Here is a 122000-nt window from a genome sequence, read left to right as displayed (position 1 = left end):
AAAACATACTTTATATTGGTAAACCAGCTGCTTAACCAGTTCTTGACCAACATAGAATATGCTGTATTATATTCTGGTCATGCTGGTTGACCTGCATGGTGATTATGGTCATGCTGGTTGTTTATATAGCTTTGCTCCGGTTCATCATGCTTGGGAACCAGTAAATGCTGTCCACAGGTTCTGTATTGGGCCCAGATGTGGATGTCCGTGATGATGGGACCAGTAGGTTGTAGGTTTGATACCGGGGTTTTGTGGTGAACTGTTGGGCCCTTAAGCAAGGAAGGCCCTTAACACTCACTGCTCCCCATCTACCCATTCATCCATCCGTCTATGAATGCCAACTTGGTCCCAGTTACATCACATGTAATATAAACCCACTCAGAGCCCTGCGCCCACCTGGAACCCACCTAGCTCACTAAGTGTTCCACCAAAATGACCCCACCTGAGCATGTTGGCTGTTTCTTGTTTTTTTCCCACATAAAACTTAAAACCAATTGCTCTCCATTGAAAATACGAGGGATTGACACAGTCAGACTCTGGTCATCCCTTGGGCAAAGAAGGCCCTTAACCCTCACTGTTCCTCACCCATCCATATATCTATGAAGGCCAACTGGGCCCAAGTGAGTAACAAAACATGAACTATAAACCCACTCAGAGCGCCACGACCACCTGGAATCCACCTAGCCCACCTAATGTTCCACCTATGGGACTCCACCTGTTTTTTCTTTATATAAAATCTTAAACCTTTTGCTCTCCATTGAGAATAAAAGGGCTCGATGGCGGGGCATGCGTAGTCAGACTCTGGTCATCCCTTGAGCAAGAAAGGCCCTTAATCCTCACTGGTCCCCATCCATCCATCATCCATCTATCCATCCACCCATAAGGGCTAACTGGTTCCCAGTTACAACACGTACTGAAAACCCACTCAGAGCCCTATGCCCACCTGAGCAAGCTATCTGTTTTTTATTTACTAAAAAAATAACCAATTGGTCTCCATTTAAAAATCTATCTATCCATCCATGAAGCCCAAATGGTTCCCAGTTACAATAAACCCACTGGTCTCCATTGAAAATACTACCTATATATCCATCCATCCATCCATCCCAACTGGTTCCCATGTTCTATAAACCCACTCAGAGGCCCACACCCACCTGAGCACATGTAGCATTCCAACGACGTGACCCCACCAGAGCAAGCTGATTTTTTTTCTTTTACTCAAACAATAAACCCATTGGTCTTCATTGAAAGTACTATCCATCTGTTTATCCATCCATCCATCCATCCATCCATGAGGGCCAACTGGTTCCCAGTTACAACACGTACTACAAACCCTCTCAGAGCCCTACGCCCACCTGAGAAAGCTGTCTGTTTTTTATTTACTAAAACAATAACCAATTGGTCTCCATTTGAATATCTATCTATCCATCCATCCATCCATCCGTAAGGCCCAACTGGTTCCCAGTTACAACACGTGTACTAAAAACCCACTTGAGCAAGCTGTCTGATGGATCCATCCATCCAGATATAGTACATCACATGTACTATAACCCACTCAGAGCCCACGCCCACCTGGAACCTACTTAGCCCACCTAGTTAAAACCAACCTGGATGTTTTTAAATGAAACATTATACCCCTTGTACTCCATTGAGAATTCGAGGGCTTGGCGGTGGCGCATGCGCAGTCAGACTTTGGTCATCCCGGTAGGCTCGTGTCGTTCGTGTTGAACAGCCGGGAAAACAAACGGGCAGCGCGCGCCTCTGCTCACCGGGAGACAATAAAGGAATTCCGAGCGTTTTACCGGAAATATCTGCTCCTGAAGCGCGAGATACAGGAACACGGGAATACGGTAAAGCTGCACGCACTCTGTTTACATCCGTCCAGAACAGAACCACCGGAACCGGCTGCGCGCGCGAGAGACGGAGCGAGCACTATTTACTACTGCAGTGTGGAGAAGCGCGTGCTGTGGCCCAATTAGCTACCGGTACTTACGGTACTTACTCACCGAGCTTTACCACATAGTACCAGATAAAAGCAGAGCTTAAATACCCAGGTTTTAGGTTCAGAACCAACATTAAGACCAGCTCAATCTAAACAACAACAACCACAAAGACCGGTGTTCTGTCAAGTTCTGCTACCCTGTCGAACTGTGCCACCCTAGTATATGTTTAACTGTAAAAATACAAATTATTAGAACTTACTACATGCAGGAGAAGTGTCGGTATAATCAAATTTGAATAGCTTAAATCGTTGCATCAGGATAAAGTTAAGGCAATATAGGTGACTAAAAACATTTATATATGTAAATATATTTTATTGATATTTTTATTACTTATTTTACACGGTCGTAACACTCAAGCAAACGATGATTTTGAGTCCAGATTGTACATGTACCCAGGAGAAAAAAAAACTAAATTATCGGAAAAAAACTAGCTGTGGATAACCCAGGTGCAGAAAGTAAAAATCCATCCCAGGGTTTTGTACCTAGCAGAGCCGTCCAGGCAGTTGGTACAAAAGCCTGGGATGGATTTTTACTTTCTGCACCTGGATTATCCACCTCTAGGGGGAAAAAAACGAATGAAAACTGTAAAAATGAGAGTTTTGCGCATGCAAGCAGTTCTGAGGTTCGGATACTGGTAAAGTACCAAAGTACCGTGTCTCCCGCCACGGTACTAGCTATCTACGTCACTAAAGTTCACTCCCACCGAGCATCAGAACCGAGCTGCTCCGTTTCAGCTGGGTACAGCCGGTTATCTTGCTACACACTGAAAAATAATCCGGGCTCAGGATGTGAAAATCCGTCCCAGGATTTTGTTTCCACCGCCTGGATGGGGTAAGCTGCAGCTGAGCTGATCCTGCGGTCGAAACCAAATCCTGGAGCGGATTTGTACATCCTGGGCCCGGAGTCTCCAGCACTGGACTGAGTGCGAGAGTGTGACGCCATTGTTTCCATTGTCGGAGAGATGCACAGAGATACGCTTGCGTGTAGTTAGTTAGCTAGTTAGATTAATAGGGAACACGTGGTCGGTCGCTTTATTGGACTTGGTTGAGTGAGACTGCTGCTGCTGCTGTAGATAAATGAACTGCATTGGAATGGTCTGGTCCACAGGATGGTGGTTCATGGCCCCGTGTTTCTGTAGTGTGTGAAAGTGCATGAACACCCTGATCTAGGCATCTTACCGGACTCAGCCTGGCTGTACTAAATACTAGATATTTACAATGAATAAATCGTGTGATATTAGTAGATATTGTAGAGATTGGGTGCGTGGAACTGTGTGTAGGACTGTGTGTGTGGGGGTGTGGTTCACATGGTTGGAAACTGGGAGTGGTCCTTTACATTGTCTAAGAATAATGTCATGATGAATAAACCAATAGAAATGCTCATACAGCTTTGGAAAAAATAAGAGACCACTTAAAATGATGAATGAGTTTCTTTGATTTTACCAAATTGAAAACCTCTGGAATATAATCAAGAGGAAGACGGATGATCACAAGCCGTCCAACCAAGCTGAACTGCTTGAATTTTTGCACCAGGAGTGGCATAAAGTTATCCAAAAGCAGTGTGTAAGACTGGTGGAGGAGAACATGCCAAGATGCATGAAAACTGTAAAAACAGAGTTATTCCACCAAATATTTATTTCTGAACCTTTATGAATATGAACTTGTCTTCTTTGCATTATTTGAGGTCTGAAAGCTCTGCATCTTTTTTGTCATTTCAGTCATTTCTCATTTTCTGTAAATAAATGCTCTAAATTACAATATTTTTATTTGGAATTTGGGATAATAGTTTATAGTAGTTTATAGAATAAAACAACAATGTTCATTTTTACTCAAACAATAGACTGTGTATTGCTGGACAGAGCATCATCTCTTAAAAGTAAAGCCACCACAGGTCAGACGCTCCCTGCTGTTCGGTTGCATCCCCATCGGTTTTAATAGCAAAACAGACAACTTTTTTTCAATATACTGTAATTCTACCTCCATTATTTAAATGCAACAGCTAGTGTAACCTCTGCTTATATTGTCTAATTTTTATATCCCCACAGAATTAATTTTTTAAAACGTTATTCAGCTCTTTTCAAAAAGGTGTGGTTATTGTAAAAGGGCTGGGTAACACCTAGCCAGGGTGTGACCAATGACTGTATGGGTGGGACTAGGGGTGTGACAAGATCTCGTGGACTTTTTAAGAGGGATCTGGCAACCCAGTAGCGATAGCGATAGAACGTGTTGGCTGAGCACACAGACTGTATATAGCTGGACAGAGCATCGTCTCTTAAAAGTGAAGCCACCACAGGTCGGGCGCCCCCTGCTGTTCGGCTGCAGAAAGCTGTGTAACTCCACCCATCCCCATAGGTTTCAATGGCAAAACAGACAACTTTCAATCACGTGTTTTTCTAATATACTGTAATTCTACCTCCATTATTTAAATGCAACAGCTAGTGTAACCTCTGCTTATATTGTCAAATTTTTATATCCCCACAGAATTCGGTTTTTAAAACTTTATTCGGCTCTATTCAAAAAAGGTGTGGTTATGGTAAAAGGGCTGCTTATGGGCGGGACCAATAACAGACCGTCAGCTCCGCTCCGCCCCGCTCTGCAGTCTGTGACCTCGAGGCAGCCCTCAGGGGCGGGGTTATTTAAATGAGTAGGCATCTCTCCCTCCTCTGGTCTCTACTGCGCAGACTCTGGTCTCTGAATCGCCAAAATGGCAGAAGATTTTGGCTTCATTTTCATTGAATGAATGGGAACGGCGACACGGCGTCCATCTTTATATACAGTCTATGGCTGAGCAGTGAGAGCAGCTCTCAGCAGAAGAGGAAAATTCAGGCATTTGCATAGAAGATGCTTCTGCTACTTTGTTAAGTTGTATGTCTGGCTGCATTTTGTCATAAGTTGTATGTCTGGCTGCATTTTGGCTCCAGTGGAAACAATAAACAGTAACAGAGTGACCAACAAGACACAAACCATATATAAATACTGTAAGTAAATCCTACACGTGACTGTTTCATAGGCAGTTGTACTAATCCCTTAGCTCTGTACTGTATTTAAAAAAAAATGTCTCTGTTTGCACTTCAAGCATAGTCTTAATATGACTGGTTGTGGTTATGCATAGTTAAATTGCAAGAGATTTAGGAGAAAAAAACACAAACCATAGTCTTAACATGACTGGTTGTGGTTTGCACTTATTGTTTGCACTATATAAGACCTAGAAAAAGTTTAATTAGGGCCCGAGCACCGAAGGCGCAGGCGAAGCCTGCACCGGAGGTGCAAAGCCCTATTGTTTTTGGTCCGTTTATTATTATTATTAGGGCCCGAGCACCGAAGGCGCAGGCGAAGCCTGCACCGGAGGTGCAAAGCCCTATTGTTTTTGGTCCGTTTATTATTATTAGGGCCCGAGCACCGAAGGCGCAGGCGAAGCCTGCACCGGAGGTGCAAAGCCCTATTGTTTTTGGTCCGTTTATTATTATTATTATTATTATTATTATTATTATTCTGCCTCTTTGCGTCCATTTTTGAGGCATTTCCGATACTCGAAAACTCACGCATTTTGGCACAGACCTCAAGCTCGGCAAAAATTGTAAAGTTCCATAGAGGCTGGACTTTGGCGTTGTTCAGGAGCTCTATAGCGCCCCCAAACGTCGGCAGTGGCCGGGATGAAGTTTGTCCAACGTGCACCAACTTTGATACGCTCATTGACCTCCTCATAAACAACAAGAATCACTAGGTTTTATTTGACTCCGCCCAACAGGAAGTCGGCCATTTTGACAGGAAGTTGCAAAATAAAAAGTTTCCCGCTGGGTTTCGGAGGGGTTAGGATGTTTGAAAACTCCTAAAATTTTACAGAGCTATTTGGCCTTTGCCCTACTTTGACCGTAAGTTGGAATTTCGTAAATTCGTCTTTCAACAGCTCTCTAGCGCCACCTATTTTATATCATATTTATGAAAAGCTCTCAGCCTCTTGATAATTGGCAGATTCAATAAGTCATTGAAATGATTTAGGAATATTTTGTCGTTTTTCTCATGTGTAGCTAGAGGACTCTACAGCGCCCCCTATTTTGTTTAGGCCATTAAATTAGCTGTAGCTGTCTCAAAATTTCTCCAATATTCTCGATTTTTGGCAACAACATAGAAACTATCATCCCGCACATATTACCCATTGGCTTGTACTAGCTCCACCCAACAGGAAGTCGGCCATTTTGAAATTTGTGGAAATTTTACACATTTTTCACGAACTCATTCAAACTCCTCCTAGAGTCTTTGTCATATTACCTCTAAATTTGGTGTGGATAGGCTCCAGACATACATGGTGATAAATTGCGAAGGAATAGTCGATAGCTGAATTGATGACGTAATGGTGGACAATTAATTTAATGGAGACGCAACACTAAACAAAAGTGAAACCATGACACGGTCATAACACAGATGATTGAAAATTCATGAAACTTGGCAAAAACACAAGAGACATCATAAGACACGTTTTTAGTATTGGTAAGACTGACTCCGCCCAACAGGAAGTCGGCCATTTTGAAAAAAGTGTGTTTTACACACATTTTTTGCATACTTTGTCGAACTCCTCCTAGGGAATTTGTTGAATACTCTTGATATTTGTCTGTAATAAACTGCTAACATACTTAATTGTAAATTGCGAAGGAATAGTCGATATCTTAAACGAGGACGAAATGGCGGACAGTTGAATTGCTTGAGATGCCCCGTTAAAACAGGAAGTGAATACATTCTGGTGTTAGTAGGTGTTTGAGGAGGTTAAAAAGGTTGAAAACTCTCGAAAATCTACAGGCCTGCTTGATTTAGGCAGTAGTTTGATCTGAAATTAAAATTTCTTGTATACGTATTTCATTGGCTCTATAGCGCCACCTAGGTTTCAATGCATATTTGACATTACGGGAATGCTCAAAACCTCTTGAAAATTGACAGATTGTATAAGACCTAAAAACACTTTACAAATATTTTGACAATTTTTTCATGTATAGCTAGCGGACTCTACAGCGCCCCCTAATTTGTTCATTTAATAAATTAGCTGTGGATGTGTCAAAATTTGTCTAATCTTCTCAAATTTTGGTAGGATCGTAGATAGTATGACCCTGCACATATTTGCAATTGGCTTGTATTAGCTCCGCCCAACAGGAAGTCGGCCATATTGGAATTTGTAATATTTTTACACATTTTTCACAAACTCATTTAAACTGCTCCTAAAGTCTTTGTCAGATTACCTCTTGTTTCGCTGTAAATGAACAACAGACATATTTGATGATAACTGCCAAAGGATTAGTTGATCGGTAAAACGGTGACCCAATGGCGAGCAATTGAGTCACTAGAGACGCAACACTAAACCAAAGTGAAACCATGACATGGTCAGAAAACAGATTATTGAAAATTCATGAAACTTGGCAAAAACACAAAAGACATCATTACACACATTTTCAGCATTGGTAGGACTGACTCCGCCCAACAGGAAGTCGGCCATTTTGAAATATCTGCATTTTACACACATTTTTTGTGTACATTGTCAAACTACTCCTAGCAAATTTGATGAATTCTCTTGGTATTTGGTAAAAATAAACATTGAACATATCTGATGATAAATTGTGAAGGAATAGTCGATATCTCAAACGAGGACGAAATGGCAGATGGTTGAATTTTTGAGATCCCACATCAAAACAGGAGGTGAAAACCTAGGTAATGCCAGGTGTTTTGAGGAGGTTATAACGGAGAAAAACTCACAAAATTTGACCGGCCTGCTTATCTAAGGCTGTTGTTTGATGTAGAATTAGAATTTCAAATACATGTATTTTAACAGCGCCATAGCGCCACCTGTATTTTAAATGGATATTTCACATGTTTAACAGGATAGAAAACTCTTGAAAATTGGCACACTCAATAAGACCTCAAAATTACTTTTACCGGATTCTCGGTTTGGCCCGGTACGATTTGCGCTGTTGTGCGAGGGCCCTACGTCCCCCTGTGACAGGGGGACAACTCGTTATTATTATTATTATTATTATTATTCTGCCTCTTTGCGTCCATTTTTGAGGCATTTCCGATACTCGAAAACTCACACATTTTGGCACAGGCCTCAAGCTCGGCGAAAATTTTAAAGTTCCATAGAGGCTGGACTAAGGCGTGGTTCAGGAGCTCTATAGCGCCCCCAAACGTAGGCAGTGGCTGGGATGAAGTTTGTCCAATGTACACCAACTTTGGTACGCTCATTGACCTCCTCATAAAGAACAAGGATCAATTTGATTTATTTGACTCCACCCAACAGGAAGTCGGCCATTTTGACAGGAAGTTGCAAAATAAAAAGTTTCCCGCTGGGTTTCGGAGGGGTTAAGATGTTTGAAAACTCCTAAAATTTTACAGAGCTATTTAGCTTAGGCCAAACTTTGACCTTCAGTTGGAATTTCGTAAATTCGTGTTTCATCAGCTCTCTAGCGCCACCTATTTTATATCACATTTATAAAAAGCTCTAAGCCTCTTGATAATTGGCAGATTCAATAAGTCTTTGAAATGATTTAGAAATATTTTGTCGTTTTTCTCATGTGTAGCTAGATGACTCTACAGCGCCCCCTATTTTATTTAGGCCATTAAATTAGCTGTAGCTGTCTCAAAATTTCTCCAATATTCTCGATTTTTGGCAACAACATAGAGAGTATCATCCCGCACATATTACCCATTGGCTGGTATTAGCTCCGCCCAACAGGAAGTCGGCCATTTTGAAATTTGTGGAATTTTTACACATTTTTCACGAACTCATTCAAACTCCTCCTAGAGTCTTTGTCAGATTATCTCTAAATTGGGCGTGGGTAGGCTCCAGACATACGTGGTGATAAATTGCGAAGGAATAGTCGATAGCTGAAACGATGACGTAATGGCAGGCAATTAATTTAATGGAGAAGCAACACTAAACAAAAGTGAAACCATGACACGGTCATAACACAGATGATTGAAAATTCATGAAACTTGGCAAAAACACAAGAGACATCATTACACACGTTTTTAGTATTGGTAAGACTGACTCCGCCCAACAGGAAGTCGGCCATTTTGAAAAAAGTGTGTTTTACACACATTTTTTGCATACTTTGTCGAACTCCTCCTAGGGAATTTGTTGAATACTCTTGATATTTGTCTGTAATAAACTGCTAACATACCTGATTGTAAATTGCGAAGGAATAGTCGATATCTTAAACGAGGACGAAATGGCGGACAGTTGAATTGCTTGAGATGCCCCGTTAAAACAGGAAGTGAATACATTCTGGTGTTAGTAGGTGTTTGAGAAGGTTAAAAAGGTTGAAAACTCTCGAAAATTTACAGGCCTGCTTGATTTAAGCAGTAGTTTGATCTGAAATTAAAATTTCATATATACGTATTTCATTGGCTCTATAGCGCCACCTAGGTTTCAATGCATATTTGACATTACGGGAATGCTCAAAACCCCTTGAAAATTGACAGATTGCATAAGACCTAAAAACACTTTACAAATATTTTGACAATTTTTTCATGTATAGCTAGCGGACTCTACAGCGCCCCCTAATTTGTTCATTTAATAAATTAGCTGTGGATGTGTCAAAATTTGTCTAATCTTCTCAAATTTTGGTAGGAGTGTAGATAGTATGACCCTGCACATATTTGCAATTGGCTTGTATTAGCTCCGCCCAACAGGAAGTCGGCCATATTGGAATTTGTAATATTTTTACACATTTTTCACAAACTCATTTAAACTGCTCCTAAAGTCTTTGTCAGATTACCTCTTATTTCGCTGTAAATGAACAACAGACATATTTGATGATAACTGCCAAAGGATTAGTTGATCGGTAAAACGGTGACCCAATGGCGAGCAATTGATTCACTAGAGACGCAACACTAAACCAAAGTGAAACCATGACACGGTCAGAAAACAGATTTTTGAAAATTCATGAAACTTGGCAAAAACACAAAAGACATCATTACACACATTTTCAGCATTGGTAGGACTGACTCCGCCCAACAGGAAGTCGGCCATTTTGAAATATCTGCATTTTACACACATTTTTTGTGTACATTGTCAAACTACTCCTAGCAAATTTGTTGAATTCTCTTGGTATTTGGTAAAAATAAACATTGAACATATCTGATGATAAATTGTGAAGGAATAGTCGATATCTCAAACGAGGACGAAATGGCAGATGGTTGAATTTGTGAGATGCCACATCAAAACAGGAGGTCAAAACCTAGGTAATGCCAGGTGTTTTGAGGAGGTTATAACGGAGAAAAACTCACAAAATTTGACCGGCGTGCTTATCTAAGGCTGTTGTTTGATGTAGAATTAGAATTTCAAATACATGTATTTTAACAGCGCCATAGCGCCACCTGTATTTTAAATGGATATTTCACGTGTTTAACAGGATAGAAAACTCTTGAAAATTGGCACACTCAATAAGACCTTAAAATTACTTTTACCGGTTTCTCGGTTTGGCCCGGTACGATTTGCGCTGTTGTGCGAGGGCCCTACGTCCCCCTGTGACAGGGGGACAACTCGTTATTAGGGCCCGAGCACCGAAGGCGCAGGCGAAGCCTGCACCGGAGGTGCAAAGCCCTATTGTTTTTGGTCCGTTTATTATTATTATTATTTTTATTTACAAACTTCGCGCCCATTTTTGAGGCCTTTCCAATACTCGAAAACTCTTGCATTTTGGCACAGACGTCAAAGCCGGTGAAAAATTTTAAATTACATTGTTCACAGGTTTGGGCGTGGATCAGGAGCTCTATAGCGCCCCCAAACGTTGCCAGTGGCCGGGATAAAGTTTGTCCAATGTGCACCAACTTTGGTACGCTCATTGACCTCATTATACCGATCAAGAATCACTTGGATTTATTTGACTCCGCCTAACAGGAAGTCGGCCATTTTGGCAGGAAGTCGCAAAATAAAAAGTTTCCCGTGGTGTTCTGGGTGGGTTACGATGTTCGAAAACTCATACAATTTCACAGGCCTATTGGGCATAGGATGTACTTTGATGTAAAATTGGAATTTTTCATATTCATAATTTATCAGCTCTCTAGCGCCACCTATTTTATATGACATTTATAGAAAGCTCTTAGCCTCTTCTAAATTAGCAGACCCAATAATGCCTTTAAATGATTTCGAGAAATGTAATCATTTTTCTAATGTGGTGCTAAATGACTCTACAGCGCCCCCTATTTGGTTTAGGCTAATAAATTAGCGGTAGCTGTCTCAAATTTTCCCCAATGTTCAAGATTTTTGGTAGAAACATAGATATTACGATGCCACACATAATACCCATTGGCATGTATTAGCTCCGCCCAACAGGAAGTCGGCCATTTTGAAAAATGTTAAATTTTTAAACATTTTTCACATACTCATTCGAACTCCTCCTAGAGTCTTTGTCAGATTACAACTAAATGGTCTGTGGATAGTCTCCAGACATACATGGTGCTAAATTGCGAAGGAATAGTCGATAGCTGAAACGATGACGTAATGGCGGGCAATTGATTTAATGGAGACACAACACTAAACCAAATAGAAACATTAGCATGGTCAGAATACAGCTGCTTGGAAATTCATGAAACTTGGCAAAAACATAAAAGACATCATTACACACATTTTCAGTGTTGATATGATTGACTCCGCCCAACAGGAAGTCGGCCATTTTGAAAAACTTGCATTTTACACACATTTTTTGCATACTTTGTCGAACTCCTCCTAGGGAATTTGTTGATTACTCTTGATATTTGTCAGCAATAAACTACTACCATCCCTGATGATAAATTGCGAAGGAATAGTCGATATCTTAAACGAGGACGAAATGGCGGACAGTTGAATTGCTGGAGATACCCCATTAAAATAGGAAGTAAATACATTCTGGTGTTGGTAGGTGTTTGAGGAGGTTAAACAGGTTGAAAACTCTCGAAACTTTACAGGCCTGCTTGATTTAAGCGGTCCTTTGATTAAAAATTGAAATTTCATATATACATATTTCATTGGCTCTATAGCGCCACCTAGGTTTCAATGCATATTTGACATTACGGAAATGCTCAAAAACTCTTGAAAATTGTCAGATTCCATAAGATCTAAAAACACTTTACAAATATTGTGATAATTTTTTCATGTGTAGCTAGCGGACTCTATAGCGCCCCCTAATTCATTCGTTTAATAAATTAGCTGTGGATGTGTCACAATTTGTCTAATCTTCTCAAATTTTGGTAGGAGCGTAGATACTATGACTCTGCACATATTTGCAATTGGTTTGTATTAGCTCCGCCCAACAGGAAGTCGGCCATATTGGATTTTGTAATTTTTTTACACTTTTTTTCACAAACTCATTTAAACTGCTCCTAAAGTCTTTGTCAGATTACCTCTAAATTAGCTGAGAATGAACAACAGACACAGTTGATGAAAATTGCCAAAGGAATAGTTGATCGCTAAAACGGTGACGTAATGGCGAGCAATTGATTGAATAGAGACGCAACACTAAACCAAAGTGAAACCATGACACAGTCAGAACACAGATGATTAAAAATTCATGAAACTTGGCAAAAACACAAGAGACATCATTAGACACGTTTTCAGTATTGGTAGGACTGACTCCGCCCAACAGGAAGTCGGCCATTTTGAAATATCTGTATTTTGCATAAATTTTTTGCGTATGTTGTCAAACTTCTCCTAGAAATTTTGTTGAATTCTCTTGGTATTTGGTAAAAATAAACATTGAACATATCTGATGATAAATTGTGAAGAAATAGTCGATATCTTAAACGAGGAGGGAATGGCGGACGGTTGAATGTTTGAGATGCCACATCAAAACTGGAGGTTGACACATAGGTAATGCTAGGAGTTTTGAGGACGTTATAAGAGAGAAAAGCTCACAAACTTTGACCGGCCTGCTTATCTGAGGCTGTTGTTTGATCTAGAATTAGAATTTCAAATATATGTGTTTTAACAGCTCTATAGTGCCACCTGTATTTTAAATGGATATTTCACATTTTTGGCAGGATAGAAAACTCTTGAAAATTACCACACTAATAATAACGAGACCTCAAAATTACTTTCACCGGTTTCTCGGTTTGGCCCGGTACGATTTGCGCTGTTGTGCGAGGGCCCTACGTCCCCCTGTGACAGGGGGACAACTCGTTATTATTAGGGCCCGAGCACCGAAGGCGCAGGCGAAGCCTGCACCGGAGGTGCAAAGCCCTATTGTTTTTGGAAGGATTATTATTATTATTATTATTATTCCGGACACTTTCGCCCATTTTTGAAGCATTTCCGATACTCGAAAACTCACGCATTTTGGCACAGGCCTCAAACACGGCGAAAAAAAGTTCCATAGAGGCTGGACTTTGGCGTGGTTCAGGAGCTCTATAGCGCCCCCAAACGTCGGCAGTGGCTGGGATGAAGTTTGTCGAATGTACAACAACTTTGGTAGGCTCATTGACCTCCTCATAAAGAACAAGGAACACTTGGTTTTATTGGACTCCGCCCAACAGGAAGTCGGCCATTTTGACAGGAAGTTGCAAAATAAAAAGTTTCCCGCTGGGTTTCGGAGGGGTTAAGATGTTTGAAAACTCCTAAAATTTTACAGAGCTATTTGGCTTAGGCCAAACTTTGACCTTAAGTTGGAATTTCGTAAATTCGTGTTTCATCAGCTCTCTAGCGCCACCTATTTTATATCACATTTATAAATAGCTCTCAGACTCTTGATGATTGGCACATTCAATAAGTCTTTGAAATGATTTAGAAATATTTTGTCATTTTTCTCATGTGTAACTAGATGACTCTACAGCGCCCCCTATTTTATTTAGGCCATTAAATTAGCTGTAACTTTCTCAAAATTTCTCCAATATTCTCGATTTTTGGCAACAACATAGAAAGTATCATCCCGCACATATTACCCATTGGCTGGTATTAGCTCCGCCCAACAGGAAGTCGGCCATTTTGAAATTTGTGGAATTTCTACACATTTTTCACGAACTCATTCAAACTCCTCCTAGAGTCTTTGTCAGATTATCTCTAAATTGGGCGTGGGTAGGCTCCAGACATACATGGTGATAAATTGCGAAGGAATAGTCGATAGCTGAAACGATGACGTAATGGCAGGCAATTTATTTAATGGAGACACAACACTAAACCAAACAGAAACATTAGCATGGTCAGAACACAGCTGCTTGGAAATTCATGAAACTTGGCAAAAACATAAAAGACATCATTTCACACGTTTTCAGTGTTGATATGATTGACTCCGCCCAACAGGAAGTCGGCCATTTTGAAATATGTGCATTTTACACACATTTTTTGCATACTTTTCCGAACTCCACCTAGGGCATTTGTTGAATACTCTTGATACTTGTCAGCAAAAAACTACTACCATCCGTGATGATAAATTGCGAAGGAATAGTCGATATCTTAAATGAGGACGAAATGGCGGACAGTTGAATTGCTTGAGATGCCCCGTTAAAACAGGAAGTGAATACATTCTGGTGTTAGTAGGTGTTTGAGGAGGTTAAAAAGGTTGAAAACTCTCGAAAATTTACAGGCCTGCTTGATTTAAGCAGGACTTTGATCTGAAATTAAAATTTCATATATACGTATTTCATTGGCTCTATAGCGCCACCTAGGTTTCAATGCATATTTGACATTACGGGAATGCTCAAAACCTCTTGAAAATTGACAGATTGCATAAGACCTAAAAACACTTTACAAATATTTTCACAATTTTTTCATGTATAGCTAGCGGACTCTATAGCGCCCCCTAATTCGTTCGTTTAATAAATTAGCTCTGGATGTGTCAAAATTGGTCTAATGTTCTCCAATTTTGGTAGGATCGTAGATAGTATGACCCTGCACATATTTGCAATTGGCTTGTATTAGCTCCGCCCAACAGGAAGTCGGCCATATTGGAATTTGTAATATTTTTACAAATTTTTCACAAACTAATTTAAACTGCTCCTAAAGTCTTTGTCAGATTACCTCTTATTTCGCTGTAAATGAACAACAGACATATTTGATGATAATTGCCAAAGGATTAGTTGATCGGTAAAACGGTGACCCAATGGCGAGCAATTGAGTCACTAGAGACGCAACACTAAACCAAAGTGAAACCATGACATGGTCAGAAAACAGATTATTGAAAATTCATGAAACTTGGCAAAAACACAAAAGACATCATAAGACACATTTTCAGCATTGGTAGGACTGACTCAGCCCAACAGGACGTCGGCCATTTTGAAATATCTGCATTTTACACACATTTTTTGTGTATAATGTCAAACTACTCCTAGCAAATTTGTTGAATTCTCTTGGTATTTGGTAAAAATAAACATTGAACATATCTGATGATAAATTTTGAAGGAATAGTCGATATCTCAAACGAGGACGAAATGGCAGATGGTTGAATTTGTGAGATGCCACATCAAAACAGGAGGTCAAAACCTAGGTAATGCCAGGTGTTTTGAGGAGGTTATAACAGAGAAAAACTCACAAAATTTGACCGTCCTGCTTATCTGAGGCTGTTGTTTGATGTAGAATTAGAATTTCAAATACATGTATTTTAACAGCGCTATAGCGCAACCTGTATTTTAAATGGATATTTCACATGTTTAACAGGATAGAAAACTCTTGAAAATTGGCACACTCAATAAGACCTTAAAATTACTTTTACCGGTTTCTCAGTTTGGCCCGGTACGATTTGCGCTGTTATGCGAGGGCCCTACGTCCCCCTGTGACAGGGGGACAACTCGTTATTAGGGCCCGAGCACCGAAGGCGCAGGCGAAGCCTGCACCGGAGGTGCAAAGCCCTATTGTTTTTGGTCCGTTTATTATTATTAGGGCCCGAGCACCGAAGGCGCAGGCGAAGCCTGCACCGGAGGTGCAAAGCCCTATTGTTTTTGGTCCGTTTATTATTAGGGCCCGAGCACCGAAGGCGCAGGCGAAGCCTGCACCGGAGGTGCAAAGCCCTATTGTTTTTGGTCCGTTTATTATTATTATTATTATTCTGCCTCTTTGCGTCCATTTTTGAGGCATTTCCGATACTCGAAAACTCATGCATTTTGGCACAGGCCTCAAGCTCGGCGAAAATTTTAAAGTTCCATAGAGGCTGGACTTTGGCGTTGTTCAGGAGCTCTATAGCGCCACCAAACATCGGCAGTGGCCGGGATGAAGTTTGTCCAACGTGCACCAACTTTGGTACGCTCATTGACCTCCTCATAAACAACAAGAATCACTAGGTTTTATTTGACTCCGCCCAACAGGAAGTCGGCCATTTTGACAGGAAGTTGCAAAATAAAAAGTTTCCTGCTGAGTTTCGGAGTGGTTAGGATGTTTGAAAACTCCTAAAATTTTACAGAGCTATTTGGCCTTGGCCATACTTTGACCGTAAGTTGGAATTTCGTAAATTCGTCTTTCATCAGCTCTCTAGCGCCACCTATTTTATATCATATTTATGAAAAGCTCTCAGCCTCTTGATGATTGGCTGATTCAATAAGTCTTTGAAATGATTTAGGAAATTTTTGTCGTTTTTCTCATGTGTAGCTAGAGGACTCTACAGCGCCCCCTATTTTGTTTAGGCCATTAAATTAGCTGTAGCTGTCTCAAAATTTCTCCAATATTCTCGATTTTTGGCAACAACATAGAAACTATCATCCCGCACATATTACCCTTTGGCTTGTACTAGCTCTGCCCAACAGGAAGTCGGCCATTTTGAAATTTGTGGAATTTTTACACATTTTTCACGAACTCATTCAAACTCCTCCTAGAGTCTTTGTCATATTACCTCTAAATTTGGTGTGGATAGGCTCCAGACATACATGGTGATAAATTGCGAAGGAATAGTCGATAGCTGAAACGATGACGTAATGGCGGACAATTAATTTAATGGAGACGCAACACTAGACCAAAGTGAAACCATGACACAGTCATAAAACAGATTATTGAAAAATCATGAAACTTGGTAAAAACACAAGAGACATCAAAAGACACGTTTTTAGTATTGGAATGATTGACTCCGCCCAACAGGAAGTCGGCCATTTTGAAATATGTGCATTTTACACACATTTTTTGCATACTTTGTCGAACTCCTCCTAGGGAATTTGTTGAATACTCTTGATATTTGTCAGCAAAAAACTACTACCATCCGTGATGATAAATTGCGAAGGAATAGTCGATATCTTAAACAAGGACGAAATGGTGGACAGTTGAACTGCTTGAGATGCCCCATTAAAACAGGAAGTGAATACATTCTGGTGTTAGTAGGTGTTTGAGGAGGTTAAAAAGGTTGAAAACTCTCGAAAATTTACAGGCCTGCTTGAATTAAGCAGTACTTTCATCTGAAATTAAAATTTCTTGTATACGTATTTCATTGGCTCTATAGCGCCACCTAGGTTTCAATGCATATTTGACATTACGGGAATGCTCAAAACCTCTTGAAAATTGATAGATTGCATAAGACCTAAAAACACTTTACAAATACTTTGACAATTTTTTCATGTATAGCTAGCAGACTCTACAGCGCCCCCTAATTCGTTTGTTTAATAAATTAGCTGTGGATGTGTCAAAATTTGTCTAATCTTCTCAAATTTTGGTAGGATCGTAGATAGTATGACCCTGCACATATTTGCAATTGGCTTGTATTAGCTCCGCCCAACAGGAAGTCGGCCATATTGGAATTTGTAATATTTTTACAAATTTTTCACAAACTAATTTAAACTTCTCCTAAAGTCTTTGTCAGATTACCTCTTATTTCGCTGTAAATGAACAACAGACATATTTGATGAAAACTGCCAAAGGATTAGTTGATCGGTAAAACGGTGACCCAATGGCGAGCAATTGAGTCACTAGAGACGCAACACTAAACCAAAGTGAAACCATGACACGGTCAGAAAACAGATTATTGAAAATTCATGAAACTTGGCCAAAACACAAAAGACATCATTACACACATTTTCAGCATTGGTAGGACTGACTCCGCCCAACAGGAAGTCGGCCATTTTGAAATATCTGCATTTTACACACATTTTTTGTGTACATTGTCAAACTACTCCTAGCAAATTTGATGAATTCTCTTGGTATTTGGTAAAAATAAACATTGAACATATCTGATGATAAATTGTGAAGGAATAGTCGATATCTCAAACGAGGACGAAATGGCAGATGGTTGAATTTTTGAGATCCCACATCAAAACAGGAGGTGAAAACCTAGGTAATGCCAGGTGTTTTGAGGAGGTTATAACGGAGAAAAACTCACAAAATTTGACCAGCCTGCTTATCCAAGGCTGTTGTTTGATGTAGAATTAGAATTTCAAATACATGTATTTTAACAGCGCCAGAGCGCCACCTGTATTTTAAATGGATATTTCACATGTTTAACAGGATAGAAAACTCTTGAAAACTGGCACACTCAATCAGACCTCAAAATTACTTTTACCGGTTTCTCGGTTTGGCCCGGTACGATTTGCGGTGTTGTGCGAGGGCCCTACGTCCCCCTGTGACAGGGGGACAACTCGTTATTATTATTCTGCCTCTTTGCGTCCATTTTTGAGGCATTTCCGATACTCGAAAACTCACGCATTTTGGCACAGGCCTCAAGCTCGGCGAAAATTTTAAAGTTCCATAGAGGCTGGACTTTGGCGTTGTTCAGGAGCTCTATAGCGCCCCCAAACGTCGGCAGTGGCCGGGATGAAGTTTGTCCAACATGCACCAACTTTGGTACGCTCATTGACCTCCTCATAAACAACAAGAATCACTAGATTTTATTTGACTCCGCCCAACAGGAAGTCGGCCATTTTGACAGGAAGTTGCAAAATAAAAAGTTTCCCGCTGGGTTTCGGAGTGGTTAGGATGTTTGAAAACTCCTACAATTTTACAGAGCTATTTGGCCTTGGCCATACTTTGACCGTAAGTTGGAATTTCGTAAATTCGTCTTTCATCAGCTCTCTAGCGCCACCTATTTTATATCATATTTATGAAAAGCTCTCAGCCTCTTGATGATTGGCAGATTCAATAAGTCTTTGAAATTATTTAGGAATATTTTGTCGTTTTTCTCATGTGTAGCTAGAGGACTCTACAGCGCCCCCTATTTTGTTTAGGCCATTAAATTAGCTGTAGCTGTCTCAAAATTTCTCCAATATTCTCGATTTTTGGCAACAACATAGAAACTATCATCCCGCACATATTACCCTTTGGCTTGTACTAGCTCCACCCAACAGGAAGTCGGCCATTTTGAAATTTGTGGAATTTTTACACATTTTTCACGAACTCATTCAAACTCCTCCTAGAGTCTTTGTCATATTACCTCTAAATTTGGTATGGATAGGCTCCAGACATACATGGTGATAAATTGCGAAGGAATAGTCGATAGCTGAAACGATGACGTAATGGCGGACAATTAATTTAATGGAGACGCAACACTAGACCAAAGTGAAACCATGACACAGTCATAAAACAGATTATTGAAAAACCATGAAACTTGGTAAAAACACAAGAGACATCATAAGACACGTTTTTAGTATTGGAATGATTGACTCCGCCCAACAGGAAGTCGGCCATTTTGAAATATGTGCATTTTACACACATTTTTTGCATACTTTGTCGAACTCCTCCTAGGGAATTTGTTGAATACTCTTGATATTTGTCAGTAATAAACTACTAGCACACCTGATGATAAATTGCGAAGGAATAGTCGATATCTTAAACGAGGACGAAATGGCGGACAGTTGAATTGCTTGAGATGCCCCGTTAAAACAGGAAGTGAATACATTCTGGTGTTAGTAGGTGTTTGAGGAGGTTAAAAAGGTTAAAAACTCTCAAAAATTTACAGGCCTGCTTGATTTAAGCAGTACTTTCATCTGAAATTAAAATTTCATATATACGTATTTCATTGGCTCTATAGCGCCACCTAGGTTTCAATGCATATTTGACATTACGGGAATGCTCAAAACCTCTTGAAAATTGACAGATTGCATAAGACCTAAAAACACTTTACAAATATTTTAACAATTTTTTCATGTATAGCTAGCGGACTCTACAGCGCCCCCTAATTGGTTCGTTTAATAAATTAGCTGTGGATGTGTCAAAATTTGTCTAATCTTCTCAAATTTTGGTAGGATCGTAGATAGTATGACCCCGCACATATTTGCAATTGGCTTGTATTAGCTCCGCCCAACAGGAAGTCGGCCATATTGGAATTTGTAATATTTTTACAAATTTTTCACAAACTAATTTAAACTGCTCCTAAAGTCTTTGTCAGATTAGCTCTTATTTCGCTGTAAATGAACAACAGACATATTTGATGATAATTGCCAAAGGATTAGTTGATCGGTAAAACGGTGACCCAATGGCGAGCAATTGAGTCACTAGAGACGCAACACTAAACCAAAGTGAAACCATGACATGGTCAGAAAACAGATTATTGAAAATTCATGAAACTTGGCAAAAACACAAAAGACATCATTACACACATTTTCAGCATTGGTAGGACTGACTCCGCCCAACAGGAAGTCGGCCATTTTGAAATATCTGCATTTTACACACATTTTTTGTGTACATTGTCAAACTACTCCTAGGAAATTTGATGAATTCTCTTGGTATTTGGTAAAAATAAACATTGAACATATCTGATGATAAATTGTGAAGGAATAGTCGATATCTCAAACGAGCACGAAATGGCAGATGGTTGAATTTTTGAGATCCCACATCAAAACAGGAGGTGAAAACCTAGGTAATGCCAGGTGTTTTGAGGAGGTTATAACGGAGAAAAACTCACAAAATTTCACCAGCCTGCTTATCTAAGGCTGTTGTTTGATGTAGAATTAGAATTTCAAATACATGTATTTTAACAGCGCCATAGCGCCACCTGTATTTTAAATGGATATTTCACATGTTTAACAGGATAGAAAACTCTTGAAAATTGGCACACTCAATAAGACCTCAAAATTACTTTTACCGGTTTCTCGGTTTGGCCCGGTACGATTTGCGCTGTTGTGCGAGGGCCCTACGTCCCCCTGTGACAGGGGGACAACTCGTTATTATTATTATTATTATTATTCTGCCTCTTTGCGTCCATTTTTGAGGCATTTCCGATACTCGAAAACTCACGCATTTTGGCACAGACCTCAAGCTCGGCGAAAATTTTAAAGTTCCATAGAGGCTGGACTTTGGCGTTGTTCAGGAGCTCTATAGCGCCCCCAAACGTCGGCAGTGGCCGGGATGAAGTTTGTCCAACGTGCACCAACTTTGGTACGCTCATTGACCTCCTCATAAACAACAAGAATCACTAGGTTTTATTTGACTCCGCCCAACAGGAAGTCGGCCATTTTGACAGGAAGTTGCAAAATAAAAAGTTTCCCGCTGGGTTTCGGAGGGGTTAGGATGTTTGAAAACTCCTAAAATTTTACAGAGCTATTTGGCTTAGGCCATACTTTGACCGTAAGTTGGAATTTCGTAAATTCGTCTTTCATCAGCTCTCTAGCGCCACCTATTTTATATCATATTTATGAAAAGCTCTCAGCCTCTTGATAATTGGCAGATTCAATAAGTCTTTGAAATGATTTAGGAATATTTTGTCGTTTTTCTCATGTGTAGCTAGAGGACTCTACAGCGCCCCCTATTTTGTTTAGGCCATTAAATTAGCTGTAGCTGTCTCAAAATTTCTCCAATATTCTCGATTTTTGGCAACAACATAGAAACTATCATCCCGCACATATTACCCATTGGCTTGTACTAGCTCTGCCCAACAGGAAGTCGGCCATTTTGAAATTTGTGGAATTTTTACACATTTTTCACGAACTCATTCAAACTCCTCCTAGAGTCTTTGTCATATTACCTCTAAATTTGGTGTGGATAGGCTCCAGACATACATGGTGATAAATTGCGAAGGAATAGTCGATAGCTGAAACAATGACGTAATGGCGGACAATTAATTTAATGGAGACGCAACACTAGACCAAAGTGAAACCATGACACGGTCATAAAACAGATGATTGAAAAATCATGAAACTTGGTAAAAACACAAGAGACATCATAAGACACGTTTTTAGTATTGGAATGATTGACTCCGCCCAACAGGAAGTCGGCCATTTTGAAATATGTGCATTTTACACACATTTTTTGAATACTTTGTCGAACTCCTCCTAGGGAATTTGTTGAATACTCTTGATATTTGTCAGCAATAAACTACTACCATCCGTGATGATAAATTGCGAAGGAATAGTCGATATCTTAAACGAGGACGAAATGGCGGACAGTTGAACTGCTTGAGATGCCCCATTAAAACAGGAAGTGAATACATTCTGGTGTTAGTAGGTGTTTGAGGAGGTTAAAAAGGTTGAAAACTCTCGAAAATTTACAGGCCTGCTTGAATTAAGCAGTACTTTCATCTGAAATTAAAATTTCTTGTATACGTATTTCATTGGCTCTATAGCGCCACCTAGGTTTCAATGCATATTTGACATTACGGGAATGCTCAAAACCTCTTGAAAATTGACAGATTGCATAAGACCTAAAAACACTTTACAAATATTTTGACAATTTTTTCATGTATAGCTAGCAGACTCTACAGCGCCCCCTAATTCGTTTGTTTAATAAATTAGCTGTGGATGTGTCAAAATTTGTCTAATCTTCTCAAATTTTGGTATGATCGTAGATAGTATGACCCTGCACATATTTGCAATTGGCTTGTATTAGCTCCGCCCAACAGGAAGTCGGCCATATTGGAATTTGTAATATTTTTACAAATTTTTCACAAACTAATTTAAACTGCTCCTAAAGTCTTTGTCAGATTACCTCTTATTTCGCTGTAAATGAACAACAGACATATTTGATGATAATTGCCAAAGGATTAGTTGATCGGTAAAACGGTGACCCAATGGCGAGCAATTGAGTCACTAGAGACGCAACACTAAACCAAAGTGAAACCATGACATGGTCAGAAAACAGAATATTGAAAATTCATGAAACTTGGCAAAAACACAAAAGACATCATTACACACATTTTCAGCATTGGTAGGACTGACTCCGCCCAACAGGAAGTCGGCCATTTTGAAATATCTGCATTTTACACACATTTTTTGTGTACATTGTCAAACTACTCCTAGCAAATTTGATGAATTCTCTTAGTATTTGGTAAAAAAAAAACATTGAACATATCTGATGATAAATTGTGAAGGAATAGTCGATATCTCAAACGAGGACGAAATGGCAGATGGTTGAATTTTTGAGATCCCACATCAAAACAGGAGGTGAAAACCTAGGTAATGCCAGGTGTTTTGAGGAGGTTATAACGGAGAAAAACTCACAAAATTTGACCAGCCTGCTTATCTAAGGCTGTTGTTTGATGTAGAATTAGAATTTCAAATACATGTATTTTAACAGCGCCATAGCGCCACCTGTATTTTAAATGGATATTTCACATGTTTAACAGGATAGAAAACTCTTGAAAATTGGCACACTCAATAAGACCTCAAAATTACTTTTACCGGTTTCTCGGTTTGGCCCGGTACGATTTGCGCTGTTGTGCGAGGGCCCTAACTCGTTAGGGCCCGAGCACCGAAGGCGCAGGCGAAGCCTGCACCGGAGGTGCAAAGCCCTATTGTTTTTGGAATGTTTATTATTATTATTATTATTTTTATTTTTAAACTTCGCGCCCATTTTTGAGGCCTTTCTGATACTCGAAAACTCTTGCATTTTGGCACAGACGTCAAAGCTGGTGAAAAATTTAAAATTACATTGTTCACAGGTTTGGGCGTGGATCAGGAGCTCTATAGCGCCCCCAAACGTTGCCAGTGGCCGGGATAAAGTTTGTCCAATGTGCACCAACTTTGGTACGCTCATTGACCTCATTATACCGATCAAGAATCACTTGGATTTATTTGACTCCGCCTAACAGGAAGTCGGCCATTTTGGCAGGAAGTGGCAAAATAAAAAGTTTCCTGTGGTGTTTTGGGTAGGTTACGATGTTCGAAAACTCATAAAATTTCACAGGCATATTGGGCATAGCCTGTACTTTGATGTAAAATTGGAATTTTTCATATTCATAATTTATCAGCTCTCTAGCGCCACCTATTTTATATGACATTTATAGAAAGCTCTTAGCCTCTTCTAAATTAGCAGACCCAATAATGCCTTTAAATGATTTCGAGAAATGTAATCGTTTTTCTAATGTGGAGCTAAATGACTCTACAGCGCCCCCTATTTGGTTTAGGCTAATAAATTAGCGGTAGCTGTCTCAAATTTTCCCCAATGTTCAAGATTTTTGGTAGAAAAATAGATATTACGATGCCACACATAATACCCATTGGCATGTATTAGCTCCGCCCAACAGGAAGTCGGCCATTTTGAAAATTGTTAAATTTTTACACATTTTTCACGAACTCATTCGAACTCCTCCTAGAGTCTTTGTCAGATTACAACTAAATTGTCTGTGGATAGTCTCCAGACATACGTGGTGCTAAATTGCGAAGGAATAGTCGATAGCTGAAACGATGATGTAATGGCGGGCAATTGATTTAATGGAGACACAACACTAAACCAAATAGAAACATTAGCATGGTCAGAATACAGCTGCTTGGAAATTCATGAAACTTGGCAAAAATATAAAAGACATCATTACACACGTTTTCAGTGTTGATATGATTGACTCCGCCCAACAGGAAGTCGGCCATTTTGAAAAACGTGCATTTTACACACATTTTTTGCATACTTTGTCGAACTCCTCCTAGGGAATTTGTTGAATACTCTTGATATTTGTCAACAATAAACTACTACCATCCTTAATGATAAATTGCGAAGGAATAGTCGATATCTTAAACGAGGACGAAATGGCGGACAGTTGAATTGCTTGAGATACCCCATTAAAATAGGAAGTAAATACATTCTGGTGTTAGTAGGTGTTTGAGGAGGTTAAACAGGTTGAACACTCACAAAACTTTTCAGGCCTGCTTGATTTAAGCAGTACTTTGATTAAAAATTGAAATTTCATATATACATATTTCATTGGCTCTATAGCGCCACCTAGGTTTCAATGCATATTTGACATTACGGAAATGCTCAAAAACTCTTGAAAATTGTCAGATTCCATAAGATCTAAAAAACACTTTACAAATATTGTGATAATTTTTTCATGTGTAGCTAGCGGACTCTACAGCGCCCCCTAATTCGTACGGTTAATAAATTAGCTTTGGATGTGTCAAAATTTGTCTAATCTTCTCAAATTTTGGTAGGAGCGTAGATACTATGACTCTGCACATATTTGCAATTGGTTTGTATTAGCTCCGCCCAACAGGAAGTCGGCCATTTTGAAATTTGTGTAATTTTTACAAATTTTTAACAAACTCATTTAAACTGCTTCTAAAGTCTTTGTCAGATTACCTCTAAATTAGCTGAGAATGAACATCAGACACAGTTGATGAAAATTGCCAAAGGAATAATTGATCGCTAAAACGGTGACGTAATGGCGGGCAATTGATTGACTAGAGACGCAACACTAAACCAAAGTGAAACCATGACACAGTCAGAACACAGATGATTAAAAATTCATGAAACTTGGCAAAAACACAAGAGACATCATTAGACACGTTTTCAGTATTGGTAGGACTGACTCCGCCCAACAGGAAGTCGGCCATTTTGAAATATCTGAATTTTACATACATTTGTTGTGTATATTGTCAAACTACTCCTAGAAATTTTCTTGAATTCTCTTGGTATTTGGTAAAAATAAACATTAAACATATCTGATGATAAATTGTGAAGGAATAGTCGATATCTCAAACGAGGACGAAATGGCAGATGGTTGAATTTGTGAGATGCCACATCAAAACAGGAGGTCAAAACCTAGGTAATGCCAGGTGTTTTGAGGAGGTTATAATGGAGAAAAACTCACAAAATTTGACCGGCCTGCTTATCTGAGGCTGTTGTTTGATGTAGAATTAGAATTTCAAATACATGTATTTTAACAGCGCTATAGCGCTACCTGTATTTTAAATGGATATTTCACATGTTTAACAGGATAGAAAACTCTTGAAAATTGGCACACTCAATAAGACCTTAAAATTACTTTTACCGGTTTCTCGGTTTGGCCCGGTACGATTTGCGCTGTTGTGCGAGGGCCCTACGTCCCCCTGTGACAGGGGGACAACTCGTTATTATTATTATTATTATTTTTATTTTTAAACTTCGCGCCCATTTTTGAGGCCTTTCTGATACTCGAAAACTCTTGAATTTTGGCACAGACATCAAAGCCGGTGAAAAATTTGAAATTTCACAGTTCCTGGGCTTGGGCGTTGATCAGGAGCTCTATAGCGCCCCCAAACGTTGCTAGTGGCCGGGATAAAGTTTGTCCAATGTGCACCAACTTTGGTACGCTCATTGACCTCATTATACCGATCAAGAATCACTTGGATTTGTTTGACTCCGCCTAACAGGAAGTCGGCCATTTTGGCAGGAAGTCGCAAAATAAAAAGTTTCCCGTGGTGTTTTGGGTGGGTTACGATGTTCGAAAACTCATAAAATTTCACAGGCATATTGGGCATAGGCTGTACTTTGATGTAAAATTGGAATTTTTCATATTCATAATTTATCAGCTCTCTAGCGCCACCTATTTTATATGACATTTATAGAAAGCTCTTAGCCTCTTCTAAATGAGCAGACCCAATAATGCCTTAAAATGATTTCGAGAAATGTAATCGTTTTTCTAATGTGGAGCTAAATGACTCTACAGCGCCCCCTATTTGGTTTAGGCTAATAAATTAGCGGTAGCTGTCTCAAATTTTCCCCAATGTTCAAGATTTTTGGTAGAAAAATAGATATTACGATGCCACACATAATACCCATTGGCATGTATTAGCTCCGCCCAACAGGAAGTCGGCCATTTTGAAAAATGTTAAATTTTTACACATTTTTCACGAACTCATTCGAACTCCTCCTAGAGTCTTTGTCAGATTACAACTAAATTGTCTGTGGATAGTCTCCAGACATACGTGGTGCTAAATTGCGAAGGAATAGTCGATAGCTGAAACGATGACGTAATGGCGGGCAGTTGATTTAATGGAGACACAACACTAAACCAAATAGAAACATTAGCATGGTCAGAACACAGCTGCTTGGAAATTCATGAAACTTGGCAAAAACATAAAAGACATCATTACACACGTTTTCAGTGTTGATATGATTGACTCCGCCCAACAGGAAGTCGGCCATTTTGAAAAACGTGCATTTTACACACATTTTTTGCATACTTTGTTGAACTCCTCCTAGGGAATTTGTTGAATACTCTTGATATTTGTCAACAATAAACTACTACCATCCTTGATGATAAATTGCGAAGGAATAGTCGATATCTTAAACGAGGACGAAATGGCGGACAGTTGAATTGCTTGAGATACCCCATTAAAATAGGAAGTAAATACATTCTGGTGTTAGTAGGTGTTTGAGGAGGTTAAACAGGTTGAACACTCACGAAACTTTACAGGCCTGCTTGATTTAAGCGGTCCTTTGATTAAAAATTTAAATTTCATATATACATATTTCATTGGCTCTATAGCGCCACCTAGGTTTCAATGCATATTTGACATTACGGAAATGCTCAAAAACTCTTGAAAACTGTCAGATTCCATAAGATCTAAAAACACTTTACAAATATTGTGATAATTTTTTCATGTATAGCTAGCGGACTCTATAGCGCCCCCTAATTCATTCGTTTAATAAATTAGCTGTGGATGTGTCACAATTTGTCTAATCTTCTCAAATTTTGGTAGGAGCGTAGATACTATGACTCTGCACATATTTGCAATTGGTTTGTATTAGCTCCGCCCAACAGGAAGTCGGCCATATTGGATTTTGTAATTTTTTTACACTTTTTTTCACAAACTCATTTAAACTGCTCCTAAAGTCTTTGTCAGATTACCTCTAATTTAGCTGAGAATGAACATCAGACACAGTTGATGAAAATTGCCAAAGGAATAGTTGATCGCTAAAACGGTGACGTAATGGCGAGCAATTGATTGACTAGAGACGCAACACTAAACCAAAGTGAAACCATGACACAGTCAGAACACAGTTGATTAAAAATTCATGAAACTTGGCAAAAACACAAGAGACATCATTAGACACGTTTTCAGTATTGGTAGGACTGACTCCGCCCAACAGGAAGTCGGCCATTTTGAAATATCTGAATTTTACATACATTTTTTGCGTATGTTGTCAAACTACTCCTAGAAATTTTGTTGAATTCTCTTGGTATTTGGTAAAAATAAACATTGAACATATCTGATGATAAATTGTGAAGAAATAGTCGATATCTTAAACGAGGAGGGAATGGCGGACGGTTGAATGTTTGAGATGCCACATCAAAACTGGAGGTTGACACATAGGTAATGCTAGGAGTTTTGAGGACGTTATAAGAGAGAAAAGCTCACAAACTTTGACCGGCCTGCTTATCTGAGGCTGTTGTTTGATCTAGAATTAGAATTTCAAATATATGTGTTTTAACAGCTCTATAGCGCCACCTGTATTTTAAATGGGTATTTCACATTTTTGGCAGGATAGAAAACTCTTGAAAATTACCACACTTAATAAGACCTCAAAATTACTTTCACCGGTTTCTTGGTTTGGCCCGGTACGATTTGCGCTCTTGTGCGAGGGCCCTACGTCCCCCTGTGACAGGGGGACAACTCGTTATTATTATTATTATTCTGCCTCTTTGCGTCCATTTTTGAGGCATTTCCGATACTCGAAAACTCACGCATTTTGGCACAGACCTCAAGCTCGGCGAAAATTTTAAAGTTCCATAGAGGCTGGACTTTGGCGTTGTTCAGGAGCTCTATAGCGCCCCCAAACGTCGGCAGTGGCCGGGATAAAGTTTGTCCAACGTGCACCAACTTTGGTACGCTCATTGACCTCCTCATAAACAACAAGAATCACTAGGTTTTATTTGACTCCGCCCAACAGGAAGTCGGCCATTTTGACAGGAAGTTGCAAAATAAAAAGTTTCCCGCTGGGTTTCGGAGGGGTTAGGATGTTTGAAAACTCCTAAAATTTTACAGAGCTATTCAGGTTAGGCCATACTTTGACCGTAAGTTGGAATTTCGTAAATTCGTCTTTCATCAGCTCTCTAGCGCCACCTATTTTATATCATATTTATGAAAAGCTCTCAGCCTCTTGATAATTGGCAAATTCAATAAGTATTTGAAATGATTTAGGAATATTTTGTCGTTTTTCTCATGTGTAGCTAGAGGACTCTACAGCGCCCCCTATTTTGTTTAGGCCATTAAATTAGCTGTAGCTGTCTCAAAATTTCTCCAATATTCTCGATTTTTGGCAACAACATAGAAACTATCATCCCGCACATATTACCCATCGGCTTGTACTAGCTCTGCCCAACAGGAAGTCGGCCATTTTGAAATTTGTGGAATTTTTACACATTTTTCACGAACTCATTCAAACTCCTCCTAGAGTCTTTGTCATATTACCTCTAAATTTGGTGTGGATAGGCTCCAGACATACATGGTGATAAATTGCGAAGGAATAGTCGATAGCTGAAACGATGACGTAATGGCGGACAATTAATTTAATGGAGACGCAACACTAGACCAAAGTGAAACCATGACACGGTCATAAAACAGATTATTGAAAAATCATGAAACTTGGTAAAAACACAAGAGACATCATAAGACACGTTTTTAGTATTGGAATGATTGACTCCGCCCAACAGGAAGTCGGCCATTTTGAAATATGTGCATTTTACACACATTTTTTGCATACTTTGTCGAACTCCTCCTAGGGAATTTGTTGAATACTCTTGATATTTGTCAGCAAAAAACTACTACCATCCGTGATGATAAATTGCGAAGGAATAGTCGATATCTTAAACGAGGATGAAATGGCGGACAGTTGAACTGCTTGAGATGCCCCATTAAAACAGGAAGTGAATACATTCTGGTGTTAGTAGGTGTTTGAGGAGGTTAAAAAGGTTGAAAACTCTCGAAAATTTACAGGCCTGCTTGAATTAAGCAGTACTGTCATCTGAAATTAAAATTTCTTGTATACGTATTTCATTGGCTCTATAGCGCCACCTAGGTTTCAATGCATATTTGACATTACGGGAATGCTCAAAACCTCTTGAAAATTGACAGATTGCATAAGACCTAAAAACACTTTACAAATATTTTGACAATTTTTTCATGTATAGCTAGCAGACTCTACAGCGCCCCCTAATTCGTTTGTTTAATAAATTAGCTGTGGATGTGTCAAAATTTGTCTAATCTTCTCAAATTTTGGTAGGATCGTAGATAGTATGACCCTGCACATATTTGCTATTGGCTTGTATTAGCTCCGCCCAACAGGAAGTCGGCCATATTGGAATTTGTAATATTTTTACAAATTTTTCACAAACTAATTTAAACTGCTCCTAAAGTCTTTGTCAGATTACCTCTTATTTCGCTGTAAATGAACAACAGACATATTTGATGATAATTGCCAAAGGATTAGTTGATCGGTAAAACGGTGACCCAATGGCGAGCAATTGAGTCACTAGAGACGCAACACTAAACCAAAGTGAAACCATGACATTGTCAGAAAACAGATTATTGAAAATTCATGAAACTTGGCAAAAACACAAAAGACATCATTACACACATTTTCAGCATTGGTAGGACTGACTCCGCCCAACAGGAAGTCGGCCATTTTGAAATATCTGCATTTTACACACATTTTTTGTGTACATTGTTAAACTACTCCTAGCAAATTTGATGAATTCTCTTGGTATTTGGTAAAAATAAACATTGAACATATCTGATGATAAATTGTGAAGGAATAGTGGATATCTCAAACGAGGACGAAATGGCAGATGGTTGAATTTTTGAGATCCCACATCAAAACAGGAGGTGAAAACTTAGGTAATGCCAGGTGTTTTGAGGAGGTTATAACGGAGAAAAACTCACAAAATTTGACCAGCCTGCTTATCTAAGGCTGTTGTTTGATGTAGAATTAGAATTTCAAATACATGTATTTTAACAGCGCCATAGCGCCACCTGTATTTTAAATGGATATTTCACATGTTTAACAGGATAGAAAACTCTTGAAAATTGGCACACTCAATAAGACCTCAAAATTACTTTTACCGGTTTCTCGGTTTGGCCCGGTACGATTTGCGCTGTTGTGCGAGGGCCCTACGTCCCCCTGTGACAGGGGGACAACTTGTTTTTTTTATTTTTCTTATAGAATCAATGTGTGAGAGAAAAAAGTCTGTTAAGTGTGCGATTTTGTCAAATAAAACTAGTTAAGAAATATAAAAATAGTTTTCAAGCCATTTTTAATTTTTGACGTTTTCTTTAAACTTTTATTTTTAAATCTCGTCTTGTCTCGTTCTCGTGAACCCAATATCATGTCTCGTCTCGCTATATTAATGTCTCATCACACCCTTAGGTGGGACCCATACTGTGACACAGCGTCCATCTTTTTTTACAGTCTCTGACTCAGAGAGAAACTGATTCAGAAACTGAAGTGGTCTCTTATTTTTTCCAGAGCTGTATATGTATACCACTTTAAAATGATCAGTTACTCTAGGTGTATGTTTGAGTAAAAACAATATTTGTTGTTTTATTCTATAAACTGCTGACACAAATTCCAAATAAGACTATTGTAATTTAGAGCATGTATTTGCCGAAAATGAGAAATGTTCAAAATAATGAAAACAGTGCAATGCTTTCAGACAGATTTTCGGATTTAGGGTGACCTAATGACACTCCTGGCACAGCTTTGTTTGATGGCTTGTGACCATCTATCTTTCTCATGATTACATTCCAGATGTTTTCAAAGCGGTTCAGACCTGGAGATTGACAGTCAATTAATTTGCATTTCATCAGCAACCACAGGATGACTTCAAGTGACCTACAAATAGTATGGCAAATGGCAGCTGGGGTGAAATGTACAGAGAGAACAGTTTAAAACAGTCTCCCAGAGTCAGGGATCAAGGCATATACATTTAGAAAAAAGCCCTTCATCAATGAGAAGCAAAGAAAAGCAAGGCTAAAGTTAACAAAAAATCATAAGGATTGGACCATAGAGGACTGAAGTAAGACCATCTTCTCTGATGAGTCCAACACCTGGTTTCAGTGATGAACTGGGGACCTTTTATTATGTCTTTGCAAAGTACACATAAATTAAGACACATACAAAGTTAAACCTGTTAAACTTAAAGTTAGTAATATTAATGAATCTCATATTCTTAAAGATATTCTACTGATTTTTAAATTCATTGTCTGAATTCATCTATCACTGAAAGACAAAACATGGTAATGTTTATTGATAATCTATAATAGGAAGAATTATAATTATAAATGTTTATAAGAATGATTGATTTTGTCCTCCAGCCGTCAGCCGGATGAGTAGGACGCCACCCGCCAAGCGCGGGATTCGGTTTGAGGTCGGGGCGTCTGTGGAGGCGAGGGACAGTCTCAAAAACTGGTGAGTTCTGTTTTCTGATAACTTCACCCCTAACGATCCCCACTTCCTCTCTCGTATTGATCCTGTGATGTAACGCTTCCCTCCTCAGGTACGCTGCCAACATTGAAAAAATCGACTATGAGGACGAGAAGGTTCTGATACACTACCGTCAGTGGAGTCACCGCTATGACGAGTGGTTCGACTGGACCAGTCCGTACCTCAGACCTGTGGAGAGGGTCCAGCTGAGAAGGCAGGGGCTGCAGGAGGGCGGCCCGGTACCGGTCAGTCTTTCAAGATCTGGACTTTTACTGATTTGTGGTTCTGGTTCACTCTAGGTCTAGGTCTCATTTTATTAAATTGATATTTCTGTCTCAACAGAAATACCAAAATCGGTGCATATACATATTGATATTGATTATATTTAGTCAGTTATTGCCTTCCTATAGAATAACATTTTTGCTGTGTTGGTTTTTATTTTGTTTCAGGGTTTCCGTGTAAATGAAAAGGTTCTCGCGAGCTGGTCAGACTGTCGGTTCTACCCTGCTAAAGTTTTGTCCGTCAATAAAGATGGTGAGGGTTTTTTTCCAGCTAAACTAATAATGATAGAGGGAATAAAGTTCCTGATTAATGAAAGTGAATCAAATGATGTGCTAAACTCTTCTGCAGCTTCTTACACCGTGAAGTTCTACGATGGCGTCGTCCAGACCGTTAAGGAGATGCACGTAAAGCCCTTTATTAGTGAGGTAAAAACTTTCTAGTAAACAGAACTGATTTAAATTAAATATTACACTATAATTAACCCTCCTGTTATGTTCATTTGTCTGGAACAGCATTGGTGTTCTGCGGTTAATTTGACCTGTTGCATGTTTAATTATCCAAAAGTGTCTGAAACCCAAAGATGTTCAAACTTTTTTAATGTTTCACTACTTTATTACTTTTAAAAGACCAACATATAAAACAACAGTTCTAAATAACATTGAAACATAACATTTCAATTTTGTTTTAGTTTTTGTAGTTTTTGCAGGGGCTGTTTGCAAAAATGTGAGATGAACCATTTTCATATTATATGTTGATTACATTAATTAGGGCAAGTAGAAGAAGTTTCAAGTAGAAAAAGTACTTTTAACTATTTTTACTAGATCTTTAAACTTTGAAACCGGTCAAATTGACCCGGAACACAACAGGAGGGTTAATAAATAAATAATAATAATAAATAATAAATAAAATTACCAATCAGTATTGGAAAATGAGTTTGCAGTTACAAAATAATAAAACATGACATTATCTGTAAACATTTCTCTCAATTACAGAAAATCAGGCAGAAATCCAGTCCATCTGACAGAAATGGAGAGAAGCCGCCGTCTCCACGTGCAGAGAAGCATTCCAGACCGCTGGGTAACCCATCCTGCAGGACCAGGAGAACCCCCCCTAGAACTCCCCAGCGGGACAGTGAGGATGACTCTGAGGAAGAGGAGGGGGACTCTGATGAAGGAGCTAAGGAGGAATGGAGCCAAAGGAAATCAAACACGAGATCAATACAGCAGATCAGAGATGTGGGCGGAGCCGAGAGCTTTCTCCTGAGCGAAGAAGATGAGAAAATGGAGCACGAGAGAGTGGCGGAATACATTGGACAGCATAACTACAGCAAAGCATTCCTAAAAAAGACCTCCCTGAACGGAGAACCGGACACAGACACAGAACACAACTCGGATTCAGATTCAGCTGAAAGAATAGAAAACCAAGATGAGAAAAAAGAGGCGGAGCTTTCGGAACCAAGCGAAGAGGGGGAGGAGCATCCACCACAGAGCAGAACATCTGAGGGAGTTCCAGTGGGAGGTAACGTCATATGATGTGTTCATTTGAGAAGTAACAACACATCCATAATAACATGATCTCTCCAGTTCTTTTGTCCAAATGTAACACACAGCTGCCCAAGTCAACTCTTGCCAAAATGGTATTTTTGCATAGATTAAAATGTAATCACATACTTGTAATTGTGTAGTATATGTATTTGTATTTAAATACCTAAATGAGATATAATATAATAAATAGATATATTTATTTTTTACTGTTGTTGTCGTTTATCTTCTGTTCTTAGGAATTAAGAGAAGATCAGTCAGAGAGGACAGAGCATCATTAAAGAAGATTAAAACTAGTTTGGGTAAAGATGGACCAGAGTGTCCTGTACCGTCAGCACAGATCTGCAGTGGTGATGTGACATTAAAGAACGGGCAATCGGAAATCTCACAAACTCAAAACACGCCTGCTAAATGTAAGAATACAGCAGTCATTTAAATACCATGGTATTAATTATAAAATGCTATAGATAATTTAGTAAATAATTATAATGTGTGTGTGTGTGTGTGTGTTACAGCTGGGAAAAAGCAAGGCTTAAATCCAAACCGATTCAGCCGAGAGCCGCGTGAGTAAACACACCATTTATACTGAAATCCAAGCTCACCTTCCATCACCTTTAAAACAACCACAAACATATCGTCACGGTCACACAAAAACCCTGTATCTCCCAATGTGGAATATAAAATAACTGATTTTGTGACCCCTCCTCCTTTTTTTTTGTATATACCCTCATCTCTTATCTCAACGCCATGTTTAACTACATTGTTTCACCTCCACTCTGTCTTCTTCAACTATATTCACTTAAACCACATGGGGCTGCCTACCTGCCTAAATATCTCAATACCGATACTAAAACGATACCTTGCAAAAAATAGGACTTTAGGAAAAGTAATGGAATAACAGATAACTGAACTTAATTTTTTTAGCTTTTTTCATTAATAAACAAAAACACCAGCAATGTGATATTTATTCAGTGTTTGTGTTGAGCACAGCCTTACAGCAGGAAAACAATTTTAACTTAATAAATCAAAATAAATAAACTGCATTAAAGTATGTCAAAGCTGCTGAGTTATTGAACATATCTGCACAAAAATATATAATTCTCTGTTGCAGCAGCTAAGCTTTATGGCCATGTTATTAAAAAACAATAAACATAACCTCATTTTTCTGACTTATTTTCTGGACAGGTCTTTGGCCACTTTTAAAAATATCTGAACAAAAATAAAATAATTACCTGTTACAGCAGCTGAGCTTTATGGCCAAGTTATGAGGGAAAAAAAACATATTGTCCTCTTTTTCTTGCTGACTTATTTTCTGGACAGTTCTTTGGTCACCTCAAGGTTCTAGGCCATTATCTTCAGTCAGTCTACTGCATCTAGGACTGCAAATAATGCTTATTATTATTTAAGTAAATCTGCAGGTCTGTCAGAAAGATGTTTTGCTAAATAGGAGGTGTTGGCTCCTTTGGCCTTTACAGGTTTAAATCATGGTTTGTAGACCGGTTTTGATGTGCCCCCGGGGTTGTCCTGACTGTCAGATTTGTATTCAAAATAATTCCATACTTCGTTTCGCGCGTGTAGTTTATCTACAAGCTGAGGACGGTCCGCAAAATTGCTCGTATTAGCAGCCATGCTACGCGTTCTCTTCTGACTGAGAGAGGAGGCACGTGCTGGAGTGCTGCGCGCGCACACACTGCCCCCTTGAGGCACTCTTTGGAAAACCCGCTCTTATTGTAAAACACGCTCATTTGTTTAGCACCGGTACTAAATAAATGGGGTATTGTAGCGTTTTTAATGACGAAGTATCGACGAGTATCGTGCAACACTAAATTGAAAACGCCCTGAACTCCTTTCAACACTTCTTCTGAGTTTGCCCCTTGTGCAGCAATGTGGTTTGGTCCTAACTAACAAACAGCAGCTTTACAGGAGAAGTAGAATTTTTTTTTTTCTTTCAGCCAGTGGGTGAATATAAAAAGATTTTATTCCAATCATTTTGGAGCATTTCTATTGGTGAAAAACAAGTTTTTAGTGCAATGCTGATGATACAGAGTACTGTACAGAGATTTTATTTTATTTTAAATCCCAGTATAATATCTGGTTTAATTCACTAATGCCAGTGTAAATATTCTTTTCTGTCATAAGTGAGTTCATATCTAGCGTAAAACTCCAGAACAGATGCAGGAAACAATTAATACAATAAAAGTATTTATTTATTTCCCCTACTTCTCTCTCTCTCTCTCTCAGTGTACAGAGTGATTAAGAACCAGCCGGCGCCGGTTCTCTCCTTGGATCTGGATCATAACCCGTATAAGTGCAGTTCTCCAGGCTGCAGCAAATCCTTCCGGAAGGCTAAACTCCTGCACTACCACAGAAAGTACTACCACGGAGAGGACCGGCCCGCAGACGAGGAGATGAGTCCAAATACCAGCGTTCTGACTGGAGTAAAGGACCAGTTGGGGCCTTCGGATAACTGGGAGAATCCCAAACCGAGGGGTGGAGTATCAGTTCCACTGTGTGAGTAACGACTCCTCTTCATCAGAAGTTTAATAATGGATCTTTGTATTGTTATGATTTAAAACTTATTGTCTCTGATATTTAGAGATATAATAACAGGATCAGCAAACTGATATTCATCATATTCATAAATGTATAAACCTGTTGTACTTTTCAGATACATATACAGCTCTGGAAAAAAATAAGAGGCCATGTCAGTTTCTAAATCAGTTTCTAAATCAGTTTCTCTGATTTTGCTATTTATAGGTATATGTTTGAGTAAAATGAACATTTTTGTTTTGTTGTTTTATTCTATAAAATATGGACAACCTTTCTCCCAAATCCCAAATAAAAATATTGTAATTTAGAGCATTTATTTGCAGAAAATGAGAAATGGCTAAATAACATAAAAAGATGCAGAACTTTCAGACCTCAAATAATGCAAAAAAACAAGTCTTCATATTCATAAAGTTCAGAAATCAATATTAGGTGGAATAACCCTGGTTTTTAATCGCAGTTTCATGCATCTTGGCATGTTCTCCTCTACCAGTCTTACACACTGCTTTTGGATTATTTTATGCCACTCCTGGTGAAAAAACTTCAAGCAGTTCAGATTGGTTTGATGGCTTGTGTTTATCCATCTTCCTCTTGATTATATTCCAGAGGTTTTCAATTTGGTAAAATAAAAAAAAACTCTTTAGTCCCTTACTTTTTTCCATAGCTGTATTTGCATGGTTACTCTGTTACAGCATTTTCATTAGTTAAAAGTGTCCTGTGTGGTTGTGTCCTATTTCTGTTTTTAGTGAATCACAGTGCCAGTCGGTCTCCCACATCTTCTAAAGCAGAAGGCAGAAGCTCTATTCATATAACAGAGAGGAGGCGAGTCTCTGTGCCCCCTTCAGGTGGCGTGCAGGAACATCAGATACGACCCTCGCTGAAGGAGAAGAGCAGAGAGAACCCACCAGACAGAACCAGTCGCAGAACCGTGGAGAAAAGCCCTGTGAACACAGGTAAGCTAGATCAATATTAAACCTTGTAAACCTAGTGTTGAACGAGGGGATATTGATCAAATTTATCCAGTCATTCCAAATCTCACAGAGTGTTGCTGCATCAGCTAACAGTTAAGTCAGTGAGCCTTACCTCCGTCTGTTAAACATGGTGGTGGGAGCATCGCAGTCCAATGGGGGCTTTTCTAAAGAAATCCTTCATAACAATTTTTTTGTGATCTTCAGGTCTGTGATGTGTTTGTGTGAACAACTAACCACAGCTGTATGTACAAATCACAGTGAATCACACTGTACTGCCCAGCTTGAGGGTCTTCGTTTATTATATTAATGATGAACAGTGCACTGATGTTTATTTGGTGAGGCAGAGAGATCGAAATAAGTTTTGAATAAATAATCTAAATGAGTTTCTTGCTCAGCTCGGTTGAACAGATCTAAAGAGAGGAAGTCCAGGAGTTTCCTGCGGATCAAATTGAAGAAAAAGAAGAAGAAAAAGAAGTCCAAGTCAGGTACAGAATACAGATCATCTTCCCAGTTATCTCTTAATTTCTTCATCATTGCGGAATCAAAAGCCTTATTCGGACGGGATTAGTTTCTCAGGTGGTCCTGGGATTATTTTCTCTTTTATGGGGGGTCCTCTGTGATTTTATTCCCATCTGGAACAAACATTTACGTGTTTTTCTCAGATGTACTCTGGGAAAATTACAGGCTGAATTACCTGCTGTTGTACGCTGAAACTTTGCGGTCGCCCAGTGCATCTCTGAGTTTCGTGTCCATGCGTTTAATAAAATAGCTATTTGTCCACTGGCATGCACCGTAATTACACTTTGGGCGCGCGTTTCCATGGAGATCCATGTAAACACAACAGCGAGTGGAAATGGAGGAGCTACTGAATGCGATGTCATGTGACCAAGAAAAAGCAAAAAAAAACCTCACTGGCTCTGTTTTTTCAATTGCAGTCTAAATGCAACAGTTTTATCACTGAGTAGAAGTGCGAAATATTTTTCACAGACTTCCATCTGGATAGAACTAAAATCCATTTGTCTGAAAGTTCTAATAATTTTATTTCTGTTCTGCTGCTTCTCTTGTTGGTGGAATACAGGCAGTGAGGAGAACGTGGACATCTTGGGGTTTGGGCTGAAGTCCAAACTGAACCTCTTCAGATCCCCCGTCTTCCGCAAGAACGCGGCTGAAGCTTTACTCAGCAGGCGGGGGTGTGACCAGGCGGGAAGGACGGAGCTGGATGGTGAGTGTGGGTGGCTGTGTGAAGATTCAGGGTTTATGTGTGACTAAGCTTCAGATCTTTTAGAGTCCAGTACTGGCTCTGGCCAGAGTTTCTGCTGATAATCTGATATATAACAATAATCCCTTTATCTTTTCGTTCCAGGTGAAGACAGTGTATCTGATTGGTCCTCTGACAGTTATGGGTGGAGTGATGAAACTGGGCCGGACCTTCACATCATATCCTCCCGCCTCGGCCGTGGCTCTGTGGTTTCAGCAGCTGTTGGTCGGAAGGTGATTCGCTGTCTTTGTAAGGCAGAGGATGAAAATGACTTCATGATTCAGGTGCTCCACCCCTCAGCTTATATTTCACTAAATAATAAATAATAAAAATGAGAGCTTGATACAGGTCAGGAGGACAATTTTTAAAACTTTAGGCCAGCAGTGTAGTGATTTATTACCTTAGAAGTGTCTGTTTTTCTACATTCATTCTATCTGAATTAAACAGAGGGTACACAAAGGGTTTAGTTCACACTGTAAATTGGAAAAATAGCAAAATCCTCGCAAGGCAGAAAACTAACAGGGTTTCTTTATGTTTAGATTAATTAGCCAAGCTTTTAGTATATAAATGTTGCCATGTTGGATGTTTCCCCTCACATACTCTACAGCTGCTGACACGTCGTCCTTGTCCAATCTACTGTCTAATCTCTGGAACGTGTGGTTACTTCTGTTTTTTTGACAGTGTGCAGAGTGTAGGTGTTGGCAGCATGGCTCCTGCATGGGTCTTCTGCAGGAGAGCGCTCCAGACAGATACGTCTGCTTCATCTGCCAAGATCCACCGGGTCAGAACTGCGGTATGATCCAATATCTGAATGAATGACTGGTTACAGTATTTTTCCAATTGCTAAAATACATTACTGTAAACTAGGCTGGATTTATTTATGTTTAATGACATGACTAGCTAAGGTTGCTCTGATTTTATTTGAAAGTTGCTGTCTTCTTTGGCAGTGAACTCTTCTACTTTCTCTCACTCATCCTCCACTCTCACTCCCCCCCCCCCACCAACTCATCCTCCACCACTTGCTCTTCCCCCTCTCACTCTTTCTCCCCTCTCACTTGTCCCCCCTCTCACTCTTCCTCCTCCTCACTATTTCTCCCCTCTCATTTGTCCCCCTTTCACTCTCCCCCCTCACTTTTTCTCTCACTTTTCCTCCACCTCTCACTGCTCCTCTCACTCTTCCCCCCTCTCACTCATCCTCCACCTCTCACTCTTTCTCCCCTTTCACTCTTCCACCCCCTTTCACTCTTATTCTCCTCTTACTTTTCCTTCCCCTATCAGTCTTCCTCTCACTCCTCCCCTTTACACTCTTTCATCCCCTTTCACTCTCCCCCTTTTACTCTTCCTCTCACTCTTCCTTCCCCTCTCAGTCTTCCTCTCACTCTTCCTCCCCTCATATTCACCCCCTCTCACACTTACTTTTACTCCTCCTCCTCTCACATTTTCTCCCCCTCTTACAATTCCTTTCACTCTTTCACCCCTCTCACTCTCCCTCTCCCTCTTAGTCTTCCTCTCTCTCCTTTCCTTCTCACTCATTCTCTAACTCTTCTCCCCTCACTCTTCCTCCCCCTCTCACTCTTTCTCCCACTCATTCTTTCTCCCCCAGAGTGAGAGTAGAGTGTACGAAACTCGAGTGCATTATTGCAATTATACCACAGTTCCATTATCGCTGTTTATTGAAAGATTTTAAGTTAAAGAGGATGAGAAAATCCGATCTGTTTGATTATAAAAACTCAGCGAGTTAAAATAGTTCCATTACTGCTCTGTTTGTAGCTGCGCTTTTTGGCTTGTAAGCGCTGCATCATTGCTAGTTAACCTGTATGTGGCGGAGTAATACATGAAGAGCTTCGGTTACAGTGCATTACCAACTGATAATGTCACTCATAAAACGCCCCTCAGACAATCATATTGCAGGGTTGAAACTAACTGTGGTATAATTAATTGTAATGTGGATCGTGTAAAGCAGAAAATGTGAGATGTTATATTCTCTTTGTCAGTTTTTTTAACTTCCAAATCATTGTCGTTTTAGTTTGTTAGCAATTGGCAAAAACTGTAATTGGATTTTAGGAATTACAGGAATGAACTTTAAATTGTTTTCTTCTCACTCATCCCATAATTAATAAATAATCTGCCTTTATAAGCATTTTCACTTTCAACGTTCAGTAAATATTATGTGTGTGTTTATCCAGGTCAGAGGCAGAGCCTGCGGTACTGGTATGATCGTGATTGGCTGAGCAGTGGTCACATGTATGGCTTGTCGTTCCTAGAGGAGAATTATTCCCATCAGAATGCCGGGAAGATCACAGCCACTCACCAGCTGCTGGGGGACGTCCAGCACGTGGTGGAGGTGCTCAGCGGCCTACAGCTCAAAATCAGCGTCCTGCAGTAAGTCATTTCATATCAGATCAGATCATATGTCAGGAGCTCGTTAAGAAAAACCTTTTTTTAGGTATTTAATATTATCCACATTAGTGCTGGGTGGTATACCGGTTCATCCAGGTATACTGGAAGGAAATTTAAAACCATTATGCATTGATCACATAGCGTCATACCGCTACAGGTGCTGCGGAACATTGTGTTGAACAGCATCGTAAAAGAAGCATACTGGCACAGCTTGCTAGCTAGTTAGCATAACAAGCTAACCCTCTGGTCAGACAACTTATAAATGAATGTTAAAAGGTCATTATACAGGTCACAGAGGTCTAATATATTTAGGTGAATAGCCACACCAGTAGTGGAAACTGTGGAAACATCCATATCACAATCAGGGCTCCACATTTAAGACCACATGCTGTGTGTTCCTCCTGCAGGAATGAAACTCACCCAGACCTGAGACTCTGGTGCCAGCCATGGAAGCAGACAGAGCGATGTCGCAAGAACACTGCCCACAGTGTAGCCTCTGCACGCGCCAAAGGTTCTGTTCCCCAGGATCTCCAGAGAACAGAATCAGAGGAGCATCTCTCAGATATACCTTCCTCACCTGCATCGTTCTGTAACTCGTACATCAGCAGTGAACACTGCTACCCAAAGCCCTGGGTGTTCTACCCGGCACTGGAGGAGCGGCTGGTGGTAGAGAGGTGGACGGAGTCAGAACTGGAGGACGGGCTGCGAGCCTGCAAGAGGGTCCTGCAGTACGAGGAGTGTTATAGAGAGGAGCTCCAGTCTAGTCAGACCAGAACCAATCAGGTGAGAGTTAGTAGAGGACTGTTCTCTAAATTTACAGCGGGCTACTTTAATGGAATGGAAACAATTTTAAAAAGTTCTGGTTCTATTAACTCTAACTGTACTGCATTTAGAGTCTGGTAAAATTTTCAATTGAGAGATTTGAGGTTGAATTTCATGTCCAATGTGCTGGTATAGACTGGTGCTGTGATATGAACTGTATCCGTGTTTAAATTTTGTGTGTGTGTGTGTGTGTGTGTGTGTAGGAGAAGGTTTTGGACGATTGTACGAGTGTAGTACTGGCTGGCAACAGGGATGAGCTGACTGGCGGGACCCAGCAGCAGCAATGGCAGATTAACCTGCTGGAGCACATCGAGTCTGTGCAGGAGGAGATCACCCACAGGATGGACTTCATCGAGAAGGAGCTAGATGGTGAGTGGAACTAATTTATTCATGTAAATATTTTCAGATGTTGTTCTTAGCTGGGTCAGATAGTGGAAAACATCAAACAGACGTCAGGTAGATGTTGGACAGACAGTGCACACACAATGGACTGAAAGAGTACAGTAGAAAGACAGTGGATAGACGTCACACAGACGGTAGATAAACAACAGACACACAGTGAACAGGAAGAGTACAGTAGATAGACAGTGTATACATGGTGGACAGACAGTGGAAAGACAGTAAACAGTAGACAGACAGCAGTTAGACGTTGGATAGACGGCAGACAGACAGCGGATAGACGTTTTACTGGCAGTGGATAGACAGTGAACAGTGGACAGACAGCCAGACACACAGTGGACAGGAAGAATACAGTAGACAGACAGCGGATAGACATTGGACTAATAGTGGATAGACGGCAGACAGGCAGTGGATAGACGTTGGACTGACAGCGGATGGACAGCAGACAGACAGATGGCAGATAGTGAACAGTGGACAGACAGAGTACAGTAGACAGACAATGGATAGCCATCGAACAGAAAGCAGATAGAGGTTGGACATACAACAGACACAGAGGACAGATATAGTACAGTAGACAGCAGATAGATGATAGGCAGTCAGTGGATAGACAGAGATAGAATGATAGAAACACAGTGAACAGACAGTGAACATACGCTTGACAGACTGCAGAAACACAGTGGAGACACAGCAGACGAACACACAGTGGACAGACAGAGTACAGTACATAGTAGGGGTGTCACGATTCTCTAAATCCTCGATTCGATTTTATTTCCAATTTTAGGGTCACGATTCGATTCTATTTTCGATTTTCTTTTTTTTTTTTTTTTTACAGCAGAGAGGTCTATGCCAGTTTTAGATTAGTCTATGGTCATTCATTGGTTTGATTTGATTTGATTGGTTCATCAAATTTACAATATCTTATTTCAAAAGGTGGGCTTGATATAAGTGATGCAAAGTGATACAAGTGATCTCTAACACAACACTAGAGGCACTAATGGTCAAATTTAAATAATTTAATTAAGATATATTTGTAATACCATCTAGTGGCTTTTTTGGTAGCAGCAGTGTGCACATAACAAAATAAATAATAAAAAAAATACAGGAACAGTCATGTAAAAAATAATAGAACAATTAGAGCCTTAACAAACTGAACTCTATCCTACTATAACAGTTACACATGAAAAATAAGATTTTAAGACTTTTTCAGTCCCTGAGAATGACAAGTTTTTTTCTTTAACAAAGATATATTATTATATTATATTACTTTATCTGAGAGAAAGATGCTCCTTAAGGTACCAAAACGATTAACATGTTTGAGGCTAGACAAAACAACTGTTATTTTTATATTTTATAAGTTTTTCTTTAAGAAGATGAGAATGTCCACATTTTCTGGAGAAAGAGCTGCTCTTTGAGCTACAGTGTGTTGCGCCATTTGCGGGAGGGATCGTCGATCCTCTTTTTGACTTCGATGCTCGAGACTATGAGATAATTTCGACCAATTTCGATATTTCATCACCCCTTGTACATAGACAGAGAAGAGATGACAGACAGACAGTGGACAGTTGAAAAATGTAAATGGTTGCTAAGCTGTTTCTGTCAGAAGTGTGGTTGCTGTACTTGTTGCTATGCTTTACCAAGTGGTTTTATTTTAGAATATAATCTGGAATATCTGGATTATTATGAGTAGATCACCCAGAACGCATGATAAATGCCAGGTGTGAACGGGGTCTAAGATAAAGTATAAGATTATCATCCTTAATAATTTCTTACATTTAACGTTTAGGTAACTTTAACTCTGCTTATTTATGTTTTTTTAATGGATGTATGTTTGTATTTTCTTCTCTCAGTGTTGGAGAGCTGGCTGGACTGTACGGGTGAACTGGAGCCTCCAGAACCGCTGGACCGCCTGCCTGAGCTCAAGCACAGTATAAAACAGCTGATGGGTGAACTGGTGAAGATCCAGCAGATCGCCCTGGCGTGCACTACCTGATGTTTGCAGAACTCCAAAAGGACATGAGCACTGGTCAGGATAGAGACAAGAGGGGGCATAGCAGGGCAAGCAAATGACTGGACTTATTATGGGATGCAGAAACAGGGGAATTCAAAACTTGAATTTTTTTTTTTTTGTTGCACTTTTTCACTTAAAAAGAGAATCTTCCTCCTAAGAATTTCATGTGAACAACAGGTCACAAATTATATATCTGTAATAATCATTAAAAAACTTGATTGAATAAAAAAAATGATGTCATTACAATACTCCTAAATGTATATACCAATGTTCTGTTTTATACACTCCTGTTAGACCATTAAAATGTGTTGGATATATATATATATATATACATACAGTGTAAATGTGCAATTAAATCTCAGCAGGTTTTTACTGACTCTTGTCTTTACACTTTAGATTGATAGTATCCAATTTAAGATGGTTGCCGGAAAAAATACAGTTGTTTCTTACAAGATGGTACTGTCTGCTGGACCTATGAAGTCCAGACCTACCTAGTAGGTACTGGCTTATTTTTCTTCTGATCTCAAAATAAAAGTTCAACAGAAGAGCTGATCCCAAGAGCTCAAGAACAATCAGTAATTGAGATACCAGTCTTGCTTCCTTACTGTAACATCTATAGCACGTAAAAGATAAATCTATTACATCAGCTAACTGTGGATTTTGCTGTTTAATATATTATTTATAGTCATAATAAATAAATTAATAATAAATATATTAAACAGCAAAATCCACAGTTAATCCTGCAAAAACACACACAATGCTATTGGCTTTCATCAGTTTTCTCACCATTAAATTTTATTCATATTCTACAGGATCTCTCCCACCGGAATCATTTGATATTTAATTCTAAATCAATAGAAAATAACAATGTAACTGAAAATCCCTGTAAATAAGGCTTTTGTCCCTCATCTCATCCACATATTTTGACACTGGGACTACAATTTTAAATGTTAGCATTTATATAGCTTCTCTTTTAAAATGCTTGGCTATTGTTCATTTTCAAAGTAGCCTAATAAAAATATAGAAAATAAGACAATAGAAAATAAAAATTTACTGTAAAACTACTCATCTGAGTGACTAATTCCTCACTAGGTCTACTTACTGCAGCGTATTAAGCTTTTAGTTTTTAAAAGCATTCCCCCTCCGCCTTAAAACACATATCCATTCCATTTAACAGTTTCCCTGTGTTAAAACAAATTTTCTCTACGTTAAAACACAGTTCTCTTTTTAGAATGTAGTAGATGATAAAGTGTTTTTACACATTTCTGCTTAGGGTGTGCAGAACTCACAGTCCAAAGTAATTAATGCCTCGTTTTAAATGTCAGGATGTGGAGCTACTTTGAACCTGGATAACAGTGAAAAATTATGCCCCGTGTCCCCCAGTCTGAAGGGTGTTTGGACAAAATGTAAAAATGTCTGGATCTTGGAACGCAGTGGGAGAACATGTTTTATCATGTTTTACTACACCAAAAGTCCATTTTATACAGGAGTTTATTCTTTAACTTGAAGCCACCTGACCAATAATGAGCCAGGCAGGTAAGGGAATGCTTATTAACATGGAATCGTATCACAATATTCTTCCAGGCATAGATACTGCATTGTTTTTGTAGTAGTAAACATCATATGTAAGAAGTATATTTAAATGTTTTGACCCCCACCTCCTCCAAACTTTTGTTTTTACCCCTTTAGGAGGGGTAAAAGTCTCGGTGGTCTGACTTGGTGCCCAATTAAAAAGCAACTACAGAAAATGGAAGCAAAACAACTTTTTCATCCTTGCATCCAAAAGTTTTGTGAAATTGTATGGTGATGAAATATAAATTCTAATTCAAAAGAGAGAAGGTTGAAGATATCATGTTGATTCAACATTAAAGTTTTCAAGTTTATACAACCATTTTAACATTAAATGTTGTTACAACGTGGAAACAACAAACAGACATTACTTCAACAATATTTCAACCATATTTCCACAAGGTCGGTTGTGTGCCAGCTGGGTTAGTTCACGCTATTTTAAAGAGGCGTGCGCAATGCATGAAAATAGACTGTTGACGAGGTGTAAGATAGCAACGAGCATCACAAGTGTCTTTCACAGGGTAGGGTCCTTGAAGTTCCAGGTGTGCTGAGATTTGCTTTTTGCTGCTGCTTTCCCTTCACCCTGTGCTCCAACTCCTCCAGAACCAACACAGTTGGGTTTAGGACCAGTGATTGTGGAGGTGAGTGATGCAGTGCTATATAACTATTCTATCAAATAACCCCTACACAGTCTGGAAGTGAGTTAGAGGTCATTGTGCTTTGTCCTCTATTACTGGGCCCACTAAGTAAAAGCAGGTGGGATGGCTTGCTGCTACATGGTTAAGTGTGTCTTAAATCACCAGCAGTGTCAGCAAGTATACAGTGCCAGTCAAAAGTTTGGATACACATTCTTTCTTATTCAGTGTTTTACTTTATTTACTTTATTTTCTACATTGCAGGGTAACATTTAAGGCATGGAGACAATTAAGTGATGCATATGGAATCACCTAGTAAACAAAAAAGGTGTTTGTCCTCTACAATCCCCTGTCCTGGGATGTTTTATGTTATAAACTACTCCCAAAACTATTGTAATTTAAAGGATTTCGTCAAAGTGGTCAAATTTACGAAAAGAGCTTTCTGGTCTCAAATAATGCGAAGAAAACAAGTTCATATTCATTTAGAAACATTACAAAAGTTCAGGTAGAGTTCAGAATCAAAAATCTGAATCCACCAGTCTTTCACACTACTTTTGGATAACTTTATGCCACTCCTGGCGCAAAAAGAAATTCACGCAGATCAGCATTGTTTGATGGCTTGTGACCACCTATCTTACTCTTGATTGCATTACAAAGGTTTTCAATGGGGTTCAGGTTTGGAGATTGGGCTGGCCATTACAGGGTCTTGATCTGGTGACCCTTCATCCACACCTTAATTGATCTAGCTGTGTGGAATTGAGCATTGTCCTGTTGGAAAGACCAGTTCTCTTTTCTTTCAGGATAACCTTGCTGAAGCATCCCCAGATCATCATCAACCTTCCCCCAAATTTTACAGTGGGTGCAAGTACACCTCTGCAGGTGATGGCCAGGTGTTGAGCAGAGCAAATGATCTTACTCCAGTCCTCCATAGTCCGAAAACGTATGATCTTTTGTAAACTTAAGCCTGGCTCTTTTTTTGCTTGAGCCCTGTCTCTAAGATCGCATTTCACCCCAGCTGCCATTTGTCATTCTTTTTATAGGTCACATGATGTCATTCTGCTTTTGCTGACTGATATTTAAAGTTGACAGTCAATCTCCAGACCTGATTCCCTTGTGAAAAACCTCTTAATGTCATCATGTAAGATGTAAGTTAGATGGTCACAAAGCTGAACTGCTTGACTTTTTGCGCCAGGAGTGAAATAAGGTCACCCAAAAGCATTGTGAAAGACTTGTGGAGAGCATGCAAAGATGCATGAAAGCTGTGATTAATTTCACCAAATGTTGATTTCTGAACATTTGAAAGCACTGTACATATTTTATTACTTGACCATTTTTCATATTTGTATTTGTAACTTGAGAAATGTTGTCAGTGGTTTATAGAATAAAACCACAATGTTCATTTTACTCAAATATATACCTATGAATATTTCAGAGAAACTGATCATTTTGAAGTGGTCTCCTCCTTTTTTCCAAAGCTGTATTAGCAAAGTATATTTATGTCAGATTTAAATGTATTATACATATTTAATTTAAATACCTGTTTTTAGAGTATTTAAGAGCTACTTCTGGTCAGTGGGGTCACGTGACTGGTGTTACAGGTGTGTTTGTGTGTAAACTCCTGTTTTGCAGCTGCTGCAGGAAGAGGAGGAGGCTAATAGTATTAGTAGTAGTGACTCGGTGTGGCCGCTGGGGGGCGCTGCCCTGTGTGTAACCCGTTGCGTCTATATGAGCTCCAGCAGCGTAGTGTCACACAGCGTAACGTAGCGGAGAGAGAGAGAGAGAGCTCCGCCCAGAAAGAGTGACATCACGACCCAGAGAGAGAGAGAGAGACACACAGGAGAACCCTCCTAACAGAACCCAGAACCAGCACCGCACGAGCAGCGCGAGCCCCACAACACCGCCCGGCCCACCGCACGAGCTCCTGCAGTACAGGTGAGTCTAATAGCTTCTGTGTATCTGTGTTTAAATGTGTGTGTGCGCGCGCGCTGTACTGATGAAGACGGTGTGATATTGATGGAGTGATGGGGGGGGACGTCTGGGGAGGAAGGGGGGGATGAGGGGGGTCTTTCTGTGCTGTTCTCAGATCAGATCTGATCAGATCATCCCCATATTTAATAATATCCATAATCATGAGATTTAATACAGATCTCGAGATCAAATCTGGCAGACAGAACTAGGTTAGCTTAAATCAGTGATATCTGATGTGTGAGTGTGATTTAATAAGGTGTGAATTAAGCAGTGATCTCTGGCTGCGCGCGCACACAGGTGTGCAAGTTCTGATTGATTATATCAGTATCAGTAAAATGATTTGATGAGTTTTACTGATTTATCATTATTATCATTATTGTTATTAATAGTGATCTATCAGATCTATCTGACTGTCTGATCTGAGTTTATAATATTCTGAATGCATCAAGTACCCCCATCCTCCTCACCCCCATCACTCCAGTTCAATATCCCTGATGTGTGATCGACGCTCGTGCACCTTCCGGTTCTGTTTTTTGCTGTGTTTCGGTCTCGTGAGTATTTGGTTCTGATCCAGGTTCGCCTTTTTTACTACTACTATATTAACACGCGTTGATGAAAGTTGGGGATGAAAGTCACGTGATCGCATCTCGCCCCTCGTACACTTTCACGCGCGTTGACATTGGCCAGGTGACCCACGTGCGCGCGAAGGTCGTCGAGGTAAAGGGGCGGGAAGGTGTTTACAGGTCAAACAGCGCCGCTGTTCCCATCTGTTTACCGCAAAGCGCGCGAGACAACCGCCCTGTTTACTCTACACACACTTTACACGGGCTACCGTTGGAGAGTAGAGTTAATCTGATCAGTTAAGGGTTAAATACAAACACAGGCTCCCCTTATCTAAATGATGAGAAGAACTGTTTGATTAAAACAGGGAGTCCAGTAAAATGTGCACTGGAGGACAGACCTGATACTAATCTAAGCTACAGGTGCATCTCAAAAGATTACAGCAGTGGTTCTCCAACCTTTTAGACCAGTGGTTCTTAAACTGAGGTACAGGTACCACTGGTGGTAAATTAGACGACCTCAGAAAAGCATCTGCTTGCATTGAAATATTAAGAACATAAATCTATGAAGTTTCCACCTGCAATTTTCCTAACATTACTGTTGCTTGTGTTTAGTGTTTTACCCATTAGAACCTGTATGTAAGCTACACTTCAGTTTTATCATTATTTCCATCAGTTTTATTGGTCCTACAATAAAACCCTGTGGAACACCACAAGATATAATGACCTATACCAATCAGTCACCAACAGTTTCATACAGTTTCTGCATTACAGTTAATTGCTTAATACCTAGCAATATAAAAACACTGTAGTTCACTGCTTGGCTCTCATGTTGTTTATTTTCCTCCGTCTAAATCCTTCTCAGAGTCCCAGTAGGAAAACTGTATTAACCAGGAACATAGGGTTGCAGCGGTAACCGGTTTCACGGTATACCGTGGTATTAAAATGCACGGTTATCATACCGTTTGTGTTTGCTTATTACCGGTAAAACGCAAGCCAGCGGAGAAACTCACCCGCGCATGCGCAACTCTGCTCCGCTTCAGCTACTCAGCACACAGCGGTGAGAACGGCAGAAAGTGCATCAGACTAGAGCTTAGATTCTCTGCCCGAACCAGACCTGACCCGAGGCCCGACCCGAGATCGGGTCCGTTCGCACCACCACATCGCCCCACCACATTCCTCGGGCCGGGTCGGGTTGGGCTCTAGAAAATAGTCTGAGATGTAGGCATCTGTTTTTTAATTATATATTTTATTTTTAAATAAAGCTCTGGTGTGATAATCACTATGTTAATGCTAAGTAACCAATTATTATTGTTAATGAAAACGAACCAAATAACGAAAACTGAAACTTAACTAACTTAATTATAAGCGCTGTTTTCACTCCCGCAGTTCTACAGCGGGGGGTGTTGTGCCGATTCTGTCCGCGAAGCGGGAGTCGGATTGAGCAGGGAGTCGGATTCGGCATAACAGCGGCAGCACGGCTGCACCTCGCGGCCCGCGGTGTTAGTTGTAAGCGCTCGCGCTAGCCGCAAAATACGACAGAAAACACTGAGAAACTGCAGAATTATGTATTGGACTAAAATGAGCACGAGGAGATAAAAGAGAACCTTTACCTGTGAGTAGCTCATATCAGAACACGCAAATCTCTCTCTCTCTCTCTCTCTCTCTCTCTCTCTCTCTCTCTCTCGCACGTGAACTTCTCCGCACTGTGTTTAGCTGCTCTTAAAAATAATTTTAATTAAATAATAGTTCTATGCTTCTATGTTAGTGTTAATTTACATAATTCTGATCATATTTCGCTCATTCAAACAGCCTGAAAACAGACTTGTAATCTTGTAATCAACAAGCTTGTAATCAATGTGGCCGTAAAGTCACAGCTAAAGGAGGAAATACATCAAACCTGTTCTCCATCTCCGAGAACACCACCCCGCTGTGCAGCGCAAAGTATGTGTTCAGTTTAAAATTTTAATCTGAACATAAATAAAACCTCTTTGTAGTCGTGCATAACCCATGCGGTAAGCGCCCGCAAAAGCGCTGAGTTATCCGAAATTCGGGCACGCAGGTACAGGAGTGAAGTGCGTGCTACGATGGATTCACGTGTCCGTGTAAAGGTACTGGCCGGACTGGACGTGAAAGACGCCATTCATTTACATGCGTTCATTTTCAAATTCTGACGTGCCTGTTTTTCATATGTTGAAGGTTTTAAGTAGTGAAAGCCTTAAAATAGAAATCTCTATTGTGAGGATCATGTCAGAAATAAATCCCCTCTTTCTGCAGTATCTGGTTATATACCAACTTTTTTATATATATACACTCTTAATGCCCTTAAGAGTAGTGGAAAAACATGGTTTCCTTCACCTGATGGTGTAGTTTCTACAATAAATAGTTAATTGAACAAAAAAAAAAATAATATATGTAACAAACTGTGATACCGTGATAACCGTGATACCGCGGTATTTTCCGAGACGGTTATCATACCGTGAAAATCTCATACCGTTGCAACCCTACAGGAACAATAATCAATCAAATAGCTTACCAAATTATACTAACTTACAGACTTCAAACTCTGAGCAAGCTCCACACAACAGGGGAAGAACAATTGGCTAAATATTACGATGACATGTATATGTGTGGATTACACATCTCGCTTACTGTTTATAAATAACTGTGTGTGGTAACTACATGTGTTTCTGTGACATGGCTTGTAGGTGGTCCTACTGTTGGTAGAACTACTGTTTTAGACCATAAAACACCCACAATCAAATGAAAAAAACAAAGTTCCTCCTAAAAGTCATCCACAGGAATGTATACAAGTGCTCATTTTGAAGTTCATGGCATTTGGAGTAAATTATGTTTTTATCCAACAGTGACATTATGTCATTGTCTTCAATGAAACCAGGCAAATTCTAAAGACCCATGGATTGGGACCTCCACAGGTACCCACATGTATAATCATACACACTTGTATAATCTTTTGTTTTCGAAACATTAAAAACATTTATTTGTTGGTGTACCACCTTGGAGTGCTTCATATACTACTCATATACTACTGTTACATGTACCACAGTTTGAGAACAACAGGATTAGATTATCATTGAAAAGTTTATTAATTTGTTACATTGATCATTGGTACTTTTGGCAACAGTGTGGGCGGAAGTCGAGTCCTGCTGGAAAATAAAATCCACATCTCATTGAAGCTTGTCAGCAGAGGAATGCATGAAAAGGTGCTTTAAAGACCTCCTGGTATATTACAGCGTACCAATACCAGCAGATGACATGGCTTCCCAAATCATTATTGTTTTTTACATTTTTACATTTTACAATTCATTTGGAAATCAAGGGACCAGAGTCTGGAGGAAGAGAGGAAAGACAGACAGTCCAAGCTGCTTGAGGTCTAGTGTGAAGTTTCCTCCAATCAGTAAAGGTGTTGGTCCACTGTGTTCTATCTAGTCCCAAGTCAGTGCAGCATCTACCAGGAGGACATTTTACAGCACTTTACAATGCTTCAATGCTTCCTCTGCTGACAAGCTTTATAGACATGCGGATTTCATTTTTCAGCAGGACTTGGCACCTATCCACCAGGGCTGTGCATAATTCAGAATTTCAGAATTTCAATTAATCCATTTCAATTAATGAATTTGAATGAAATTACAGAAAGTGGATTTGAATTCATTGCAATTCACTGAAACTAATTCTTATCATATCAGTGAGAATGTGATCATTTTAACATGCATTTTCCAAGTGGAAGTACAGACACTAATATTGAGCATACGTTCCTTTAATGTTGAATAATTAGCAATGTATTTATTTCAAAATAATCACGTGAAACAATATTTTGGTAGATGCAGTTATCATTTATTACAGTACTTTACAGGGTAACGTTATTGCATTTAATGGTCAACGGTTCTTTAAGTGGTTTGTCATTAAGGCGGCATTATTCTGGTCAGAATAAAGCAAGAAATTCTAGGAAATCATTTTACACAATTTGAAGGTTTTAGTTATCTTTTATAGAGTGTGTTGTTAATGTTAATATGTGGACATACATTAATAATATTAGTATGAAATGTATGTTGTAGTCATATGTAATATATATTGCACAACCTAATTTTTAAATACACCTTAATTATTTATTTTAAATTTCTTTGTAATTCTATTTCTATTTAAAAATGTAATTGGAGTTTAGGGGTCATTCTCAATTCAATTCTGAATTTTGTGCAACCTTGCTGCATGCACTGCCAAAGGTACTAGTTTTTCTGAGATACAGACTGTTGGGTTTTAATTGGCCGTAATTGTCAATATTAAAATAAATAAACCCTGGAAAAAATACACTGTTTGTAATGAATCTATATAAGATATGAGTTTTACTTTTGGAATTGAATTAATGTAATAAACTAATGTTTTGGTGATATTCAGATTTTTTTTAGATGCACCTGTATAGGAGCCCCCTCAAACCTGCACCATTTTCTCACCCCGTACAAACACATGGTAGACTGGTTTCCCGGGGTGTGAGTGAATGAATGCTTGTGTGTGTGGAACTCAGTGATGGACTGGCACCAGCGGGTATTCCTGTCCCGTGCAGAGTGATTATGTTCCAGACCCATCATAACCACTCACCATTCTCACCAGGGAAACACAGCTCAGAAGCCTGGATATAACTTGTTGCACTACAGGTAGTTTGTGGAGCCCCCCCCCAATCCCCATCCACTTTATTTATTGTGATGATCAGTTAAGTAGTCAGTGGGATGTTCAGTTTGATGCTCATCTTACCCCTTAAAATGTTGGGATGGCGGTTTACTGTGGTTAATATGGTGTATTTACAACTCGCTGCAGCAGACAGAGTGATGTATTCTATGGCATGGGTTAAGACTGATGACTGGCAGGGAATCCTGGGATACACGGGAGGTGGGGCTGCTGTAATTAAGCTGTGCTGCTGATCAGCTCAGAACCGACAGTCGAGTGGGAATAACTGTCAGTGCTATATTGAGCTAAGACTGTCATCTGTGTGTATCTATCTATCTGTGTACAGTGGCATGCAAAATTTAATGAACGTCAGAGTAGCGCTTAACCTGATTTTCATATAAGTGGAAATAAATATAAAATATTACTTTTTTTATTAAGAAATATTGTTTTATTGTCATATTTAATACATGCAAAATGACAAAGGACAAAAAATGAAAGAATCCAAAGCAGATATTTGGCCTCTCTGAATGATCAGTAGTTTGAAACACCTCCTTTAGCAGGTATCACACCTCTTAGGCTGCCTTCACATTACAAGCCACATTGCTCAAATCCGATTTTTTGCTCAGATCTTGACGGTTCACATTCACAAATGTAGAGGAGCTGTATCTGTGTGTAATGTGAACAAATATGTCCCTGAAACGCCTCACATGGACACATTGATACGCGTTTAAACGTCGCCTTCTGAACCAACAACAAAAATGTCATGTTTGAGAGACGACTCGTTGCTTTATAAAGGTGAAATAGATGCATTAGCAGCTCATATGTGGAGCATCTTTTGCTCGAGTGGAAAGTCTTGTCAGTATATGCTCAGGTTGAGGAGGAGAAAAAAGGACAGGTGGTTTGCTTTTGCTGTTTCTGCAGCTATAGCTGCACATCTGCAGCAAGAGATTTGTGTGGATATGAGAGAAAAGCACGTATCGCATGCATAAAAGCAAAAATACGCATGAATTCCGATTTGACCGTTCACATTCGTGTCGCATTTTTGTGGATCAGATACGTATCTGATTTAGGACCACATATGACTCAAGTGACTCTAATCTGATTTGAAAAAATCGTATTTGACACATTCACACAGCCAGGAAAAAATCTGAACTGAGCCACATTGAGCAAAAAATCAGATTTGAGTCACTTCAGCCTGGGAATGTCAACGTAGCCTTAATACAGTGCATTGTGGTGTGTATAAGGTGGATGTGGAGGCATGTCTCAGACTTTTGTGTCCTCCTCAGTAGCACTATTGCGGTTCTAAACTAAACTGAAATGAAAAGATATCCGTTCGAGTTGTGGAGTGACGTAAACTGCGTTTTTATTTAATTATTTGTTTTATGTTTTATGTAACGCTGATGCTGAATCATAGCAGTTGAATCACAGGGTCCCTGAGGACCACCGACTTCAGAAGGTAAATGATGAGTCAGACCTGTGCTTCAGATTGACAAGTTCTGAATTAAACAGGACTGACTCCACTTCCCAGAATCCCCTCAGACAAAACCCACAGCTTAGCTCAGAAAAAGCCCAAAATAAAACCGGACGCTTTATTTTTAGAAACGGCTAGTGTTTAGTCTGGCTGTGGATCTGAAGACAGGACTTGTTGCCTCCTGACAGAGCTGACGGCCCTTTATCTCTTATCTTTATCTCTCTGTATCCGCTCACCTGCCTGGACAGCGCTGATAACTGGGTCGAATTGTCACTAATACTGATGGGGCTCTGGACCCGGTTCTGTGTGAACCACCAGGGAGATGTCCTAAGGACATTTCCATCAAACACTGGTTTAATGCTGAACTTTGGAACAGTGCTGGGTTGAAGTGACATTCTGAGATGCAGTGGTTACTATTTAAAGGGGACATATAATGCAAAACTTAACTTATGCTTGATTTTGTATTTTGTATTTCTCAATTAACCCCATAAATACTTCAAGTGGGAAAAAAAATCTGCAATTCAGTGAATGCATCTTATGAGCCATTTGGATGGCTCCCTTATTGTGATATCACAATATGGTAACCTGCATAGAACCACCCTGGTAAAATCCCTCACCCTCAATTTACCTACCAGAGCCCCACCCACTGGATTAGCTGAAGAAACGCTATTTAACTCTGCTGGTTGAGAACCTCAGGCAGTACACAGCAGGGTTAGCCAGCAGACTTCGTCTGAGGGGTGGATCTCTGGCAAGTCAGCAGATGAGCGAGATCCTTCAAAATAATTAGTTAATACCGCAGAATAATTAGAATCATATTGCAGTTAAGCATGAATTAGCTTGTTCGTGTTTTGCCATTTAGCACAAGCTAACACTAACGTGTGGCAAAATACATACAATTGCATGGCCAGCAACAGCTTATTTGCATAAAAGTGACAGAGTCCTTAAACGGCCCATTCTGAAAGAGACTAAAACTGTCAAGAATAGAGCTAGTAAAATCTCTTTATGTGAGAGTTATGTGAAATAGAACTTCATGAACTTGTTTTGTATAGCACATAAACCTATTCTAACTTGTGTAAAAAGAGGTATAATATGTCCCCTTTGACATATTAGGATACATTTTGAAACTGTAAGGCAATACTTTACAGCTTTTAAAATTGCAAATTTTATGAAATGAATATAAACACACCACCATGAAACTAAAGTCTGAGTAAATTAAAATTTTATAGAATTGCGGCACAGTGACCAGGAAGGAAAAAATACACTAGCTGTTACTTTCCAACTGATGTGAGTTTAGCTCCAGTTTAGTTTTGAAAAAAGTGGATGAAAAAAGGAAAAGGAGATTAGTGTCAGCTAGTGATAAAGGCCAGTTTATACTCCTGTGTAGAATCTACGCTGTAGCCACTGGTTCAGGTACCCTGGCAGAGGAAATGCCATGGTCACATGACCTGGTGCTTGTGGAGTCCAAAGGAGATGAGCTGCTTTCCATTATCAACGACTGACTAGAGCTTTCTGTATTGGGCGGGATTTATGTAAATGTTGCGGGTTGTAAATACAATGAGTCAAGACTAGGGATGGGACAAAATATTGATATTGCGATTATATTGAATTGTTTTCATCCATATTTTTTATATTAAAACATAGGCGCTCTTAACTCCCCAAGATTGACACCCCAATTTTACTTACTATAATTACTCCACAAGGTGGTGCTTAGCAAATGAATATTGGGTAAACCCATAGTGTAGAATTGTCGGTTGTCAAATTCTGTGAAACTGACACCAATAAATCCATATTTCCTGGTATTTGCTTATTTAGGAGTATTGTAGAGAATTGTCTTGTGATATATCGAGTATAACTGAATTACAGTATTGTGATATCATCATTATCGTTGGCAAAATAAAATCGTAATATTGTGCTTATATCGTATCATTACATGCCCTGTTTCTGCCCCTAGTCAAGACTGTGATGTAACAGTTTTGGGATTTCGGAACTGGCATGTTTTCTAGCTGTGTTTTAGTTCTGTTGTATGTGCTGTAGTTTAATCTGCTCTGCTGCAGTTTAAACAGATCTGAGTGTTTGATCTTTGGGTCAGTTCCGGCTGTGTCCAAATTCCAAATCACATCTCTCTAAGAGCCATGTACAAGATCTGCTGCGTTGTGCTAACACCATCCCATGACTTATGCATGAGCACAGAAATAGCTCGGTCCGGTCCGGGACAGTAACAGAGAGAGGGTTCAGAGAGAGACCCTGAGGTTAGAACTGTTTGTTACACAGAGGGAATGCTGTGTTGCACTGAGGGAATTTTGGGTACATGTGTGCCCACATATCAATCAAGCTAAGGGTGGTGTTTGAGTGTGAGAGTGTTTATGAGGGGGAGGAGTCTCCTGGCAGATGCTCCATGCAGTACAGGAGCTATGCTAATCTGCTCCACTGCACACAGCCTTGCTACAAATGGGGGTTTCCCTTACTCTTTCACACACACACACACACACACACACAGGAAGAACAGAAGGAATGAAAGGAAGGAGAAAAAATGAAAAAAGAGGAAGAGGTAAAGCAGAGGAGGAGGACAAGGTCACAGAAAGGTCACATGGTGGTGGCTTTAGAGAGGAAGACAAGCGCCCTTTTCAATTTCAATTTCTCAATTTCTTTTAAAACAAAACCTATACACACATCGTAAATTATAACATCTTTACAACAGTTATAACCTCTTAATAACCATTTCTTAAGAGTCATCTTAACCCACCCAAGATGTGTCTCCATATATACTTATTGATAGGGCAGTTGTGGCTCAGTGGTTGTTGGTTCAGTACCTGGGTTTGGTGGGCCGCCATTGTGGATCCCTTAAGCAAGCTTAGCCCATAACACTCAATGCTCCGAGGGCGCCACAGCAATGGCTGCCCACCGTCAAGGGCATGTGTTCCTACTGTATCACTGTAAGTGTGTGTGTTCTGAGTGTGCTCACTGGTGTGTATGTGTGTTGAATGCATGGATGGGTTAAGAAAGGAAAAGACAAATTTGCCCCCTACAGATTTCCTTTTGTTCTTGCTTTTTTGTCATACTCATATTTTTCCGAACTTTAATATATAAAAAGCACTTTTTAAATAATATTTTTTTTATTAAAGGTAAAAAAAACTATCCAAACCAATCTAGCCCTGTGTGAAAAAGTATTTACCCCCTGAACCTAATATCCTGGTTGTGTCACCCTTGGCAGCAACAGCTGCAATCAGGCTTTACCGATAACTGGCAATGGGTTTTTCTCATCTCTGTGGAGGAATTTTGTCCCACTCTTCTTTACAGAATTGTTTTAATTCAGCCACACTGGAGGGTTTGCCACAGTATCTCAATCAGACTTAGACTAGGCCACTCCAAAACCTTTATTTTGTTTTTTTAAGCCATTCAGAGGTGGACTAGTTTGTGTGCTTTGGATCATTGTCTTGCTGCAGAACCCAAGTACGCTTGATCTTAAGGTCACAAACAAATGGCCGGACATTCTCAGGACTTTCAGGATTGTCTGGTAAACAGCAGAATACCTGGTTCCACCTATTACTGCAAGTTGTCCAGACCATGAAGCAGCAAAGCAGCCCCAGACCATCACACTACCACTACCATGTTTTACACTTAGTATGATGTTCTTTTTCTGAAATTATGTGTTAGTTTTATGCTAGATTTAATGGGACACACACCTTCCAAAAGTTTCCGCATTTGTCACGTCAGTCCAAAGAATATTTAGTCCTGCAGATCATCAAGATATGTGAGATGGGCAGTTTTTCACCTTGAAACTCTCACATGAATACAATTGTTGAATCAATTAACACTGAAATTAACTGATGCAAGTGAGACCTGCAGTTCTTTAAATGTTGTTCTAGGGTCTTTTGTGACCTTCCGGATGAGTTGTTTTTGCCCTTTTGGAGTAATGTTGGTAGGCGGGTCACTTCTGGAAAGGTTTACCAGTGGCCCATGTTTTCTCTATTTGTAAATAATAGCTCTTACTGTAGTACGCTGCATAAAGCCTTACGAATGACTTCGTAATCTTCTCCAGACTGATATATGTCAGTGAATTTTTTACTTTTCGAGATTTCTTTAGATTGCGGCATAATGTATTGCTTTTTGAGATTTGGTCCATATTGTCAGACTGTTGATTTTACCCATTGTTCGGAACAGTGGGTGAATTTATTAGGTCTATATGAAACCCCTCTCCCACTGAATAAAGAGAGGTACAGAAATGTCTCAGCTGAGGGTTTATACCACTGCATTTGGGCTCCGACAGCGGGCTGGTGCAGCTGATCTGAGATCAGGTCGGGATTAACCCCAGTGTCCACTGCTCCTCCCCCGGGAAACGCGGAGTGAAGAGTGAAGATATTTACAGTAATTCCTCCTCCAATCCGCCATGTTACACTGACCACAATCATCACCCTCAACCTGACCACCCCCAACCCAAATTACTCTCAGCAGAAGATTAGGAACTGCCTGGGTTATGAGTGCTGAATAAGGCAGAGTAATGATCGGTAATGCTGAAGAGGGTCTGAATATGAAACACAATAACAGTTATAATTTAATAATAATGTTTAGACAGTTTTGTTATTAGTTATGTGACAACATCGTTAACAGGGTTTAAAGAGTAAATGTTCTGATCAGGCCAGGCCAGAGTGGATATAGAATAAAATATTTTATTTATAGAGCAGAAAATATATATCAATATAAATGGTGCCCAGAGCCATACTGACAAAAAACACTGAACATTAGTGTTAGGACATAATTCAACCTTAATGTTTCTGTAATGTCTCAATAGTCAGAAAGATGCTGATGCTGATGAAACTCAGTTATCAGTATTTTCAGGGAAAAAACAAATACCCTACAGGTTCTGGGTTTTCTAAAAGGATCTCTAGGAAAAGGAAAAACTCTAAAGGGATCACTTTGCATCAGATTTTTACATAAAAAAAATATTTGATGTAATAGCATTATTATTAATAGTGCTACATCAGCTCAGAGACGTCTTGTGATGATCGAGATCAACATTTAGGAGTGATGTGGGGAGAGAGCGCCATCTACCCACCCAGAGAGAGCAAGGTCAATTGTGCGCTCTCAGGGCTCTGGTAGCCAATGGCAAGCTGCATGACCAGGATTCGAACCGTCGATCTCCTAATAGTGGCAGTGCTTAGCCCGCTGGACTACTCAGAGCCCCAGTGTATATACTTTCTCAGATCTGACCGCTGCTGACCTGTTCGTCTCTGTTTCTACTGTTCTGTCTTCATAACTACAAGCATTACATTTAAACCCTTCCCTACAGAAAATGCAGCTGTTATGGAAATGAAGGTAAAAGAAGGGGATAGAGATAAACCCAGATATGGCATTCTTTGTATTTGAACGCATTATCCTATAAAACTTACAGTACATTGATTTTTATCAATTATTGATCGATTATCAGTTTATTGGAGAGATAATTGTATTGATTTTTAAAAATGGAAATAAAGATTTTCATGTAATGCTGCATAGTTTATTATTTCAGCATCAATACTGCAATATGTGTGGGTGAGCAATAATCACATTGCAGTGTTCAATGTCATGTGGGCGTATCAGTCACTCAGTCATTCGCTTGGGACTTGAGCTGTGTGTGGTGTAAATTTCCTGCTGTCACTCTGGGCTGTGGTTCTGTAATGGCAGGGGAAGATAACAGCTGAGTATCTCTGTGCTTAAGCTTTCTGGAGTAACAGAACCAACTTAACTTTGATTATATGAGTTTATTGTATGGAGAGTGGAGGTTCTGTTGCTGTGTTGAGAACGTGGTTGAGGTTATGGGTTTGTTTAAAGAGAAACATGGTGTGAAATGGACTTGGGGTGTAGTAAAACATAATAACAAGTATAAACTTTTGTCGAATAGCTCACCTCCATTCACACCCAGCGTTCCGAAATACAGCGTATTTAGCCGATGCTCCCAACAGGCTTACAATGTTGGCAATAGGGGCATAGTGTTTCCCATGCAAAGAAATCACTATTTTTACACAATTTTTAGCAATCTCAAAGTAGCTCCACACTCCATTAGTAGAATTCTGAGGGTTCTAACATTTAAAATGTGGCACTGAGGACTTTTGGAAATGCACAGGTAGTTTATTAAAAACACTGTTTATACACACAGTACCTTGAGGTAGTGCTCCAGGTGTTGCCATCTTGAAATTAAATCACGATAAATTGACTGATAAGCACAAATTAATAGATAGGACAATTCAATATAAAGCTACTTTTAGCTTGCTAATGGTGTAAAAATTGTGATTTCTTTGCATGGGCAGAGGATTTTAAGCTTGTTAGGAGCATCGGCTAAAAGCACTGTATTTTGGGAATATTTTGGGTATTTGGATGTTTTTTTAAGGCTCTGTGTTTTGGGGTGTGGTTATGGGTGTAAACTGTATTAATTGTATTTTTAGTTTGAAGGGCACCTCCAGAATTAGTGGACACAAGGTGTAAATGCCTGCTAGACATTGATATCATTGCTCTGATATGATATTCAGCGTACATGTGATTGTATGTAATCTTCTGTACATAAGTGCTGTACGTCAGTTTGTTGTAAGTCGGCCCCGGTCCAGTAAGCCTTGTGTTCCGTTTGTCCTCAAAAAAGGATCTGATTACAGTTTGACCTTTGCTCCTGTCTCATTTCCTGTGGTAGTAAGGAAGTGTCCAGTCTGGCAGCACCAAGCTGAGGCTTTGCTTCTGCCTCTTCTCTCTTGTCCCGAGGTTTTGGTTTTGAACGGATTTACTGCTGAACAGATCTGAGCAGATTTTCACTCTGACTGCTTATGTATAAACATTATTTCTGATTTTATTTTTATTTTTTACGTAATCATGCTCTGGAATTTCACTCACTCGGAGGGCGATGACCATCTGTCACAGTTCGAGCCCCACGCTGTCAAGTGACCTGATCTCACATCTGGCCAAACAGATTAAATCACATCACGGCTCTGTGATTGGCTTGTATGTAGTGTTTGTGTGAGCAGGGCCTTCTCTGGTTGGTTAGAGTCTGTTGGTTGTACTGGTGGCTGATAGTAGCAGTAGTTTTGCAAGTGAAGCAGAGGCAGTCATACTGAAAACTGAGACCCCAATAAATATGATTAGACCATTGATATTGATGTAAATTTGTACACATGACTATTTAACGTGGGTATTTATTTAACTTACAGGTAAACCTGTATTAGACACGTAAAAAAAACATCTGAAATTTAAATAGTTGCTGAATGAGAATTATACAGAAAATGGTTCTGAATGTTTAAAATGTAAGTAACTGTTCTGTGATTTGGGTCAGCTGCAACTCTCAGCTGTCTGATTAGAATCTTATTTGAGTCTGTTTTAATTGGATTCCTTAGGTCATGTTAATTAAGTCTGATAATTAACAATTATTATAATGATGATGATACAGATTTTTTAATGACCAAAACAGTGATTAAGGCGAAAACCAAAAACCAGTGTAATATGCTGGAACTGGGAGGTATCTACAGGGCAGTCAAGAAGCTTCAGCAGTAAAAATATCCAAATTGAAGGTACACTATATGGACAAAAGTATTAGGATGCAGTGCTATTCATTGTATCTTCTAAAATCTAAAATCAGTGGGAATGAATAAGAGTTTATCCTGCTTTTGTTGTTTCATTTCTGTCTGTAATGTCCAGCTAATACTTAAACTAGATTTTGGAGCATTGCTGTGAGGATTTGATTGCATTCAGTGACATAAGCATTAGTGAAATCCCTCATCCCAATTCCCTTACTCTTGAAATCCAAAAGTATTGGACAGAGCACCATCATTCCAAAGAGCTCCACAGCTCAATACTGAGGGGTTTTATACCCTACTAACACACCTTGGAAGTGAGCATGGTGCTAATTTTGTTAATCTACTCCAGACAGCCCCATTCTATTGGCAGGAGAACTAGACAAGCAATGGGTGCTTTTTCTGGAGCTGAATGTAGTCATTTAAATTTTACATTTGTACATATATAATTGTTTTCATTGGCCTAGATTTACAAGCATGTTTATTCATGCTGAAGCAATTGTGGTAATTACTTTGCTACCAAAAAGAGCTGAGACATTTCAGTACTTCAGCTAGCTGTAATGTGGACCTGGACTGTAGTAAATCTATTTTGTGACAATATTTTACTCTTTCAATTCTTGTCAACCAATTATCATCAGCTAAAAATGGCAAAAAAGTGGGTACCACTTTAAAATAAGACAACCTTTATATAGGGTTTATAAATGGATTACAATTCGTTTATTAATGGTTATTAATTAGGTTGTAAATGCCTTGAAAATCATTAATAATCAGTTATAACACATGCGTAGAAAGGGCAACAATGACCTGTTGTTTGCCAAATAGTGAACCCAAAGCCATCTATATTGTTTCCCTTTATACGTATGTGTTATAACTGATTATTAATGATTTTTAGGGCATTTACAACCTTATTAGTAACCATTAATAAACTAATTGTAAATTAGACCCAAAATCATCTCAAAACTATGATGGTAAAACTTTCTTGGCATCGGGCAGTTTATTCATAAGCATTTGGTGTATTCGCTTTAAGATCTTTTAAGGTTCAGATGTCTAAAAACAGGGGAAAAAAGGGAAAGCAAGGTAAAATGTAAGGTAAATCAAGGCGGCCTGCAGTACAGTCAACTGCAGAATATTATTCTATATACTATTGACATATCCTAAAGCTGTAGAATCAAATGATCTGATCATCTGAGGCTGTAGATAATTTTAGCACACATGGCTTTGCAACATGAGGAAATTATTTAGCCAAAAATGTAAATTTTGCCATATAATTAATTGCGGTTATTTAAATAGCACTATTGAGCTAACATTTTTACGAGCTAAGATTTCACTGCTCTGTTTATACAATATATAATTTATTCAGCGATGAAAAAGTGCAAGAAACAATGAAAAGCTTCTATATTTGGATAAATGTTCTGTTACTGTTTGGTTTGGGTAAACATTTTTAATTTTAGTTTACAACTAAATTACACTAAAGTGATGTATTATGTATGGCTCGTATGTCTGTAAAGCTTGGTGCAGAAATATGACCTCAGTGTCTGCGCCGGTAACCTTGAGGTGACTTTGTGGGGGGTTGTTCTGAGACATTACGGAAAAGCCATCCTCTGTAATTATTGACCAGGAAAGCCCCAGCCACTGGGGAATAGTTGTAAAAGCAGGAATTTCCATGCTCATTTATTCTCTGCTCTGGTTCTGGCGTGCACAGATACTGATGTTCTTTATCCTGGTGTTCGTTCTATTGACAGTTAGTGTGAGCAGTCTATCATCCACCTGTTTCCATGGTTACGCCAAGCAGCGGAGTAATGGCTGCGTTTCTATTTACAGCAGAATTTCTTCATCAGATGTGTTACATAGCTACTTTTAAGCTGTACCTTTTGCTAATACAGGTGTGCAAATGCACACAAAGCTTGTTAAGCCTCTGTAGAAGTACTGCCAATAGAATAGGACTACCTGGAGCAGATAAACAAACTTAAAACCTATTGGCACCATGCAATTTTTTTGGTACAGGACATCCTAAATCTCTGAAACCCTGAAATCTCTTTGTGGATTTTAGTGTGAACGTTTAGTGGGATGTGATGTCCCTTTCTTAAGTTTATTTTACTGATTAAATGTGACAAACTATATGTTTTACAGTAGAACATTACCCATGTAGCTGTAAATCCAAATAAACGCTGCAGCACTTTTCTATCCACCTGTGCAGCGACAAGGAGGCGGCCATGTTTGTAAACTTTGTGTTAGATCTGCAGCCTTGGACCATTCATATTGTTTTTAGACCCATGGTTATAATAAACATACAGATTGAGTAATATAACACAGTGGTATGAAAATGTTTTTCTTCATAAATCATTGGTTGTTCAGATCAGCAATTTCAGTTAAATATATCATATAGCAGATGAACACAGTAATATTTGAGAAGTGAAATGAAGTTTATGTGATTTACAGAAAGTGTGCAATAATTCTTTTTAAAAAAATAGGCAGGTGCACGATCCTTGTCGTTTTATTGATTTAAATATTTTTGCATTAATTAGTGGAATTTAAAATTAGTTTAGTAAGCTTAATGACCCTTGACCTACATACACAGGTGAATAGTGGAGATGCCAATTGCAAGTTTTTCTCATCTTTGCATCTTTTCAATAAAGTATCTATCTATCTATCTTTTCTGAAGAGTGGCAACAATGGGAGCCTCAAAACAACTCTCAAATGACCTGAAAACAAAGAAAAAGCTATCTCAGAGTTTTTCGCTGTCAGTTTGTGGAATCAGTGTTGGAAAATGAAATTACCTTAAGACGAACTAGACATAGAGTCAGAGGCCGAACCCACATAGATTTCTGTGATGTACTGCACAGTTCTAGTGAGAAAATACAGGCTTTAGCTCTGCTGGCAAGAGATGACAGTGCTTTAACATTGCATGTAATATAATGTAATATAATATCTGATTACACATCCTGGTCATTTTTTAAAATAACTACTAATAAATATAGTCTGTAATGGTCCTTTAAGAAAAATCTAATACAAAGCTACAAATTTGTTTACTAAACATTTTTAACATCCCAGCAGACAAACCTACGAAGCACAATATTGTTTAGTATAAATTATTCAAGGCTTTTTTGTCATTTTTGTCTGAATAATTTAGGTTGCTCAATATTTGGAGCATCCTTGTAAGAACTGATGGTGTGTGAAAGTGTCTGTGTGTGGGACAGTATTATTTTTTGGTGATGTTTGGGAGCAGAGTGTTTATTTTCTCTCTCTTTCTCTCTCTCCCTCTACACAGAGCGAGACGGACGCTGACATGGAGGAGCTACAGGACGTTCAGCTGACAGAAATCAGGCCCCTGCTGACCAACAAGGTGAGATAAACGCAGTCAGCGCCAGCTTTCACACCAGCTCACACTCAACAAACCATCCAATCAGAGCTGCTGCTGGGTCTAAACCTGTCCTGACTGTAGCTGGAGTTCACTGAGAAAACCAGCACCCAGACATCTGCTCCTAAAATCAGCATATCAGTTTACACTGTATGTACTAATATTTGTGGACATCCCTTCTAATGAATGCTGCATTCAGCTTTAAAGTTACACCCATTGCTGCTAAAAAAATAGTGGAAGAATTGTTTACCTAGTGATACTAGCACCAAATTTGGCTTGAAAAATGTCTTGAATCTACATTATCAGAAAAGCGCCTTTTCAATACCTCGTTTCTCTCATTGATTTTTCGCCCATTAATTTTCACCCATACCAAATCCCAAATTCTTTTTGCTCAAAAGCCACCAAAGGGCATACACTCTTTCAAGGGCAGGTCCCTAAGCTATAGCCCACAGCCATACTGACCTGCACTCATCTATTTTTTGTTTTAAATGGTTTTAAATTCAGTGCCAAAACACACTATTTATACAATTAATTGTCTAATATCTTCTATCTATCTAACGTTCCACAATTTTTAAATGCAGAATTAAATTTCCTATAATTATATTTAGACCCTAAGATCATAAAAAATTAAGCATACAGTCACACTCAGAGAAAACAAACAAGTGGAAAGGTGGCCATCTTGGAAAATGGTGGCCATACTCTTTTTTGCATGGCTAATGTGCTTTTTGGAAAAAGTAAGGCTGCGTTCACATTATAAGCCACATTGTTCAAATTAGATTTTTTTTTTTAGCTCAGATCGGATTTTGCTATCCTGACGGTTCACATTCACAAATGTAAGTGAGCTGTATCTGTGTGTAATGTGAACAAATCTGTCCTATACTGAAACGCCTCACATTGATAAGTGTATAAACATCGCCTTCTTCACCAACAACAAAACAAACGTCATATTTGAGGGGCGACTCGTAGCTTTATAAAGGGAAATGGATGCGTTAGCAGCTCATGTTGAGCAGCTGGTCTAAAGTCCATGCTCAGGTCACGGAGAAGAAAAAATTTCACGGCTTGCTTTTGCTGTTTTTACCAAAAAAGGTGTGAGTACATAGCGCATGCATAAAAAATTTAAACAATGCATGAATTCCGATTTGACGTTCCCATTTATGTCTCATGTTTATGGACCGTATACGTATCCAATTTAAGACCACTTATGAAAGTGGCTCAAATCTGATTTAAAAAATCATATTTGGCACGTTTACACAAAAAAAATGAAAATATTAAAAAATCTGATCTGGGCCACATTAAGCAAAAAATCTGATTTGAGTCACTTCAGTCTGGTAATGTGAACTTAGCCTTAGTCTAGAAGATTATTTTAATGGGTGGATCACAAAGTAATCGATTATTTAAATGTAAATGTAAACGTCACACCTACAGCTTGCTTAGTGCCTATAGAACACTATTGCCAATAAAATACCGGTAGTGCTTTCTGGAACAGATATCCATGTCTAATGCTTAATGCCGGGCTACAGGGATGTAAAGCCCCGGGTTTGAGCTGGTAATATAGCAGTGTACATGTGTAAGATCAGGGTGGTAAGAAGTCAAAATCTCATGTACAGATCAAAAAGATCTCCACGTTATTTCAGACATCAAGAATGAATAAATCAGGTCCCTGCCTGCAGTCTGTCTGAAAATCTGAAAGTCCTGTTTTAACTGCCTCCTACACACCAGAAGCACAGAACATTTTGATGATTTGAAGTAACAACATGCAGGTTATGAAACTGGGCTTGGGCTGAACTGAACTGGTTCTGGCAGCTTTCCTGATGCTAGTTTTAGAGTCTGGACCAGTTTTACTGACCTCTCACTCCCTCTAGTGGCTCATACATAAACAACAGCAGGAAACTAAGGGAGGGCAGAGTGGGAAAAGTGGACAGTGGTGAAGAATAGTTTGTGTTTCTACATGATAAAAATGTTACATATGCAACAATTATATTGTTAGACTTTCTGACTTTTGTATTTGTTTTTTTTTCTTGCAGAATTCTCGGAACTTCCAGGACTTTGATTGTCAGGTAAGAAGACTCGTATTCCTGTCTTATAGAGGAATAATCCACAAACACTCTCTTACTAAGTACAGTTTGGCTATGTGAGTGTGTGCAACAGAATATCCCTGTGCCAATACACTTCTGTACCAGTACACAACACGCCTGCTCTTCATTGCAGTCTGTGTATACATTATTATTATTATTAATATTATTACTATTACTATTATTGCTGTAATGAGTCTGTATGAGATTCGAAGGTTGTGTAGTTTAATCTCTGTGGTTCTGGTGCGGTTTTGCGTGCTGTATGTATGAAGGTGAATGGATCATTGGCGCTGTATGTATGTTAGACTCACTGGTCCGTAAGCAGTCGTGCAGGCCAACCCATCCCCCCAACATCTCCCCTCACCCCCCTCCCCAACACTGCTGCAGCATCTTCACAGGCTAAATATAGAATATAGCTCCTGCAGCCCAACAAGAGTCTGCACCACCCCACTCACTCACATCGCACTGTCAGATTTCTACACACACTCACACACTTACCCTAACATACTACACAATATATACACACACAGACTACATATAAACTACACATTCACCCTATACAGCTATAGATTCCTAGTGTCTACCCTGGTCTGTGTGATTCTGATCTACTGATGCTGAGACAGAAGGGGAAATGCTGGTGCAGTGCAGGTGGAGTGTGTGTGTGTGTGTGTGTGTGTGTGTGTGTGTATGAGTGTGTGGTTAGTGTGTGAGTGTGTCTGCTGCACTGTAAGTCAAATGTAGGGTGTGGAAACCATCTAGTGGTGGGGAGCAGTACTGTAGATATGGCGTTTCTGGAGGTACTGCGTCTGAAGCAGGAAGTAATTTACAGTATTTCTCCTAAATGCCTGAATTTTTGGGTCAAATGACAAATTTAGTTTGTTTAAGGAAAGCTCCAAAATATAGTGCTTTAACATGGTTCCTGCGGGCCCTTAAAAAGTTTTAAAATGTCTTAGATTAAAATCTGGGTAATAAAAGTCTCAAATTGTCTTAAATTTACTGTAAATTTGCTGTAGGTATTAAATTTTCAGATGGTGCGTTTAATGCAGGTGGAAAAACACAGTGGCCTATCATAAAAATCTAATCCAGGGAGAGAACTAAGAGAGCTACCTAACATTAGTGGTGAGTTAGCTAACATATTAATGCTAGCGGCAAGCTAACTAACATATTAACTTTAGTGCAGAGCTAGCTAGCATAACTTACTAACTTTAGCTAGCTAAAGCGAGCTAGCTAACATTACCAGGAATAGAACTAAGGTTAGCAGAAAGCTAGCTAACATTAGCTGCAGTTAGCTAACATGCTAACGTTAGTTAGCTTGCTGCTAACGTTAGCATGTTAGCTAACTGCTGCTAATGTAAGCTAGCTTTCTGCTAACCTTAGCAAACTAACTAACATACTCATTTTAGCTAGCTTTAACGAGCTAGCTAACATTACTAGGGATAGGACTAAGGTTAGCAGAGAGCTAGCTAACATTAATAGGGAGAGAACTAAAGAAATTTTGACTACATTTTTGGGTCTTAAATTATATTTATTGAGGTCTTAAAAAGGTCATTAAATTCGACTTTTAAAATGGTGTTTTAGCCTGTTTTAGCTAATGCACCCAACAGGCTAACAATGCTAGCAACAGGGGCATAGTGCAAAGAAATCACTATTTTTACACCATTAACAAGCTCTATGTAGCTCCACACTTCATTGGTAGCATTTCGAGGGCCCTGAAATTTAAAATGAGGCACTGAGAACTTGTGCTGTGACCATAGTTACCGTATTTTTTCACACTATAAGGCGCACTTAAAATCTTTTAATTTTCCCAAAAATCATCAGTGTCTTATAATCTGTTGCGCCTCGTGTATGTATTTTATCAGTCAGGTTGTCAGGAGCAGTAAAGCCACTCTACTGAAGTGCAGCGTTATACAGGAGTTTCAGTTTAGTTCTTCATCAGTGTTAGCATTAGCTGCTAACCGCACTAATCGCTAGCTCTTTCATTCTCTTTTTGAATTAGAAGGAAAATATGGCGACACCCCTGTTCCTTTCTAGTTTTGCCTAATGGGTCTTATAATCCAGTGTGCCTTATTTATTTGTGAAAATATACCAAAAAAATAGATGTTCATTGAGTAGTGAGCCTTATAATCCGAAGCGCCTTACATTGCGAAAAATTATGATTAAAACAGACTTTCATACTCATTATCATCTTTCACCACACCCCCCCAAGTCCATTTCACACCGGATTTCTCTTTTAATGAAGTGGTTAATCTCTGTTCTGCAGTAATAGTATGCCTTTTCAATATTTTTTTTCCTGTTGGAGTAAATAAATGCATTAATAAAGTCAGTAAATCCCCACTACCGATCTTTTCCTGCTGATTATTCTGTATAAAGAGCAGTATAAAGGAAGTCTTATGCATTATGAGAAAGTGCAAGTCATGACATCAGCTTGATTATTATTCCAGAAGCAGTGCCGCTTCCCCAGCAGAGGGCATCACACCCATGGAATAAGCCGTCTTTTCCTGCAGAGCCATGAGAAAGCATAAAATACCAGTGAGGGTCCAAATCTGACCCTCACTGGTATTGAGTCTCCTTGCACTCTGATAATAATGATGATTATGGTGATGATGATGCTACAGACAGTGGTTACAGACTGTATACTGTGAAATGTGCATTATAGCCACACCCATTCGGATGGACATCCTCCAGCATCTTTCTGAGGTCCAGACCTTCCTCTGTGGTCCTTTTGCGCTGTGGCCTGATGAATTTACATAATTTACACAGTAAAGATCCATATAAAATAAAACAAAATATAACAAATAGGACCCTTTACAATGATAAATGTTGTTTTAGTCTTTATTCATAAAACATAATAGTCCATATGTTTACAACAATTCACAATAAGAGCATTATAATGTAATAAATGTCCATAATTCCATTATTTTCAGTATGACAATAAATATGCATCCTGTCATGGACCATACATCATCCACTAGTCTTTTGTGCATCTGCTGTAATTTAAGAATAGAATTCTCTGGTTCGGTTCAGTTCGTTTTGTCCGTTTGTCTGGGTTCAGAGCTGATGGTGTGAACTGTAAACCCTGTCCAGCAAACACATCAGAACTGTGCCTCATCTTAAAGCCCCCCCCCCATCTCTCTCCACCCCTCTCCTGTGTCCCTGACATCCCCTCCACCCACCTGACCAGCTCTCCTCCAATCAGAGCCTCTCACTGCTGTTGTATGCATGAACACGCTCTGCAGTCCCTCACCCTCTCTCTCTCCCTCTAGCTCCCTCTAGCTCTCTCTCTTGCTTTCTCTCTCTCTCTCTTTCAATCTCTTGCTCACTCACTCATTCTCTCTTCTGCTTCCTTTCTCATACCCATTCTCTCTCCCTCCAAACACACTCTCTCCATTTCTCTCTCTTTCTTTCTCTCTCCATCCTGTCTGTTTTCCTCTGCTGTGCCTCGCCCCTCTCGCGCTCTGTCTCTGCGCCTCTCTCTCTGCTGGTTCTTCATCAGTGTCCCTGACTCTTCATCTCCTGTGGAAAGATGTCAACTGTTCTGGATGTGGAGCAGAATGCATGCACTGGGGATGCAGTGGTGAGTGTGTGTGTGTGTGTGTGTGTGTGTTTATGAGTGCATGTGTGACTCAGCTGTATCTCTCTTTCTGTGCTTCAGCAGGTCTGAGATCAGGGCTTTTCTCCTCTAGTTTCTAATCATCATTGTATTTTGTTTTGTTTTTTGCTTGAATGCAGAAAAAAAACCCTGCAGCTAATGGGTTAGTAGAGTAATGGGTAATGGGTTACTGGGGTTAATGGGTTAACAGGTTAATAGGGTTAGCAGGTAATGGGTTAACAGGTCAGTCACACATACTGATCTGATCCGTTGGTACCTGAAGGTCTGTTAGAGCTGTGATTTTCTGCTCACTCATTCCTTAGAGTCTGAGGTGAACGCTGGTTCCACCCCATTTCACTGACCGACCAATAGGTCGTGACCTCTGAGGCCGTTAGCTGGACCAAGGATGTCACTGATGCCCTTCAGAGCTTTTTTCATTCTGATCTGAGTCGGGGCGTGGTGCGGGTACCCAGAGTGTGTGTGTATACGAGTATTGATTATTTAAGTGTGTTTATATGTATGTGTGTGTGTGTGGGTTTATGCAGCTCAGGGTGTGAGCAACTGTGACTGCAGTGTGTGTGTGTGTGTGTGTGTTGTGCTTTGTAACGGTTGCTCTGCTTGGTGATTGATACTGTAATAGGGTGCAGTCAGGCTTGGGATGGGAGGGTCGCGAGTGTATTGATGACCAAACTTGGAGTGCAGAGGCCGTATACGTGTGTGTGTGTGTGTGTGTGTGTCTGGATAATGCGGAAGAAAAGATAAGATGACACTTTATCTTAGGGACATACTGACATTTCAACACTAAGACACATCAGGGGTCTGAAGATATTGTGTGAAGAGTTTAGTGAATTACAAATGACAGAAATTTAATGATAAATAATGAAATAAGAAAGAAATGAAAATGCATCAATAAAAAGAATAAACATAATTAGAATAGGGGCTCTAAGTGGTCCAGCGGTCTGAAGCGCTGCCACTATGATGAGAAGATCACAGGTTTGAATCCTGTTCATGTAGCTTGCCAACACGGGAGTCCCGAGAGAGTACAGTTGGCCTTGCTCTCTCTGGGTGGGTGAATGGCACTCTCTGCCCACATCACTCCAAAAAGTGATAAAAAAAAGGCATCTGTGAGCTAATGTATCGGAACCGAGATGCTGCGCTTTCCTCCGAGCAAGCTGTGATGCTACTCGGCAATGCTGCATGCAGTGGCTGACTTCACATGCCTCGTGGGAGTCATGTGCTAGTCTTCACCCTTCTGGTGTTGGGGCATCATAAGTGCTAGGGGGAGTTCTAATGAGTGGGTTGGGTAATTGGCCGTGCAAATTAGGGAGAAAATGGGGGAAAAATTTAAATAAAATTCTATATAAATTTAAAAAAACATAATTACAGTAGTTATTCAGCAGATGGAGGAGACATACAGGGCTGCTGTATGACTGTGAGCTCTGTCAGCGTTCTGATCCGGTGAGCCACCCTCTGTATTATTGATGGACTGAGAGCTGTGGGGTTCTGCTCTAACCATCTTAAAGAGATGAACCTTTTATATTTACGGCTTCATCATCAGCAGCAGCAGCATGGCCGTGCTTCTTCTGTCCCAGTGAGGGTTCAGTACAGTATATCATGTGATTTGTTCATCTTGCCACATGACTTTATAGCTATATATTATTGCATTCATGAATAAAAACCTTCTCATATGAGAGATGGGTCAGTAAGTGTTCTGTATGGGTTGGTCAGTGTCCTGCGCAGTGACGTGCCATGACTCCAGAATGTGCTGTTCTTCACTGGTCAACAAACATGATCAGCAAGACCAAACTGGTTGAACAGCGTGACCAGCATGACTAAGCAACAAGCTTACCACTATAGGGTATATTTTTGCCAGCTTAGACCACCTGAAACCAGTTAGCAGCAGAGGAGTGGGAGATAGAGACAGAAGGAGGGAGAGAGAGAGAGTTTGAGTTGGAATGATCTGAATAGTCCCTGAAGATCCGCCCTGCATTTAGAGTTATTCCGAGATCTGCCTTAATTGATTTCACTTTAGATTTAGATTTCCTGTTCTGACTCATTCCAGTGGCACCAGTCAGTCTGGATGGATCCATATAATGCCATTACGTTTCTAATTTCTAATACGGACAAATACAGTTGTGTTCAAAATTATTTAACTCCCACTGCAGTAAAGTTTACCATCTTGTTCGCAATCAGATCAAATAAGGACTTGTATAAGAGACGAATGCAATTTAAATTACAACATTTTTTTTTTTTATAAACCAACGAATGTCATTTTTGTGATTTCTTCATTGACTAAAATTATTCAACCCTTTAAAGCAGGGATCGGCAATAGCCGTGAAACATCTGGATTGTGAGGTTATTAATAACTATAATGAACGATAATGAAAAAAATAAATAAGTAAAATGCTACTGTTCCTCTCTGTCGCTCTCGACTTTAGTTTCTGCCCGTTCTCGTTTTCTGCCCGTTCTTGGGCTCCCTATCTCCTTATTAGGACGTTTTTGTCCAGCCATGTCCCAATTCACTACCTGGAGCAGCGGTAGTGTATTGGTCCACGACCCTGACGACACGGGTTCAATCCCGCATAAGGAGCGGTGTGTTTTTATTTATTTATCTTTTCATTTCTTCTTGAGTTTACCTGCTTTGAGATCAACTGTTTTGTAATTGGGTTCAACAACCATCTGGGCTGGAGAGCTACTAGTCTGTAGCACTCCATCCCATTATACTTCATTTTCAGAAACAGAATTTTTTTTGGTTTGGAAAATATCTGGACCGTGGCAAAACTTAATTGCCAACACCTGCCTTAAAGAGTACCACTCTTAAGACCAGTTTCAAGCAAAAGTTTAAATCAAGCATTTTCAATCAGGCATCAGGCACCTGTAGATGTAAACAGAACCATAACAAACAGCTATTGAGCAGATTTAAAAGGATGCTGAGCTCCTTTTAGACAGATAATGGTGTCTTTGCAACATGGTGAAGTCCAGAAAATGAACAAAGAAGTCTAAAGAGAAAGTAATTGCTCTTCATAATTAAGGATATGGATATAAAACGATAGTAAGGCATAAACAAATTTTAAGGGATACAATTGTTTAAAGCAAATTTAAAGCTAAAGGCACTGTGGAAATGCTACCTGGGTGTGGCATAAAGTTGCTGTTGGCAACTGCTGTCCGGTACCTGAAGCGAAAGTTGAAGGAGAAAAATTCCTAGCTGACAGCTGAGGAACTTCGACAGGACTCGTCAGAGGGAGGTATTCAGGATTCAGATCAGACCATAAGGCTCACACTGCAAGATAAAGGCCTCAGAGAATTCCCAGGCACACCCACTGCTGACTCCAAAGCATAAAACAGAGTCCACTCCAGTATCCCAAAAACAATGTGGGCAAACTCTTGGGGTACTGACAAAATTGAAACTCTTTGGGCCTATGGTTTAGCGACATGTCTGGAGAAGGAAAAACTAGGCTTATACAAAAAAAGAACACCTTGCCTACTGTGAAGCATGGCGGTGGGTCAGTCATGCTCTGGGACTGTTTTGCTTGTTTAGGTACAGGAAATCTTCACCATGTGGACGATACCATGAATTCATTCAACTACCAGGAGGTTTTAGGTGGTAATCTCATGCAGTCAGTGACAAAGCTGCAGCTTGGGATGGGTTGGACCTTCCAACAGGACAATGACCCCAAGCATACCTCTAATTCTACCATGGCTTCGTTGCAGAAGAAGGGCTGGGAGACTCTGGAGTGGCCATCACAATCGACCGATTTAAAGAAGGCAGTTACAACATGCAAGCCCAAGAATGTCAAAGAACTGGAGGCCTTTGTCCATAAGGAATGGACTAAGATTCCTGTTGATCGCTGCAAGAAACTTGTGTCTGGCTCTGTTTCAGGTCTGAAGGACTTGAATGTCTTCCCATTACTCCCAGTGTTCCCGCGTTATCGCGCAGAAGAATGTAAATAGAGCTGCACTCTGAGCTTATCTGAATGTTGTCAGTCAGCAACTTTTAAGTTTTTTAGCAAGTTTCTTTTTCTATATAGCGAATAATGACTGCACAGTCCTGACATTGGTCTTTATCTACTATATTCTGAACTCTGAATAATTTTTTACCAACTGAGCACCACATTTACTAATTGAGCACCAGATACTAAGTGGTGAGCACCACATATTAGGTGGTAAGCACCACATACTAAGTGGTGAGCACCATATACTAAGTGGTGAGCACTGGATAGTATATTCACTGATCTGTACATACGTTTTGCTGTGCACATGCTTTGCAATCCTCCATCCTTTTACCATGGAAAGTCGGGAGTATGAATTTTTGGAGTCATAATGGCAAAACATGAGATTAACCCCAGTCATAAATTAGATTTTTCTTTTTATGGAAAATCTTTATATAAAATGCAGTTTATTCTAAGACTAGGCATAATATCTGTCTAGGAAAATGCATCAAAGACATGATTCTTTACTAATGTTTGTTTATATTGTCAAAAGCCACACCTGGGCAAGTTGTAACTTATCTATAGTTTAAGAAACCCAGCAGGTAGTTAGCCAGATTGCTAGATTTCTTGTCTCATGGTAGCTAGCTATAGCTATAAGCTATAGTTAGAACTGACAGACAACTTGCCTAGCTAAGTAGATATTCTACAGTGAAATAAAGTTGTTGGCTAGCTTGCTAGGTTAGCTAACATTAACTAATTTATTTTAGTGTGGAATGTTTTAGATGGGTAGCTAAAGGAAGCTATAGGCCCAGAGCTAATGATAGGCATCTAACCAGTTAGCTTGCTAACTGTTATTAGAAGTGAACGTAGCAGTCTGTAAAGTCATGTACAGACCAGTGAATATACTTTCTGATGCTTACGACTTAGTATGTGGTGCTCACATCTTAGTACGTGGTGCTCACCACTTAATATCTGGTGCTCACCACTTTGTTTATGTAATAAAATACACTATGTCCCTTAGGGGCTCCGTAAGTATATGAGTGTAATATATATTTAAAGAGATACGACATTAGCATCTTTAATAATCTGTAAAACTCTGTGGAACTGCCACAGTGAAGAACGGTCCGGTTCTCTCCGACACTCTCTCGTTCCATTTCTGTTGGTTGCACCACAGCCATATAATCTCAGTGGTTTTCAGATAGAGCGGCTGTAGAGTTTATGGATAAAATAAATGTGTATAAATGTGCCTCTGTGTCTGATTTCAGGAATATGACCTTGAGACTCCGCAAGGTGTCCTACACGTGACCATGAGGGGCATTCCCAAAGGAAACCGCCCTGTGATCCTGACCTACCATGACATCGGCCTGAACCGTACGTAAACCAGCTATCAACAATAACGGCACTTTCAAACTTTTTACTGAAATCTGGAAAACGAACCATATACTGTTTATTTTGTCTCCAGATAAATCGTGCTTCAACACACTGTTTAACTTTGAGGACATGAAGGAGATCACACAGCACTTTGCCGTGGTGCACATCGATGCCCCCGGCCAGCAGGAGGGAGCACCCCCCTTCCCCACTGGGTGAGTCGCATTCTCATTGACCAACCAAACAAATTCAGGCCAAAAAATGTTCTGCATATCTATGCATTCTGAGTACATTAGTAAGAAACTCTCACTGTTTTCTTCCAATATAAAATACAAGTAAAATATCTGATGATTTTTAATGTACGATATTTTTCACACTTAACATCCTTACATTTTTCCCAAAATCGTTATGTGTTTTACCACTCAGGTTGTAAGGAGCAGTAAAGCCAGTTTAGTTTTCCAGCAGTACTAGCATTAACCACTAACCTTGCTAAGCACGTGCTCTTTCGCCATTTAGAGGCAAGTATTATCGGCCTGTAGCCTGCTGTTATCCCCAGCTAGCACTCCTGGAGCAGCATTAGCAGCCTATTGCCTGCGCGTTTACTGTGTTAAAACAAGCTACATTTTCTGAAGACAAATCTATATAGATGAACATCCAGCGCTCGTTTGAATTTAAAAGAAAATGTTTTTTTAAGAATTAAAGTTTTGCTTACTTAGCTCAGCTCTACAGGTCTCACCACCTAGCAGCGAGACCTGCTGAATTAGAAGGAAAACATGGTGATACCGTTGTTCCTTACTAGTGTCAGATAATGCGTCATATAAAATAAACGTTCATTGATAGTGAGCCTTATAATCCGGTGCGCCTTACAATGCGAAAAATAATCTGTCACAGCCTTTTGGATCCTGACCCACCAGTTGACAATCGTTGGTATAGAGGACACAGTCATAGTAGTGATGATAAAAATAATGAAAGTATTAATGACGATTAATAATAAAAAATAAAAAGATTTGTGTCAGTGTCAATGTAATCCGTATAGGAGGGCATGTAACCAGCCCAGGGCACGTGTCAGTAGCTAAAAGGTGGGCAGTTGGTCTGTGGTAGGAATTAGGAGAGCCTGACGGTCAAACGTCCATCAGTGCCAGGTCTGACAAGTGGGAGGACATTAACTGGGTGAAAAGTAAAAAGATAGTTTATAGTTAAGACTTTTATCTAGGCCTATATTGTAGAAAATCAAATGTTCCAGTAATTTGAAATCCATCCAGTCCAAAAACAGCCAGTTTTCTGTTCTTTGTTCACATGATGTCATACAGCCTTTTAAAAATATATCAGAAAGCTGCACACAAATGGAGAATTAATAGCAGTAAAGTCGTGCTCTGTAATCATACATAAAACTTTAATCTGATATTTTTTGTTGAGATTTTTTAAAGCTAAATGTGTGTCTTCTATATTTTTTTCTTTCTTCATCAGGTACCAGTATCCCAGTATGGATGAGCTGGCAGAGATGCTGCCCTCAGTCATGACTCAGCTGAAGTGAGTAATGGCGTCCCTTATCCACCAGATCATTAGAGCATTAGATCAGGCTCAGTCCCACTGACAATTATTCTATTCCGTTCAATTCAAATTTATTTATATACAGCTCTGGAAAAACATAAGAGACTACTGTAAAATAATAAGTATATTTGGTTTTACCAAATTAGAAACCTCTGGAATATAATCAAGAGGAAGATGGATGATTACAAGCCATCAAACCAAACTGAACTGCTTCAATTTTTGCACCAGAAGTGGCATAAAGTTATACAAAAGCAGTGTGTAAGACTGGTGGAAAAACTGTGAACACTGGGATTAAAAAACAGGGTTATTCCACTGAATATTGATTTCTGAACTTGTTTTTTTTGTTTTTTTGCATTATTTGAGGTCTAAAATCTCTGCATCTTTTTGTTTTTTTTCATCCATTTCTCATTTTCTGCAAATAAATGCTGTAAATGACAATATTTTTTGAGGGAATCTGGGAGAAATGTTGTCCGTAGTTTATAGAATAAAAAAAACAATGTTCATTTTACATAAACATATACCTATAAATATCAAAATCAGAGAAACGGATTCAGAAACTGAAGGGGTCTCTTCATTCTTTCCAGAGCTGTAGAGCTTTTTACAACAAATGTTGTTACAAAACAGGTTTTACAGAAATACAGGTCCAAGCCTCTTATAATTAAGACAAAAAGCAACAGTGGCAGGAAATACTTCCTTAAAACTAAGGGAGAGGGAGAAAGCTCGAAAGGAATCACGACTCACAAAGGAGAGCAAAACTAATAACATAACAAGATCAACTGGAACAAGATCTACTTGAGATAATGATTACAGAATGAGAGAATCGTTTCCATTTATTATTAATAATCGGTGTCTGACTGCCATCTTCCCATAGAGTAATGCTAACAGTCTAATGGTCTTCCAGCTCGGGGCAATTGAAAAAAGGCTAATTAATAAATAATCAGATGTTATAATTAGATTCCTGAGAGAAGAGGCTGCTTTTATTTTATATTTTAGTGTTTTTTTGTAAATATTGATTAATAGTGTTGTAAAAGTGTTGTTACTTGTGTTTGTTTGAGCTAAAACCTTATGTGTGTGTGTTGTTTTGCAGGGTGAACAGTGTGATCGGAATTGGCGTAGGTGCAGGAGCATACATCCTCTCCCGATTTGCAGTGAGTCTCAAATATATATCCCATTAGCTGCCCGTCACGCTCCTCATCTCTCCTCATCCACATTTTCACATTATTTAACCCCTTAAATTTTCTGCCTGATATTACACAATTCTTTCTTGTAGATTTCTATTCAAGCACGTTACAACAAATTCTAATTGATGTATGTAAAAAAAAAATGTAAGTAAATCTGCAACTTATAATATAAAATATAATGAATAGCAATCATAAAATTGGCTTTTTCCTGAACTTAATTTTAAGATCAATATTTTCCTGAATACAAATCAGACATTTAATTTCCTCTAAACCTTTTGATTTGTTATATTTGTCTAGTTTTTATGTCTATTTTCAAACCTGCAGAATTTCGGTTGATTACTGATCCGAAATGATTAAAAAAGGACTTTTGGTGTAGTAAAAAATGATAAAAAAGCACTTACCTTTGATGAATAGCACATCTTTGTTCTCCCACAGCTTTCCGAGATTCAGAAATTTAGTTTGTCCAAACACCCTTCAGACTGAGTGACACGGGGCATAATTTGCCCCGATAAATGACCTTTTCCACCATTAATCCACTGTTATGAATAGCTCCAGACTTCCTAGCTAGAATCTGGAGAGCCCTGACATTAATGCCCTGGCATTAATAACTTTAAAAAAGTGCGCAAGAAGCTCATTAAAAACCACTGTAATGCTAGCTTTAGCTCTGTGCGCCGCCATCACTGTACTGATAATGACAGACATATATACATAGATCCCACACAATTTTTAAGTTATTAATGCCTTGTTTTAAATGTCAGGGCTCTCCGGATTCTAGCAAGGAGGCATGGAGCTACTTTGAGTGTAAAAAGTGAATTATCAGGGCAAATTATTCTCTGTGTCAACCAGTCTGAAGGGTGTTTAGGCAAACTGTTAAACTGTCTGGATCTCGAAACGCTGTAGGAGAACTGAGGTGTGCTATTCATCAAAGCTAAGTTAATCATGTTTTACTACACCAAAAGTCCATTTTACACCTTTGAGTGAGTTCTCCTTTAAGTGAAGCAGAGAATGAACAGGCTGTTTTTTTATTTACTTAAATTATTCCTTAAAGTAGCCTTTATACGGGACAAGGCATGTAAAGGGGGTAAACCTCCTTATGCTGATGCATTCGATGTATAATGAAGCTGAAATAATGCTTAATATCAGATTCATTTATTTATTTATCACAGTTTTAATGATCAAAGCATTTTAACATTTCTCAGCAGGACTGTAGAGCTGAGTCAGACTGCAAACCTACACCCCCCCCCCCCAACCCCCATCTCACACAAGCAAACCATAGACCCTCCCCATGTCCCTAAACCATCCTGCACCCCCCCTCTCAAACCAACACCCCACCAAATCCAGTCCTGCCCCCTGCACCCCACCCCAGCTGCTGTGAAGAGTGTTGTTATTCTGTGCTGCAGTAGCCTTCCTCCTGAGCTATTGATCACTGTCTAAACACACACACACACACACCCTCTCTCACATACACAGTCACGCTCTCACACACACACTCACACACACATTCTCTCTCACATACACAGTCACGCTCACACACACACTCACACATTCTTTTTCCTTCTGCTACATTTGCTTTATCACCACATTTCTGTTTCATTTTTTTGTTTGACCTTGTGTTGATTGCGTACAGTTCTGCGGTTTCGCCCTCTCTCTCTCTGTGTGAGAACAGTAGAGTCAATGTGCTGAAAGATTAATGCCACTCAGTACAGGTTCTGCTGAAAGCTCGGCTCAGTAAAACCCTAATGTTTATGAGACCATCTGCCCACTCTGCCCACCTGCAGTTTTATTCCATTTTTAATCTCCTGTTCTCTCTAACACTGTACTTTCTCGTCTTTTGCAGCTCAACCACCCGTCGCTGGTGGAGGGTCTGGTTCTGATCAATGTGAACCCGTGCGCTGAGGGCTGGATCGACTGGGCTGCTTCTAAGGTGAGTGTGGCCTTTTTACGAAACGATTTAACCAAACTGGGAAAACCAACAGAATGGAAAAAATTAAGAGACCACTTCAGTTTTTGCTATTTATAGATATATGTTTAAGTAAAATGAGCATTGTTGTTTTATTCTATGAACTATGGACAACATTTCTCCCAAATTCCAAATAAAAATATTGTCATTTAGAGCATTTATTTGCAGAAAATGAGAAATGGCTGAAATAACACAAAAAAAATCTATATTTAGTGGAACAACCCTGTTTTTTCATCACAGTTTTTTATGCATCTTGGCATGTTCTCCTCCACCAGTCTTACACACTGCTTTTGGATAACTTTATGCTTTACACTCCTGGTGCAAAGATTCAAGCAGTTCAGCTTGGTTTGATGGCTTGTGATCATCCATCAAGTGAAATATGGGAGGAGCAAAGGATATCCCTTTGGTTCGATTATACAAGACACTGGCAAACTCAAGGCGGGGAGGGGGGGCAGAGGGGGCAACCACCCCTTTTCTAGTGCTTCCATGCCCTAAAGTTCCCTCTATATTGGCAAAAAAGTGCCCTACATGCAGCCCTTCTTGTTTGTGTGCCCAGATAAGCCCATGTGGTCCATATCTAAGTATCTTTGGTTAGTAGAACGTTTTTTGAATATTACATCTAACTTTCTTAAAATGTTTTCTGAACATCTTAGAACAATTTTATGTTACCTTTTCAAACAATCTGGTTCCAGAACATTTTGTCCATGGGATGTATGTTGTCCCCACATATGGATGTCAGTGATGGCCCTCATCAGGGTTGTACAGTGTACGTGGGGCCTAGATCATACATGGTGCATCATGAACAAGGTGCCCTTTTCCCCCCCCACTTTTTTCCCCCTGTCCTTCAGACAGCCTGACAGAGTAAGGAGCGAAAACTGGTTCTGTCCGGTGGAGTCGAGGTTTCAACAGGTCAGAGCTCCTTTGGCAGCACGGCGGCAGCCTAATGAGGTTTTAATGTTATGGTTGATCTGTGGATATGCCAGAACCAATGGCTTCGGCCCTTTTCCCACGACCTGTTCCTCTACTGACAAATACTCAGCCCCTGGGTTTACCCTCAGGTTTTGGCACCATTCAGGACAATGTTGCCCTCCAGCGCTCTCGCCTTTCTTTCAAGAGCTGCGACAACATGAAGAAAACAGGCAGAGAAATGATTAGCTTATGGATATTGTGGTTGAAATCTTTTTTTTTTCCTTTGGAGGGTTAGCAAATGCATGAAAATGCTTCTGTGGTACAACAATTTATTAATAAAAAGACAAAAAAGTTTTGTTTAGCACAAGCTTTACATTTTAAGGCATTCTAAATTCATAAAATATTAGGTCCTGTCTGTAGTCGGACACTTAATGGAGTCTGAATTGATAGAAATTAAAACCTGATTTTTTTTTTGTATTTGACAAAAAAAAAATTAAGCAACCTTTTTACAAAACAGATACAAATTAGATTAACACCAATTATAACGGAGTCTGTAAACTTTCACTACTTTACAATAACTGCATTAGCTAATTAAATGTCAGCCCATCATGATAACATAATAATGACTCACTGAGCCAACATTCAGACACTATATGTAATGCATATACTGTATGTGCTACTTTGACGAATATAAAAAATAAAACACATTCTGGTTTGTTTAATTCTTTTTTGTAAATGTTTATATTTTCTTAATAGTTTGAATGACTCTAGTATTAATCTACAATGCAGAACATTTTTTAAAATAATAAAAAAAACACTGAAATTAAGGTGTGGGACTGTATGTCTTTCGTAGCTCTCTGGATGGACCAGCACCCTGGTGGACATTGTGATGGCTCATCACTTCAGCACTGTAAGTACTTTACTTTCACTCTACTCTGTGGTTAAATTACATTTTCTAGTCATTTCTTGACGACTTTTCTAAATGTTAAAACTTCTGTTTGATTCCCCAGGAGGAGCTAACAGACAACCAGGAACTGATCCAGACGTACCGCCTCCACATCGCCCAGGACATCAACCAGGAGAACCTTACCCTCTTCTGTGACTCTTACAATGCGTAAGCACCTCCCCACTCCACTGCTGTAATTGTTCCAAACCAGCCATAAACCATCCAGTGAATCATCTGAAGTGCTTTTATTAACATATTACTTCACCAGAAAATGGACAGATGACTGCAAGAAAAGTGGCTCAAATGTCAAAGTCAATTAAATTTTAAAACAATGTTGAGCAGCGTAAAAACGTAAAAAAAAACAAAAAAAACAATATCAAATCTGGAATCTTATGTTTAATTTAATTTAAGACATTATAAAAAACAGCAGTCCGGAAGCTTGCCACATGTACTGGCAACTCATTCCATAGTTCTATGGAATACCATATAATAGCAATAACTACAAAGGCACAGTCTCCACCAGAAGAAGCTGATCAACAGATCTGAGTGACCTTAATGGAAGGTATGGTTGCAAAACTGTAGCCAAAGCTCTAAAACCACAGATTTTTATGTTCTGCTGTGGAAAGGTTCACGCTGCTGACTCTAAACTGGTGTATTGGTCCCTGAGTGTATGCTCCTCACAGCTGTAGAAGGTGAAGAATAGCTGTTAATGGTGTCAGAGGTTGCTCCACTGGAACACAGCTGGAACTGCCTCAAGCATTCAATAGATAATGAGATCCAACAAAATACAGCTCTGGAAAAAATGAAGACACCACTATTTGCTATTTATCGGTTTATCTTTGAGTAAAATAAACATTGTTGGTTTATTCTATAAACGACGGACAATATTTCTCCCAAATTCCAAATAAAAATATTGTCATTTAGAGCATTTATTTGCAGAAAATGAGAAATGGCCTAAATAACAAACAAAAAAATGCAGAGCTTTCAGACCTCAAATAATGCAAAGAAAATACGTTCATATTCATAAAGTTTTAAGAGTTTAGAAATCAATATTTGGTAAAATAAGCCTGGTTTTTAATCACAGTTTTCAAGCATCTTGGCATGTTCTCCTCCACCAGTCTTACACACTGCTTTTTGATAACTTAATGCCACTCCTGGTGCAAAAATTCAAGCGGTTCAGCTTGGTTTGATGGCTTGTGATCATCCATCTTCCTCTTGATTATATTCCAGAGGTTTTTAATTAGGTAAAATAAAAAAAAAACGTCTCTTAATTTGTTTTCTAGAGCTGTATTTCTGAATTCACCAAATCAAATCTGGCCATTCCATTATATTAGACTATTACTTTACAGTAAATGATGTTTTATTGTACCAGGGTATGAAAAAGTCTCCCTTTTGGTTTCCAGGCGCCGGGACCTGGGAATTGAGAGGCCTGTTGTTGGTCTGAATGAAGATATCATCAACACGCTGGTGTAAGTACATCTTATTGTGTTGAGTTTTACTTTCTATAAGTAAGTTTTAGAGATACTGTATGTTTTTGCTGCACTTTGTGACTCATGTTCTCTTCATGGTGTAGCTGCCCGGCTCTGCTGGTGGTGGGAGACACATCTCCTGCTGTGGAAGCTGTGGTGAGTATGACCTGAACAGATAGACTGGTGTCTGGGGTATCATCTGAAGAACTAAAGGATGCTAATGCTAATGTTATGCTCTAGTTTTAACCTTAATTTATCATGTAACAGGTGGAATGCAACTCCAGGCTAAATCCGACAAAAACGACACTCCTGAAGGTGGGTTTTCAACACATTTTCTTTCGACTATTTTCTTTCTAGTTTATTAAATGTTAGTTTTACGAGATTTGGGGCCCTATCTTACATTTCATTGCTACCTTACACCCTGTAAACAGTCTATTTTCACTTTTTCAAATTTTGGAGGTGAGGTGTGTTCAGGTACATTTTTGCATATTCCTTTCTTGGCAATAGAAAACATAGGTGCACCACATACTGATTTTAACCCTGACAACAGTGAACAGTCAAATTATTCCTATCTTGGCAACGCAGGTTCTCTGTGCACTCACAGTGCACATACACCCGTTTTTTACACAAACAACGATACATGCAGCTGTGCACAAACCTACATTTTACATCAACAATAAACAGAACACAAAATAAAATAATATTACTATTATTGTAAAGTACCTGCTGGCTTACCTTCAAAGCATGAATGTGCAGGTCGTTTTTTTTCTCTGAGAAGCGCAAAAGCACTGCGCCATTAAAATAGCAATCCGCCAAAGTCAGAGCGCATCTTACACCTAAATTAAGAGATTAATTAAGAGAATTAGTACATGCCTTTTGCGTGTTGTAAGCTGTGCTAGGCATATTTTTGTTGTCTTTATGATACCAAAGAAACATTGACACGCCCTAAATCCATCTGCATGGTTGACTGCTTACCTATAGATGGCTAAAATAGAGCCTTTGAACTTTAATCCTGTCCTTGTTTTTGTCTACAGTAGTATGCTCATTTTGTCTGTTTGCTCTGATTTCACTTGCTTTTATCTTTTTTGTGCAATCATTTGTTTCTTTCTTTTATAGATGGCCGACTGTGGCGGCTTGCCTCAGGTTGTGCAGGTAGGTCATGATGTGGAAATGAAAATATCTGATCAAACTCTTAACAAAAAGAGAGAGAGAGAGAGAGAGTCAGGGTGAGAGATTTCTGAGAAGCTGCAGATTAAACCTGAGAGAAAATAGAGTATATAAATATAAATAAAGTATTGGTGGTTCCACAGAGTGAATGAATTCAATGTTAAATGGCTCTGTACTGACTGGGTCTAGGTTTAGCCGGGTCAGGCTAAATAAGGGTAAATTCCTCGGTTTATAAAAACTTTAACCCCTGGTCTTTGTGTTTTTCTCCGCAGCCCGGTAAACTGGCCGAGGCCTTCAAGTATTTTGTTCAGGGGATGGGATACAGTAAGTATTTCACTTTACAGTTTAATCAGCATTACAGTCTGTCAGCATTTATTCAGTGAACAACATCAACATCAGTAAACTGTGAACAACATCAGTAAACAGTAAACAACAGATCTTCATGTTGAGACTCCGGCTGTTTCCAGAATTAAGATTCAGTGCTGCACTGTGACTAATCCCTCTTTTATTAGGAGGCCAATCAGGGTGGCAATTGGAAACACACACACACACACACACACACACACACACTCACACACACACAGGCGCAGTCAGCATGTAGTTGTGATGAGGTGTTCCTGGCTGCAGACGTGGGGGAAATGACAAATGGCCGCTGCTTTGAGTCGCTCCGTCGTGCACCTTCGCCAGACTCCGCAGTGAAGCACTTGGCGTGCTGCCAGAACTCTGTGTGAAAGATGGCGCGCTTGTCACTCGGATCACGAAGAATTCACTCCCTCTGTTTTCATCCCCCCGTAAAGCTGCTTTCTTTCTGCTCTCTGCAGTGCTGACCGTATTTGTTACTTCATATTGTTAACAGTACTGTTACGTTTTTCTGCTCGATACAGGGAGTGTGTAAAGCTGCCAGAGCAATTATTACATATTATGGTATCTTAAAGTTACTTTATTTCAGTAATTCAGAGTATTTCAGAAACTCATATATTATTATAGATGTATTACACACAGAGTGATCTATTTTAAGTGTTTATTTTTTTATTATTGTTAATGGCTTACAGTCAATGAAAACCCTAAAATCAGTGTCTCAGAAAATTAGAATCTTATATAAGACCTATTGGTACTTTTGGCAGTGTGGGCAGTGTGCCAAGTCCTGTTGGAAAATGAAATCCACAGTGTTTCATCTTGCTACCACAAGTGTTAGGGGACTGGATGCACGGGATGCTTTATTTTAGGATTGTGCATCACAGAAATACATATTTTTTTGTACTGCTTTACATATAGTTTTTATATATATATATAATTTTATTTATATATAATTTTTTATTTTTCCCCATTTTCTCCCCAATTTTGCTTAGCCAATTACCCAACCCACTCATTAGGACTCCTCCTATCACTAGTGATGCCCCAACACCAGGAGGGTGAAGATTAACACATGCCTCCTCCGATACATTTGAAATCAGCCACCGCTTCTTTTCGAGCTGCTGCTGAGTAGCCAGCGTGCTACTCCTTTCCTACGTGAGACTTAGTTCAGCTCACAGACGCCCTGTCCGGCCATCATCCTAGGAGTGATGTAGGGAGAGAGCGCCATCTACCCACCCGGAGAAAGCAAGGCCAATTTTGCTCCCTTTGAGCTCTGGTGTTCTGTCGAGTTGTGCTACCCATCAATACACGCTTCCTAAAGGCACTGCACATGCGCTGACCTACAATTTAATTCAATTGAATTACTTCTCATGTTTTTTTTTTGTTTTTTTCATTGAACACCCTGGACTCAGGGCACAAACGTGTAAATAGATATTAACGATAATAAATACAATAATTATTCTAAAAGAAAAAGACAAAAGGAGTCTGTAATGACTTCTCATTGCCATAACTTTACCACGATACAGTGATTTTTGCTATCCAAATATACTAGTGGTACATCTACTAGTACCTCTACTGGGAACTTGCTAATGTATTTTACAGTTTTATATACACTAAGGTAGCATGGTTCGACAGGGTAGCACAATTCGACAGAACACCGGCAGCTGATGGCAAAGCTGCATGAGGGGGGTTCGAACCTGCGACCTCCCGCTTATAGTGGCAGCGCTTTAGACCAGCGCCACTCGGCACCCCCCAGCTTTACATATAGTGCAGCTGAAGAATGAACCTCCTCAGAAATAATTCCAGACTCCAGTCCTTCCAAAGCAGAAGAGCTGCTTTATTTACTGTCTGCCTGAATCCTTACTATTGTCTTATCCTCATCTGACTAGTACACAAGTACACACACACACAAACACACACACATTCAGAATAATACACTGTATTTCAGACCTTTTCCTGTCTTGTTTTCTCCCACTTTACTCCTTGCTCCCAAAGTCCCGTATGTTCTGCTCAGCCACCTGAGCAGTGAATCAGGTATCGGCCGCTCGTTTAGCACGTTTTTTTGGTCGTGTTTTTTGCTTCCTCTCTGCCTGTTTATAGTTCATGTTCTGCTTGTGTTGCATGGATTTTAAATGTGACTATAGTGTTTATAAACCCAGAGATTATTATAAAAAATATTTTTCTCTAAATATTCTTTATTTTTAAGTGAACACTGTGTTGTGTTGGCGTGTATTTAGTATTTTTGTTATATTACATTTATTTTATTAGTTTTATTTGGAATATATTTTTAAACCCCTTGTTGGTGTGTGCTGGTGCATCTTATGGCTGGGAATAATCATAATCATCTTTCAAAAAAAACAAATACTACTTTCACAGTCTTTTCTGAGGCTTGTAAATGAGCCTACATAGCTGCATTTAAAAGACTAGGAGTTCCATTTTTATTTTTATTAATATTATTATTAGTATTATTATTAAACATTTGTAAACTGGTCAAATACATTATATTAGTAAGCAGCTTACTATACCCGTAAGTCTTCTATTTTACATTCCTTTGTAATTTAATAATAAAAAAGTACATGAAATATTATCTTGAGAAGGGTAAACTTAATAGCAATGTTTTGAAATGTTATGTAATAGTCACGCATTACGCCACCAAGTTTGACCCCAACTTATGCCCCCAATTTTTTTTGAAGTGGTTCACTTGTGGTGAGAAACTGATCTGATCTCTGTCTGACTCAACTATCACATAAACTTCTTTTTAATTGAGCTAAACTGCTAATTAGGTGCAGTTTAATCTGATTTATTAGCCAGAAACTATACTGCTATGAACAAACACTGTCTCTGCTGCTCCACGCTGTTTACACACTAAGAGAGCAGTATGTGCAGCGTTCACTGCTCACAGCCTGTGTGAAACCAAACCAAACAGAGGGAGAAAACACTCCAAGTAAACAAACATTATTTGATCCAGACCATAGAAAACCACTACAGATGTAAAAAACAGACTTTTACACTCAGCGAATTAAGTTCTAATTCAGAAATCCTTACAAACAAGCCGAGATGTGTATAATAAAGTAAAAAAAGGAGTTTCCTGTGGGGTATGTGTTTCAGACATTTTTCAGACATTCATTACTAACTGGGGTATTGAGATGTCAATTTTTTCTTTTGACTTTTGACTCACCTTGTAGAACCCACACAAATCTACATGAAATGTTGCTGAAGGTCTATAGATTTTTTATTTTTATTTTTGGTCATTCAGGAAGTGCATTGCCCTAAAAACCAAAAAAAAAAAAAAAAAAAAAAAAAACTTAAAAGAGTTAAGTAAAAAAACAGTAGGTCTGTCTGTCTGTAATTTTCTCCGAGGAGGAGCAAGAGAAATCAGACACGGCTGATCAGAGTAATTAAATTGTGCCCCCTACATATAATTACCTCCAGATTTAATTCAATCCCACCCAAATAAAGCCTTTGTCAGTAGAAAACTGAAATGTGAATAACTTTGTTTTAAATGGTGGGGGAAAATTCTGAAAAAAAAAAAATAAAAATGATTTTCCAAATTGTGAACCAGATTTTTAAACTGTATTGTAGGCTGTATATTTACCAAAAAGTTGATCAAGATGTAATTTAATATTATAAAAAAAAAATTGTTTAAATGATAGGGTCTCAGTTATTGCTTTTTTTTTTTTAGCCCTGCATGATTTTGTGTTTGCATGTATATATCATCAGTGATGCAACTGAAATCATGGTCCCGATATGGGACCGGTATGATGTGTCTCATACTCATTGGCTCTTTTTCCACATTTCTTTTTTTCCCATTTTTTTTCTCAGTACCAGCTGCCGGCATGACCCGCCTCGCCCGCTCCCGCACCACCTCCTCCTCCAGCATCGCCTCCATGGACAGCACCCGCCTGCGCAACCTCAACAGCCCAATGGACGGCCTCAACACCGCAGCCCTGGACAACCAGGCCCAGCCACAGACCATGGAGGTGTCCTGCTAGACCCGCCCCCTCCTCTCTCAGGGGGTACAGTCTGCTGTTCCTACATGCTAACTCCTCCCCCTAACCGATCGATCACCTGATCAGGTTTGCTAAAGCAAGCAGAGGCGGTAAAGATTAGTGGTGCACACAAACACACACAAACACAGAGAGAGAGAGAGTATATGATTATATATATATAAGACTATATATAAATATATATATATATATATATATATATATATATATATATATATATATATATATAAACCCATCACATCTTCAATCACAAAACAATAAGAAATATCTGCAGTATGAGCGTATCTGAATTCTGGGCACAGTCACTGGGTGGTATGTGGTTTATGACATTGGGCCAGTTGGACGAGCTGAATGATGACTTTCACTTTAAACTCATCAGTTCTGATTTTTTAGGTATTAACATCTTTAAACTCGGAACAGCGGAGTTAGAATTAAGTAAAAAAAATAAAACACAACAACAGGCTCATTGTTCTGAATAACCCCCGCAGTCCAGACATCCAGCCGCTGCACACATGTAGCATAAATGAATGTTTTTGTAATAATAATAATAATAATAATCTTTTATCAGTTCTCTGTAATGTTCCTGTGTTAGTCACCAGTTCTCGAGTAACCTGCAGAACTCTTGCTATGAATGAAGTTCAGTAGAATTATGCTGCTGCTGATGAATCAACTGGGCTCTTCTGAAATACACATTCCAGATGTTCTAAAAAGGTGTTTAACATGTTTTATCACTATAGTCTCCTAGAGAAAGCCCAGTTTCTAGCCCAGCTAATAGACTGACTCTGTACGGGAGAATATGCAGGTAGTATAATTTAAGAGTTTGGGAGCAATAATTGTTTCTCATGCCGTCGTATAGGAATTGTTTCACCTGAAAGTTATAAAACTGTAACAGATTTTAAATGTTAATATCTTTATTACTCATCTCGTTTTACCCTTAAATGTTTGTTTGTTTTTTTAAACAGTTCTCACAACAGTACTTGAATAATGTATACAAAACTGCACTTCTCATCCCTTCATAACCGTGGAACCATCTCTGATATAACGATGTCAACCGATAATATTCATTAAAAACAAAATACCTTCTAGTGAATAAAGCTGGAATATCTCTCATGATCTGTTGGTTCATTTTTGTGTGGTCTTTTGTTTATCAGCAGGGAAACGTTTTTTTTTTTATTTTAAGAACCATATACAAGAGGTTTATCATAAAAGATTCATTTAAGCATTAAAATGGTTCTGTATAAACACGGTCAGAAATTATTTTATATTCATATATCGTCGCTGTCCAATGACAAACAAGCATCTCCAAAACAGCAACTTTACAGGAGAGAGAAAAAACCTTCTAAACTTTTAACGGAAGTCAATGTACAAATTTTGAAGTATTTCTATTGGTTAATTCATCATTAAAATTTGGCAAAGTGTAAGGGAAAGTTTGTATGTTCAAATTATGTAATAAACTATAAATCAACAAAAATAAATACTTTTTTTTTTTATTGGACAGCGACACTATACAATGTATTAAATTAAAGGAGAACTCCAGTGTAAAACTTATTTTGGTGTAATAAAAATGATAGAGTACTAATCTTAGCACCTCTGCTCTTCCACAGCTGTCCGAGATCCAGTAATTTTTTTGCAGTTTCTCCAAACTTTATAATGGATGATATGGGGCATATTTTGCCCCTGCAGAATCATTTTAAAAATTTAAACACAAGGCACAGGCCTGGGGATTAGGTTACGCTACAGGCGCAGTAATACAGATCGTGTGTGTTCACAGGACAATACAGGTATAGGTTTAACTCAACAGTCCATGGATCTTTGCATCCCCTTCAAAGCCCTTATACAATTAATCAAGGAAGAAAAAAAAATGCAGCTTTATCTAAGAGTACAAAAAAAATAAATACATACAATATACTGACAGAAAAAATGAGGGAAAAAAAAACTGGGCATCATTTTGTTAGAAATAGGTTTTTAATTGCATGTTTGCAGTTAGTAAGCAGTGTTTAATAAGCTTCTTGTGCACTTTTGAAATGATTAATGCCTCGTTTTAAATGTCAAAAAGCGATTTATTTCATTTTAAAGCATGTTTGGAGAAACTGCAAAAAATTACTGGATCTCAGAAAGCAGTGGGAGAGCGGAGGTGTGCTACTCAAAAGTTTAGTACTTTGTCATGTTTTACTACACCAAAAGTTAATTTTAACCCAGAGTTCTCCTTTAATAATAAAAAAAATAAAATAAATTAAAAAAAAAAAAAAAAAAACACAGGATGACAGTAGCTATTTTTTTTATTGCTGTAGATTTGAGAAGGCATGCCCTTTACCCTCAGCTAAACTCACTCAACACCAGCCTGACGTGAACTGGAAGCTGCTCAACACTAATACTGAAGCGCAGTCCTTTAAAAATCAGCGTCAAGCTCGGCCAGTGTTTGCAGCTGATAACACAAAGAAGGGAAAGGTTTTCTAGAACATTATCTAATATTTAAACCAGCATTTTTTACATTTTTTGTCTGATAACACATCTTGAGGATTTCCACTCAAGCATTATATAAGATTTCAGATTTGATGTTACTGAAAATCCTAACTTTTAGAAAATGTGAAAAGAAAAAAAAATATCTGCAGCCATAATATAGGCATGGTTTATTTGCAAATTAAAGTGCTTCACAGAAAGATTTAAGACACAATACAAGTTTAAGAAGGTTATAAGAAATTATAAATTAAAAGGGGAAAAAAAAAACATTTATAACAGAAATAAAAATGTATACAATTGGATAAGAAATAAATTGAAGACAAAATACTGAACAATGTAAAAATAATGACAAGTTTTTATAATTAAAATGGTAAAAATTATTTAAGTAATAAAAAAATAAAAGTACTAACAAAAGTGCAAAGAGCAGCACGTTACACAGTAGGGAAAGCAGTGCAGGTAAACATGTTTTACAAGAGACCATTTAAAAATGATGCGTTTCTTTGATTTAATCAAATTGAAAACCTCTGGATTATAATCAAGATGAAGATGGATGATCACAAGCCATCAAACCAAGCTAAACTGTTTGAATTTTTGCACCAGGACTGAAAGTTATCTAAAAGCAGTGTGTAAGACTGGTGGAGAACATGCCAAGATGCATAAAAACTTTGCTTAAAAAAAAAAAAGGGTTATTCCACCAAATATTCATTTCTGAACATTTGAAACTTAATATGAAGTTGTTTTCTTTGCATTATTTGAGGTCTGAAAATAAATGCTCAGATTTTTTTTTTTTTTTTTGGAATTTGGGAGAAATGTTAGCTGTAGTTTATAGAACAAAACTTTCATTTTACTTAAACACTTAAAAAATCAGAGAAACTGATTCAGAAACTGAAATGGTCGCAATTTGTTCCAGAGCTGTTTACTGAATAAAAATCCTAAACTTGCAGACATTTTCCTGAATCGAGGTCAAAAATAAATTATGTCCTTCAAACCTTTTATTACGGTTGCCTATTACTTGTCTACTTTTCAAACATGCAAAATTTGGGGTTGTTTTCTCTTACTGATCTAAAATTATTAATAGGAGCAGAGAGTAGAGAGCAGACATGCAGCTTCTCTAAGTGTCCTGTAGGAGTCTCCAAAGCCCTTAAAGGTTTCAAAATGTAAATAACTTTTCACTGCAGCGAAAAAGGGTACTGCATCATCTCAAACCCAAACCTAAAAAACAAAATTTTAATACAAAATACAATGAACTCCTGACACACTGAAGAAATACTGTAAAATATATTTTATTAAAAGTAAAAAAAAATCCTTAAAATCTGTACAAATCGTTGAATTTAAACATGTAAACATCTTCTGTCCAAATGTTGTTCTTCCTGTTAAAGGTCTTCTTCCTCATCTTTCAATTTGTTACGAAGACTGTGAAAAAAGAGACATGGAACAAAAGGATTTGAAACTATATAAAAAAAAAAAATGTACAAAGTACCACAAAACTACAATTCCTAGTTCATCAAGTTCAATAATCATATCGTCAGCCACCTACACAGCAGGCCACATCAGAAAATGTATCAAATGGGTCATATTGCGAGTGAGGTTAGGCAGGATCCACTTTTTTTTTTTTTTTAAATATATAGGGGTGGGACTGAAATTAAATTATAAAAGAAAACCCACACACTAGCACATAGGGGTGTGCTGTATCGTACGCAATAATATTGCCAACATTTTTCCAATTTTATGAACGATATTATACCCTAAAATATCAAGCCATATTACCCACCTCTATCACATCAGTATCATCACTTCTTTTTTGCTGTTTTTAGCTAAAGAAAAATTCAGTGTTCCCAATTTCCCAATATATATCTGCTAGAGGCAGAGTCTATCCGTCCAGTATCATTTATTTTACTTTAATCCTGGATATATGGAGATATTTGGAGTGCATTATTAGTATCATGACATTTTGTATTATTGACTTCTGTTACAAATCTGATAAAATTCTTGTATTTTTAAATATCTCAGTTATGGGTGTGCCATATCATATTGTATGCAATAATAAATTTATTTTAATTTTGTTGCAGTAATGTATTCTTGAAATATGTTTTTTTAGATCAGCATCCTGTCATATCACTAAGAGTATTGTCTTCTTAATAATACCATGAAATATTGTGATATTATTTTAGAGCCATATCGCCCCATCACACTAAGCCTCTAAACTCTTTCTATATTTAACTACTAACAATCTGACAGTACAAACCCAAGACTCACCTGCACAGGTAAGAGTGAACATCAGAAAAGCCGTGGTACTGAGCCAGCGGGAACAGAATGCCTGTCGGACAGCGACCGTCACGCTGACGACAAAAGCTGCAGTTACAGATTCCACGACACGGAGGACAATGCCAGCCCTGTGAACATCACAACACCACGCGTTACCTTCCTCAACTAACCAAATTTCTGTCTGAGTATTTACTTCACGGACCCATTCTGAACAAACATCTCTAAAATTAAGATCCTGGGGTTTCTTGGAGGAAGACATACAGAACTGTTCTCCATTTAATTCATTGTTGTTATACTTAAGGATTAAATTTAACAATTATATACAGCTCTGGATAAAATTAAGAGACCACTTCAGTTTCTGAATCAGTTTTTCTGATTTTACTATTTATAGGTATATGTTCGATTAAAATGAACATTGTTGTTTTACTCGATAAACTACAGACAACATTTCTCCTAAATTACGAAAAAAAAAAAAAAAAAAAGTAATTTAGAGCATTTATTTGAAGAAAATAAGAAATGGCTAAGGTCTGAAAGCTCTGCATCTTTTTCAAAGAATATAAAGAAAAAAAGTTTGAATCATAAAATTTTAAAAGTTCAGAAATCAATATTTGGTGGAATATCCCTGGTTTTTAATCACAGTTTTCATGCATCTTGGCATGTTCTCCTCCACTAGTCTTACACACTGCTTTTGGAAAACTTTATGCCTTTATACTCCTGGTGCAACAACTCCAGAGGATTTTTAATTTGGTAAAATCAAAGAAAATCAATAAGTGGCCTCTTATTTTTTTCCAGATCTTTAAACACAATGCCAGTACTATTAATATACTGATCACATATATGATAAGGTAGGAACACATTTTCATACTGTTTCACTCTCCTTATACTGACCGGATCCAGAAGGGCCACTTTGACGTCTTCGCCGTATCGGTTCCGAAGACACGGACCACAGAACTGGCCTTGTATCCCACGACAGTCTTCATTACGGCAGCACGTCTTCGTATCTACAGTTTTCTGTCGACACTGGTGACAGGTGGAGCCCTGCAATCAATCAATAGAAAACATTTTAATGCTGTAAACGTTATTCACACACATCAACTCAAACCCAGCGTTTCGCATAGCTTCACCTGTGGGTAATATCTCTAATAACTTCTGTACATTTGGTGTAGCTTCCTGTGATGAAATCAAAGAAAAATATTTTAATAATGCTTTTAATAAGCTTCTTATGCACTTTTAAAGTTCATAATGTTTAGTTTGAAATGTCAGGCCAGAGTAGGGGTGGGCGATATGCCCCTAAAATAATACCACGATATTTCATGGTATTTTCACGATAACGATACTCTTGGCGATATGACAAAACACTCAATTAATAATAATAAAAAAATAAAATAAAATAATATATATATATATCACACACACTTGCATATACAGACATAAAAAAACAAGCATTTTATCAGATTTATAACAGAATTCAATGATCCAAAATTGCATGATACTAATAATCCTACTAAGACCCTTCAAATATCTCCATATATCCAGGATTAAAGTAAAATAAATGATACTGGACAGATACAGATACATAATGGGAAATAAGAACATAATTAGGGGTAGGTAATATGATGATATTTCAGGGTATAATATCGGTTACTACATTAAAAAACCTTGGTGATATTGTGTACGATATGATATTGCACATCCCTAGTTTAGAGCAACACCCAAATAACGGTGTAAAGTTGTTTACCTGCAGGGGCCAAATCCATTCTAAATCATGTTTGGACAAACTGTAAAAAGATTACTGGTTTTTGTAAAGCTGCAGGTGAAAATGGTGATTAGTACTCTTTACCATGTTCTACGACATCGAAACAATTTTACACCGGCGTTCTCCTTTAAATTTCACCAAGTGTGTAAATCTGATGATTCTGTTGATCAGCTGCAATAGCAAATACTCTCTTTACCCAATGGCCCATATCATCATCATCATCACCACCATTTTATCATTTATTTTCTATATTTTTTGTTTCTCAAGAAGTTGAGAATACTCACCGTGGCTCGGTTATAAATCTTCTCAGTCATGGTTGATGCCACCAGCTGGAGCTCATCCTCTGTGATCTCCTCCACGGGTCGGATTGTGTGCGGCTTGCCTTGACTGGGTCGGACGGATTCACGTCTTCGCGGTTTGTTGTGGACCTGAGAGATAAAAAGTGATTAAGAAGCTCTTAAAAAAATTCTTAAGTAAATTCTTGCCTACTAAACCCACACAGGATGGACTCTGATACTCAGTTTGATACAACAATAAATATGAAAATATTTGGTTTAAATGTTTAACCGTGTATACCAGTGCAGGCAAACATTAAACTCCTTTGTTTAGTTTATTTTCAGAATATTTCAGGATATAATTAAACATTGCAAGATTTTGTTTAAAAAATTCTACATACCTTAAATTACAGTGTTTGACTCTAATGAGTTTACTAGTTAAACCTGTACCAGTCATGCTTAAATTTACCAAAACTACAAGATTTAAAAATAATTAAATAAATAAATAAAATTTCACACCTTCATCAGTTCCTCCTCCAGACTCATCTCAAGCTCACAGTTGGATTCAGCAGCAGCGATTTCGTTATTTCCCATCGAGCGAGTTAGTCTCCGAGATTCACGTTCTGGATTACGACGAGGCTCAGAAGACCGAGGAACACGCTGATCACAAATCAGATTAAATAATTTATACCATAACATACAGTATAATTATTGTATACTAAATAAACACTAATATGACAATATAGACTGGACTGATTAAAGTCACATTACAGTTTGTCCACTTACTTCAGAGCGAGGCTCCTTTTTCCGAGCTGGTGCAGAGTTCTTCAGTAATCCTCCAGGCATTTTCTGTAGATCTGCCATCAGCTGAACCAGCTAAACCAGGCACATTAGATAGATAGATAGATAGATAGATAGATACTTTATTTAATCCCGAAGGAAATTTAGGAACACATTAACACAAGACGTTAATATTGACTAGGGGTAGGACAAAAGATCATTGTTATATATTGTATTATTTTCATTTGATACAGTATTGATACATGGAATCAAATACCAATATTTATATTGAGACAGGGGCTCTAAACTATCCAAGACTTGCCCCTAATTTGACCAATAAATTCAAAATTCCTGCTACTTGCTCATTTAGGATCAAGTTATCTCCTTGAGCAACACAGATGCCCTGAAATAACATACAGAATTGTCTTGAGATATTGAGTGTCGCAGAATCACAGTGTCATGAGACCTCCTGTAATTTTCTGATTTTTGGTTTCTTTTCAACAAAAAAATAATTGAATTACATGCAATAAATTATTGTTCAACTAAAACCGCTCTAAAAAAAATTCAGAGCAAATCATTTACTAAAAATGTTACTCACCATGGCTTTGTTGGCTTTGATGTTCAAGGCCCTCTTGGCAAGAAATGAATCATCCTCGGAATCAGAGGCAGAGTTAGGAGGAGGCAGTTTCTTTGGTGAATCTTCCTTCTCCATTTTTTTTGTCTTTTTAGATTTAACAGGTTTCTTCTTAACAGTCTTCTTCTCCTGGGAGTCTTCCTCATCACTGGGGTCAGGAACAGATCGGGGTCGCAACGCTATTCTCAGAGTAAACCCCACATGAGTCGCCTTCTTTGGAGAGGCAACCATGCTTTTCTCGCTGTCTGACTCTGAATTCTAAAAACACAAACAGTAGTATTAGATGAAACCTACTAAACAGACTATGGTTATCATCAAATAAAAATATAACAAACATCAAGGCTCCCCCAGGTCTTGACTAAACCTAGTCGTTAGACCATGGCAGTGTAAATGGAGAAAGCACTACTGAAAAGTTACATGTGTAAAAGGTTTGGAAACACCTGCTTGGCTCGTTTCTTCTAAAAATAGATTAATAATAAGGTCATTATGATCTGTTTCAGTAATTACTTTATACTAGATGCTGCACAACTGTTGATTGCACTCAGCCATGCTTTACTGAGGTCTGGATTTTAAACCTATCCCAGAGTTATTAGACAGAGCACCATTTCTCGAGGCTGCAGTTCTAAACCCCTGCTGTGGAGAAGGGTGACCAGGGGCTGATGGGCTCATCAGGGGCTGAGTTCAGTTTCACTGCTGGTTCTGGTGGACTTTTCCAGATCCTTAAGATCTCAATCAAACCCAGCTAAAGCCACTAATGAACAAATCAACCTGTTCCCAAACTACAACAAGCCAGCACATCTCCACAACCAGAACCGAGGACCGTTGATCTTTTATAAACATTATACATTATAAAATCACCTCAGAAGTCATAGCTCTGGTTACTCAGCCCTGTCCATTTAAAGTGCAGTTCCCAAAAATGCAGTTCTAATAAGGAATAAAATAGGATGGCCAATCAGAACAGTGCCCTTTTCTTATCAGTTTAACTCTGTAAAAATAAATAAATTAAAAGCATCTATCATAAATACAATTCAATATTTCATTTTATTTTAAATTTTATTTTACTTTTAAGTTTTCATCATTTTGTTTTTCACATTTTAGGTTTTTAATAGAGCTGTGAGGTCATAAAAAAATAAAGAATTAACCACTAAAGGGGCAACGGTAACTGCACAACGTTAATTGCTAAAGGGACAAGGCTAACCTTTAAAAAGACACCGCTAATCGCTAAAGGGGCAACGCTAATCGCAAACTGGACGATGGTAATTGCTAAAGGAGCAATGCTAACCGCTAACAAAATGGTGCTAATAGCTCTGTTAGCGGTTAGCAATGCCCCTTTACCAATATTAACCGCACTACGCTACACACTAAAGGGGCGTTAACCGCTACAGGACACCAATAGCCGCTAAAGGGGCAACGCTAATTGCTAACCGGGCAACGCGAATGGCTAAAGGGGCACCGCTAACTGCTGAAGGAGCGACACTAAACACTAAAAGGGATGCGTCAGAATGCCAACGGGGCGATGCTAATACTAGCTATTTTTTTAGTATTTAGTATAGGTAAAAGAGAGAGAGTATACTCAAATATACGTTTTTGAGTGTGATTACACTGGACATTATCATCCTACTTACAACTGTAAAGTTACTGAAACCAGAGCTGGTTTATGAAGAGCCCACCCACTTCCCATCTCCACCGTGAAATCAGAACATAACTTTAACCACTACCTCGAGTAAGTCCAAAATGAATGGGCACACAATTTTTTTAGTTTTAGTTAAGTTTTAGGCTGTAAAGATGCCAGTTAGTATTACTGCTACTGTGAGCTGACTGGTTGGTGAGCTGATGCTGGAGTTACAGCCAGAGCCCGGAGTTTAAAATGTTAAAAACTGGACCTCAAAAGCTTTCTGTAGTACTGAAACACTGAATATTGTTCTGTGATTAGAAAAAAATGCAATTTTTTTAGTACGAGAATTACTTAAACATTTTTTAAACTGCTCAGCTCCTCCATTTGAACACATTTATTTTGGACTCAAGCGGGAGCGCCCTCTGGTGGAAGAGCTCTTTAGGTGGGTATTCTCCTTTCTGTTAGAGATTCTCTGGTCTACTCACTACATAGTTCACTTTATATATATAAAAAAATGCAAACCGCTAGAGAGAACCTGCGAGTCCACTGAATGAACGGGGTTTATGGAGCGAAATGGCTAAAACTAACCTCTTGTCCAGGATATTCCTCCAATTTCTGAAAGTAGAATAAACTTTTTACTAACTTGGTAAACGGGCTTTAGGCAGTAAAGACACCAGTTTGTACATCGGCTACTGTGAGCTGATACTGGAGTTACAGTCACTTTCATTTATACAATCATTAATATGACATAGGCTACCACATGTCAAAGTATTTTAGCATGTCTATGAGAACAGCCACCTCTTAGTTCCAGGGCTAGACTAACTAAGTTAGCCTGCTCACCTTCAGTTCGGCTTAGAAACTCCTACTTCTGGCACCAGTTGTCTTCTTTTTAATATTTGTTCCCCCACCAATCGAGCTACTGTTCTTAGCCACCTTAGCTAGTGACTGGCTGCTCCTAGCTCAACTCGATTTCTCGTGTACCGCCTTTACCTGGCGGATGTGTTGGGAATACCGTGGATAAGAAGGCACACGACAAGAGAGATATATATCGTTTGGACATTTTAGTGCAGGAATGAAGCACATCATGTACAACAACAATCCGTCTAGCTCCACCACCCAAACTCGCAACCGTTAGGACTACAGCCTGCGACGATCCTCTTCAACAACTAACTTCCTGCGCTGCACGCGTAAACATAACTTCAGCATCTGATTGGCTACTACAACGATTTTCATCATACCCGCACGCACTTGGCCAGTTTTTTTAAGGGGAAAAGAACTGCCCTTATTTGCGAGATTTCTAGTCATTTTCATTTTTTATATAAATATTATAAATCTAAAATAAACTTTGTGAAAAATCACCTTATAAATTAACATTTATAGGGATTTAAATACTACACACTCTTAAACACTGACAAATTTGCGACAGTTTAAAAATAAGAAATATTATAATTCCATTGCAAATTAAAGCTTGTAAATTGTATTTAAATCCCGTTGTTTATTTATTTGATATTTTTAGCTGCTCATTTTAGTTTATTTTTACTGGATATACTGTCTTTCTGGAGCTACAGTTACATTGTTTGACTGTCTTAAGTGTATCCTAAAGTGGTTTAACATGTAAATTATTTTGGGAAATCATTTTGCTGTTTTTTTTTTTTTTTTTTCCATTTACCTCCTGAAACAGGGATTTTTTTTTTTGTTTGCTGCCTCAAGGCCGCAATTACTTTTTTTTTCATAAAAAGCTCGTAAAAGTGGTCTGACTAATATTCGCAACAAATATCTATATCTATATATATATATATATATATATATATATATATCTATATCTATATCTATATCTATATATATATATATATATATATATATCAGGCAATAGACTGTTGAAAAAAAAACTCCAGAAAAAAAAACCTTCCATGTATTGTGCTAAAAATCAAACAGAATCAGTCTCACCTGGAATCCACAGTCACTCAGATCTGAATCAGAAAATCCCAGAAAAGTTTGATCATTTTCTGATTCTTCAGCAAAAATCTGCGCGAGCTTATTATACAGCCCGGACATATCTAACGGCCCCTGTGGAGAGAAGAGGAGAACAGAAGCTGTGAATTACCGGCTTTTCTATACTGAGATAAAGCAATAGATTTGTATCAATGATTAATAAACTACCAGAGCCATGCTGCCGCTTTCCCTCGAGCTCAAACAGGTGTTTTAATAAAGACCCCAGCCCAGCTCAGCCGCTTATATCAGGGTGGCCTGTCTGCTGCCTGAGCTAAATCTCTCTCTCTCTCTCTCACTTTATTCATTTACTGCTTTTTTTGTTTTTAATAGTTCCAGCTGCAGCGCGTGGTGATGAGAATATTTAAATCAGTGCAGTTAACCCACATTAATTCTGCTGTGTGTGACACGTGTATTTAAATCGTTGCTGTCCAGTGAAAAACAAGTATCTCCATTTTTGTCTATTTTTAGGTTATCACATAAACTGAACACATAACCTGGACTTCACACTGTGCCCAAATTTCTTAATGAACAGATCAACTGAATTTTTTCAAACTGACCTGAAATAAAGCCTTTTTACATTGACTTTCATTAAAGGTTAAGAACGATTTCTCTCTCTCTCATGTAAAGTTGCTGTTTTGGAGATACATGTATTTCATTGGACAGTATATGGCAATATGCAATATAAAAATAAGAAAAATCTGTTTATCTAATAGATAATAAAGTTTGGCAGATCAGAATTATTATTCCAACATGTAAAAACAAATATTTCATCGAAATAAAACATATATTTTGCTGTATCTTGTAAGGTAATGCATATTTATGCGTAAAGAGCTCTGCAACTTTATAAATTAGCTATTTTCCATCAAACAGCTTGACCTCAACCGTCTTGTGATCCATTTTCTCGAATGTCTGCTCCATCATATACATCAAAAACCAGCCCTCAATTCCGCACCAGGTCATATCAGTATGAATGAGAAGAGCAGCAGTTGTCAGTAATACTCACACAGTAGTTTCTTATCTCGGCGTATAATGTGCGCAGCTTTCTCAGTTTAACTAGGAAGGTCTGTATAAACGAGCAGCAGCTGCTGTCTCTGCAGTCGACTGTTCTGTACTGAGCGTCCTCCGTAATCAGCTCCACCGCCAGAACAATCGCAAGCAAGAGGAACCTGACAAGCTGCATCCTGGAGGTCGGAGATCTTTAACCCTTTTTCTGTGTTTTCCAGCTGAGGAGCCCCTTGAAGAGCAGAAGTGCAGAAGATTGGCTGAACGTGTCATATTTATACCAACGATATGAACAATTCCACGTTTCCTGGGGGAGGTGTGTTTACTAGAAATGAATTCAAGCCTGTGTCATCAAGCCTGATGATGATGTCTGTCACACGTGCCAATCTACACTGAAAACTGCTTATCTTGCAGAGACTGAAAATGGAACAAAAACTAGATTAACAGCTTAAGAAATATGATTTAACCAGGTCTAATGAAAAACTACTGCCTATCTGTAGAACAATGTAACATTGTAGAAATGTTTGGAGTGCTATTAAATAAGCAAATCAAATTGTTATCTTATCACTCCACTAAATTCTTAAAGATCTCATTCTCATGTATATCAGATATATGTTTCATTACTGTATCATTTTGGAGTAATGGTATGGCAAACATTTTAAATAAAACAGTTTTTGAAGTGCTATAAAACCAGCAAATCAAATTGTTATCGAATGAGACAATGAAATCCCAGAAGAACACATTCCATACTATTAATACTGTATGTAACAAATGATATTACTGTATCATTTTGGAGTAATAGGATACCAAACTTAAAAAAATGTCTGTTTTTCATAAAACAGATTTTGTAGCCCTAAATAACAAAAAATTAAATTGTTATCCAGTGGCAGTATGATATCCTTGAAGAAGACAACATCAACTGATATTACTGTATCATTTTGGAGTAAATGGATACCAAAAAGATTCTAAAAAGAAGTTCTATTCAGTTCTGCTATATAAAAACAGATTTTGAGTCCTATAAAATCCACATATCAAAGAGTTATCAAAACACCATGACACCCTTGAAAAGCACATTTCATGAAATTAATAATATAGGAATCAAGTCATATTACTGTGTCATGTTGGAGTAATGGGATACCAAACTTAAGAAAAATGTCTTTTCTGTTTTGCATGAAGCAGATTTTGGTGTCCTGTAAAACCAAAAAAATAAATCTGTTATCAGATGACACCATAAAAACCTTGAACTCTTTCTGTACTGTTAATCATCTACGTATTAAGTGATATTACTGTATTATTTTGGAGTTATCGCACACAAAACTTAAGAAAATTCTCTATTCGCTATACCACATTTGGAGTCCTATAAAACCAAAAAATCTAAGCGTTATCAAATAAGACCATCACATTTTTCATCACAATCACACTTTCCACGAAATTAGTGTTGTAAGTATCAAGTGATATCAGTCTATTTTTAGGAGTAAATGTATGTGTCCATTCTGTTTTGCATAAGGAGTTTTTGGAGTTCTATAAAACCAGCAAATCGAAGAGTTATTAATGGCACCATGAAAACCTTGACATCCCAATACTCCAAAATGATACAGTAATATCACTTGATACTTATGTCACTAACTCTATATAATATAAGTGTGTTGTTAAAAAATGTATACTTAAACTTGATACTTTACTGTTAATAGTATGCAAACCATGATTTCATGGTGTCATTAAATAGCAGTATGGTTTGCTGGTCTTATAGGACTCCAAAATCTGGTTTATGCAGTTTGGTATCCTATTACTCCAAAATGATACAATAATATAATTTAATATGTATACCATTAATAGTATGGATTGGGTTCTTCAAGGATTTAGTGGTGACATTTGATAACAGTTAGATTTTTTGCTTTTTATAGGACTCTAAAATCATGCAAAAACAAATAGACACTTTTCCAAATTTTGGTATCCAATTACTCCAAGATTATACAGTTTTATCACTTGATACAAAATTGATCAATAATATGGATTGCCTTCTTCAGTTATATCATGGTGTCACTGGATAACAATTTGACTTTTTTGTTTTATAGGACTAAGAAATCTGGTTTATGCAAAACCGAATAGACATTTTACAAGTTTTGTATCCCATTACTACAAAATGATACAGTAACATCACTTAAAACATATGTCTGGGATACATGAGAATGAGATCTTTAAGAATTTAGTGGAGTGATATGATAACAATTTGATTTGCTTATTTAATGACACTCCAAACATTTATAAAATCTTACATTGTTCTACAGATAGGTAGGGGTCTTTCTGGTGTATATTTATATTTATTATGCCTGGTTAAATCATGTTTATTAAGCTGTAAAACTAGTTTCTGTTTCATTTTTAGTATTCCGTGTGCACGCGGCTACCGTAAAACACGGTTTAGACGCGCACAAATATCAAACCAACTTCAGCCTCGTTTAGGGTGTTTGGTGAAAATAGCGCGACCGAGCACTTTCTAAGTGCAGATGGCGTGACAGCGGTGTTTCCACTCCTGTAACGTAATTTAAAAAACGGTATTTTAAATCTACATGAGGGTGTGACAGATATAATGATGACACAAGCTTGGATTCATTTCTAGTAAACCCACCTCCCCCAGGAAGCAGAGAGGAATTTTTCATATCGTCTGTAAAAATATCAAGGACAGAGTTCCGCCTTTCAGGAGAAACAGCCAATCAGCTTGCTGAGGAGAGTTAGTGTGAGAGGGGAAGCCGGATGTTGTGGAAAGCCAGAATTTAGTACAATACTTTATGTTGGTAGTTTAAAGCAGTTTCTTAACCCTAATCTCTGCCATGAAATTGTGTGTTTTTAAACAATCCTTTATAGAGTTTACCTGTTAAATTTCTTAGCCTCCTATGGACCATACATAAATAATTATGTATATCCAGCAGTGTTTTAAACACATCATTCCACTACTTACTTTATTTAGTGCCTTTAAAGCAGAGAAACCTCTAGAATATGCATAACCCTGGGAATATGCAGTAGAATATGCAGGAACAGGGTCGAGAAACACTGCTCTAACGTGAATGAACGTTTATTTGTAGTTTACAGTAACACCACAATGATGGCATGACCACGGTGTGGAAAGGTATTATTAATGAATTTACACTCCATTTGTTTGTTGCTGTTTTTTTTTGTATAATCTCCTATCCAGAATGCTGATATTAAACTTTCATATATTTCCATTTTTTTCATTTTTAGCATAGCCTGAAAATGCATATTGAATGAGATTATATTTTCACGCCCTGTTTAAATGTTGATTATTTGACAACATATAAGAGTGGTGAAACTATATTTGGCAGATATTATAGGTAGTTCAGTTTATTTTATTTATCTGAAAATCTGGAATCCATAACAGGAAGCTATGAAAATGTTAGTGTTGACTAGGGGGTGTGTTGTATTGATATTGATATTGAAATAATTATATTTTCACAGTACATGATATATATTGATATATAGTGACATGCAGACATTAGTGCTGGGCGATATAGGAAAAATCATATATCACGATATGGATTTTTTTTCTAATACGATAACGATATATATCACGATATACCACATTTGAGTATGTTTTCAGTTATTCTTCGAAACATATGATAAAATAATATCATTACTTACTTACTTATTATATTTATTTATAATTAAATTATAAATTATCATGCCATAGCTTTATATAAAATAAAAACAGTATTAAAAAACAGATGACTACATCACAGACTATTTCCTGGAGCCTGACCAGGTCCGAGGAAAGTGATGGGAAATCTCGGGTCGAGTCCAGGCAAATAAAATAAATAAAAGTCACAGTATCCTGCTATTTAAAAGAATGGAAAATTAATAACAATAATAATATAGTTCTGCATACTAGAGTTTAGATTGTCTGTCTGAACCCGAGCATGAACCCGAGCCTGAACACGAGCCTGACTGACCCGATGCCCGAATTTATGCCGGCGAGAATTCTCACCGCTTTCCTGACACGCGACATAGAACTATGCTCAATGTAACAAATCACACTGTAATTTTTGTGCTGATGCAAAAGTTACAGTTCATCTGCTTTAAAGCTCCGCAGGTGGATTAATGTCAGCATATAAATCACATTCGTTTTCCTACAGGACAAACCATTCAAACATGCGGATGAGCTCTCAGCACCTGATTAAAAAATCACCCAGTATCTGTCTGGCTTAAAATAGTTAGATACAGCTATTAAATGATTAAATAAACATTTATTGAAAAGACCAGTGAGACGTTCTGTATGCTAAATAACAAAGAAGGCAGCAACAAGCTAGAAGCTAATAAGCTAATAACAACATTTAATAAAAACAGAAAAATAGATATGTAATAGGAAAATAACCAACTAAACTAAACTCAAAATGCTAAAAGAAATATAATCTAACGAATTCTAAAAGAGCAAAACGAAATAATGAACACACAGATGTGCATAAATAATTGACGGAATTACTGTAGAAACGATAGGTAAGTAGCACGATAAACACTTTTCTATCATCCCCACAATATTTATCGTCATATCGCACATCACTACCAGATAAATTATTTGTCTTAGCAGCGATCGATTCTTAAAAACTGCTGTTCAGACAGCATCAAACTAAACACTGATATCTAATATTGAACAGGACCCTCTAATTATTACTCTCTTTGTAATTACATTCGACAATTGGTCTGTGTTTTTTAGGTATCAGTATCAGTGGTAGTGGTGGGCGATATGGTAAAATATGGTAACATATTTTTTTCTATTATTATTATTATTATAAATAATATAATATAATATTAATATTATTATTATTCAGTCTGGTGAGAGCAGGTACCTGGTATGTCTCTATTGTCTATTGTCTGCTGCGTGTTTTTAGAGAGCTGGAAGTGGGAGTGAGGGAGCTTCAAGGTCATCACCCAGTTTTCTTTCTCCCTCTTTTTTTCTCTGTATTTTCTCTCGCTTTCTCTCCGTTTGGGAAAGATACACAGAGATTCATTTCTTCATCTGCAGAGCTTTTTAATTGCAGTTTAGGATGAAGATATTGGGATCAGTTCAGCAGCGTACTGGACGTTTGTGTGCCCAGTATTTGTGTATCCACCTGGCACATATCAGCGTACTGACCACTGCCTTCCTGGGTGAGTTAACCTGTGTAGGCTTTATTCTATTACTTTACTATAAACTGGCTGCAGGTTAAATAGTAAAGTGAGGATGTAATAGGGTATATAAAATTATTGTTATTTAATTTTACTGAATACTGCAAAAAATATTCCTGCCCAAGACCAGCTGGGCATTCAGGAAAAACATGCCCTAAGCTGACCAAGAGCTAGTTAACAAATCTGTGTTGGAGATGTAATAAAGAATAAGGGTAAATTATCCATTTATTGTGCTTTTACCATTTTCTAGTAACTTTTTGAAAAATAACTAAACATTTATCTAAAATCACAAATGTTAATAGATCGCTTTCTTTACTTATTCATTTTATAGAATCTTTCTAATAACATTTGTATATATTGTATATATTGAGATTGTTCCTGTATATAGCAATTACTTTGAAACCAATCAAACATTAAAAAACAAAAAAAGAGCTAATTAACAATCTAGCCTACCAGGAGAGTGTATGTTTTTCCTGAATGAGCAGCAGGTCTTGAGCTGGATTTTTTTAACACGGTGGGCAAAGGCGTTTTCTTTTACTTTGGCATAATTTAAGCTGAGTTTATATGTTGATCTTATCATTTCTGTATTACATTAGTTTTTGGACACAACAGGTTTCTTTTTTAAAAATTGGGATCATTTTTTCAGTTTTGGAAAAGTTGCTTTGGAAATGTCAGGAAATATTTGATAATCTGTTGGTCATTCATGTTCACATATATATATATATATATATATATATATTTGAATGTTAATAATTTTAATGTCATGATATGTAGCAGTGACTTTATTTTAGAGTAGACTTTAGATGTCAAATTACCATGGACCACAAAGACAAAAAAAATATTTATAGTTCAGTTATGTAGTACATATATAGTAAGATTGCTAGCATTATTTTAAGCTGTCACTTTCAATTTTGCATGCTCTATTTTTATGTATTCTAATTACAGTGTTTAAAGTTATAAAAGACTATACCAATATTTCTGTCTAGGGGGCTGCAGGGGGGTGCACCTCATTTTCTCAACAACACATGATAGAATACGCTTATTTCGGCAGCCAATAGCACACAGCGTACTCTCAACCAGAAACGACCGTCCACCTGGAGGACTGCATCCAGCACTGCAGCATTGTACCCAGGACAGAGTGCCATTCCATATCTAGGCACAGTCAAGTCATACGTACACAGTCACACACACAAAAACTTTTTTTTTTTCCTTTTTCTCCCAATTTGGCTCAATCCAGTTGTCCCACCCCTTTTGTGCGTCCCCATCGCAAGTGGCACCTGCGAAGTTAGGACTGTGCAGACGATCACATGCCTCCTCCGACACATGTGAAGTCAGTCACCCCTTTTTTCGAGCTGCTGCAGATGCATCATTGCCTGAGTGGCTAACGTGCTAGGAGGAAAGCACAGCGACTAGGTTCTAAAACATGGGGAGAGAGCGCCATCTACCCACCCGGAGGGAGCAAGGCCAATTGTGCTCCCTCTGGGTGCCGGCAGCTGATAACAGAGCTACATGCGCTCATAGTGACAGCACATTAGACCACTGCACCACTCGGCGCCCACACACACAAACTTACATACATACCACACACATACACACTCGATCAATTTTTTAGAGTATTCAATTTTTCTGGGTACTTTTTTTAGAGTATTCAATTTACCTGATCTCCATGTTTGTGGACATGTGGAGAAAACTCACGCAGACACAGGAAGAACATGGAAATTCCACTCAAATAGGGAATTGAACCCAAGACCCCAGTGCTGGGAGACGAACGTGCAAACCACTAATGCCGCATGCAGTAACAGCCTTTTACAAAAGTAACAGATTCCAAATTGCATTGGAGACAGCAGCAGCCTTGCAAAGACCATAACGATCACTGATTATCTAGAGTCAGGAATATGAATCGGATGGCAGTGAGGAGCTGCACTGTGGAGCAGAATTTCCGTAGGTTGATCTTGCCATTTCACTCCTGGGCAGCTTATATTTCTCTATGAGATCCTCATCGCTGAGTTCACCTAGAGGGCTGATATTTGCCCTTTGCCCTCTCCATCGCCAATGTTACTGTGGGGTGTTCATTGGTTTATTAAAATGTGCCCCATTAGACTACAAGCTTAGGATGAGTGAGCTGACAAGAAGTTATAAAGTAGCCTAGATAAATATCTATTTCATAAGTGGATTTTAGTGCAAAAAGAACAAAGTCTACATTATGGAGTGTCTGTACAGCACTCAATAACATACTGCATGCTCTGTATGTTTTCTGTGGTTCTGTGGTTTACAGGCTTATTTTCTGCATGCATCTCTGCACTGCCTGTAGCTCCAGAGAGGAGATGTGCCTTTCTGGCAAGCCCCCGAAACACTGAAAAGGCCCAGCGAGCCGGGAACATCAGTGGGACTGTTCAGCACTGTGCTCGGACTTACTGCTGCATGGGGATCTTCAGGCTAGAACATGGAGGGCCCACCCCTGACCTTTTAGGTAATCACTTTATTTTTTTTGAAACCTGTCTGTTTTTTTCTTTGGGGGGTCAACCATTAAATTGTATATCCTGATATAGTTTTCTACGGAGCAGGGGTGTCGCCATGTTTTACTTCTAATTCAGAAGATTTCGACGCTGGGTGGCGAGACCTGTAAAGCTAAGCTAAGTAAACACATAAATATTTTCCAACGAGCGCTGGATGTTAATCTACACAGATTACTCTATTGAAAACTGTTTAGTTGTGTGAGTGAAGCGCTTCTGTTTATTTACAGTAAGCTTATATTTACTGATTTTCAGTAAATCTGCTGGGTGCAGCAGCATTAGCATTAGCAGCTAGTGCTAGCCACGGTTAGTGGCTAATGCCGCCCAATAGCGCTTCACTAAGGAACCCTGAGTGTTCTGGTAAGCCAGGCCGATATTAGCTAGCTATTTGTCTCACATAACTTGTTTAAACACAGTAAAACGGCATAAGAGCTAACACTTAGCACAGTTAGCAGCTAATGCTAATTTTTATATTTATGCATGTAATACAAAAATCCTAGAACATAACCAACAATCTGGAAACATCATTGAATTTTCAGTTAAAGTTGTTTTGGAAATGTCATGAATTATTTTAAAGATCTGTTGCTTGTTAATGTTCATAAAGTACCAGTCAAAAGCACCTTAAAATTGGTAAGTTAACATTTTCTGCACTCTAAATTAGTACTAAAAGTCATCCAAACTATGAAGAAAACATATAGAATTATTTACTAAACTAAAAAGTTTACTAAACTAAAAAGTGTTAAAGAAACCAGAATATGTGTTATATTTTAGATTCTACAAAGTAGCACCAATTTTTCAGCTTTTTGAGGTAGAGTCACCTGGAATAGCCTTTAGTTAACAGCTGTGCTGAACTTGTCAAGAGTTAATTACTTGAATTTCTTGCCCTTTAAAGGTCTTGCCCTTTTCAGTCATAATTGTTTTTATGTGTAATTGTGCTTTTATGGCATCCAGTAGATTTTTTTTTTACAAAATACACTTTGAATGAAACAATAGCAATATAATGCAACATATTACACACTCTGCTCATACTATATTTATGCATGTAATGCAAAAATCTGAGAAAATCTAGAAAAAAGAGCAGACATTGCAATAATAGTTCTGTGTTTTAAGGTATTCAAACATACAAATATTTTTAATTTTAAGTTTAAACAAAGTCATGTAGGAAAGGTTTTAAAGCCAAATTAAATTTACAATAAAGTCGGAAAATTATTATTTCAAATTATTTCTATTTTAACATTTTTTCTGTATTTAGGTTGTAGCATAACTGAAACATCCTGTCCTGAAGCATCCTGCCGTGCATCAGCACATCGTCAGAACTATCTGAGCTGTGTTTGCAGCTCAGACTTCTGCAACATTAACATCACCCTAAATAACCAAGCCAAGCAAACACAGCCCTCCCACACCTCAGGTACAAAAATGTAAAGCTTTTTCAATATAATTAACGTGTCATAAATGTGATGCTGTTAAATCGCTTTCTCGTGTTTTGCTGCTGTGCAGTTTTGTCACTATTGTGAAACTATCAGAGAAAGAAAGGATAAAAAGTGATGTATGAACTCTTTCAGACCTGAATTATCCCTGAATTACTTCTGTCTGTAATGCACAGATATCTATATAGCTAATTAAAATCTATTTAACTAAAATATTTAATTAAATTGGTTTATTTTTTATTTCCATTGCATTGGAAGCCTGTGTGTAATATTTTATATTTCATTTTGATCTTTTTATTTCATAAACCATCCCTAAACAGTTTTCTACATCACAGCAAATTATAAAAAATAGCTGTTATTTTCCCTCAATGGCTCTAGTACTACTGTTATTCCAGTGCAGTGGGCGGGGCCAAGTTACTGTTTCATTGGTTTACAAACTTGTTCATTGGCTGGTTCCTGGTCTGTTCTGATAGACAACAGCTCTCAAATAGTATTATGTGCAACAAAACATATAAAAATAAAGAAAATACATTGTGTACATTGTAAAGGATGCAGTGTCTGAAAGGTTAACTGTTCTGTTTAGATTGGTGGTCTAATAATTAAAAAAATGTTTTTTGAGTAGGCCTACAGATCAAAAATACAGATTATTTAAAGTAAATATCATACAAAATGAAATCACATACTAATGACAATTGCTGAGTAATATTTGTTATTAGAATGCTACTGTACTAATAAAAGTATTTGAGTATGTAGAGTGTCATATTGAAAAAAGGGACACTGTTATCCCACAATGCAATGCATGTAATTTTAATCATTATGGCAAGAAGGCAGGTATTGTTCCTGGGCTCCCCCTACAGTCAGGAATTGGAACTCCTACTTCACCCTTACGGATTTACTGGCATTTTACATGCTGAGATACAGAAGCGTGTGGACTGAGGCAGTAGAGTATTTATACAAATCTTTACATTAATGTATCTAGTGTTACGCAGTTGTTGAGAATGTTTTCTAAACTGCTTCACTAGAGGTACATAGTGCAGTGTTCTGAGCTGAGAGTGGAACCAATAGAGATTAGGGGTGTAATGGTACAGAAAATTCACGGTTCGGTTCACACCTCTGTATATATGTTTTTGGTCTGTTTTCAGTACGGAAAGAATAAGAGGCTGGGCATTCTGTATAGCCTCACATTTATTAACTTCATAATAACAATGAATCTTTATTAAAATCATGTTTTGTTTTTTTTTGGAATGAAATGTTGTAACGGGACTTGAGCACTTTTATTAAATGCTTGAAACCAGGCTTTTCTCCTACTGTCAGAAGCTCCATCTTTTGGATCCTGTTTGAACAAACAAACAATCAGCATGTTTGTGGCTCTTTACTAAGAACAAAAACAACATAATTACTTTAACTGATTATACTACAAATATGTTTTCCCTTTAACATATTTAGAGAGAGAGAGAGAGAGAGAGAGAGAGAGAGAGAGAGGGAGAGAGAGAGATCATATAGATGCATTTTTTAAATTATTTATCAGTTTCTCTTTTTGTCTAACTAATATAATTGCTTCAGATGTTCAACCATTATTTAATTTTAAACCTAAGTGAACACAAAATGTTTAATTTTTGTTTTTAATGATAAAACCAGATGGCACTGTGTAAAACATTAATAATAAGTATAACTACTAGATGAATAAGATGAATGAGACCTAAAGCAGTATAGTGTTAAAATAAATGTTGAGTATTGGAGAGGGGGCACAGGGAAAGGAGTATATTTTTATAATTAGAAAGTGAATAGAGGAGGAGAAGGGGTTGGTCCTACTGTGAAACACTGATGCATTAATCAGAATTTGTAATAAAATTGTGGGTAAGTCCTTTAAAGTGAGTAAATGTGTGTATGGTCGTGTTTCTGTCTGTACAGATGTGCTGAGTGCCAGTCTGTTTGTTATCCCTGGTGGAGCTCTGGTTATTCTTATATTTCTCCTGACAGTTCTGGGAGGGAAACGCCTGGTCAGAGTCTGCGGTAAGTTGATCATCTTTTAGAAAAAAAAACTCTTCATTTTAACATTTGAGACGTAAAATGTTGTAAGAATTAGTTTAGCATTTTTCGCTCCACCTACCACTGTTTTCTATAAAAAGGAGAAAAGCTAACTGTACGTTTATACTTTTGCAAAGCATTTTTTACCCCTCCCACTGTTTGTATGGAGACTCGCCACACAGAGGACTCGCCACACAGAAGACTCACCACACAGAGGAGGGTTAGCAACCCAAAAAGGCGAGGCGAGCATCAAAAATATGTACCACACTATGAGTGGGATTGAGAGAGCAGCTGCTAAAATGCCATTACAATATTTGAAGCTGCTGGAGTCTCGCGAACCTCAAGGTGTAGGATCCTTCAAAGGCTTCCTGTGGTGCATAAACCTACAATTTGGCCACCACTAACCAAGAATTGTGATATTAAATAAGGGTTCCTATGTTAACATGTAACTTGGTCTGTTAGGATGTTTTTAATTAAAATTGATTTTGATTTTAGTAAATGTGACCACTTAATGCTGCAGATTTAAAAAAAAGTAGTATTTGCAGTCCTTTACAACCTATAAAATGCTTTGAAACATTGTTTTCCAAAATAGTGTGGAACAGTGCATTTTGAGTTTTTTTTCATTTTAATTCAGTTTGTTCAAGAAAACTGGGTAATGAAAAAATCCTGACTGTCATTTACATTAACCATTAAGGAAAAATGTAATGATCTAAAACATCAGACAAAAACCTTTAAAATATATCCTGATTCATGAAAAGAAGCATTAATTTAACCAAAACTTAACTAGAATAATTTTATACTCATTTATTTTATGCTACATGTTTAAATGGGATTTTCTATTCTACTCCATATCAAGGCTCCATAACACCTCTGTATGACATTTCAGAGGAATGTGATTTTGACCTGGGGAGCATGGAGTTGCAAAAGGTATAGCTGAATGTAAATGATAGATTTTTGTAATTCACAATATTCTAACATACCATTGATATGTATTACTGATGTATTACTGTATGTATGATGTATGATACTGTTATTTTTCATTTAATTTGTAATGTTCTAGGTTGTGGCACGTGGGCATTTCGCAGACGTTCGACAGGGTTTCTTCAAGGGATCATCAGTAGCCCTGAAGGTGTTCCCTGAGTCTAATAGACAGGAGTTCTCTAAAGAGAAAAATGTCTACCTGCTGCCTTTTATGACGCATTGTGGAATTGTACATTGTCTTGGAGTGGGCAGAATGGGCAGGGAATTTGTACTGATTTTGGAATTGGCAACACAAGTAAGCTTTTGATTATATTGATTATTTTTATTGGATGAATCTTAATTTACAATGCCCATATTACCCACTGAATTTATCTTGCTTTTGTTAAATACAAGCTGGATGTGATGTGTAAACATTGTTTAAATTAGTTTTTATTCTTCACTTCGTCTGGTTAACATTATGAAAGGGTTTTTTTTTATTTTCCTGAAGATCCCCCTGCCTTTAACCTGCTCCAAATAAACCTGCACTGTAGCAGCTATAGTGTAGAGCATCTGTGATTTACAGTAGTTGTGGTGTAAACTAACTGTGGCCTGGAGTAGCTGTATTGTGTAGAGTAGCTGTGGTGTAGAGCAGCTATATTGTGTAGAGCAGCTGTGGTGTAGGGTTAATTGTAGTGTGGGATGACTGTGGTGTAGAGCAGCTGTGGTGTAGAGTAGCTGTGGTGTAGGGTAGAGGAGCTGTGGTGTAGAGTTGGTGTAGCATATAACAGCTGTAGTGTAAAGATGGTATGGTGTTGAGCAGCTGCAATGTAGAGTAGCTGTGGTGTAGAGAAGCTGTGTTGTAGGGTAATTGTAATGTGGAATAGCTGTGGTGTAAAACAGCTGAAGTGTGGAATAGCTGTTATGTAGAGCAGCTGGAGTGTGGAATAGCTGTGGTGTAAGGCAAATGTAGTGTAGAGTAACTGTGATGTAGAGCAGCTGTTATGTAGAGCAGCTGTGGGTAGAGTAGCTGTGGTGTGGGGTTAACTGTAGTGTGGAGTAACTGCTGCGTAGAGCAGCTGTGGTATAGAGCAGCTAAAGTGTAGAGTAGCTGTGATTTAGAGCAACTGTAATTTAACACAGCTGTGGTTTAGAGCGGCTGTGGTGTTGAGTAGCTGTGGTTTAGGTTTAACTGTTGTGTAGAATAACTGTGGTGTGGAATAGCTGTGGTGTAAAGCAGCTGCAGTGTGCAGCAGCTGTGGTGTAGAGTTGATGTGGTGTAGAGCAGATATGGTGTAGAGTAGCTGTGGTGTAGGTTTACTCTAGTGTAGAATAGCTGTGGTGTAGTGCAGCTGTGGTGAAGTGTAGCTGTGGTGTAGGGTTAACTGTAGTTAGAATAGCTGTGGTGTGGAATAGCTGTGGTGTAGAGTAGCTGTGGTGTATGGCAGCTGTGATGTAGAGTAGCTGTGGTGTAGAGTTGGTGTAGCATATAACAGCTGTAGTGTAAAGATGGTGTGGTGTAGAGCAGCTGCAATGTAGAGTAGCTGTAGTGTAGAGCAGTTGTGTTGTAGAGTAGCTGTGGTGTAGGCTTAACTGTTGTATGGAACAGATGTGTTGTAGAGCAGCTGTGGTGTAGAGCAGCTGTGATGTTGAATAGCTGTGATGTAGAGCGGCTGTGGTGTAGAGCAGCTGGGGTGTTGAATAGCAGTGGTGTAGAGTTAACTGTGGTGTAGAGCAGCTGTGGTGTAGAGCAGCTGTGGTGTTGAACAGCTGTGGTGTAGGGTCTGTTGTTTTGTCTGTACTCTTTATCCTAACATCTTGAATTTTCCTGTGTTAGGGCTCTCTGAACACATTCCTCTCCAGAACTGTGAGCGACTGGAACTCTACTTTAAGACTAGCACAGACTGTATCTCAGGGTCTGGCCTACCTCCACACTGAGCTGAATAAGAATGGTGGGCACTTTAACGCTAGTAGATTTTATATTTTTATATCTATTCCAATATTTATAAATAGTTTAAATAATGTTTTCCCACAGTTTTGTGAACACTGTTTCTTGTTTTTGTTTTTTAGGTGCGTGCAAGCCAGCAATAGCTCATGGTGATCTGAGCAGTAGTAATGTTCTGGTGAAGGCAGATGGTTCTTGTGCTCTGTGTGACTTTGGATGCTCAGTGGTTTTGCAGGGCTTCAGAAACTGTCCAGGAATTCAGGACCATTCGGGAGAAACAGAGGTTAGTTCTTTTTTTAACAACTTGCAGGCCATCCAGCTCTCTTCAATTCTGTGATTTGAAAAGATTTTTTTTTACTCATTCTGTTGTTAATGGTTGGCCCTATCACTGGGACCACTGGGAGGGAATTTGTTAAATGCTGATGCCACTGAAATCCATAGCTAAGAAGTCAAGAGGGCATAACCGGTCCTGCTATCACTTGGTTGGTGCAGTTGCTCTCCTTTAGGTGTGGTGAGTGATGGATTGTAAAATTATTCGGTAAAGTGATGGTTTGGAAGAGTGAAGACTTTGTGAAGTGGTGGATTACATGGATTGTGAATTGGTAAAGTGGTGGATGGACTGGTGAAATGATGAATTGGTGGAGTGGTGGACTAGGTGAATTGTGCAGTAATGGATTGTTTTGTTGCTGGATTGGTGGATTGGTAGACTAGTTGGCTTCATAGAGGGGTGGATTGTGGATTGGTGAACTTAATGGTTGGTGTTTTTTGGATTGTGGATTGGTAAAGGGGTGGTTTGGAAGAGTAAATACTTTTTGGAATGGTGGATTAAGTGGATTGTAAACTGTTGGAGTGGTGGATTAGTGGTGTGTGGACTGGTGAAATGATGGATTGTTGAGTTGGTGAAGAGGATTGTGCGGTGATGTACTGTTTCGGATTGGTTGCTGGATTGGTGGCAAAAAAAATAGGTGGTTTCTCAGAGTGGTGGATTGTGGATTGGTGAACCTAAGGGTTTGGGGGAATAATGACTTAATGGAGTTGTGGATCAAGTGGATTCTAGATTGATGGAGTGATAGGTGGTTTGTTGGATTGTGGATTGGTAAAGTGATGGTTTGGAGAAGTAAAGACTTTGTGGAGAGGTGGATTAAGTGGATTGTTGATTGGTTAAGTGGTGGATTGGTTGGTGGGTGGACTGGTGAAATGATGGATTGTGCAGTAATGGATTGTGTTGTTGCTGGATTGGTGGATTGGTGAACTAGGTTGCTTCACAGAGTGGTGGATTGTGGATTGGTGAACCTGATGGATTGGCGTGAAGACGTGGTGGATTTAGTGGATTGGTGGAGTGATAAATTAGGCAGATAAATTGGCAGAGGTGGACTGGTAAGGTGGTAAATGTTAATGATATTTCTTTCCATTTCCTGTTGGCAGGGCAGAATTCCCTTGGGAACTCTCCAGTACATGTCTCCAGAACTGCTGGACGGATGTGTGAATCTGAGCAGTGGTCAGTGTTTATTACAGGCTGATGTGTATTCTTTAGGGCTGCTGCTGTGGGAGCTGACGATGCGATGCTCAGATCTCTGCAAAGGTATAAATTCACTTAACTAAAAATATTCAAAGAAATGATGAATACTTGCTTTATGGAGAGACAAACTGCAATTTTAGTGCAAAGTTACTAATAGAGAAAACCTCACCTAAAATATCTACTTAATTAATAAACTCAATAAACATCATACATCTTTTAAGTATTTTTCTGAGAAAATGCTAAAAGTGTACTTCCATAAACTGCAAAGTGAGAAAAAACTTTAAATGTTGTATTATTTACAGTATAGTTGTGAATATTGTTAAACTTAAGTTTGATCATTTTAATTATTTGTAAAAATACTAATATCAGTGTTGATGTAGTATGTGTTTTCGTTTATGATATAATAGAGAATAATCTTTTGTTTTCTTGTTTCACATAAACTGAAAAGTCAAAATAAAAGATCTTACCACATTCTGTTCTTTGTTGTCTTTGTCCAGGTTCTCCTGTCCCAGCACATATGTTGCCTTATGAAACTGAACTGGGAACCAGTCCATCCCTTGAAGATCTTTATGCTTTGGTATCAGAGCAGAGGAAGCGCCCGAGTGTGCCCGCTGAGTGGGGCCGAGACTTTCAGGTACAAACAGTGTAGCACAGGGGGGCATTCCATGATTTGAATCCCGGCTCTTGCTGCATGGCTTCAGCAGCCAGAGTCAGAGAGAACCTAACTGACCGAGCACTTTCTGTGCCGATAAGTCACGCTCTCCCCTCGCACATCACTTTCAAGATAATTTCCTTTAGGACATGCAGTTGTAAAAAGTCAGTGGCTAGCTTCACATCATGTTCAGTATCGGAGGAGGCATTTGCTAGTCTTCACCCTCACAAGTGTTTTCTGTCTTTATTTGCAGGAATTTTCTCTGCAGGAGCTCCTCGAGGATTGCTGGGATCATGACGCGGAGGCAAGGCTGACGGCACAGTGCGCTGCCAGCAGATTATCTTCTTTACCTTTTGATCTAATTTTGTGAATTCGATTTAATTTTGATTTAGGCAAGATTTACTGCGCTTCATGTAGAGAAGTAGTGTGTGACGGTGGGGAGGAAGAAGGGAGAAAACTTATGTCAGCACCTGCGAGCAGAGGAGAACAGGTCTTATAAGGACGGAAGCTGGTGATTGGCTGAGGTATGAGTGACAGGCTTTCGAGTTTACCACTAGAACCTGAGCAGAGCTTACAGTTCTGTGGAGTTGAAGAAATTGAAGAAGTTAAAATGTTGTAATGATGTTCAACACTGTTTAAACTATCCCTGATTATTATTTAGACATTACCTGAAACTGTTTCTACTATATTTGTGATGTTGAAGACTAACTAAATGTTGCTTATTGTGGAACAATAAGCAACTCATTTATTTGAGTACCTTTTATTGTGGGACCCTCTACCCGGTTAATTGGAATTTTGTACTCTGGTTCTCTGTGCAGAAAGGGGCGTGTCATAAACACCACCCCAGGTCACTCAAGAAAAAAGCATTCAGCCCCCTTTACTCTGACCCCCCTAAATAAAGTCCAGTGCATTTAATTGGCTATAGAAGTCACTTTTAACTAATAAACATTTAACTAATAGTTTGGAGCTATGTCTCATTTAGTCTCAGTACAAAAAACATCTGTTTTATACAGGCCTCAGTGCATCATGAAGACCATGAAAATCACCAGACAGGTCAGAGGTAAAGTTGTGGAGAAGTGGGGATTTAAAGCAGGAATATGTAATAAAAACATATCCCAAGCTTAGAGCATCGCAATGAGTACTGTTCAATCCATTATCCAAAAATAGAAAAAGTATTTTACAACTGCAAACCTAACACAGATTGAGAAAGGAGAGCACTAATCAAAATTATGAACAAGTGGCAAGAAGAAAATGATTCTTGAAAAAAAGCCATGTAGGGGACACAGCAAACATGTGAAGGAATATGCTCTGGTCAGATGAGATGAAATTTTTGATGGATAAAATGGGGCAAACACTGTAGGTTTGGATTTTTTTTTCTAGATTAATAATAAAAACTTTCATTTAAAATGTTTGCATCTTCTGTATTTTTTGTGTTTACTTGTGTTGCCTTTGACTAATACAGCTCTGGAAAAATTAAGAGACCACTACAGTTTCTGAATCAGTTTTTCTGATTTTGCTATTTATAGGTTTATGTTTGCGTAAAATAAGCATTGCCTGCACTCCTGGTGCAAAAGATTCAAGCAGTTTAGTTTGGTTTGATGGCTTGTGATCATCCATCTTCATCTTTGTTATATTCCAGAGGTTTTCAATTCAGTAAAATAAAAGAAGCTCGTCATTTTTAAGTTGTCTCTAATTTTTGTTTCCAGAGCTGTATTTAAATTTGCTCGATGAACTGAAACATTTAATGTGACAAACATAGAAAAAAAAAGAAATCATGTAGAAGGCAAACACTTTTTCTCAACAATAAACATCTCCCTTTAAGTCTCTTTTATAGGTTTTTGTAACTTGTATGATTTAAATTCATGTATTGAGAAAAACTTTGTACACATACTGAGAGTAAATTAACTTTTGCTCTGTACATTATTTGTATTATTTAATAGGAAACCAAGTCCCAACTTTCATAATATGGGATTTTATAAACAGTGTATTAGCATGTTTATAATAACCAGCCTTATTAATAATATATATGTCTTTTCC

General features: G+C 38.5%; 4 protein-coding genes across 9 annotated transcripts; 3 read left to right on the top strand and 1 right to left on the bottom strand.

Moving 5' to 3' along the window:
• The first annotated feature begins 1662 nt into the window (after window positions 1-1662).
• On the top strand, window positions 1663-45019 carry phf20a (PHD finger protein 20, a). 3 transcript variants are annotated; one of them, XM_022682651.2, is made up of 18 exons: window positions 1663-1847; window positions 32360-32453; window positions 32542-32713; window positions 32918-33002; window positions 33099-33175; window positions 33743-34268; window positions 34531-34704; window positions 34807-34854; window positions 36533-36802; window positions 37585-37791; window positions 38205-38294; window positions 38888-39031; window positions 39173-39351; window positions 39749-39860; window positions 41254-41449; window positions 41875-42250; window positions 42493-42658; window positions 44536-45019. In XM_022682651.2, exons 2-18 carry the CDS (start codon window positions 32371-32373, stop codon window positions 44676-44678), a joined length of 3048 nt encoding a protein of 1015 aa, XP_022538372.2. In that variant the 5' UTR covers window positions 1663-1847; window positions 32360-32370; the 3' UTR covers window positions 44679-45019. The 3 variants fall into 3 exon arrangements, with proteins under 3 accessions (XP_022538372.2, XP_022538373.2, XP_049327655.1); XM_022682652.2 differs by lacking the exon at window positions 1663-1847 and adding an exon at window positions 1858-1982; XM_049471698.1 differs by lacking the exon at window positions 1663-1847 and adding an exon at window positions 4894-4977.
• A 3646-nt stretch (window positions 45020-48665) lies between these two features.
• ndrg3a (ndrg family member 3a) lies at window positions 48666-92081 on the top strand. Of its 3 annotated transcripts, XM_007248404.4 has the most exons (17): window positions 48666-48832; window positions 66377-66451; window positions 68491-68523; window positions 77322-77427; window positions 77519-77639; window positions 78892-78954; window positions 80063-80123; window positions 81994-82080; window positions 83879-83935; window positions 84036-84139; window positions 85375-85440; window positions 85545-85596; window positions 85708-85755; window positions 86557-86592; window positions 86880-86931; window positions 88957-88995; window positions 90784-92081. In XM_007248404.4, exons 2-17 carry the CDS (start codon window positions 66395-66397, stop codon window positions 90951-90953), a joined length of 1152 nt encoding a protein of 383 aa, XP_007248466.3. In that variant the 5' UTR covers window positions 48666-48832; window positions 66377-66394; the 3' UTR covers window positions 90954-92081. The 3 variants fall into 3 exon arrangements, with proteins under 3 accessions (XP_007248466.3, XP_007248468.3, XP_007248467.3); XM_007248406.4 differs by lacking the exon at window positions 88957-88995 and having other exon boundaries at window positions 48669-48832; XM_007248405.4 differs by lacking the exons at window positions 48666-48832; window positions 66377-66451; window positions 68491-68523 and adding an exon at window positions 71803-72112.
• Window positions 92082-94695: 2614 nt separating this feature from the next.
• Window positions 94696-103965, bottom strand: LOC103040638 (cell division cycle-associated protein 7). Of its 2 annotated transcripts, none has more exons than XM_022682649.2 (9): window positions 103749-103965; window positions 102701-102820; window positions 99103-99396; window positions 98511-98600; window positions 98244-98384; window positions 97734-97877; window positions 96582-96731; window positions 95685-95821; window positions 94696-94841 (listed from the first exon to the last, which is right to left on the bottom strand). In XM_022682649.2, the coding sequence occupies exons 1-9, from the start codon at window positions 103923-103925 to the stop codon at window positions 94802-94804; spliced, it is 1293 nt and encodes a 430-aa protein (XP_022538370.2). In that variant the 5' UTR covers window positions 103926-103965; the 3' UTR covers window positions 94696-94801. The 2 variants fall into 2 exon arrangements, with proteins under 2 accessions (XP_022538370.2, XP_022538371.2); XM_022682650.2 differs by lacking the exon at window positions 103749-103965 and adding an exon at window positions 102914-103000.
• Window positions 103966-108641: 4676 nt separating this feature from the next.
• On the top strand, window positions 108642-121794 carry LOC103025384 (bone morphogenetic protein receptor type-2). The gene is made up of 11 exons (XM_022682647.2): window positions 108642-108904; window positions 111198-111392; window positions 112688-112843; window positions 114774-114875; window positions 115747-115817; window positions 115951-116166; window positions 117685-117799; window positions 117918-118075; window positions 119218-119374; window positions 119809-119945; window positions 120217-121794. The coding sequence occupies exons 1-11, from the start codon at window positions 108802-108804 to the stop codon at window positions 120331-120333; spliced, it is 1527 nt and encodes a 508-aa protein (XP_022538368.1). The 5' UTR covers window positions 108642-108801; the 3' UTR covers window positions 120334-121794.
• The last annotated feature ends 206 nt before the right edge of the window (window positions 121795-122000 follow it).

The sequence above is a fragment of the Astyanax mexicanus genome, chromosome 24 (assembly GCF_023375975.1).
Source record: "Astyanax mexicanus isolate ESR-SI-001 chromosome 24, AstMex3_surface, whole genome shotgun sequence".
In the NCBI taxonomy this organism is placed as follows: domain Eukaryota; kingdom Metazoa; phylum Chordata; class Actinopteri; order Characiformes; family Acestrorhamphidae; genus Astyanax; species Astyanax mexicanus.
The sequence above is the reverse complement of the archived record's forward strand: the minus strand, read 5'-3'. Positions and strand labels throughout refer to the sequence as shown.

Coding starts and splice junctions, on each gene's coding strand:
- phf20a (XM_049471698.1), top strand. CDS start 4,896: ATGTCTGGCTGCATTTTGGCTCCAGTGGAAACAATAAACAGTAACAGA. Junction 32,714..32,917: donor AGGAGGGCGGCCCGGTACCG/GTCAGTCTTTCA, acceptor ATTTTGTTTCAG/GGTTTCCGTGTAAATGAAAA. Junction 42,659..44,535: donor CATCGAGAAGGAGCTAGATG/GTGAGTGGAACT, acceptor TTCTTCTCTCAG/TGTTGGAGAGCTGGCTGGAC.
- ndrg3a (XM_007248404.4), top strand. CDS start 66,395: ATGGAGGAGCTACAGGACGTTCAGCTGACAGAAATCAGGCCCCTGCTG. Junction 80,124..81,993: donor ACATCCTCTCCCGATTTGCA/GTGAGTCTCAAA, acceptor CGTCTTTTGCAG/CTCAACCACCCGTCGCTGGT. Junction 82,081..83,878: donor TCGACTGGGCTGCTTCTAAG/GTGAGTGTGGCC, acceptor TGTCTTTCGTAG/CTCTCTGGATGGACCAGCAC.
- LOC103040638 (XM_022682649.2), bottom strand. CDS start 103,925: ATGCAGCTTGTCAGGTTCCTCTTGCTTGCGATTGTTCTGGCGGTGGAG. Junction 98,601..99,102: donor TCAAAGCCAACAAAGCCATG/GTGAGTAACATT, acceptor TGCCTGGTTTAG/CTGGTTCAGCTGATGGCAGA. Junction 94,842..95,684: donor GTTCACTCTTACCTGTGCAG/GTGAGTCTTGGG, acceptor CTTTTTTCACAG/TCTTCGTAACAAATTGAAAG.
- LOC103025384 (XM_022682647.2), top strand. CDS start 108,802: ATGAAGATATTGGGATCAGTTCAGCAGCGTACTGGACGTTTGTGTGCC. Junction 111,393..112,687: donor GCCCACCCCTGACCTTTTAG/GTAATCACTTTA, acceptor TTCTGTATTTAG/GTTGTAGCATAACTGAAACA. Junction 112,844..114,773: donor ACAGCCCTCCCACACCTCAG/GTACAAAAATGT, acceptor CTGTCTGTACAG/ATGTGCTGAGTGCCAGTCTG.